The 121,896-nt window shown below is 45.5% G+C and overlaps 11 protein-coding genes and 1 pseudogene across 15 annotated transcripts; 9 read left to right on the forward strand and 3 right to left on the reverse strand.

Annotated features, from left to right (window-relative positions):
• Nucleotides 1–6,637: 6,637 nt before the first annotated feature.
• On the forward strand, nucleotides 6,638–8,773 carry LOC4331568 (alkane hydroxylase MAH1). The gene has a single exon (XM_015773063.3). It carries the CDS (start codon nucleotides 6,933–6,935, stop codon nucleotides 8,457–8,459), a length of 1,527 nt encoding a protein of 508 aa, XP_015628549.1. The 5' UTR covers nucleotides 6,638–6,932; the 3' UTR covers nucleotides 8,460–8,773.
• A 10,123-nt stretch (nucleotides 8,774–18,896) lies between these two features.
• On the forward strand, nucleotides 18,897–20,916 carry LOC4331569 (noroxomaritidine synthase). The gene has a single exon (XM_015772682.3). It carries the CDS (start codon nucleotides 18,967–18,969, stop codon nucleotides 20,515–20,517), a length of 1,551 nt encoding a protein of 516 aa, XP_015628168.1. The 5' UTR covers nucleotides 18,897–18,966; the 3' UTR covers nucleotides 20,518–20,916.
• A 9,514-nt stretch (nucleotides 20,917–30,430) lies between these two features.
• On the forward strand, nucleotides 30,431–32,325 carry LOC9270900 (noroxomaritidine synthase). The gene has a single exon (XM_015777065.3). The coding sequence runs from the start codon at nucleotides 30,500–30,502 to the stop codon at nucleotides 32,114–32,116; it is 1,617 nt and encodes a 538-aa protein (XP_015632551.1). The 5' UTR covers nucleotides 30,431–30,499; the 3' UTR covers nucleotides 32,117–32,325.
• LOC4331572 (plasmodesmata-located protein 3) lies at nucleotides 30,980–35,646 on the reverse strand. The gene is made up of 3 exons (XM_015777066.3): nucleotides 34,817–35,646; nucleotides 33,734–33,841; nucleotides 30,980–33,584 (listed from the first exon to the last, which is right to left on the reverse strand). The coding sequence occupies exons 1-3, from the start codon at nucleotides 35,559–35,561 to the stop codon at nucleotides 33,577–33,579; spliced, it is 861 nt and encodes a 286-aa protein (XP_015632552.1). The 5' UTR covers nucleotides 35,562–35,646; the 3' UTR covers nucleotides 30,980–33,576.
• An 8,935-nt stretch (nucleotides 35,647–44,581) lies between these two features.
• LOC112938350 (pentatricopeptide repeat-containing protein At5g08510-like) lies at nucleotides 44,582–52,966 on the reverse strand (annotated as a pseudogene).
• A 3,142-nt stretch (nucleotides 52,967–56,108) lies between these two features.
• LOC4331573 (uncharacterized) lies at nucleotides 56,109–57,730 on the forward strand. The gene is made up of 3 exons (XM_015772399.3): nucleotides 56,109–56,966; nucleotides 57,070–57,242; nucleotides 57,382–57,730. Exons 1-3 carry the CDS (start codon nucleotides 56,262–56,264, stop codon nucleotides 57,521–57,523), a joined length of 1,020 nt encoding a protein of 339 aa, XP_015627885.1. The 5' UTR covers nucleotides 56,109–56,261; the 3' UTR covers nucleotides 57,524–57,730.
• Nucleotides 57,731–67,432: 9,702 nt separating this feature from the next.
• On the forward strand, nucleotides 67,433–71,763 carry LOC4331574 (uncharacterized). 2 transcript variants are annotated; one of them, XR_010740107.1, is made up of 5 exons: nucleotides 67,433–67,541; nucleotides 67,745–68,266; nucleotides 69,493–69,576; nucleotides 69,975–71,273; nucleotides 71,516–71,763. XR_010740107.1 is itself a non-coding variant. In XM_015777270.3 (4 exons), exons 2-4 carry the CDS (start codon nucleotides 67,919–67,921, stop codon nucleotides 71,115–71,117), a joined length of 1,575 nt encoding a protein of 524 aa, XP_015632756.1. In that variant the 5' UTR covers nucleotides 67,433–67,541; nucleotides 67,745–67,918; the 3' UTR covers nucleotides 71,118–71,763. The 2 variants fall into 2 exon arrangements, 1 of the variants encoding a protein (XP_015632756.1); XM_015777270.3 differs by having other exon boundaries at nucleotides 69,975–71,763.
• A 285-nt stretch (nucleotides 71,764–72,048) lies between these two features.
• LOC9266412 (large ribosomal subunit protein eL21x/eL21w) lies at nucleotides 72,049–73,841 on the forward strand. The gene is made up of 2 exons (XM_015777271.3): nucleotides 72,049–72,362; nucleotides 73,424–73,841. Exons 1-2 carry the CDS (start codon nucleotides 72,126–72,128, stop codon nucleotides 73,679–73,681), a joined length of 495 nt encoding a protein of 164 aa, XP_015632757.1. The 5' UTR covers nucleotides 72,049–72,125; the 3' UTR covers nucleotides 73,682–73,841.
• Nucleotides 73,842–75,436: 1,595 nt separating this feature from the next.
• LOC4331576 (uncharacterized) lies at nucleotides 75,437–78,777 on the reverse strand. 3 transcript variants are annotated; one of them, XM_015774551.3, is made up of 6 exons: nucleotides 78,515–78,777; nucleotides 77,717–78,241; nucleotides 77,404–77,629; nucleotides 76,838–77,316; nucleotides 76,397–76,745; nucleotides 75,437–76,301 (listed from the first exon to the last, which is right to left on the reverse strand). In XM_015774551.3, the coding sequence occupies exons 5-6, from the start codon at nucleotides 76,742–76,744 to the stop codon at nucleotides 75,684–75,686; spliced, it is 966 nt and encodes a 321-aa protein (XP_015630037.1). In that variant the 5' UTR covers nucleotide 76,745; nucleotides 76,838–77,316; nucleotides 77,404–77,629; nucleotides 77,717–78,241; nucleotides 78,515–78,777; the 3' UTR covers nucleotides 75,437–75,683. The 3 variants fall into 3 exon arrangements, with proteins under 3 accessions (XP_015630037.1, XP_066164423.1, XP_015630038.1); XM_066308326.1 differs by having other exon boundaries at nucleotides 77,404–78,241; XM_015774552.3 differs by lacking the exons at nucleotides 76,838–77,316; nucleotides 77,404–77,629; nucleotides 77,717–78,241.
• Nucleotides 78,778–80,087: 1,310 nt separating this feature from the next.
• Nucleotides 80,088–83,502, forward strand: LOC4331577 (beta-amylase 2, chloroplastic-like). Its single transcript, XM_015777222.3, has 4 exons — nucleotides 80,088–80,899; nucleotides 81,826–82,036; nucleotides 82,127–82,237; nucleotides 82,355–83,502. The coding sequence occupies exons 1-4, from the start codon at nucleotides 80,343–80,345 to the stop codon at nucleotides 83,147–83,149; spliced, it is 1,674 nt and encodes a 557-aa protein (XP_015632708.1). The 5' UTR covers nucleotides 80,088–80,342; the 3' UTR covers nucleotides 83,150–83,502.
• An 18,969-nt stretch (nucleotides 83,503–102,471) lies between these two features.
• LOC4331578 (uncharacterized) lies at nucleotides 102,472–106,947 on the forward strand. 2 transcript variants are annotated; one of them, XM_015773508.3, is made up of 5 exons: nucleotides 102,472–102,912; nucleotides 104,512–104,703; nucleotides 104,834–105,184; nucleotides 105,295–105,512; nucleotides 106,082–106,947. In XM_015773508.3, exons 2-5 carry the CDS (start codon nucleotides 104,520–104,522, stop codon nucleotides 106,700–106,702), a joined length of 1,374 nt encoding a protein of 457 aa, XP_015628994.1. In that variant the 5' UTR covers nucleotides 102,472–102,912; nucleotides 104,512–104,519; the 3' UTR covers nucleotides 106,703–106,947. The 2 variants fall into 2 exon arrangements, with proteins under 2 accessions (XP_015628994.1, XP_015628995.1); XM_015773509.3 differs by having other exon boundaries at nucleotides 104,515–104,703.
• Nucleotides 106,948–107,801: 854 nt separating this feature from the next.
• Nucleotides 107,802–114,139, forward strand: LOC4331579 (uncharacterized). The gene is made up of 4 exons (XM_026023676.2): nucleotides 107,802–108,104; nucleotides 108,199–108,475; nucleotides 109,750–111,058; nucleotides 113,061–114,139. Exons 3-4 carry the CDS (start codon nucleotides 109,793–109,795, stop codon nucleotides 114,021–114,023), a joined length of 2,229 nt encoding a protein of 742 aa, XP_025879461.1. The 5' UTR covers nucleotides 107,802–108,104; nucleotides 108,199–108,475; nucleotides 109,750–109,792; the 3' UTR covers nucleotides 114,024–114,139.
• The last annotated feature ends 7,757 nt before the right edge of the window (nucleotides 114,140–121,896 follow it).

A 121,896-nucleotide genomic window follows, 5' to 3' on the forward strand; every position in this document is an offset into this window, starting at 1 on the left:
TCGGCATCAAGGCTCTCCTGATAAGCTAGTACTCAGCCAGGGGTGTCCCATTCCACCCATGTGGTCGTACTTGTCTTATGTTTGGATGAAATTCCAAGGAAACGGTCCTTAAGTGCAAGAGCGGAAAACTGTACACCCGGTACGTTCCCCGGTCCGCGGTTTTGGAAATTCATTTAGTTCACAAGCACCGACCCAGGTGTCGGGTTTTCCAAGTCTTTTGTAAAACCCAAGTTTTACCCAAGATGTTTATCATATTTTAAGTTTGAGAGCGACCGTCGATACTCACACAGAGTGCACGAGTATCGAGGCGCAGCTGGATGGTTACAAGGGGACATGGTATAACAATTAACAATGGAGGGATCAGATGCAACAAGTTAGGTAGGTCCGCCAATCTGCCTTGCAGACGGGACAAGCAGATTAAGTGCGATCCTATCAATGCATAATATTTTTCAAGCAACATAATTAAATTCAAATATAGGCTCAAGATGTTCAAGGGTGGCTTGCCTTGCTCGAGATCCGGAGCTTGATCCTCGAAATCCTCGCACTGCGGGTCTTCGGGCTCCGAAACTACACGCGAAACGGGACAACTCAACAAACGGCGAAAATAAAGCCCTATTAATGACCTCTAAGCGTGCCATTAGATAGATCTCGAGATTTGAGGAATTTTGGAAGTTGAACGGAGTCAATCGGATTTACGGTTGGGAAGATATTGAATTTCTAAGATTATTGGATTTTTGGTCTAAAGGAAAAAGGATTTATTTAAACCCTTTTGGAAAAAGAAAAGGATGAGGGAGGGAAGATAGACTTTTCCTCGGGCGGCTAGGGCGCGGCCCAAGGGAAATGGAGCGGTCCGGCCGAGTTAACTGGGCCGGCCGGCCCAAAAGGCGGCCCAGAACGCGCGCGGGCGGGGAAGAGAGAGGGAGCCGGTGGACCGGGCTCACCACGCGTGGTCCCGGGTGGGACCCGCTTGTCAGCGGCTCGGCTCACCGTGCAGAGGGAGCACGCGGCGCACGCGGGCGGGCGGGGAAGGACGCGGTGCACAGGCGCGGTTCGCGGTGAACGCGGATGCGGCGGGCCCACGCGCAGCCTCACGGCTCGCGGTGGAACGCGCGCACGGGAGGGGCTGACCGGGGTCGGCCCGTCCTGTCCTCGGCTGAGCTGGCGCCGACGTGGCGCCTACGTGGCTGCCACATGGGCTGGCGGGAGGTAGACGACGACGCCGGCCAGAACGGACGGCGGACGACAGCGGCGAACGGTGGAGCGAACCACGGCGATATAGGCGAAAGCGAGCACACCGGGTGGTTGCACAGGACGAGGGGAGACGAGCCAACGGCTCGGATTGGCCGGAGGATGCCCGACGGCGGCGGATTGCGGCGGCGGCAACCGGCGGCGAGGGAAGGGGGAAACGGCGACGAGGTCACGGGGGCTAATTCCCGGCGGTGAGAGCATCTACGCGGCTACGGGAACCCGATGCTAGCGTCGGATTGGGCGGAGCTACGCCGAGCGAGGCCGGCGACGAGCGGCGCTTCCAAGCTCGGGCGGCGACGGCGGCGAGAACACGGCGAGCGACGGCAACGGACGGGGCGGCGCCGGCTAGCTACGGGGAGGCTACTCGTGCTACCACCGAAAACTAAGGGGGGGAGATGGAGCGAGGAGGAAGAACGGAGAGAGGCATCACCGAGATAAGGAGGGGCGCTGTGACGAGAGGCCGACGGCGCGGGAGTGATCTCTCCGGCCTCGGGCCGAGGAAGAGGAAGAAGAGGGCGCGGCCGAAGTCCCCTTCCGCGTCCACGAACGCATCGGCTCTCCTGGTGCTCGGCGATGGACGGCGGAGGCGAGACAGAGCACGGGAGCGACGGCAATGGCGCGGCGGCGAGAGGGGCAACGAGAGGAGAAGAGAGGGAGGGCGCCCGGGGCTTTAAGGGCGGCAACGTCGGTTTGGAAACCGACTTCGGGCGGTCAAGGCGCTAGCTGGCGCTCGGTGCTTGCGGCCAAAACGGCGACAGAGGCGGATGACGCCGGCGAGGAGGAAAAGGGGAAAAGGAGGGAGAGAAAGGGGGCTTGTCCCCTTGCCTCTTTGGGAAAAGGAGCAGGGAGCGGGGGCGCGCGGCTGAGGGAGGAGGGAGGCTCTGCCTCCGTCCCTTGGAGGCTAGCGCGGGAGTGGCGGGGCGAGGCGATGACGACGGCGATGACGGCGGGGCGGTTTGGAGCGGCGCGACGACACAGGCGACAGGCGCGGGCTGGCGCAGCAGAGGGTGACGGCGGCGGCGACCAGACGGTCGGCCACTCGGCACGCGCGCGCGGCTTGCAACGGGAGGGCGCGGCGGATGGAGAGGCGCGGCTCGAGCACGCGCGCTGGCTGCGGGAACAAGCGGCTGCAGGCGCGGCAGGGCAGCGGGGGCGGGCGGCGCAGACGCGACGCGGCGAGGACCACGCGGGCGCGCGTGCGAACGACGCGCGGGGAGCGGCAGTGAAGGGGCGGAAAGGAGGGCTCGGCTCGGCTCGGCGCGGGCGGCTCTCGCGCTCGCGCACGGGACGCGCGGGCGGAGCGGAGGGGGAAGGAGGCGCTCGGCGCGGCTTGCGCGCTCGCGCACGCAGCGCGCGCGGCGCGCGGGCGCGGCGGAGCGGAGGGAGAGCGCGCCGGGGGAGGGGAGGGGGAGATGGGCCGAGAGGAAATCGGCCCATCGACCCCGGGGGAGGCAAAATAGTCTTTTTGTGGAGGGATTGATTTGGAGGGATTTGGATTCAGGATTGAACTCGACGATAGATCGGGGATTGAGATCTTGAGATGGCACGGACACTAGGCAACAAGCAAGAAACAAATTTCGCAAATAGGGGGGTTTTTAAGAGATAATTTTCCCGCTAGGCGCCACGACGGAACGGGCGCTACAGGTTTGCAACCCCCTTAATCTTGGGTTGCAAACCGAGACTACGAATCCGGGACTAAAGATGGTAGCGGCGGTTGGTCACCATTTTTTCCTTTTTTTTTTCATTGTTTCTTTGCTGCTTGTATTTTGATTTTTTTTTCAAATCGAGTTGCTCCCTATATATCCCCAAATCAAAATAACGTCACAAATTCTCCAAAAAAAAGTACATCACAAATTCTAAAAGAAATACATCACTGATTATACATCTCGGATCCAATGAATCATAAATTCTCAAAAAAAAAACCAAAAAAAAAAATACGGCGCTGCCGCTGTTGCCTCCCGCCTGTGCGCCACTGGCCACCGGCTCCCACCGCCGCCTTCCGTGCTACCCGCTGCTGTCCTCCCCTCTGCCCGCCGCCGTCCTCCCCTCCCGGCGCTCATGGTTCACCACCGCACGCCTCCGCCTACCGCCGTGCGCCGCCCACCAGAGAGAGGGCCGAGAAGGGGAGAAGGAGATGAAGGAGAAGGGGAGGGCCTGGGGAGGAGGAGTAGATCGGGGATTTGTGAAATGAGGGGAAGAGTAGTGGAGGAGGAGAGGCCGAGTAGATAAGTGGAGGAGGAGGGGCGCGAGTAGATAAGGGTGAAGGTGTGCGACGTGTGTGTTGCGGCTGCAGTTTTTTTTTTTTTCAATTTTGGTCCCGGTTGGTATAAATAACCGGGATATTATATTTCATTATCTAAAAAAAATAACCGGGACTAAATATCCATCTTTAGTCCCAGTTGGTGTTACCGATCAGGACTAAAGATAGTAGGGGCCTGACACAGCCAGACCACGTTTTGAACCGGGACTAAAAATGATCTTACCAACCGGTACTAAAGATAATAAAGTTTCGTGCTACTTTTGAACCGGGGCTAAATATAAAGATCTCTTTAGTCCCGATTCCTATTTGAACCAGAACTAATGTGATTTTTGGTCAACCTAGTAAAGATGGTTTCTCCAGTAGTGTCTCTACTCCCTCCGTCCCATAATATCGGATGATACATTTCATAGTACAACGAATTGAAACATGAGAGTGTCAAAATATCCCATCCGATTTTATATTGCTATATTATGGGACGGAAGAAGTATCTATTTGTACTTCTCAGTCCCCACTGCATATTGTAGAATATATATAGGAGTAACTCACAAACTGATTAGTTGAATCATTACAACAATGGTCCCCTGCAAGATGAGACGCAACACGTCGACGTATGGAAATAATTCGCCTTTTGGCACGTTTCTAGTTTATATATACTCTAGATCTAGATCAATGTCATTCGCGTTCATGCCCCTACCACCATTGGAGAGGAGATCAATCGATGCATGTTTGTGGGCTGGAATGCACGGTACAAAACAGTATGGGAAGCTTCTAGGGTGAACAGTTGAAGATAACAGAGCATATTTGATTCAGGATACTGACTGCATATTCTATTGCTACTGCTGTGCTAGCTTGCAAAGGATGTCCTGCAGATGGTTCAGAGAAACAGTATATACATTGTCACACACCTTTATCAGATCGCGATATCTACACAGTGACAGTGTGATGGTCAATGACCTCTGCCATGCTTTTGGGCATAATTAAGGACCCATGACAAAGAAAGTTTGTACCTCTTTGTTGACTTGCTTATGTAGTTGGCGACATACCTACATCTAGCTAATTAAATTTAGCTTGCCTTCGTCTTATATAACATGAGGCCATAGAATGCTCAAGTCATCAACAGAATAGCAGACAAATATACTCTCTCTTTTCCAAAACAGCGACACGGTCTCCAAAACACAACTTGACTTATTGTTTGTATAAAAATATTTATTGAAAAGTGATATATGTATACTTTTATTAAAGTATTTTTTAAGACAAATCTATTCATATAATTTTTATATTTTCAAACTCAATAACTTGAGAGTTATTCATGATTTATATTCCCAAGGTTTGATTTAAACATTGTCCTAAACGATTTTCTTTACGAGTACGGAGGGAGTATATCTATATCCGGATTTATTTTACTGGGATGTATCGTATTCTAGTACGAGATTGTTTTTTTTATGAATGAAGTATGCCATTGATAATTAATTAAGACTGAGTTTGGGTAACTCCACCTTTCCGTACTGAAAACGGTATTACCAATTAACACATAATTAATTAAGTATTAACCTAAAAACATGAAAAATGAATTCATATGATCTTAAAAGCAACTTAATTTCTTGTAGAATTTTTTTAAAAAAATATACCGTTTAAAAGTTTGAAAAGCGTACACGTAAAAAACAAAGGATGTGAGTTGAGAAAGAAGAAGAAGAACACAACCTAACCGTATACCGCGTCGTGCGCAAGGTCGTCTTAATCGATATTAATATTGGGTGTGTTTAGTTCACGCTAAAATTGAAAGTTTAGTTGAAATTGAAACGATGTGACTGAAAAGTAGGAAGTTTATATGAGTAGGAAAATTTTGATGTGATGGAAAAGTTGGAGGATTGAAGAAAAAATTTACAACTAAACACGACCATTGTGTTTAGGTAACGATCTATCATGGTGGAAATGTCAGATCAGAGCACGAGATTTTTTTTGCTTACAATGAATTGAACTTTACATCAAGCAGGTCGGTCGGTCGTCGCGTGCACGGTAGTACTACCACGCATCAACAGTAGTAACATCAATCAGTATAATTGAGGCTGCTTGGGGTTATCTAGCTAACGTGCATGTGGATCAGGCGTGGTGCTACACCTTGGCAACTAGTACTAATTAAGCTAGAGATTGCGACAGTCACTAGCTATACATAATCGTTAATAATCGTGCATTGCCACGAGCCATTGGTATCACAAACGATCGATCCAAACCACGCCACGTACGATCCAAACCACGCCTCGTACGATGTTGGGTTCGATTGACCGGATAATTAATTGTACGGGCAATCTATCGCCCATGCACGGATGCACCCAAGATAGAGCAAGCACTGGATGTGCACCCAGCAAACACATGTAGCCATATAGACCCAATAACTTTAATAAGTTCCAGATCCATATGGATGATGATGATGCATATGCTTCCCTTGTAGTACTTGAACTACCTACAACTATGTATGTACACAACGCCTGCAGATCGATCGGCGTACTTGTTTTGTGGCCTCGCTTGTACAGAAAGTGCGTGTACCGACCGGTGGTCCAAAATTTTCTAGTCCTGCGCACTTTCTTCCACCTATGCGAGCGCGATCACCGGCTATTCTGCCCACGCTCCGTGCGTGCGCGGACTCGTCGATCCGTCCAACCGCGCGATCCGTGAGCGGCATGCATGCATGCGGCCGCGCGCCTATGCGGGATTGTGCTTTGCTTGTGCCACGGCCGGCACAGCGCACGCAACCGCCCAGAAGAAGTGATAACATGCGGGGGATGCGTATGTGCAGTGACCGCGCCGAGTGTGTGCTGTGTCTGCATCGATCTCTTAATGGAAGAGACGTTGAGCGGATTCCAATTAATCTTTTACCTAGTGTATCGAGAATGCTACTACTTGTGTGTAAGAGATCTGGTTCCCGGAGAAACGAATCAGTGGAGATCAATGCAGTCGTGTATCTGATGGTGATGTGAGCGCTTTTGTTTGTGGGAGAGGATTGTGACAGTAGTCAGTAGCTAGATCTGATCTACCAGGTTATCTTCTATTCTAGATTTTTGTTGGCCGGGATGGTAGTAGTAAGTAGGAGTAGTAACTTTCACTCAATTTGGATTATGCATGTTCATAAGTTCCCAACACCATGAAGCTTTTGCTTATGATGATAGCAAGCCGATCTCAATAATTTTATGATTTCTCCCAATATATTGCTCTTAATCAATATGCTTGATCCTAATTTTTTTTTCAGAAGAACTTTGTGAAAGTATAGTCAACACGTGCAAACCAATACATGTCGTTATGTCTCATCTTACTAACCACTTGATGTCTCGGGTATATTTAATGCATCCATGACACTACAAAGTCCACCCCATTATTTGATCTTTGATCAGCAACTCGTTGAACTGCATCCACTAGCTAGTACAGATCGATGGCCGTGTCTTCGTTTTCGTTCCTCGAGCTCTTGCTCTCCTTCCTCTGCTTCGGTTTCTTCTACTACTACCACGTCAAGTCGAAGCAGAAGAACCCCGTCATCCCGCTGCAATGGCCATTGGTGGGCATGCTGCCCGCGCTCCTCGCCAACTGCAACCACCTCCACGAGTGGATCACTTCCGTCCTCACAGTCACACCGTTGAACTTCCGGTTCATCGGACCACCGAGCTCAGACATGCGGCTCTTTATCACCAGCGATCCGGCCAACATCCGCCACGTCTTCAACACCAACTTCTCCAACTACCCGAAAGGGCGTGAGTTCCAGGAGATCTTCGACATCCTCGGCGACGGCATCTTCAGCGCCGACGGCGAATCGTGGCGCCGGCAGCGCACCAAGGCCCAGCTGCTCATGTCCAGCCCACGTTTCCGGGCGTTCGTGGCCCGGTACAGCCGTGACAAGGTCGAGAAGGCGCTGCTCCCGCTGCTCGCCCACGTCGCCGGGACAGGAGACGCGTGCAACCTGCAGGACGTGTTCCTGAGGCTGACGTTTGACACGACGACCACGCTGGTGTTCGGCGTCGACCCCGGATCCGTCGCGATCGACTTGCCGGAGGTGCCCTTCGCGCGCGCCATGGACGACGCCATGACCATGCTTCTCCTCCGGCACATCGTCCCGCTGTCGTGGTGGAGGTTAGCGAGGAGGCTGGGGATCGGGTACGAGCGGAAGATGCCGGTGGCGTGGCGAACCATGGACCGGTTCGTCGCCGACACGATCGCCAAGCGGCGGGCGGAGAAGGCCAGAACCGGGATCGACGACTCGGCGGACCTGCTCTCCTCCTACATCAACGACGACGAAGAGGACGCCGGCACGGTGGACGCCTTCCTCCGCGACACGACCATTAACCTCATGCTCGCCGGCCGCGACACGACGGGCTCTGCGCTCTCCTGGTTCTTCTACCTCCTCACCAAGAACCCGCGTGTGCTGCACAAACTCCTACAAGAGCTCGACTCCGTCAAGAGCACCACCGCCGCGGACGGCATGGTGATCTTCGACCCGGACGAGACCGGACGGCTCGTGTACCTGCACGCCGCCCTGTGCGAGTCGCTCAGGCTGTACCCGCCCGTGCCAATGGAGCACAAGGGCCCGGCCGCCGCCGATGTGCTGCCGAGCGGGCACGAGGTGCGCCCGGGGGACAAGATCGTGGTGTCGCTGTACGCGATGGGGAGGATGGAGTCCGTGTGGGGCAGCGACTGCATGGAGTTCAGGCCGGAGCGGTGGATCTCCGACGACGGCAAGCTGCGGTACGTGCCATCGTACAAGTTCATGTCCTTCAACTCGGGGCCCCGGACCTGCCTCGGCAAGGACATGGCGTTCGTGCAGCTCAAGACCGCGGCGGCGGCGGTAATGAAGAACTTCGAGATCGAGGCCGTTGCCGGCCACGTCGTGGAGCCCAAGCTCTCCATCATACTCCACATGAAGAATGGCTTCATGGTGAGGGTTAAGCGAAGGCTTGCGGTTTGCTAGAGAAATATCGGATTCCATGGTTCTAGGACAAGGACAAGAGGGAGGGGAATCAATCACGATTAAACAGTGCTATTGTACGTCCATTTGGTGCGAATATCGTCTATAGCGATTTGCTCTGCACCTCTGGCCTCTGAGTCTGCGGTACTACTAGCTGAAATGCCGCGCGAATGCGCGTATTTTTCTTGCATTGCATGGTTGCTTTTGCCTATACTGTGCAAAAGGCTAAAAGCCACTGTACTGTGTAGTACTGCTCGTCTCATGCTTCTAGACCAATAATAATATAAAGGCGGACTGGAAAATCGAGTTCGATCTCACTTCTCAGGGTGTGTTTAGTTCACGCTAAAATTAGAAGTTTGATTGAAATTGGAATAATGTGACAAAAAAAGTTAAAAGTTTATGTGTGTAAAAAAGTTTTGATGTGATGGAAAAGTTGAAAGTTTAAAGAAAAAGTTGAGAACTAAACCAGGCCTCAATCGCACTTGTGAGTTTTTTTAAAAAATTTCTTTGAAATTTCTATGTTCGGTCATTGATAAGCTATTGACCATATGAATTGTCGTACGTTGATAAACCGACAAACGCAAGGCCTACGGAGAATTTGGATCAAGTTCGGCCGTCCTATGGACAAACAACTGCACGCAAATTTGGCCGTTCATTTGTGTGATTAACGGGATAGATTCAAAGCTACAGTAACCACATAAACAGTACTCCATGCTACAGTATTTATTGCTACAGTGCTATGAATAGTCAGTGCGCGATCTAGGCCGTCCATCTTATGTTCAATGATGCATATTGCTACTGGTTAAGTTCCTGATCCAAATCCCCTACGGAATGCCGCAGTACAAATGTTCCTTTCGTTTTCAAGACCACGTCTAGAGTAATTTTGGGACGGTCGACCGAATCATATTTCACTAGCTAAATTCTATATTGACCAATAACCATGTATACAAGTATTCTCTACCTTTTAAATGCATGATGTAGTTTATTTTTGGATATAATGTTTGACTCTAAACATGATTTATATTTTTTTATAGTTGCATTAAACTTTTTATTAAGAAAATGACTAAACGATATGTCAAAAAATCAATATCATCACCTATTAAAAATAAAGATAGAACTTGTTCATGACGTGTTAAAAATCGTAGTTTTCCTTTATTTATCTTCTTGTTCTTAAAATGATATATGAGTGCAGGACCCACATGTGCATTAAGTCAAGCAATAAACCATTTGAGTGTAACCAACACAACTTAAGAATTTTCTAACAATTGACAAGCACACCGATAATGATCCTATTATAGATAAAGGGGACGGCGCCACGATGGGAGCCACCAACCTAGCGGAGCTTCCAATTCAGAGAGATGAGGAGCCCATGCTTGTTTTCAGGATCGGACCCTAAACACCATGTAATTCTTTCTTTTTCACAAAACTCTCCTTTATCAATAAAAAAAAAGAGAGACTATGAATTTGATAAGTTTCAAAAGGGGAAATTTACAATGTACAGCTATAACTAGCTTCGTGGATAGGTAATTGCTAAGCTTGAACTGAAACTATATATATCTCAATCTACTAATCCACTAATCTAGCTTAAATAACCGTCTCGTCATCTTTTTTCTTGAAGGCAAATCATCTCATCATCCTAATTAATTACTGACGTGTAACAATGTTAATGCTCGTTTGCTTTGGAGTGGCGGGGCGGTTAACGGTTCCTGTCGAATTTATAGTAAGATCGAGCTAGGGAAGGCGACCATGTATGCCGTGTGCTAAAGAGCAGTTAGTTAAGTATAAAAGTGGCACGCACAACATGTGTTCTCATTCCAAACAAACTGTACTGTTTGAGCCAGACGTGGCAGGGCCCTCGAGCTTTCGTCCGTGCATCGATCAGCACAACTATATATCTAGCTTTGTGAATAGTTCCTTTTTATTTTTTAAGATGGTGAGTAGGTAATTGCTAAATTTGAATTGAAACTATATATCTCAATCTAGCTTAAATAATCGTCTTGTCATCTTTTCTGAAAGGGAAATCATCTCGTCATCTTAATTAATTCCTGACGTGCAGCAATATTTGCTTTGGAGGGGCGGTTAACGGTTACCATCGAATTTATTTTGGGATCGAGCTAGGGAAGGCGACCATACATATCAATGCAGTACGTGTGCGAAAGAGCAGTTCAATCGTTCAGTACAAAAGTGGTGGCACGCACAACATGCGTTCTTAATTCTTATTCAACAAAAGTGTACTGTTTGAGGCAGTCAGGCAGACGTGGCAGGACCCTCGATCTTTTGTCCGCGTGCATCAGCACAACTCTGCAAGGCTCGTGGACCCGGCCGGCCTCCCAGAACGGCGAAAGCTACGTGGAGTGGAGTTGTGGAAACGATCTAGCTAGCACACGACACACACATAGCGGGTGGTAGGCTAGTAGCCACGAAATGATTGGGGGGCGCTGCCTGTGTAGTATTTCCTCCGTTTCATCGTTCAATCATTTCACACATTCGTATATTCATTAACGTTAATACGAATGTGAGAAATACTAGAATGACTTATATTGTGGAACGGAGGGAGTACCATTTTCAGTCTGGTCCGAAATAAATAACGGTTTTGCTATTTTACTTACAACATATTTTTAACCTCCTGTCTTTTAATTATTTTCAGAATCTTGTTTCTCTAGATCCAAATTACAGTTATACTTAATCGTAAAGTACTTACATTTATTTACATATTATTACTTGCACTCAATTACAGTGTGTATATTTGATTATACAACATTTAAAATTAATTTAGTGCATTTACACTAAGATACAATGGAACAAAACTACATGCATTTAGCAATTGTTTTTGTCTACAATACGATTCTTGATATATTTATTTTTGTTATTAGTTGATTTAAAAACGAGTTGTATCTATTAGTTAAAAACTTTGCAAGATGTAAAGCTTTAAAACTATGAAAAGATTAATAGATAATTCTAATAAAAAATAGTATAAGATTTGATACACCATTAGCGGTACTCCTAATGGGCAGGTGATCGCTTCCTCCCCTCCCAAGCGATCACCCGCCCCTCCCCCTTACTACTTTACCTCCCATTCTTCTCTTACTACTACGCTATATAAATTTGAATTAAAATTTAAATTTAAAATAGGTATGTAAACTTTTTACTTATAAACTTTGGGTCTATAAACTAATATTTGAATTCAAATTCAAATTTGAAACAGGTATGTAAACTTTTGACCTATAAACTTTGGGTCTATAAACTTTAGGTGTATAAACTTTAGATGTATAGAAATACTTGTCGGTGATATGGGCCTGGGGATATCATGTTTAGAGGGAGGAGGCTGCCCCCCAAGGCCACGTGGCCCTCCCCCGAGGGGAGTGAGGCCCGAGATGGGGTGGCGGCCACTCCTTCCCAAAGACTAGTTGGAGGAGGCTGCCCCCCAATGCCACGTGGCCCTCCCCCGAGGGAAGTCAGGCCCGAGGTGGGGTGGCAGCCACTCCTACATAGACTAGTCGGAGGAGGCTGCCCCCCAATGACACGCGGCCCTCCCCCGAGGGGAGTTAGGCCCGAGGTGGGGTGGCGGCCACTCCCTCCCAGAGATTGGACGGAGGAGGCTGCCCCCCAATGCCACGTGGCCCTCCCTCGAGGGGGATCGGGCCCGAGGTAGTACGGTGGCCACTCCCTGGCCGAGACTAGAGGGAGAAGGCTGCCCCAGGCGCCACGTGGCCCTCCCCCGAGGGGGGATCGGGCCCGAGGTCGGGCGGCGACCGCCCCCTCCCGTGACTAGGGATCGAACTCCCCCGACCGCCTCTCTAGGTCACCACGTACGATGGGTTAGGTGTCCGCCTCCAGGTGCCCACCTACCCGCATTAATGGCGACCCGAGCGGTCGCGCCACGTCGCATTTAATGCGGTGTGCAGTGCACTCAACCGGTCTGTGACCGGTCGAATGACCGATGGGACCCAGGATGTCAGGCGCACCATCGCGAGTGTCAGGCGACGTGCAGCCCGACATATCCCATCAAATAATGATGGTGAGAGGTTCTCATCCTCTTATCCCAGCCGGAGTCGGTCCTCCCGCTCTGGTCAAAGCAAGGCTCCTGTTTCCCGGTGTAATAGGAGCCCATAAGTCTTCACCCATTAAATGGTGACTGACAGGGGCACCCCCCATATCAGGCGGCAAGATTTGACAGGCCCCATAATCAAGACGACGTGCGCTTGGCTTCCCAAGTCAAGAGACAAGACATGCATTTAATGCAAAGATTATAATACTTCTCCACCGGAGCTAGGTTAGGTTGTTGGGCCCATGTGGTAACCCCTTGAGGTATAAAAGGAGGTCCAGGCCTAGTGGTGGAGGGGGGGGACTTCCGAGCGAACTGGCGCTTGAGTCTCGCAACCCCAGGCACTCGTGTTCTACACTCGACCATGATCCCAAACACAGGAGTAGGGTATTACGCTTCTTAGCGGCCCAAATCTATATAAACCCCTTTTGTCTCATCGTCTTTGGGGGATTGAACCCCCTCAAGATCACACAGCTTCGCTCACCGAATCCTCGAATCTCACCCACTGCCCCCGGCCGAACTCACAAAGGGGGGCCTCACGGTTCCCTGGTGGAGGAGTTCATTCTCCGATATCTGGCGCGCCAGGTAGGGGGCGCGTTCGTGATTTTTGAGGTTGTTTCGAGCGCCGGCATGATGAGTGTCGCGGCGCCAATGCGGGGGAAGGCGCAGCCTCCTCAGGAGTGTCGCGCCACCCCAGGCAGGGGGCTAGGCCCCCCACATCCTTATCGGAAAAGGCCAACGGCTAGGCTTTTGAAGCGAGTCTTCGGAATGTCCGATGGCCCCCAAAGTTCCGGCCCAGCCTCACTGAGAAGTATGACGGTGGCGTCAACCCCTCCGAGCCCTTCTAGATCTGCACGACGATCATAGAGGCGGCGGGGGTGATGACCAGGTCATGGCGAGCTTCTTCCCCATGGCCCTCAGGGGCCAAGCGCGGGGTTGGCTCATGAACCTGCTGTCTGCCTCGGTCTACTCCTAGGAGGACTCTTGCAGTTGAGCTCCGGGTGCCGTCGAAGCCCGGGACCCCCTGTGCTGGCTCTTCCGTAGCGGCTAGCTTTGGTCCCGCCGGCTGGGTATGGTGCCCGGCCCGGCTCAACTAATCGTCCTTTCAAGTTTCAAGTATTTTCAATTTTTCAATTCATCAGCTTAATACAGCTTGAAGTCTTATATTTATTTTTCCCCCGTTCTTTTCTCATGACCCTGTGACGCTCGCGTGTTACGCATTTGTTTGCTCCCTCGGTGGTAAGGGCCCAACCTCTCTCCCATCTACATGAACGTTTCCTCGCTAAGTGTGGGGGCTAAGTTTTCTAGCCCTATTCCAGCCTTAAGTTGAGCGTCGGGTGCCGTCGAAGCCCGGGACCCCCTGTGCTGGCTCTTCTGTAGCGGCTAGCTTTGGTCCCGTCGGCTGGCTACGGTGCTCAGCCTGGCTCAACTATGGACGGGGATCGCTGGCTCTAGAGTTTTCCGGCTCTCACACTCGTGCAGAAGTAGTCGTCCGTGTAGAAGGGAGAGATATTGGAAGGAGGCTACCGAAAGGAAAGAGCAAACATAATGTGTAGCGTGGGGACACAGGCTCGTGGGAACCTGATCTCGTTTGCTAAGTGATCACAGGCTTCCCAAGATGGTTCGGAACCCATGGTGAGAGGCCCTCTTCGAGCTAAAGGTTTGAAAGGTCGCGACATGCAAGCAAGGTTTGTGTTTGCTTCATTCATACAAGCAATTCTTTGCTATAAGTGTGGGGCTACGATTCCTAGCTCCATCCTAGCCCTGCGTCGAGCTCTGGGCGCCGTCGACGTCCGGGGCCCCCTGTACTGGCTCTTCCGTAGCGGCTTGCTTTGGCCCCGTCGGCTGGCTACAGGGCCTAGCTTCGCTTGATCGCAGGCGAAGATTGTTGGCTATAGAAAGTTCAGTCCTCACACTCGCGCGAAGATAATTGTTTGCATAGAATTATTTTTGCTTATATTTATCTCTCGCCCATCTCTTCCTCGCGGTCCCGCGGTACCCACGTGTCGCGCGCTGGCTTGCCTCCCTTGGTAACGAAAAGTTTGTATTCGCTTCATCTATTCAAATGATTCTTTGCTAAAAGTGTGGGGGCTACGATTCCTAGCTCTATCCTAGCCCTGCGTCGAGCTCTGCTCGCCGTCGACACCCGGGGCCCCCTATGCTGGCTCTTCCGTAGCTGCTAGCTTTGGCCCCGCCGGCTGGTTACGGCGCCCAGCCTGGCTTGATCACGGGTAAAGATTGCTGGCTATGGGAAGTTCAGTCCTCACACTCACGAGAAAATAATCGTTTGAATAGATGAAGTAGAACACCAACAGAGGTTAACAAAAGGCAGGGGCAAGCGAGGTACGTGGCGTAAGGTCACGAGCCCGAGAGAATCTAACAACGTTTGCTGAGTATATACAGGAAATAAGTTCACGGCCTAAGGCACGTGCTAAACTCCTGAGCCCACAGCGCTTCGGAAACCGGGAGGAAAGTGAGAAGTTAAGGCAACGTATGAACGTGACTAAACTCCCACCGCCCAACTCCCAGAATGATAGGATAGAAGGTCGGGCCCACATGTCAACTGACTAGAAGATTGGCGTCAACCCTGACCACATAAGAAAGGTTTTGGTCAGGGCTAACGCCGGGGGCTACTGTCGGTGATATGGGCCCGGGGGTATCATGTTTAAAGGGAGGAGGCTGCCCCCCAAGGCCACGTGGCCCTCCCCCGAGGGGAGTGAGGCCCGAGGTGGGGTGGCGGCCACTCCTTCCCAAAGACTAGTTGGAGGAGGCTGCCCCCCAATGCCACGTGGCCCTCCCCCGAGGGGAGTCAGGCCCGAGGTGGGGTGGCGGCCACTCCTACATAGACTAGTCGGAGGAGGCTGCCCCCCAATGACACGTGGCCCTCCCCGGAGGAGAGTTAGGCCCGAGGTGGGGTGGCGGCCACTCCCTCCCAGAGATTGGACGGAGGAGGCTGCCCCCCAATGCCACGTGGCCCTCCCCCGAGGGGGATCGGGCCCGAGGTAGGGTGGTGGCCACTCCCTGGCTGAGACTAAACGGAGAAGGCTGCCCCAGGCGCCACGTGGCCCTCCCCTGAGGGGGGATCGGGCCCGAGGTCGGGCGGCGACCGCCCCCTCCCGTGACTAGGGGTCGGACTCCCCCGACCCCCTCTCTAGGTCACCACGTACAGTGGGTTAGGTGTTCGCCTCCAGGTGCCCACCTACCCGCATTAATGGCGACCCGAGCGGTCGCGCCACGCCGCATTTAATGCGGTGTGCAGTGCACTCAACCGGTCTGTGACCAGTCGAATGACTGATGGGACCCAGGATGTCAGGCGCACCATCGCGAGTGTCAGGCGACGTGCAGCCCGACATATCCCCTCAAATAATGATGGTGAGAGGTTCTCATCCTCTTATCCCAGCCGGAGTCGGTCCTCCCGCTCTGGTCAAAGCAAGGCTCCCGTTTCCCGGTGTAATAGGAGCCCAGAAGTCTTCACCCATTAAATGGTGACTGACAGGGGCACCCCCCGTATCAGGCGGCAAGATTTGACAGGCCCCATAATCAAGACGACGTGCGCTTGGCTTCCCAAGTCAAGAGACAAGACATGCATTTAATGCAAAGATTATAATACTTCTCCACCAGAGTTAGGTTAGGTTGTTGGGCCCATGTGGTAACCTCTTGAGGTATAAAAGGAGGTTCAGGCCTAGTGGTGGAGGGGGGGACTTCCGAGCGAACTGGCGCTTTAGTCTCGCAACCCCAGGCACTTGTGTTCTACACTCGACCATAATCCCAAACACAGGAGTAGGGTAGTACGCTTCTTAGTGGCCCGAACCTGTATAAACCCTTTTTGTCTCATCGTCTTTGGGGGATTGAACCCCCTCAAGATCACACAGCTTCGCTCACCGAATCCTCGAATCTCACCCGCTGTCCCCGGCCGAACTCACAAAGGGGGGCCTCACGGTTCCCTGGTGGAGGAGTTCATTCTCCGACAATACTATATATAGAAAATATTTGAATTCAAATTCAAATTTGAATCGGATATATAAACTTTAGGTGTATAAACTTTGGATGTATAGAAATAATATATATAAAAAAATATTTGAATTCAAATTCAAATTTGAATCAGATATATAAACGTTTGACTTATAAACTTTTGGTCTCTAAACTTTAGATGTGTAAACTTGAGGTGTATAAACTTTTGGTGTATAAATTTACTAAAATAGGAAAGTAATGCGGTGCCAAAAAAGGAAACCAGATGGAGGGAGGGAGAGGAGGGGGGGCGGGCTACCCAATCGCTATGGGCGGGCGAGCGCGATCGTTGCCACTCTTGTGACATGGCAATTAATGATTTGCCACACCCAGTCTATGACATGTGGGCCTTTATGTGTCTATAACATGTGGACATAGTGGTAAATTATTAAGCAACACTCGTAACAGTGGCAAATAGTTAAAACCCCGCGATCGCTCGCTCAGTAGCATTTTCGTTAGTGATCGCCTATTCGCATGCACGTTATTTGTACTTGTACGCATCAAGTGGCCGCGTGGGCGCGCGCGAGAGTCGCGGTTTGGCCACCGAGGCGTATGCGTGGCCGCTCTCGGCCGCCGCCGGGGCAAACGAGCACTATGCATTATGCAAGGTTGGGCCAAAATATTGCATTGTTGGTTAGTAGCAAGGTTAGGCGGTGTGGATCTTTCGCCGCTAGACGGCATGCAGGCCGGGCCACGACGCACTGGGCGCTCGGCTTCGCCATGAGCTAGCAATGGTTATATAAGCACGGTATGGTCGAGTGTCCTTGTCTCCCACGGGTGGTGTGTGTTTGCTCGTATATGGACCGGTGTTTTGGGCTTTGGCACGGCGGATTTTAGTCCAACAAGAACACACGATAGCTACAGGCTCCTTGATGAGTCCATCTCTTGAACATCCCTTGCCATTCCAAAAATAACTCTTGGCTTTATTTACAGTATGAACCCTCCCAATCGTCGTCATCATCATTAGCTTTTCGGTATTATCTTGGATTGCTTCAATCATCAAAGATTCAGAACGCACCGAGTTTATATCGATCATGTGATGGTAGTTGATAGACTAGATTTTGGTCTCTCGAGGAGATATTCTCTCGCTATTTGCATGTCACTTACATAGTTATAAAAAAATTAAAAAAAAATTAAAAAGATGTATTAACATGTGATATATCACTCCACAAACATGCAGGTTCAAATTTAATTTATACATCCACAACGAAAAAAACAATTAAACTACAGCTAGTTAACGTATATTAACAGTCAAATTTGTTTTTTCATTGCGAGATGTATAAGTTGAATTTGAACTTGTTTATGGAGTTAATACATCTTCTAATTTTTTTCATAACCATTTGAGTGACATGCAAACAACGAGGGGATATCCTCTCAAAAGATCAAAATAGTTTCCCTCCAAATAGTACTTCTTTCTCACAATTCACTTCTATTTTCCTACCAGTCCACGTATGACAGTGATAACACACTGTGGTCCTGGGGTCTTGAGGCACTGATGATAGTGCAGTAGTGCACAGCCTTGCGGGAGTTTCTCTCTTCGTTGAGACTGCAGAGAAATAGCCAAATAGCCAAACCCCTTTTCAGTGTCAAACCGCTCCGATAGTGTTATATTTGCCGTGCCAATGTCGATAGTGTGATCGAATGGTCTAACTCTATAAACATGTTACTAACGGTTTTCTTTTTTAGATTTGTGGACTAAAAGTTTCAAAAAGAAATCTCTTGTAAATGCTAGGGCCCTTGGCAACACAAGAATTAATTTTACCGGACTTTCACACGAATTAGTTCATTTCCTCAAAATTTCTGTAAAATTTATCCATTTCAAAGGGGCCCTACTCGTTGCATAGATCGGCAGTGTTTCACATAGGTTTTAGCTGATGGCTATAGGTGCAACCTTTTTTTTTCCTAATATGTTGATCGAATTTAATCTTACACATTTTTGAAGCAATAGATCTTTTTTTAAAAAAAAGATGTAACTGTTGAAATCATTTGGAAGTTCATTGCTTTAAGTATGGATCAAACAATCGGTTTCAAAAAACAAAGTATGGATCAAACAATTTCTTTATCCCGAAAAGTTTAATACAAGTTCCTTACCACACATGATAGAAAATAGATGGATCGCCCATCCAATCAGTTTAGACAAGGTAAAGTCTCATTTTCACAGTACGGAAAGTGTCTCATTTTCACAGTACGGAACTTTCTGGAGAGAAGAAAAAGAAGACAATAACACAGTCCTCTCAGGAAAAAGAAAGACGAAGAAATGTCGACAGATTTTTTTTAATAACATAGAAAAAGTTATCCCAGTCACCATTCTGTAAGCTGAGATGAGATCGTGACACCTCACTTACTATTGTATACAAATAATATATCTCAATGCAGTCATGCCGACTATAAAACTACAAAGGAAGCAGTCAAGCAGCCCATATTGCACTCGTAATCTGCTCACTTCTTTTCTGAGCCATGGATATGCTTCTCTGTTTCGTGGAGATCTTCTCCATCCTTTGTTGCTGCATCATCTACTACTACCACCTTCAAACCAAGAAAGCAAGTGCTTCGGAGCCGACCGAATGGCCCGTGCTGGGTCATCTCTTCGGCATGTTCGCCAACATCCACCGCTTCCACGACTGGGCCACCGACATCCTCGCCGGCGGGTGGCACAACTTCGAGGCTCGCGCGGGGCTCACCGGCATACGGTTCTTCATCACCTGCGACCCGTCCAACGTGCGCCACATCTTCACGTCCAACTTCGCAAACTACCCCAAGGGTGACGAGTACGCCGAGATCTTCGACGTCCTTGGCAACGGCATCTTCAACGCCGACGGCGAGTCGTGGCGCAGCCAGAGGGCGAAGGCCCAGATGCTCATGGCCGGCGCACGGTTCCGCGCCTTCGCCGCGCGGAGCAGCCGCGACAAGGCGGAGAAGAGCCTCCTGCCGTTGCTCGCGCACGCGGCCGACACGGGAGCGCGCTGCGACCTGCACGACCTGTTCTTGAGGCTGACCTTCGACGTGACCTGCACCCTCGTCTTCGGCGTGGACACCGGCTGCCTGTCGGCCGGCCTGCCGGTGATCCCCTTCGCACGTGCCATGGACGACGTGCTGGAAACGCTCTTCCTCCGGCACATCATCCCGATGTCGTGCTGGAAGCTGATGTACCGGTTGGAGGTCGGGACGGAGAGGAAGATGGCCGTCGCAAGGAGGACGATCGACAGGTTCGTCGCCGAGACCATCGCGAAGCGCAGGGCCGACATGATCCGACAAGGCACCAGTAACTCGGACGACTTGCTGTCATCGTTCATCAGCCACGACGACGATGACACGAGCAACGGCAACGACGTCGTCGACGAGACTGATGAGTTCCTACGTGACACGACGGTGAACCTCCTGCTCGCCGGCCGCGACACGACCGGCGCGGCGCTGTCGTGGTTCTTCTACATCCTCTCCAAGAACCCGCGCGTCGAGCAGAAGCTCCTGGAAGAGCTGGCGCCCATCGCTGCCCAGAAGGGCGGCGACGGCGGCGGCATGGTGATATTCGACGCCAGCGAGCTCAAGAACCTGGTGTACCTGCAAGCGGCGCTGTCCGAGTGCCTGAGGCTGTACCCGTCGGTGCCGTTCGAGCACAAGGCGGTGGCCGCCGACGACGTGCTCCCGAGCGGGCACGAGATGAAGGCCGGAGACAAGGTACTCGTGTTCTCCTACTCCATGGGCAGGATGGAAGGCGTGTGGGGCAAGGACTGCACGGAGTTCCTGCCGGAGAGGTGGATCACCAGCGAAGGGAAGCTGCGGTACGAGCCGTCGTACAAGTTCTTCTCCTTCAACGCCGGCCCGAGGACGTGCCTCGGCAAGGAGCTGGCGTTCGTGCAGCTCAAGACCGTGGCGGCGGCCGTGATGTGGAACTTCGCCGTGGAGGTGGTGCCGGGGCACGCCGTCGAGCCGAAGCTGTCCATCATCCTGCACATGAAGAATGGGCTCGCTGTCACGGTCAAGAGGAGGGCCACCATGGCTAGCTGCTAGCTAGCTCATGAGTCATTAGCCATCAGCCATGGCTGGTTCCGTTCGTGACGTCCTCGTCAATGGCCGCAGCAACGTACGTCGTCAGCTAAACTTACAATGACCTAATGATCGTCATCGTATACCACATCATTTATGGTACCAGGACTAGAGCTACACGTAGGTGACACGTATCAGTATTTCATCAGTTCGTATACGTATGTAAGTGCCATCAAGTGTGTTTTCCTTTTAATGGTGTGTGTCCTTTTTTTTTTATTTAGAAAACGAACTGAGGCAACTGTGCCTCAGAGATGCTCGGGCCTCTCCTATGCACTATGCATGCTTGCATAGCTTATAGCCGTATATTGGCTATGTATAGGTTGGTGTGTCCCTGTTAGTGATTATCTGTTTGTTTCGGTTTTATGCGGCTTGTTGCTTTGCATTTTTGCTTCATGTTCTTAGAAATTATATACGTGTAGGTGGATAATGTGCAAGATAAAGTGTATCCATCATGTATGTGCCCTTAGACGATATCGATTTGTAAAATGACCTTCACGTGCTTAGGTCTCCTCTGCTTGAATCGTCTTAGAAGGAGGTGGGATTATTTTATCCCGACGTGCCCTCATTTCGTGTATATCGACTAAAACATCGTTTTTTTTTCAAAAAGAAATAAATTGACGAAATAGATAAATATGTAATAATATAATAACTAGTTGGGTGGCCCGCGCAATTGCGCGGCTAGCACGCAAACAAAATCATATATTTTTCCGTATGACATTTACTTAAAATTTATTAAATAGCTATCTTATTGTCTTAAGACTTTGAAAGACCAAACCTTATCATTCCCGTATTTCTAATTATATAGTTTTTAAAATTCACACCAGCTGCTACCCCTTACTTCTGTCATATCCTTCTTTATTTGCTTGCTCGATCTGCCATTATTTCTATTCATTCTCCTTGAAACCTCTAAAAAATGGATCTTATAGTTTTTAGAGTTTATTGTCTCGTTAGGTTTTGTTTTTATAATTTCTATAAGTTCCGTCAAACGCTGCCATTATACTCCTCTACGGCCCATCCACTGTGTTTTCTCTTTATTGTCATTGCGATTTTAAAAATCGAATATAATTATTGTTCGGGTTCAATTTTTTACTTTCTAGAAGTCCCGCCAAACCGTCAGCGGCTTTACTATTATATTTCTTTATGGCTTGCCCACTGCCTCCATTCTTTATTGTCATTGAGATTTTAAAATCAAACATGATTATCATTGGTTTTTTTTACTTTTTAGAAGTTCTGAACCTTTAAAAATTGGATCTTGTAGTTTTATTGTCTTGTTGAGTTTCATTTTTTATAATTTTTAGAAGTCCTGTTAAACGATGCCACTATACTACTCTAGAGCCTATCCGCCACCTACTCTTTATTGTCATTGGGATTCTAAAAATCGAACATAACTGTCGTTGAAATTTATTTTTTATTTTCTAGAAGTTCCGCCAACCGTCGGAGGCTCTGCAACTATACTCCTATACACTTTGCCCGCTGCTTCTTCTTTTTATTGTCATTGAGATTTTAAAAATTGAATATGATTATCAATGGGGTTTATTTTTTGTCTTTCTAGAAGTCCCGGAGGCTCTGCAACTATACTCCTATACACTTTGCCCGCTACTTCTTCTTTTTATTGTCATTGAGATTTTAAAAATTGATTATGATTATCAATGGGGTTTATTTTTTTGTCTTTCTAGAAGTCCCAGCAACCGCCTTACCCGTTTGCTTCACGGCATGCCTGTCGTCCCTCCTTTTAATCGTTATTAAGATTCTATTTGGTGTTTTATTAACGGTTTTTATATGTCGTATCAACCGCCACCACTCTACTTCTTTATAGGCATGTTACTTAATTTATCTCGTCATGTGTTTTACATGGTTTTCTTTTAATAGTCTTTATTTTTTTATCACTAATTTTAATTATTTATAAATTATATTCCTAAATGATTTTTTTCTTTTTCTAATTAATCGTGTGTTAATTGTTTAATGACGATTAATTGTATATGTGCAGCAGTGTAAGCTTTGTTTATTTGACAGCACAACTCTTATCCGTGTAGGTTTATAATTGAATTAGATTATACGTGTACTGTGTACACCGCCAAAGAAACAGAAAAGGAAAGACTCCTAGTATGTAACGTACACAGTACATATATATGGACTTATCTTTTCTACAACAAATCTATACAGTTAAAATCTATAATTGAATCAAATGTTTTAATTAATCTCGTATTGGGTTCTTATGTGGACTCCTCTTACAATATTGCTTATTTCTAATTTCGATTTTCAGTTATTTTTTAGATTGTATTTCTACGTGGACTATTCTTTTCTTTTTCTTCGATTAATGTGTGAATTTCTAGCCTCCACAGAGAACGTGGTGCCTTCTTTTCGAGCTGTCTTAATAATATAATAGATGGACAAGTATGCAAGTTCAGACGTAGAAAAACTAACAAAATTAATTAACTGTGAATAGTTAGCGCATACTATTTACAATTAAATTTGTTTTTCTCCTAACCAGTCGTGTAAATCGAATGTGAACTTATATATTTACCTTTTTTAGATAATGTAAATGGATAACATATCCGATCTCTGCCCGTAAGCACACATCAAAAAGTATCGGAAGTAAAAAAAAAGGAATTAAAAAAAGGCGTGATGGGACAAACCCCCAACTTCTGTCAATAAAATAATCTACCAAAATAACATTTTCAAAATCACATAGATTCTATTACAAAATTTTATAGGCACTATGCTATCCAAATAGAAATAAAAGTTCATTGGCTATCAATGCCGAGCGTGTAGCATCATTGCATATAGTATCATGTTGTTTCTGTGAAAGCATCATACACCAAGACTGAAGCCAGTCCTGCATAATGTTTAACATTTTTTTATGTTCAAAAATTGCATCATTACGGCAACGTTAGATTGACCAACGTAGAGTACTATCTTTAAATAAAATCATTTTTTAAGGTATAAGCACTTTTATTAGTCAGTTAAAAAAATTATTTTACACTGTGGGGAGGGGGATATTAAGGTAAAGAAAATACATTGACATGTAAAAAAATAATTTATAGAGTGATATATTATATATTGATCTATATTATCAATTTTTTATTTAAAGTTCTTTCTGACTTTTTAAGCAACATGAAAACAAGATGATCGATAATTTGACTTAGCCGTTCTGGAATTGTACTACCGTGAGAAAATTATTGTTGCAACATTCATGCATTTTGATAAGGTTTTAATTATCATATCGTTCGCTTCATCACGTTGCTATGCATAATGCATGCATACAGTGCACGGAGCACTTAGTTTTGGGTGCTTCAGTACTTATAGTGGAGCACTCCATTTATATAGGCATGTTTAGCACGATTCCGGCCAGTTTAAGCTTTAAATAGTTTTAGCTCCATTAAAATAGAAGTGTAGTTGGATGAAGCGTTCTCACAAAGCAAACTAGAAAGATGGAACTAAGTTTAGGCAGCTCCACAACTCCACTTCAAACTTAAATCCTAAAAATAAATTTAGGAATCGGAGATCTACCAAACATTTCCATATTTCCATAGTAGTGCAATATGGTATATGAATCAAGGTTACACTGTATATGGATCCCACTTCCCCATGACGCCATGTTACATTTGGCTGGGGCAGCTCTTATTTCACTCATTTGGGATTCTGCGTAAAGCAAACTGTCGGTCTATTATTTATCACTAGAAGAGCCGCTGGTCATTTTAAGGGCATGTTTAGTTCCTAAAAACTTTTCTCAAAAACATCACATCGAATCTTTAAATACATATATGGAGCATTAAATATAGATAAAAAGAAAAACTAATTGCACAGTGTGCATGTAAATAGCGAGACGAATCTTTTGAGCCTAATTAGTCCATGATTAGCTATAAGTGCTACAGTAACCCACATGTGATAATGATTGATTAATTAGGCTCAAAAGATTCGTCTCGCGGTTTCCAGACGAGTTATGAAATTAGTTTTTTTTTCATTCGTGTCCGAAAACCCCTTCCGATATCCAGTCAAATGTCCGATGTGACACCCAAAAATTTTTATTTCACCAACTAAACAGGCCCTAAAAGTGTGAGTTGAATCTATAAAGCTCATACTCCATGCCAGTTCTTAATTATCAACTGTTTTTTTTATAAGAGGGTCCATATTTCTTTATTATCTGTAACCGTTCATAATCATTACTACCATGAGTACAAAGTATAGTAACCTTTAGTTATAAATATACCGATATGTGCTACTATACACTACATGAATATACTTCATACAAAGTATATGTCAAATTTTAAATTACATGTTTGTAATATCACATATTAAACTGCTCAAACTACTAGATGTTAAAGGTTCAACTTCATGTACACAAGCCTAGGAAATATGAGATATTTAACTATTTATCACTCTTAGATGTGACGATTAATTATTTGTCACATGAAACTAAATGTTGTAGACATATGAGGTCCATATGTTAATGACATATGAGTGGTAAATAGTTCAACGCCCTGGAAATGGTTATCAGAAAAAAAAACTTGGATATCATTTTTGCTCGGTATATATTCTGGTAACAGCCCCAGAATATTGGAATTTCTGCGTCGTGTTTGAAAACCTTGAACAGTATACACGACGATTAACTGTTTAAATCGGTGTGGAATATAGGTGACCGACCGACACCTCAGAATTTGGGTGAGCGATCAGGCCGGCTGTGGAAGCACAGCAGAACGTACCCGAGGCCTGAAATGAAGCGCGACAGGTGGGGAGGGAGTATTCCCTCCGTCCAAAAAAAGAATCAATCTAGAAGGGGAGTATTCCCTCGTTGCTTTAGGAGGGATGTGATAAATTAAGTTTTTTTGACGGAGCGTCCCGAAACAAACGAATCTAGAACTGGATGTGACATATTCATTTGGATATAGATATGTCTATATTCGTAGTACTATGATGTATTATATTTAGTACTAAATTATTTTTTTATGGGACGGAGGGATTAATTCGATAGCTGATGGTTGTTGTTGCACGACGCACGATTTGCACGGGACGGGAGACGGGATGGAGCATTACCCAAGTCCGCTGGGTACACGTCAACTCAGGGTCTCCAAATGATACGGGAGACGGGACGGCCTCTCAATTGATGGGACTTGGGTGTGTCCGGAACTCTGGATGATTTCTTCCAGATCAAACCAGCGGCCGGCAGCCTAACCCCACACAAGTAGCCGGCGAAACGAAACCGACTCGGCCCTGCCCAGCGCAAAGACGACGATCACACACAAGCAGGCAGCAACCTGGTAGGACGCGGATTCCCGAATCGGTCCAGGTGACCGAGAGCTGGGGCGGGTGTAGCGGCGTAGCCCAAGTTGAGGCCCGTCTGTTAGTTTGGCTCGGCCTGGCCCAACGTTGTTCCACGCGACTCTGCCCGTGCTGAGGTTGGCAATCAGCCCAGCGGCAGCGGGGTCTTCATCATGTGGATGTGGTGGTGTAAGAAAAGCCAAGAGATAATGAAAGGGATTTTCAAGGTGGATGAGAGTCAAGTGTGGAAGTGTGATAATGAAGTCTTTGGAGCTACCTGATCAACAACAGTCACATGATATCAGCTAACTGTGTCCTAATCTTCCTTGATGCAATCCAAAATATATAATAACAACAGCCAAAGTCCAATGATTGTGACGGCGACTATTTGGGAGCCTTCGCGGTGTAAATAAAGCCAAGAAGATATACTGTATATTTCTTTTCAAGAGCAAATTAAGAGATTTTTAATGTACAGTCAAGGAGATCGTGGCTCTCGTGCGTGTCATTGGACTGCTGCTGCTGCGTACGTACTACTTCCTCCTTTTCATATTATAAGATTTTTTTTAGTATTGTCCATATTCATATAGATATTAATGGATCTAGACATATATATCTATCTATATTCATTAACGTATATATGAATATAGACAATGCTAAAAAGTCTTATAACTGGAGATAGTTCTATAGTACAGTACACTAAAATCCATCACGCCAAAGCCCAAACCGCCGATCCATACACAACCACACGTCCGCACGCACGCCATCCGCTGCTGTACACGCGGGCGACAAGGACACTCGACCACACCGCGCTAGCTTGCTCTTGGCGAAAGCCGACCCAGCACTGCACTACTGCTTGGCCCGGCCTGCATATGCCGCCGTCTAGCTCTAGCAGCGAAAGACCCACGCCGCCTAACCTGCTAGCTAGCAAACAGCGCAATTTTTTGGCCCAATCTGCGTGCCCGTTTGCTCCGGTGGCGATGGTGAGCAAGCAGACGCCAAGTTTTGGGTGTTGACATCGCCACATCGGGCTGCTAAAATTTAGCAATCAACGTTGATGCGCGGACAAAAGCTCGAGTGCCATCCACCGTACGTCTGCCTCGAACAGTTCGTTTGAAATGACGACGCATGTCCTATGCCCCATTGTTATATTTCACACCGCATATACGTCAATTTTCGTTTGGTTTATATTACTCTCTCTCCGTCCCTAAATATTTGTTGAGTTTGATTTTTTTTAAACATGTTTGACTATTCGTTATATTCAAAAACTTTAAGTAGTTATTAATTATTTTCCTATTATTTGATTCATTGTTAAATATAATTTTATGTATACATATAGTTTTACATATTTTATAAAAGTTTTTGAATAAGATAAACGGTCAAACATGTTTAAAAAAGTCAACGGCGATAAATATTTAGGTACAAAGGAAGTATTATGTTCGAAACAAATATTTACCAACAGGCACCGTGCCAAAGGTATTTAGTTTAAGCATATAGACTCATATTTAATTTTGGGAACTGCCATATCACTTGATCTTGTTCGAAAGGGATGATATCAACAAGCATGAGCTTGATACTCGAGTTTCATTTCTCTATTATTTAAAAAATAAATTAAGGAAATAGACAAAATGTAAGTATCAAACTCACTCGACTTTGATACTTGAGTAGTTGAGTGATATGAAGTGATACCAACGTACTATCAAGCGATGATGGCAGGGTCATGGGCTTTGTGGATGAAAATATAGGTGAAGGTGGCATGGCATCAGGTTGGTATCGGCTGATATTCGTCGGTACCAAATATTACACACACCATTACCAAGCGATACCCGACAAGATTAGATCTATATCTGTCTGATTCCAATGAGATCTACGAGAGAGACAAATAAGAGAGGATGCATTAAGGGGTGCAGGGTGCTTACTCCATGATATCTTCAAGCTAACGTAGAATCCCAACGAAGGCGACGACAGTGACACATACCCTCCAGCAATGCCTTGGATTCCACCTCCTCACTCTCCAACTCTTTCAACTTCACCTTCGCTAACTAACATTGCCACCATGCAGATCGGGTTCCTCGATCCCCATCTAATTCCACACCTTGAACTTCACGAGCGGCATCTCCGCAAGGAAGTTTCAGTGCTGGACGAAAATGATTAAGGATAGGAAGGTGAGAGCAACTCGAGTCGGCATGGCAGACAAAGGGATCCCGTTCGGATGGTAGGAACGAGATTCCGTTTTATAACACTCTCGTTAATTTTTGGACAGGACTAATAATTGGCTGCCCGATTTGATACTAAAACTCAGACGGTTGAATGATTTAGTTGACCATCAATGAAACATCAAGCGATAAGCTGTGATACATAAAGTTTAGTCATTTGAACTTTGAAAACAAAAGCCTCCCGCCATTCTAAAATATAGTCATTTTAAAAAACGCATGGAAATACTTATATTTGGAACAAACATAGTATATAAGAAACTAGTGCACAACGAAACAATATAACATATGTAACATCTTAATTTGGGAAGTGGACTGAAATATATAAAAAAATACATAAAACAATCAAATATTTCAGTTCACACATAAAAACATAGTTTTAACCACTAAAACATCAAAAAGAAAAAAAAATGGTAGTTCAGATGAGACTTCTCTACTCCTCCCGGTCACCACTCACCACATCTAACCTCCATATATAGAATGCACGTGGGTCAGTGAAATGGGAGAGCTGGCTCCGGAGTCCGGGAGGTGCCGCTGAGCAAGGTGGACATTGCCGGTGACGAGGTTGACCTCTACGGTAGGGTGCATTTCTCAGATATTTAAATATTTATCACTTTTAAAATATGATGTTTAACTATTTGTCACTTGTAGTCTATGACATATAGGCTGAATGATAAATTCTTAATTATCATTTGTATCATTTGTAAGAGCGGAAAATAGTTAAACATTTATACATTTTTTGCGACTACACCCGATATATTTGCATGTAAACTGACCAATTTTCTCACTCCGGGCTGCTTTTTGTTGCTCATACCACCGATACAAAGAGCGTCACATGTGTACTACAACGGGCCGCGGTGCTTGAAGAAAGGAGAGGCTAAGGATATGTTCAGAAAAACTTAAGATTTTAAGAGATAGCTTATTGATCTACCTTATGAGGATCTAAATAAGATGGATTTCTTATAGCTTTTAACTTTTACTCCATCCACTTCAGGTTATAAGATGTTTTAACTTTAGTCGAAGTCAAACTTTTTCAAGTTTGACTAAGTTTAGAGACATATATAATAATATTTATAATACTAAATTAGTTTCATCAAATCAATAATTGAATATATTTTTATAATAAATTTGTCTTGGGTTGAAATGTTACTACTTTTTTCTACAAACTTGATCAAACTTAAAGCAGTTTGGCTTTGATCAAAGTCAAAACGTCTTAAAACCTGAAACGGAGGGAGTACATTATTTTTGAATTATATAATCATAACTTCTTATAATGTAGAATAAAAGCTACTACATTCGTCCTAAAATATAACAATCTATAATTGAATGGAAAATATAATAGTAGAGTATTTGAAAGAGCATCTCATTTTTAAAAAAGAAGGGGCGGTGGGCCATCAACGTTGCAGTAGCGAAGTCAGTCATTGGTCGGAAGTCTTGAGTTGACCGACGACGATATATTTCCGTGCATCGGACATCTGACAAAGAACCATGCCTCATATTATCAGTTTCGAAATAGAGATATCGTCGTGCACAGTGGTAATTAAGGATGTGTCGTTTTAGCGTGTTGATTCATGCCGAGCTCATATTTTCCTCTCTTAGTCTCCTATCGGTTTTTTATTAGATTTGGAACAGGAGACGGCACAATCAACATTAGTGGCTTCTACCAAGGAAGCAAAAAACGCAGAAATGCACCTGCGTACGCATCAGCTGCAACTGACCACATATGCAGTTGCACATGAGAGCTTTGATAGTGGCCATTCGCCCATTCCTGTTGGTCACGATCAATTCACGAACTCACGATGCGTGGTGCTGGTGGTGGCTCCAACGACCGTGCCGCTGCCGGCTGGAGCCAACATATCGTGTGAATTAGCTAGTCAGGCAGTCGGTGAGCAGTCAGAAAAGTATGGTCCTCTGATTTGCAGGAGCGGGCTATTGGTACGGGCGATTAATCATACACAGCCCATGCTTACAAATAAATTGCCGATGTCTTACAGCGACCTGCATTATTCTCGTCGCTCCCTCCGCATTGCACGCACCCTCTAGGACCTCTATGAGATGCATGTACACACCTTCCGTTGCATTGCAAGCATATATGCATCTATGCCAAGCCATCACGTATCGCATGTGTAGGGATTAGAGCATAATTAATTACACCGGCCGAACCCATGCACGCATGCTACCTACCACTGTTGATGACATAATTTGCTAATGGTGCCATCCAGGATATCACTATAGAGAGATAATAGAGATACATGCAAATGAGCATCTTCGGATCATCATGGACACAACCAATCAATCAAACCGTTCTGTTAACTGTTGGCAGCGATAGCTAGCATTGATTGATTGTGCCATCGATCGACCTTGGCCGCGCGTATATAAGCACCGCCGCATCCCCATGAGATAGCTCCACACACAAAACTGTTGCACTCCACTGCGCTATAGATAGCTACGTGCTGCATTCGCGCGCGTGTGCATGCATGGCAGCAATTGGTAACATGAATTTGTTCGACTTGTTCTTCGTCTTGCAGCTTCTCCTGTCAGGAGTATGCGTGCTCGTCATCTGCTACCGATATCAGCGGCTTAAATCCATGAAAAAATGTAGCCTAGGGGTTGTCCAGTGGCCGATCGTCGGCGTGCTCCCGGCCATCGTCGCCAACATGCACCGCCTCCTCGACGGCGTGACCTTCCTGCTGGCCACGTCGCAGCTCAACTTCCAGTGCCGCTTCTGGCTCGCCGGCTTCCGGTTCTTCGTCACCTGCGACCCGGACAACGTGCGCCACATCTTCACGTCCAACTTCGACAACTACCCCAAGGGCGACGTGTTCGCCGACATGTTCGACGTCCTCGGCGGCGGCATCTTCAACACCGACGGCGAGCGGTGGCGGCGGCAGCGGAACAAGGCCCAGATGCTCATGACCACGCCGCGGTTCCGCGCCTTCGTGGCGCGCTCCAGCCTCGACAAGGTGGAGAAGGGCCTCCTGCCTTTCCTCGCGCACGTCGCCGACGCCCGGAAGACGTGCGACCTGCAGGACGTGTTCACGCGGTGGTCGCTCGACGCGACGTGCCACCTGGTGTTCGGCGTCGACCCCGGCTGCCTGGACATCGGCCTGCCGGAGGTCCCCTTCGCACGGGCGATGGACGACGTGCTGCGGACGATCTTCCTCCGCCACACCATGCCAGTGTCGTTCTGGAAGACGATGAGATGGCTAGGGATTGGGCACGAGAAGAGGAACGCCGCGGCGAGGCGGACGGTCGAGAGCTTCGTCGCGTCGGCCATCGCGAAACACAGAGCCGATGACGAGAGCAAGTCCAGACAAGGCGGCGGCGGAGGCGGCGACAAGCAATCGGTCGCCGACTTGCTTTCCTCCTTCCTCTGCGACGACGAGATCGCCGGCAGCGCCGACGCCGACGTGTACATCAGGGACATGGCGATGAACCTCCTCGTCGCCGGCCGCGACACCACGAGCTCGGCGCTGTCGTGGTTCTTCTACCTCCTCTCCACGAACCCGCGCGTCGAGCAGAAGCTCCTGCAGGAGCTGGCGCCCATCGCTTCCCGCAAGCCGCAGCTGCAGCAGGGGCGGCTCTTCCCCGGCAACGGCGGCATGGTGACGTTCGACGCGAGCGAGGTGAGGAACCTCCTGTACCTGCACGCGGCCCTTTGCGAGGCCATGAGGCTGTACCCGCCGGTGCCTTTGGAGCACAAGGCGGCGGTCGCCGACGACGTGCTCCCCAGCGGGCACGAGGTGATGGCCGGCGACAAGGTGCTGGTGTTCTACTACTCCATGGGGAGGATGAAGCGGGTGTGGGGCAAGGACTGCAGGGAGTTCAGGCCGGAGCGGTGGATCACCGAGGACGGCAAGCTGCGGTACGTGCCGTCGAACAAGTTCGTCGCGTTCAACTCCGGGCCGAGGACATGCCTCGGCAAGGAGATGGCGCTCGTGCAGATGAAGGTCACGGCGGCGGCCATGGCGTGGAACTTTGCCGTGGAGGTGGTGCCGGGGCACGTCGTGGAGCCGAGGCTGTCCGTCATACTCCACATGAAGAATGGGCTCTTGGTAAGGGTCAAGAGAAGAGAGCCAGTGATGAACACCTGAGAACTGAGAGGATACATGCTTATTAAGTGTGATCAATATGCTATTACATGATGTACAGTACAGAGTTTTAATTTATGTTGGTGTCGAGCGTGGTGCTTCATCTGTACCGTGTGCGGTACGCGATAGAGGCCTAAATTTGCACATTGGTTGCGTCAGATTTGTAATGGAATCCCTCAAGGATACGAATTAATAACTTGGGGGGTGTGTCATATGATTGTGTCATGGCTTAAGATTAGGACATTCAACTTGCTATATATGGGGCGACGCCCATATCTTAGCACAGTGCTAAGGTGATTGCATTCATGCATGATGGCCCCGTTAGCTCACTTTGTACGTACGTACCACGGGTCCACGGCAAGCTTATTAAATGCTCTGCCTCAAAGCTCTTTCATAGAGTAAGCCCATCTACGGCCCAGCTTAAATCAGCTGTGACCCAGAGGCCCACCAATGAAAAAAAGTGTATGGGCCGGCCATAATCGGCCTAATGTGTTAAGTCATACATGCTGAAGAAAAGTACTTTCCTATTGAGCAGATTAAGCAAGAAAAATATTCTGAAGAGACTGAAAATATAACAGAGGCCAATAGCATCAGCCAGTCAAGTGGTCAACAAGTGCAGAACTACTCTGTCCTGTCATATATTTTTATCACAGCAAAAATCCACAAATCTGACTATGCAGCATGCATTGCTGACTCTGTCAACTCTTATCCGTAGGAGTATATCGGTTTCATCTGATATCATCACATGTTCTAGCAGACAGCAGGGCATGATGATGTCAAACTATTTGACCCGTCCTTGATTACAAGCCAGATCAGGCACAATTTCTGAAGATAAGTACTATGTATGACAAATAAGACAACATCTAACTACTGCGGCACAGCTGTGCTGCTTTGAGGTCAGCAAAGCTACACTGGAGTTAACAGATAAGAGTAAACTAGTGACAGCCAGTTCCCAAAATCTAGAGTTAAACCAGGTTCTAGAGCATACTATGAAACAATTTCATGAGAGCGAAGCAAAACCAATCAGTCAGAGAGACCTTAGACCTGCCGCAGCTGCCGCGGCAAACCTTAAACATAGGACTAAATACTTTCTGCCTACACCTAAATGTATTTCTTTTGGGGAAAGAATACAAGAAAAATCGATGTACTGCTAGAACCTAAGCAAGAGAGGCGAAGGTGGTACAGCCCAAATAGATAATCTACCTCCAATTTAATCAGTGAACCAAAATAGCATTCCCCCAAAATGAGTCCCCTTTCTGAACTACTTGGCACTACCTCCTTTTCCCCTCTCTCATCACGCGGGATGGCATGGCGCACCCCCACATGGCCAGAGGAAGAAGAGCCAAAAAAAAACAATCCCCTCTGTATTCCACTCACCACCTTGAAGAAACAAACATCGAGACCCCAATCAAAATGCATACCATGCCCCAATGCCTTTTGTCCAGTTGCTCCATGCGTGCCCATCAATAATCTGCAAGCAAAGGAGAGGGCCAAACGCACACAGATTTTCGTAAGAAGAACAGAGGGCAGATACCCAGAACAGGAAGCAATGGTAGCTGCAAATTGAATAGCCGATTGAAGAGATGGTGCTGCGAGTGGCATGTGATTCCACTAACTCACCCTCCTTCTTCTTGACCAGGCTCCTGGCGAAAAGCAAGCATATGACCACAAAACCCAGACCTACAGCTCCACCGAGAACAATGGCTACAGTCTTTGCTGTCTGCTGCCCTGATAAACACAAGGAGAAGAGGCAAATCGATTGATCAAACTAGGGATGCCACGTCTAATCATGGGGGCAATCATAGATGCATATCTCCAGTAAATCCAGAAAGAAAGGGAAAAGGCAGTGGACACCAACTTTTCTGAAAGCCTGAATATACAACTAGACAGATGGCATAAACAACTAGGAAGAACAGAAGTTGCACTAATCTGCTGCCATAGTGGCATATAGTTCCCAAGCAAAATGCATGAAACTAAACAATAAAGAGAGTTTTTTTCAGACAAGTAATAAAGAGAGGTTTCAGTAATGCGCACCCCTAAATTGAGCTAACCAGTACAGGAGAACCTCACAAGTCACAACGGAAACAGCTGATTATCTTTGTCTGCCAATTCAGAAACTAACCAAACAAAGGAACAAGATCATGCCACTATCTCCACCAGAGTTCTACTTTAACAAGGGCAAGATACTCCACATAAATCAAACCTTCCACTACCAGTGCTGGACCATGTAAAGCTTATAATCTAACTAGACAATCAGCACCTGAGAGGGCACTAATGTGCACAATTTTGCCAAAACAATCAGAATCAACCAAACAAACAACCAAAAGGCATCCCCACCATCCCTATCAATCAATTCTAAGGACAACTAAACAAAGAACCCTAGCAAGATCTCACCAACGCATACATACAGACAAATCCACCATCGAATGTTTCACATGCATAAGCTAGCCAGCCAGGCAAATCTTTAAAAAGTTCACTACTTGATATACAGAAAGGAATAAGTTTGCCCAAATTCCTAAACCTGAACAATATATCCGTGACTAAATTAGATCAGTCATCTTTATTTTGTGGGGAATAATTAGATTAGTCATCACTACCGATCCGATCAACAAGCAATTGAATCATTGATGTAAGCAACTAAGCATCAGATTGCAGGCACGGGCACAGATTCGTCGAGTAAACTAGGCGAGCAAAGAAACTGACCTCCGATGCCGCCGCCATGGGGTATGCCATGGGGATAGTAGCTGTAGCTAATGTAGCACTTCTCGAGGTACACCTGGCCTGATGGCGCGCCCCCGCACTCGACCTCGACGTGCTGGACGGCCTGGGTGACGCACTGGCCGCAGTCCCCCGAGGAGAGGTCGCCCTCGCACTGCGCCATGGCGTACACCTGCTGGTAGCTGGTGGCGTAGAACCCGCCGTTTCCCCCGCCGACGCTGGCCTCCATCTGCGCGAAGGCGGTGTCGCGGCGCATCTCGAAGTCGGTCCCGCCGCCGCCGCCGGTGCCGCAGGTCTTGAACAGCATCTGGGTCCCGGACACCTGGGGGAACCCGGATATCTCGTAGAGCGCGAGGCAGCCGGTGAGCTGGACACGGGCGGCGACGGAGGCGCCGCAAACCTCGGACCAGGATGACATGGCGCGGGAGACGCAGGCGGCGCAGTCGGAGCCGGAGAGGTCCCCGCGGCACTGGAAGAGGCCGAAGACGGAGGTGGAGGAAGCCGAGGATGACGACGAGGTCTTGTAGAACTTGGCGGAGGCGGACTGGTCCGAGAGCGAGGAGGAGAGCGCGGCGACTGTGGGGGGCACCGCGCCGCCGGGGAAGCTCTGGTTGGAGCAGCCCTTGTAGACGAGCGCGTACAGGTCGGCGGAGGACACCGGCAGCGACCGGAGAACGACGACGACGGCGACGTGGAGCAGCAGCAGCAGGAGAGCTCTGGGAATGCCCATCTCCCTCCCTCTCGCACCACCACCACTCTCCTCCTCTCACTCTTCCCTCTAGTATAGTGTTCGTCGAGTGTGGGTGTGTGCCGGTGTCCCCCCCTGGTATTTTTGTTGCTTTATTTGCTCGGTTTCTTGCAAGACTTGGTTTGGTCTTAATGTCGCAGTAACTACTAATGATAAAAGAGGAAAGCATTAGAGGCCAGTGAGGAGGAGTGAGGATGGAGACGGTGAGCCCTTCAAGTCTGAGCTCCCAAAAGACCAGCGTTGTTGCATGCACATCAGATGCGCTCTTCAGTCTTCAGCTCTGCAGGTAAGTAGCCAGTGATCAGTTTTTGGTTGCAACAGAAATGATCAGGATTTATGCTCCTCCGTGGAAAACAGGGTATGGATAGAGTATCAAAAATATTGCTGTCTAGAAAGGGACGTCCAAGCTTTTTTGATAGACACAAGGTTTATGGAGACGCGTGAATATTTCACCTACTCTTATTAGACAGAGAATAGAGCAATTTCGCCAGGACAATCAAGCAAACAAATTAGTAAATGGTTGCAAGTTTAGATGTCATCAGATTTACCATTGATGATGATCAAGTTGTTCCATGACTGTGCACTCCTCCAACGTTGCATTGGTCGGGAGTTTGGATCTGAAAGTTGTATAGTTTAGTGGGTGTGCATAGACGAGGCCAAGTGGCCAATACCCAACGAGATTGTCTACATAGCAATGGGGTTTCAAAGGAGTGTACGCACGGTGCACCAAGAAGTACAAGTGGACCTGGGCTTTTTGGCATTTAGGTATGCAAATTGCATCTTCTACATCTTGCGAGTTGCATACTGTTTTGCGATACTTCAAGACACAATTTCAGTGGCTAGAGTATGTATTTCCCTTATGTATAGGTAACTGCATCTGCATGTGCTTATGTGAAACTTTTATTGAATTTGCCTTCTGCTTGCTTTTTTTTTTAATTGAAGCTGTAGGAAAGGATCCTAGAGTATATAAAATATACTTCCTCCGTTTCATATTATAAGACTTTCTAGCATTACCCACAATCATATAGATGTTAATGAATCTAGACGTATATATGAATATGGGCAATGCTAGAAAGTCTTATAACCTCGAGCGGAGGTAGTAGCATTTAGAGAAATTAGGCAAAAGAAAAATGCAAACACAAATTTATAAACCAGCATATGCTATCTTATACGCCATCTCATCTATTGTACATTACTTATCATTTTGAGATAAGTACAAGTCATTCTACATTGATGTGTCACACTGTGATCGAATCTTGATTTTTATAACTTCAACTAATTAAATCAAACAGTTGAGATCTTTGTTGGCAAGAAGTTTGCAAAGAGTTTTTTAAGCATGCATAACACTACTCTTTTCAAAATTAGATGTTTAACTGACACTAGTTGCATTTCAGCATTATGTATGCAAGTAAGGTTTATAATAACATAATTGATAAGTTAAAACAATGGAAATATATTAAGGAAAGAAACAATTTTTCAGTCATTTTTACTCCTTGTGCAATATATGCACTAATAATACATTCACGACCACACACAATCCCCATCCCCTTTCAAAATGCCCATACCATACACAACGTGTGTATTTCTTTAATCGCGATCAGTGCTTATACCCAGCTGAGATCTCTTTATGAAGACTAGCGTGGTTACTTTAACAAGGGAGTCAGGCTACTACTTGCAGAGCACAAGGAAGCAAGGAATTCGATTTGGTGAGAGTGGGGAATGAGACAGAATATCAAAGATCGCATCCCCTGTTTCCCCCAATTTTTATTTGCCTTCTTCTGACCTGACTCTGCTAACATATGGAGAAGCCATGGTTCTACACGCACGCTGCCCTGTCTAGTGGTGCATGGGCTCTTGGAATTAAGTAGTTGTTGCTTTCTATCTTCTAGTATACTAGTAAAGATTTGCAGCGCGGAGAGCCAGCTCTGCAGCAGATGAGGCCGTGAGGTCCCAACTTTGAGCATGCATGCAGCATGCTGGGATTCAGAGGTTTGGATCAGAGGAGCAGCTCAGATGCAGGGGGATGGGGGTATTTTGGTCTGCATTACCACTGACAAGTGGAAGCATTGGGCTGCTAAGAGCACTCGCAATGGTAAAGTAAGGTGCTATCTATAAAACATGTACATCTCAGCAATAGACTCGATTAATAGTAAACCACCTTAATAGTATGTCTACATTGGTATCTATAGCTCTCTCATGCATTGCCTCGTTTTTCTCTATAGACTATCTCTAAGTTAGTAGATAGCTTTGCTCTCTCTCTTCATTTAATACATTCCAAGTAGAAAAATATGCTGACATAGATCTCTTGTAGAGAGCCTATAGATAACCATTGTGGGTGCCCTAATACATGTAAAAGAGGCTGTATCAAATGGTTGTGAAATGGTTTAGCCCCTAATGAGGTGGTGAATCAGATTGGACACATTTTATCCATGGATGATTTAGCACCCGATGGGGTGGTTTCCCTTGTGTTGTTGAATCTCACACTACAGAATAACTTGCTCAGTTGGTCTTGGTCACAGGCTTGAAATGCTTTGCATGTACTCCACAAAAGCAGTTTTCCGATCGAAATCGGAACCTCCTGCGCTCCTTTTCACCACTTGCATCCTTTGGGCAAAGTGAGAAACAGATATCAAAGCACGAAACTTCCTCTCACTTTGATCTCCTTTCCCCTTTCCATGATTACTTCTCACCAGGGGCAACTGTGCTAGCTCTATCTTTTAACCCAACATAGATCTACCTCGAAATGTAACAGGCCTATCCTTTTCTCCTTTGGCTAATCTCTCCCTTTCTTACCTCTTTATACTACTCTGTAGTGTAGTATTGCCAGTGCTCCTACTAAGCAAGTTAAGGGCCCCATGCTGTCAGCTGGCGTGCGTGGTTAGGGCATGTGTGGCTTACTTTTGGCAAATGAAACTTTCACTACCAATACAATACCAAGTGGTAATAACTTGCAATGCACATTTATAGGTGTACCTTTCCACTAAACATTACTTTGTGGCTTTGCCCACTAGAGGGACAAAACACTTCCACATAATTCCAGGGCCCCTGGGAAGTGTGAGTATGCATTGCTGTCGGAGACACATCTATGACCAACACAATAAACGGGGCTACAACTAATTAATGATTTCTCCTATTGAGACAGTGTCTCATGACACTGTAGCACCACCAAATCAAGATGTCTGAGCATAAGAGCAAGTACAATAGTAAACTATAAACCAGCTATAAATATATATCGAGAAGATAAAAAAAGAGATAGGTGAGCAGCAGGCTACATATTTACAGCCAGTTACAGCACGGACTTTAAGACGTAATGTGTATATGACATGTAGGACCAGATATTAATAATGTAGTATATATTTATAGATATTGTATAGATTAGCTATTAAATTGGCTATAGATGATTTGAAGCCAATAGTTTACTATACTATTAAACTTGCTGAGAACTAGTAGTATGGTTTAATGGTCACCACAGTATTGAAAATGCCCGCGAAATAACCAATAGGAAGTAACATGAGAGAGCGGATGGGCAATGCATACCTCGCAAATGGGCATCAGCGATGTGAAAAGATGCATACGCAATGTAGTTAGGAGTAAGTAATGATTTTCTCCAGCTCTGGAGACATGACCCACACCAAGTGCGCCCTGGAGATTTCAGGATTCCCTCATCACTGAAACATTGAACGAGTAGGTGAAAAGCAAGGAAATGTGAGCAGGTGGAGCATTTATTAAGCCTTTCCTCAGGTAAAGATCCCCCAAGATTGCCTCCAGGCTACTGAGGAGAGGATGATGAGAGAGTGAGCCGATCCTGCTTGATGAGACCCATATTCTGATCACTCCTTTCCACCTTGAACAGTTCATTGGTCTCTTTCAATGCGATTCTCAGAGCGCCGCTCACGGCAACAATGGCAGATGTACTGATACTTTGATCTCATCAAAGATTCGTCCCATTGACTACTGAACCCAGTCGTTGCCAAATGCCAGATATCAATACTCCAGATACAATGCTGATACTGTAAAAAGAATCCCTACAGAACGTAAAGAAAAGATTCTTGACATTAATATCCTGCAGGCATAAGCATAACAGCTGCGACAGTAGGTGGATGGTGAAACCAACACACCCATTATCCAAACATATGTGTCTTTCACATATGCCATGTTTAGATCCCTCCCCAAAATTTTTCATCTAATTACATCGAACGTTTGAACACCTGTATGAAGTATTAAATATGGGCTAAAAAGAAACTAATTGCACATATTGCGACTCATTTGCGAGACGAATCTTTTAAGCCTAATTGCTACATGATTTGACAATGTGGTGCTACAATAAACATTTGCTAATGACAGATTAATTAGGCTTAATAAATTCGTCTCGCAGTTTTCTGGCGGAATATGTAATTAGTTTTTTTATTAGTGCCCGAACACCCCATGCGACACCCTATATAATCACCGATGTGACACGCCAAAACTTTACACCCCTAATCTAAACATCACCATACTCATGTTGCTACGAATTCTAATTTAAGTAATGACCTCAACATGCTATGTGGACTTTGTATTTGTCATGTTTCAACTTCTGATGCAAGCGTTTAGTGGGATCCAATGCTGCTGGTGCTGCTCACATTTCAATTTTCAAATCAGACAGATCATGTAGTTAACAAAAAAAACGTGTTCACGTCTTATGTAGATAAAGTGATAACTTCTGGCATATATATACCTGGAACATTACGCCTCAGGATATCTTGCATTACTAATTGTAGATTCTCTAACTCTTTCATTCCCTTTGCAACTTGAATGGATAGTTTAGTCTTCTAAGGCTTCAACCCAGAAGATACAAATGATGCAGTTCGTGAGATCCAACCACACAAAAAATTGCATCTGGCAAAAGTTTTTCCAGGTTTTCAATAAGAGAGTCCACTTGTCCTGCTCATTCACAGACGCACAGAAAAGGAACCGTTAGTAGAAACTCCCTTCAGTCCAGACAGCATCTTTGCTTGTGGCAGCACACCCGCAATAGGACAACGATTATAAGTACAAATCATTTAGATTCTTAAACTATCGCAGCAGTAACTTTTCATGTTTTTAGTGGCATGAATCAACATAACAAAACAACTGCACGGGAAAGAACAGACCTACAGAAGCTACCAGACTTGAGCACAGAGGAAAATCTGGAAAACACTGCAACTTTGCAAAAGAACAAACTTGTCTAGGGAATGCAATTTTTCAGCAAAATATATGAAAATACGAGGTGTTACGGGAAGGCCAGTGCCAGAGTATAATTTTCAACATGCACAAGGTGAAACAATACCTATGTGATTGTCGTAGGCTCTCCGGACCTTCCATTATATTTGAGAGATGAAGTGAATAATTCAAGTCATCAAACAAGCATAATGAAACATCCGACGCCTCGAGAGAGAAATATTGGAGACATTGCTGAGCCGTTAGCCTGCCAGTCAACTTCAGCCTGATATGTGCCCGTCAAACCACTCAAAGGCGGCGACCAGATGTGTTACACATTTAGCAGACTAGACAAAAATGGCTAAAGATCTACAACCTCTCAAGTATTCCTAACTCATACTCATGTAAATCTAGTTCCCAGGATGTGCACTAGATTCACACTTTCATCTTAACCATGATTATACATAGCAAACACAACTAAGATGAAAGAAACTTAAGACTTACAATAACTTAATAATTACATAGGCCGACCGGCCAAATAGACTTATTAGAGAACAGCGGAAGCTTGACTACCCAATCACAAACACACCGACTAGGGGCTTACCACATTAAGTTCTCATCCTAGAAAAAGCAATCGGAACCCGCATCACTCAATGTAGCGCCCGTTCCGTCGTGGCGCCTAGCGGGAAAATTTAAATTCTAAAAAAAAACCCTAATTGCGAAATCTGTTTCCTTGCTTGTTGTCAGTCTCCGTGCCAATCCCTGATCTCGAATCCCCGATCTATCGTCAAAACCAAATCCTTCCCAAATCAAATTTCTCCGCAAAAGTCTATTTTGCCTCCCTCAGGTTCGGTGGGCCGATTTCCTCTCGACCCATCTCTCTCTCTCTCTCTCCCTCAGCTCTCCCCGCGCTCTGCCCGCGCGCCGCATGCGCGTGCGCATGTGCGTGAGCCGAGCTCTCCCTCTCTCTCGTTCTCCCGCTCTCCCTCCCCGCTCCATCCCGGCAAACTCCTCGCGCGCGCGCGCCCGCGTGGTCGCCGCCATCGTCAGCCGCCTGCTGCCCGTGCCTGCGCCGTCCGGCCCCGCGCCCTGTCGCGCTGCGCCGCCTGCGCCGCGCCCTGCCCCGCGAGCCAGCGCGCGTGCCTTGCTGCGCCTGAGCCCGCACCTGCCGCCCTGTAGCCGCGCCCTTCCAAACCGCCCCCGCCGTCATCGCCGTCGTCACGACCCGGCCCCGCCACAACCGCGCATGCTTAAAAGGGATGGAGGCAGAGCTCCTCCTCCCACTGCCTCGTCGCCCTCTCTCTCCTTCCTTCTTTTCCCAAAGTGGCAAGAGGCAAGTCTCCTTTCCCTCTATCTTTTCTTCTTTTTTCCCCCGCCGGTGTCATCCTCCCTGTCGCCGTTTTGGCCGCTAGCCGGAGAGCCAGCTCGCTGGCTTGACCGCCCAATGTCGGTTCCTCCCTCCCAAACCGACATTATCGCCCCTATAAATCCGAGCCCCTTCCCCATTTCAAACTCCCTTGTTTTCGCCTTCCAACTCCTCCGCACCATCGTCGCTCCGCCCTGCTTGCACCTCCGCCGTTCGTCGCCAAAGCACCGGGAGAGCCGGTGCGTGCGAAGGACGCGTGAAGGGGACTCCGGGCGCTCGTCTTCTTTCTCTTCCCCGGCCCGAGGCCGGAGAGATCACTCCCGTGCCGTCGGCCTCTCGTCACAGCGCCCCGCCTCGTCTCGGTAGGGCATCCCTCCGTTCTCCCTCCTCGCTCCATCTCTTCCCCTTAGCTTTGAGTAGCAGCTCGTATAGCCTCCCCGTAGCTAGCTGGTGCCACCCCGACCGCTGCCGCCGCTCGCTGTGTGCTCGCCGCCGTCGCCGCCCGTGCTCCGTAGCGCCCGCACGTCGCCGGCCTCTCTCGTAGTGTCTCCGTCTAATCCGATGCTAGTAACGGACTCCGGTGGCCGCGTAGATGCTCTAGTCCGGAGGAATCGAACCCTAGTCACGTCGTTGCCGTTTCCCTCTTTTCTCGCCGCCGGTTGCTGCCGCAGCAATCCGCCGCCGTGGTTCATCTCCCCTCGTCTCGTGCAACCACCCGGTATGCTCGCTTTCGCCTGTATCGCCGTGGTTCGCCCCGCCGTTCGCAGCCGCCGTCCGCCGTCCGTTCCGGCCGTCGCCTTCTTCAACCTCCCGCCGGCCCGCGTGGCAGCCACGTAGGCGCCACGTCGGCGCCAGCTCAGCCAAGACCGGGTCAAGCCGACCCCGGTCCGCCGTTCCCCTCTGCCCCACTCGCGCGCGCGGTCCACCGCGAGCCGTGAGGCTGCGCGTGGGCCCGCCGCATCCGCACCCACCGCGAGCCGCGCGCGTGCACCGCGCCCCGCTCCAAACCCTAGCGCCACGTCGCGTGCTCCTCGCTCACGGTGAGCCGAGCCGCCGACAAGCGGGTCCCACTCGGGACCACGCGAGATGGACCCAGCCCACCGGCTCCCTCTCTCCTCCCCTCCCGCGCGTGCCTTGGGCCGCCTTCTCAGGCCGGCCGGCCCATTAAGCTCGGCCGAGCCGCCCCTTTCTCTCGGGCCGCGCCCTAGCCGCCCGAGGGAAGTCTGTTTCCCCTCCCTCTTTCTTTTCTTTTTCAAAAGGGTTTAATTAAATCCTTTTTCCTTTAGACCAAAAATCCAATAATCTTAGAAATTCAATATCTTCTCAACCGTATGTCCGTTTGACTCCGTTCAACTTCCAAAATTCCTCAAATCTCGAGATCTATTAAATGGCACGTTTAGAGGTCAATAATAGGGCTTTATTTTCGCCGTTTGTTGAGTTGTCCCGTTTCGCGTGTAGCTTCGGAGCCCGAAGACCCGGAGTGCGCGGATTTCGAGGATCAAGCTCAAGATCTCAAGCAAGGGAAGTCACCTTTGAACATCTTGCACCTATAATTTAAAACTAAGTATTTCTTTTCCGCAAATATTGCATGAATAGGATTAACACAAGTAAATCGGTCGCGGCTTGCGAGATAGCCTGCCGGCCCCAACCCTAATTGCTGCAGTTACCCTCCTTGAATTATTGAACACTTAAACCTCCTTTGTCGACTGTTATGCTTCGATGCACGGGCCTTCGGGCACGCGCATCGGAACACCTCCCCTCAAATTTAAAATATCCAACGATGGGTAAAACTTGGGGTTTTACAAAAGACTTGGAAAAACCCGACACCTGGGTCGGTGCTTCCGAACTAAATGAATTTCCAAAATCGCGGATCGGGGAATGTACCGGGAGTACGGTTTCCCGCTCTTGCACTTAAGGACCGTTTCCCTTGGAATTTCATCCGAACATAAGATAGTGCGACCACATGGGTGTAATGGGATGCCCCTGGCTGAGTAATTAGCTAATCAGGGGAGCCATGATGCCAAGAGACATGTGGATTCAATGGGGTGGTGCCGGGGAGAACCCCCGGGTTTCCTGGCACAGTATGGTCTGGGACCTAACCTGGTGTTGGTCTGGGACCCCTCTCGTTGGCATATGGTGAACCTGTGTCGGCTTTCGAAATGCCTTGTCATGAAAGCCTCAAGGTCTCCAGACGTGGCCGCTCTGCACGGGCTGGGTGATTCGGGTTAGTAATGTCGTGTGGGTAAAGTGTACCCCCTCTGCAGAGGTTATTAAACTGTTCGAACAGCCGTGCCCACGGTCATGGGCGGATGTGAGGTGATTCCTAGCGTAGTTTTGTTTGACTACTGCTTGTGAAATTACTGTTGTGGAATGGGTTCGATGTTTGAAAAATCTGCGGCTGATGGGATCAGCCAGGCCTGGGTGGCCGCTTGAAAGCTGTTGGCCGGGTGCCAACCTTGAATCAATTCAAAGACTGATACATTGCACATACTCCGACCGGACGAGACACACTGTCTCATCCGTGTCGTTTGAGAAGCACTCACTTAGTTGTTTCAAAAAGGAGTTTAAATAAAACCAGTTGCAAAAACAACAGCCTTTTCTTGAAGCCTGCATTAAACACTTAATTCCCATGGCTTGTTGAGTACTCCTGTACTCACCCTTGCTCTATATAAATAATCCTCCCCCAGTTGCTGAAGAAGATGAAGTGGATCCCGCTGACGAGGAGTTCTTCCAGGAGCAAGTCGGCTACGATGAGTTTTAGGGTTTCGGTCTAGTTCCCAAGTCACGCCTGTGATGATTGGTCCAAGTCTTGGCTTCCGCTTTCCCTTTTGTAATGCAGTTGTGAGCTCGGGATCTGTCCGCAGCCCAACATGACTGTACTCCTACTCTGCAATAAAGAGACCTCTGTGGCTGTGATATTCTGTCTTCCTGTGATACCAGCACTGTTTCCTGGGACTGGTATCGATTAACAGGTTAATTTGGAGCGTCACGGGCTAGTTCCGTTCGGGGCTAGTTCGGGGCGTGACACTCAAAGACTAAGTCTAAACCTGCAAATAAAAGGTTATATCAACAACAAGAGTCAGTACATTAAACAAGTTAATGTAATGGTAAGCACAAGTCAATCCTACCATACTACATGTAAGGCATATATTCAAAGGAAGGCAATATGTAGTTCAATTTCAGCATAAAGCAAGTTTTGTTTCGCAATTCTTTTGTAAAGGAGTTGATGCTTCAATTAACAAAGACAAGTTTTAAGTTTCATTATTAACTTCTTCATAATTCCATCATAATCAATCTCTTATTGCCATATTTAACAATAAGTCATAATGTATCACCACACACACAACTCAACACATTTATCAATTTCAAACCAATGTCACATGATCACATTTTTAAAACATAGTCTATACTCATGACACATCACCAAAGCGCTCATAACCGTGAGCACGGCTAATCGATTAGTTTAAAGAACTCTGCAGAGTTTGTACAGCTTTACCCACATGATATGAACTCTCTAGTTTGTTTTGAGTTTGCAAGACTCCACCACACTCTTCATGTTGAATGTGATCTAGAGGTCATAACGAAGCCTTTACACTACTTAGAGCCTAGCCTTGCACAAGCACGATACGTGTTCCTCCATCCTAGGCATACTTGGAATATACCTAGAACCGTTAAGTGGCGGGCCCACGCCTTAAACTTAACGCCGTGGTGGCGGACACGACAGGAACCCACCACGTGGCACAATACCGTTGTATTGGACACGCTTAGTCACCTAAACTACCACGTCGGGGTAAATAGGAAGCTCCTCTGAATTATACAAACTCATACACACCGGCCTACCAGAATGCAAGGCTAGTCCTAAATAGATTAATCAGCTTAGGCCATCCCATACTAGCACATGTGGATGTACTAATAACTTTAAATGGGTGACACAAGTTCGGTCCTTATGGACTTGGGCAAACACTCCCCCTATCGGTATGCAACTAACACCATATGCACACCACTTGCCGTCCAAGTATAAAATCACATTTTACATATTTTAGTTCGCAAATACCCATCATATTCATTTTATTCCAGCAAAGGTTCAAGTATCAAAACCACATTTTAATCAAAACCACATTTTAATTATAGATGGAATGAGCATTTGCATATTTCTAAGCACGGCTAAGCAAGTAATTGCACATAGAGCATATATAAACCCATTTGAGCACAAAGAGTGTTCTTTAACCATTTCTAGGAGTTCAAACAGCAAGAGGATCAATTATTCAAGGTGGGGTATGCAGCAAATAGGTCATAACTACCTTAACCCAATTTCAAATACTGATATAATCTAAGTTCACATGCAACTTAGCAAACAAATATTTTCATTCCTCAAATTATGGGATTCAATGTGTTCAAAGGATGGGAGGAGAAAACTTGCCTTGATCAGAGAAATGTTAGCACCTAATCCACTCCTTCACCGATTATGCAATTATCTGGATAAAGGACACGATATGCAATTAAACACCGAAAGAGCTGAAAATCCATGATTTATACATGATTTATGCACAGTGAGTTGGTACTGATCTAAAATGAATTTAGGTGAAATAATTTTTATTTTATTTTATTCCATTAGGGAGTTATGAATTTTTAGAAGTTTTATCGGTTTATAGTAGTATAGTCTTAGGTAGTGTTATGAAATACTTTTGTAAAGTGATTTTTATTAGATTAGACTTCACAGGGGTGTGGAGATGTGTTTTCTAATACTAAAACATTTGGTTTCACAATTTTTGGAGTTATAATGATTTTCTTATAGATTTTACAAGTTACAACGTGTTTTAGGCATATAGTGTTTTATATGTTCATGACTTTTGAGTTATAGGTTCAGAACATGCTACTTCCTGTTTAAGTTGAATAAAAGGAATAATTTGGTTAACTAAAACATTTTTATTTCACATGTTTATGGTCTTTACTACTATGGTTCATATTTTATAAACTAGAGATGCTCTAATCTAAACTAGCAATATATTATATTAACCTAGAAATTGTCATATGAGCTAAGTTCTTCTAAGTTTTAGTGGATGAGGATTGGAACTATGGCTTCACTGGTCAATCAAGTTTTTATTTAGGTTTAATTAGACCTAAAGTGTATATATACTTATACATGTTTATGTATTACTTAAACAACACTATGTGTTTAAATTCTTATTTCACTAAGTTAAGGTTTTGATCTATGTTCTCTACAAAAGGTGCCAAAATTTATTTTACTATGTTGAAGCTAACTATTTTTCTGGTTCTATAGAAACTTTGTTCATTTCATTTGGACTAAAAATAAATTTTCTACAAGTTTTACAAATTAAAGGCTGCTCTATGTTAGTAAATCCTTATATGAATATTTAGAGACTTTTACTACACAGTAAGTATATAATCTTATTTCATAACATGGAAATACATGTTTTGGTGATCCTACAGAACTTAAGTTTACTCAAATTGAAGCTAAATAGGGTTCTATATGAATTTCTAAAATTTAGCTTATCTAAAACTAATCATTTTAAAGATAATAGTTTTAGAGGCATTTGATGCAAAGTAAGTAATTACTTTTATTTCACCTAATCAGAGAGTGCATGATGATGAATCTGCAGTTTTTGAGTTTGTTTCAAAATGAGTTGAGATGAATTTTCTATGTATTTTATAAATTTGTACATGTTTTATGTATGACCTATCTTAGATAAATTTTAGAGACATTATTTGTAGAGTGAGTGTCAAGTTTTATATTCCTGGAATAAAGTTCATAACTTCAAGAATCTACAGCAACTGGAATCACTTCAAAATGAGCTATATTTGATTTTATATAGATTTTACAACTTTGTGCATTTTTCTACTAAACATATATTTGTTTGGGCATTTTCTTAATTATTCTTCAGATTTTAAAGGATGGGGTCCACATGGCTATGAGGGACCAATATGCACAAAGGCCCTTGAGGTTTCTAGGAATCAACCCGCAGTCCTAGGCCCATATGTCAGTGTGTTTCTACACTTGTAAACGGATCCCTGCACTTAATCTAATTCACGGAAGTCATCCCTCTGCTCTGTCTAGAGCAGAGCTAGCCATGGCTGAGCTCGATCTCGAGCTCGGCAGCGGCAAACGGTGGCTCGTGTCAGGTTGAGGTCAAGAGATAAAATGAAGAGCAAGCTCTCGCGATTCCATTCCTCTAGTTTTCTTGGTTAGAGGACATCGAAGTAGTGCCGATGGCGAGTGTGAGCGGCGGTGGTTCTTGGGGTAAAAGTGCATGTGTGCATGGAAGTCGATTCCGAACGAAAAGGATGCATGCATGTGGTCTTCTAGCCTTCAGGATGCTCACCGTGGGTCGAGCTAGGGTTGTCGAGGTCTTGGCGGCAGCGGTGACTTGTGGAACGGCTCGGCGACGGCGCTCCTCCTCGGGTGAACGACGACGGCTTGAACGGGACAATGAGCTGCTTCAAGCAAGCATGCACGAGGGTTGTGAGGCCAAGGAGATGGTGTATGCGCAAGGAATCGAACAATGGCTCACCGAGGCAGCGGTAATCAATGATGACGGCGGAGGCGATTCTAGATCGGCGCCGGTGAAGAAAAGATGCGTTCTCCAAGTCCTTCACATCTCCGGCTGGGGTTCTTGAGGCGTATTGAAGAGGAGGTTGAGGCGATGACGATGGTGCAGCGGCTTGCTCCGAGGTGGTCGAGAATGGCCGGACGACGACGATGGTTGAAGCGGCGGCGCTCCGGTGCGTGCTCCAGGGCGTTGTCAGCGTGGCTTGCGTTCCCGGCGATGCACTGCACCAGAGTGGTTTAGGTCAAAAGAGGAAATGCTCGGCATTGTGTGGAGAGATGGGAATGCGAAAGAGATGGAGGTGACCTTGACTCAAACGGAGATGGCGAAGGTCGTCGTCACTACGACCGGCGGCGAGGTTGAGGATGACGGAGAGGCTGAGGACCTCTCCCTCGGCTTCTTCAGCTCCAGAGTGATGTGTGGAGTTGGGCGACTCGGTCTGGAGGAGATGGAGGCATGACTCAGTGACTTGAAGGCATCGTCACCACGCGTCAACGCGTCCAGGACTTGGTCGGCTCTCGATCTCTCCCTCTCTGTGTTTCTTGGTCGGCTGAGGATGAGGGACAGAGGAAGGGCGAGCTGGAGAGGCTGCCAGGTGGGGCCAAGTCAATGGAAGCTAGGCTAGGAAGAGAGGTATGGGTAGGAGTTTGGGTAGACTTAGTTTTTGGATAATTTTCGGAATTATTTCTTCCCCCTAAGTTTGCAACTCAATATCTTAATATGTGGACCAGAAGAATTAGTGTAGATTTTACTGGTGGTAGATGATTATATCTAGATTCCATTTTCTTTGGTTGCACTTAAAAATAATGGGTAGACTGCTCACAGAAATTAAACAAAGATGGGCTATTAGAAAGCTAGATTGAATTTTTAGGAGGCTTAAACAGAGGAGGAAAATTCTAGAAAAAATATATTTAGGCATGATAAATAATCTAGTATTTGAATAAATTATTTTCCATGTTCACTTATGAGCAGTTAAATGCACTTTTGGATGAAGTATGGCTTTAGCCGATTAAAATTTAATTTGATTCCTTTTAGTTTTCTGCTTTGACTGATTAATTTGTGGTATTAAACTTAGTTATTAACTTGTACCAATATTATAGTGAATTGCTTGTGCTAAACATTATCTATCTAATTTTTTTCCATGATTTTAACTTGCACATAATATTTTAGAGAATTAGGATTACTTTACTTTATATATGCGTTCCCACTTCATAATTGCACCTAATATTGTTACAGGGATTACATTAAACTTCTTTTGGGCTGAGAAGATGATATTTGAGTTTAATATTAAGTCCACATGTTATCACCCAAGATTAACTATAGGTTTGTTTAGTAATTTTAACCCTTTTAGTTTATGCTCATGAGACCTATTATGAAAAGCGAGACCAAAATCCAAATGCACAAGGGACTCGAGCCTAGGCATGCATTATGCACATGTATGCTCAAATGCTTGATGACATTTCTAGTCTAATGTTGGGAATGAGAAGGTTTTATTTTGTTCTCAAATTTTAATCATGCAATGGTTTAAGTTGGTCATCACCTAAATTAAAACGGAAATTTTTGGCTCTCAAAAATTGGAGAAATTAACCTCTAACTATTTTGACAAGAAATTTTAAGTCCTATAATTTCGGGTATGTTACAGTGATATTTAGCATCAAGTGAAAATTAACTCTCTGCAGAGATGTTGCACAACAATGGAAGTGCAAGAATGAAAATATGAAATGCAAATATTCCAGGTAAACCGAAAGTCCACAACAACAAGGACACACCATATTAAAATACAAAGAGATTGAAATTACTTTGGATTCAGAATATGGAATTTAAGACTTAATATCAAATGAAGAACAAAATAAGGCTCGCTATTAGGAAAGGACATAAGTTGATATGTTTAAAACTCAAGGTTTAAAATTCTATGGGTACTATCAAAAAAACTAAAGTAGCTAATATACCAAATTAACTGGTGTATGATGATCACAAATATGCACAGATACCAACTTTAATTTTTGTAAAAATTCATCTATTTTATATCTATTTTCATAACACATGGCACAAGGGTTACCATCTAGTAATCCAGCATACAGAAGTAAAAAATGGAGTATAAGAGAGAGTACACCTGTCAAATTATTACATGCTTCCCACGCTATACCCACCACAGTTTCAGTCATGAAGAGATGCTTCCTGGTATTAACAGAAGAAATTTCACAATAACACTCGGCACAGCAGTAATTCATTTGTAGTCAGAATCCAAAACCATGCGGGATCCGAAGTATTTCACCAAATAATTTTAACACCAAGTTGCCTCTTAAGGATTTCACCTGTAGTCACTGCAAGGCTGCAACTGCAAGCACCTTGCTTTACTGTGTGTTATGTAAAATGCCATACTACAATTACCTGTATCACCATGCTGGCATACTTAAAGAATTGATGACAATGAACACAAATCCTCCAGTTCCTCACTATCCTCAACATCTTCCCGGATGGTACAGCCCCACTGATCAACCCATACGCAATAGCCAACTTTTCACTATGATGCAGGAGCGGTGGAGCCCCTTGTCTGCCTCCTTATACCCTAACTTCTCTACCTTTTTAATCAAATTATTCATTTTTTCATAAATGATGCCTCCTCTCATTCGCAACAAACACATGTACCTGTCCTCTCACGTCTTGCCTCAATCCAGCCTCAATCCAACTTTGACAACCTTCTTCCCGACTCCTCGATTTCTAACTACAGAGTAGACATTGTAAAGCATGAGATACACAGAATCATCATTGGGGACAATCTCTAACAGCCGTTGTCCCTTGATTCCTGCCATGTCAAACATGTGATGAACCAGTTGCCCCATGAGTCCTTTAGCCTTTCTGTTGTGGCCGGCAAGCCAGTCTCTGATCCTGGGTGATCTTTAGGCTGTAAACTTGCTTTCTTCATGGAATGACGTGCAAGGTTTTTCGTTTTTGCATGTTCCCTAAAGAAAATGTGATGAACCACACAGCCTGCCAGACGAGTAAATCCACACTGCTGCATCTGACTTACATGGTGTTGTGCATGCAGTGTTCTCCACATCCTCCAGACGTCCCACTCACGCCATCGCACCCACCACACCGGTGTAATGCTCAAGGTGAGGCTTCACCTTGCAGTTGAATTGCATTTCTTCCAACCAAAACTCAAGCCTGCTGCAGCCGCTCCTGCATTGCTACATGCTGTGAGAAGAGCAAGAAACTTCAGGCCATTAAGTTCAATTAGTTCAAACCCCAACTCCAACTCTGCCATACTATGAAACAACCTTGCAACTGCTTCCACATCTCCTGGCTGTGTGTGTGTCGTCAACACTGCATTCCACATGATCAAGTTTTGGTCACCACCCAACTCCTAGAACACATCCACAACTCCAGCTCTCCCATATGCACCAAGCCACCAACCAGCACAGTCCCAACAGATCAAGCCGAACCACGACTATGTGTGCACGCATGAATCCGACAGCGTGCTCCAGTGCGGCAAGCCCTGCAGCCCCCACAATGGACTCGATTACGCATACAACATTAGAGAGTCGACGAATACTGAGAGATTCCTAGAATCGCCCATTTTGCGTGAGGCCAACGATGGCAGAGGAGTAGCAGACGCGGTCCCAATAGCCAACAGACGACAGGAATTTCGTCGAACAGCTGGTGGGCGGAGTCAGGAGAGCGGGATCGGAACCACGAGTTAAGGATGATAAGGCACGAGGCTGAGAACGGGACAGAGAGGATAAAGCAAGCTCGAGGAGAGGGCGCATACATGGGGCCGGGCACGACGGATGACGGCATGGACCGGAGGAGGGAAGAGATGGAGCCGTCGTCGAGGAGGGACGCGGACACGCCGCGGAGCGGCACCGCTGAGGAGGGGGGGAGGAAGACGAGGAGATCGAGGCGAGGGATGAGGTGAACGAGGCGGCGTTAGGGCGCAAGGGAGGCGGGAGAGATTGAAGGGAAGGTGGCGGGTAGCGGGAAGGGAGGAGGTTGTGGGCGGCATGGAAAGCGGGGTAGGTCTGGATGAGGACGGAGCGCCGCCGCGGCGCCGGCTCGCCGGCCGCGAGGCCGCTGCCTCGGCGACGGCGACGGGGATGGGAGATTGGGAGATGGCGGTTTCGAGAAGATTTTGGAGTTCGCTCTCGGAGTGGCGCCGTGGTGAGGCGGGGAAAGCTGCTGGGCTTGAGGGGTAGTAGTCGTGTAGAAATCTGTTTCGTCGGGTTTGTGCTCGGGCCGTACTGGGCTGGGGTGATTGGGCTCACTGGAAATAAGCTCATTTTTGGTCCCTCATGAATTCATCCCTAAACCGAAATACAGATCCCTCGATTCACAAAACCGGCCCACACGGACCCCCACCGGATCACAAGGTCCTAGGTTGTACTATGTCCAATTTTAGTTAACATGGCAAGTTGAGTCAGGGTGGGAACCCCGTAGGATCCACATGTTAACACCCAACACTTTCTTTCTCCACCGTAGGATGGCGGCTGGCGAAGCAGAGGAGCAACTCTGACATGACACATGTGGGGTATGTGTGGGTCCCATGCTGATTCGGCTAAAAACGGGTATAACATTGTCTAGAACCGTGATTTGGTTTTGTAAATTGAGAGACCCGTTATATCTATTATTTCGGTTTAGTGATGAATTTAAGATTTGGCGACAAAGGACCTAAAATGAACTTATTCGTATGGTTGATCACGCCGAGCCGCCGAGCTACTTGAATGTCCACAGATATCGGTTTTGGGCCTGTGAGAGAAGTTGGGAACACCTCTTCCACGCAGTAAAATGTAAGATTTTATCAGCATATTATTAAGTAATGAGTATATTTTTTAGCAATGTTCTATGAAAGTTTTAAGAAAACATTGTTTAACAATCTATTATATTATTAAAAGAATAGAAAAAGGAGCCTCCACGTTCGCTCTCATGGCCTAGAAATTCTCACATTAATCGGAGAAAAAAGAAAAAGCAGAGGCCATATAGAAATACAATTTAGAAATAGTTGAAATTCGGAATTAAAAAATAAAGAAGATTAGAAGAGGTGACTAGAGTTCATATAGAAATAACTGAAATTCGGAATTAAAAATAAGGAATATTAGAAGTAGAGTATAGAGTTAATATAGAAATACAAATAGGAAATAACTGAAATTGGGAATTAAAAATAAGGAATATTAGAAGCAGAGTGTAGAGTCCATATAGAAATATAATTAAGAAAAAAATAGAATTTCGGAATTAAAAAATAAGGAATATTAGAAGTAGAGTATAGAGTCCATATAGGAATTTAAAACTAACTAAAATTTGGAATAAACATAATAAAATTAAAAGTAGAGTTTAGAGTCCGTATAAAAATATAATTTACAAATAACTAAAATTCAAAATTAAGAAAAACATAGGAAGAAGAGTTTAAAGTCAATATAGGAATACAATTTAGAAGTAACTGAAATTCAAAATTAAAAATTAAAGAATATTGAAAGATGAGTTTAGAGTCCACATAGAAATACAATTAGAAATAATAAAAATTCAGAAATAAAAATAGATAATATTGGAAGAAGAGCATAGAGTCTATATAGAAATACAATTTACAGAAAATTCGGATTTAAAAAAAGAAATATTAAAAGACGGGTCTAGAGTCAATATAGGAATATATATAATTTACAAATAACTAAAATTTGATATTAAAAATAATTAATAACTAACACGTATATAAAATACAATATGAATATTACACATTAGTAGTTTTGTAAAGTTATTGCAAAATTTAAAATTATGTTGTCATTTTAATATATTTAAATAATATAATAAGAAAATATATGTGCTATTATACGAGAGAAAATATAATGATGCCAGCCGCGCAAGCTGCGCGGGCCACCATACTAGTTTAGATAAAATGAACACAAAAACACAAGTTAAGAAAAGTTAGTGCCGAAAGCATCCTCAGAAATCATTTTGTTTTTAACATCTTATAATTACGATGTAATTACGTATCGCTTACAATGCATTAAATTTATGCAATAATTATATTTGATATGTTTTCATTATAAAGCTTTCTCCATACATACTCCCACTTGCGCTGCGCTGTAACAGTGATCATAGAACACCGAAAAAATAAAGATGTTTTAGATACTTCCGGTTGAAAAATGGACCCCAAATAACAGCGACCATACAGACATACAGTTTGCACTCATACGTCAATCATAGTAACCAGGGACACGTACGTGACACGCGCGGTCCACGGCAGGGGCTTCCACAACTCACGCTCTCCGACGTAGATGCCGGCTCCAACGGTAGCAGATTTCGCTCCTCCTAGATCTCACACCCGCAACAACAGAACACACCAAACAATGGGACGTAAATACACAGCTGGTGGTCCAGCTAGCTAGAGGCACCATCCACCTATATTTTAAATATAATTTTCTCTTAAATTACTTATCCGATCTACAATCCGATTACACTGTTGTGTTCGTAACAATTAAATCTTTACAATAAGATCTCACATGATTATATTTTGATAAAAAATCACAAATTACTTTTATGATATGTCTAAATTACTTTTAGATTTTACTAAGTTACTTATATAAAAGTAAATTCAGTAAAAACTAAAAGTAATTTACTTCTTAGATATATATGTAAATTACTTTTAGTTTTTACTGAATTTACTTTTATATGTCTAAGAAATAACTTCGTGAAATCTAAAAGTAATTTAGACATATCATAAAAGTAATTTGTATTTTTTCATCAAAATATAATCATGTGAGATCTTGTTGTAAAGATTTAATTATTATGAACACAACGGTGTAATCGGATTGTAAATCGGATGAGTAATTTAAGAGAAAATTTTATTTGAAACATAAATGATAGGAATATTTCCCCTACTTGCTCAATAAATTAATAGCAACCAAAACTCATAAAATAATAGCACGTGAGTGGTCTCTGGTTAAAACTAATTTGAGATGCCTCTTCAATTAGATTTACCGCAAACAATGACGTCCTCCCTGCCTGGACCGCCACTCTTTTTTTTTTTCTCCCGCGAAAATCACGTGAGATCAACAAGTCGGCGACGCTGCCTCGCTCGACCGTTCGATCGATCGGCACCGCACGGCGCCATCTACAGCGGCGGCTTCCCAGAAAAGCGCAAAACAACACGGGCCATCGTCGCGGTGGCCCCCGTGCAGAGCTGGAAAGTGAGTCGCCACTCACGGCCACACCGTACGTAACGTGCGGCCGTCGAGCCCCTCCAATCCGGAGCAGAGCGCCACCACCCCCCGCCCGTGTCCGTCCCCCGCGCGACGCGACGTGACGCGTCCACACTATCCCTAGCATGGCGGCTCTCCCGCGGCGTGACACGGACTCTGGCGCGTCAGGCCAAACGCCTCCCCTTCCCGATGCACACTGTAGCTACTTGCAACTTGCGCAAGGAGTATCCCCGAACGCATATTTCCTTTCCTTCGTCTACCTCCAGCAGCATCAGCGGCGGCGGCAGCTGGATCCTCCCTCCCGAGACTGAGAGCACGGCAAGATTTGCAAAATTGCAAGGCGAGTAGTTGCGTGAGACTGAGTTTTTGAGTGAGCGAGTTAGCCATGCTGGTAAGGAGCGCCTCCACGCCGGTTCTCGGCGCGCTCCTCCCGTCCGGGAGCCACTCGCCGGCTGTCTCCTCCCCGGCCGTCCACTTCTTCGCCGACTCGTCGCCGACGGTCTCGTACCACCCGCCGACCATCTCCTGCCGGCTCACGCCAGGCGGCTCCGACGCCCACGACCGCTCCCTCGGTGGCCTGCGCCGCGCTTGCTCCGATGGGAACCTCGCCGCTCTAGGCGCCAGCGGGGACGACGACCACCACCACCACCTCCCGCCGTCCGGCAAGTGCGCGCCGCGCTCCAAGCCAACGACGCTCGAGACGATCCAGTCGTTCACGCAACGCGGCGGCGCTTCCACGGACGAGGAGGAGGAGGAGGACGACGACGACGGCGACCACGAAAGCGCGGAGCAGGAGCTGAGCTTTGGGAAGTTCCGCTTCAGCGGCAGCAGCACGTTCGCGCAGGTCGAGCACCCGCTGTTCCTCGCCAGAGGCCTCGGGATCGACCGCCTCGGCTCAGGCTTGCTGAGCGCCGACGGCGGCAGCGGCGGTTCCGACGGCGGCGGCGGCGGTGGCGCCGGAGGCAGTTACCTGGTGACCTCCGACAACGGAGGGAATCGCTCTGACATCGAGATGCATTACAAGAAGATGATCGAGGAGGACCCATGCAACGGCCTCTTCCTGAGGAACTACGCGCAGTTCCTGTATCAGGTAAGCCACAGCACTGTCCATTTCTGCAAATTTCAGTGGAGATCTGGCGATCGTTCTCAACTTCTCATGTCTAACACATGAGCAAATGCAATGGATTTGGTAGATTAAAGGGGATAGCCGGAAGGCAGAGGAGTACTACTCCCGTGCCATCCTCGCCGACCCGAACGACGGCGAGCTCCTGTCGGAGTACGCCAAGCTGGTCTGGGACGTGCACCGCGACGAGGACCGCGCCTCCAGCTACTTCGAGCGGGCAGCGAGAGCCTCCCCGCAGAACAGGTTCGCTGCGCTGTGCAATCGACCAATCTTTCACGCACCAATCCATGGTCGCATCGTCGCGATCTACTACTGCTTTGACGCGAACTCGAGAATCAGTTCTGAATTTTCTGATGACCCGTGTTGATGTTCATCTCTGCAGCCACGTTCTCGCCGCGCACGCCGCGTTCTTGTGGGACACGGACGACGGCGACGGGCCGGAGGGTAGCAGCAGCGACGCGCTGGGCTACGCGGGGTTCGCCGCTGCTGCTGCTCACTCGTCCTTGGCTTCGGCAACAACCTGATCTGAACAAACGAACAACCTTCCTGTTGTCTCTGAAACTAGCATGGTGTAGTATTGGTAGTCTCGCGTTCATTTCAGTACTAGCTTCCCAATAATTGGAGCGCTAAATGGCTGGTCCAGTATGTGTGTATACTGCTGTTGTAAATCACCAAGCGGAATCAAGTTTACGACGTATGAATGCTGCAGCACTGATCTGAGCTTCGTGTCACTATAACCTGTTTAGTTCTCCCATCTCTGCTGTTTCTGGATGTTCTGTGCAGTTAACACGATATACTCTTTGATTCACACCTTAGCAATTGAAAAACCCAAACTTCACAGCAAAATGTTGTATTCGGGGACCTTTTTTGGGATAATGTTCCGGTTTTACATGCTGCGTGAAGGCATAGTTACACAGAATCAAAACTGAGAACGTTTTTTTACAAAAAAAAAGATTACATAAACCATCCCAATTGTCACTCTTCTTTTGAGATTCTAAATAAGCTAGATATTTTTAAGATTCTAAATAAGTTAGATATTCTTAGACCATTCACAGTACGGCTCACTAGTCGCTAGTTTGAGGACCACATAGGATGAAGATACGGGAAGAATAATACTTGCCACAAGTTTTACAGTGATATGTAGCCTCAAGTGAAATGTACACAAATAAAAAAGTAAGTTTCTCCCTTATCCTCTCAACGCCACTCATTCCTCACTAGTCACGCACCTCCCCCCTCCATCTCCGGCCGCTACGCCTCCCCCCTCCTCCGGCCGCAGCGCCTCCCCCTTCCTCCTCTGGCCGCCGCGCCTTCGGGGTCGCCATCACCATCACTACCGCGCCAGAGACGGAAGGGAGGACGACATGACCGTCGTGAAGGAGGAGGTGGCGTCATCGGCGAAGACGGTGGAGCACGCCCTAGTGATCGACGCCTTCACTTGCCAGGAACCGATCTCCAATGACGGCTGCAAATGGGTGCCACCAACACATTGATGATGCTTTGGCTCCCTAGTAGGCCCTCCCCCTCATCTCGCTCTCTCTTTCTCGTGTCGGCTGACGAATCTCTGACGCATTTTGATGAGGGATTTGTGACTAACTTTGGCTACATGTTTCTCACATGGGCACGGGAGAGACCGACGTGGCTGGAAATATTTGAGTTGAAGGGCTAGAGCTGAATGCCAGCGGTGCGCACTGCGAATGCCATTAGGGCAAAATAAGTTACTCCATAACTTATTCTGTGTTGTACAGGGCTGCAGGCTATGCATAATTAACTGGTCGAGGCTAGGCATGGCATGGCATTTTCGATTTTTTTTTCCTGGCCTTTTCACGTTAAAGCGTCGCATTAGTGTTTCTCTTCTTGGACCGGCCCAAAAACCTCCGGTTATCCTGGGCCTTGTTCCCTCAAGTCTATAAAGCAATTGATATAGGCCTTGATTAAATTGCATGGTCTTTTTGCGACGAAGCTCTGAACATCATAAACTCACTACACCATAGGTTACCATGCATACACATATTGGGATAACGTTAAATACTCTTTTAACGAAAGATGGTCAAATTGTTACTGATGTTCATGACAATGGCCTTGTTTGAATCCTCCGGGCTATTAAATAGCCCTCCGGAATCTTACTATTTAGGATTATTAAACGTAGATTACCGAAAAAATCGATTCCATAACCCCTAGGCTATTTTGTGAGACGAATCTAATGATGTATATTAATCCATAATTAGCGGCTGATTACTGTAGCATCACTGTAGCAAATCATGGATTAATATACCTCGTTAGATTCGTCTCGCAAAATAGCCTAGAGGTTATGAAATAGGTTTTGTCAGTAATCTATGTTTAATACTCTTAAATAGCAAGATTCAAACAGGGCCAATAGAGATAAAGACAATCTCCCTTTCAAGAAAAAGAAAACTGTGGAGATTATGGGTACCCCATACCCACACGGCGTAGTTATCCGACTAGTTATAGGGGATAACTTATATCTATGGAATATGTAACAGATCATGACTTGGGTATTACGTTTCCTTTATATTACGGAACAGCCTAAAGTCCTAGTTTGATAATATTGTAAAGTAGATTTAGGAAACCGATACCGTATTGGTTAAGGTTTCTATCTTGTAATCCTGCCCCCCATCCTATATAAGGTGGGCAGGAGGCCCTCTAGGGGGTATGAGACAATCTGATCGTCAGATCAATAAACACCCGGTGGATTCAATTCCCCAAACAGGAGTAGGGTATTACCTCTCATTGAGAGGGCCTGAACCTGTCTAAATCCATGTTTCTGCATCCATCCACTTTTAGGTCTCGTACGCTACCCCTTTTCATATTGCCGAAAATTTGTTTCGACAGTTGGCGCGCCAGGTAGGGGTGCGTCGAGTTCCTCGTCGATGAGTGTGATGGAACCAATCTTCGGCATCGCCGGATTCGTGAAGCATGTCTTTTTCGTCTTGGATTCAATTCAGCCGAAGGGATTAATCTCAGCGATTTCATCGATTCAATCTCCAACTTCATTAGATAATTTTATCGTTTCACTAGTTAAATTGATTTCTAGCTACAGATTAATCTCCTATTACTTTCTCTTATTTTTGCATGCCGACTGAGATCAAGACCAATGGCTGTCATCCCGGTGTGTCAGCCCAATACGTCGTGTTCCTCCATGCCCCGTGTGCAGATGCCGGTGGCGGTGTAACCTGACATGGGAGCAACGTGGAACGGCAGTGCTCACGGCTCGCGCACGAGATCGCCAGCCACCAGGAGTAATCCACATGCACATGTCGACCGATCGACATGCATGATCTGGGTTCATCCTTTTAATTTAATCTCTGTTAGATTAGTTTCTAATCACAGATTGATATTGTTTTTCTAATTCTTCTTTTGCACGTCCGCATATACTACTGGCGGCTGAGTTGCTCTGATGGACGCTAACTACCTAACAAGCTGCTGCCGTGCAAGACAAAGCACTCCGTCTACTCATCATGAGTCCAAGTCGTAAGCCAGCCACGTCTTCACGGGAACCATGCGACATGCTGATGCTTCCAGGCTTTGACCAACTGCTACGTGCATGTGATTTAATATGGATATATATGTGCTCTCTCCATGCATGCCTACTCCATGCACAGGAAAGCTCAGGCCAGGACATTACAGCTCCCTGGAAAGCATGCCCGATGTGTTGATTCAATCAACACGCGTGGATTAAAATTTTTTTATCATGCTATACTTTAAATAGATGTTTTCTAGTATATGATAAAGCATCTATATTTTCCTGCTCACTAACAGAGATCTATATGTTTGCTTTCTTTTTGCATATGCGATGGATTCATTGCAAGAGATCGATCCGGCCGACTCTAGCACGACTAATGGGCAACTCGCCTTAACGCCGCCTCATCTGCCGTTGATTGGTCCTTACCTATATGGTTGGTTGGTCACACCACCGTTCATGGGCGTCCACGTCTTCACCGACCGGCTGGCCTTCGCCGCCGCCGACTGGTGTTTCTGCCTGCACGGCTGGAATATTATGCCGTCGCTGTTGGGCGTCTACGACTTCACCGCCGGCCTGCCTCCATCGCTGCCGACTGGTGTCCTCACCTATACGGTTGGTTGGTCACACCACCGTTCATGGGCGTCCACGTCTTCACCGACCGGCTGGCCTTTGCCGCCGCCGACTGGTGTTTCCGCCTGTACGGCTGGCCTATTATGCCGCCACTGTTGGGCGTCTACGACTTCACCGCCGGCCTGCCTTTGCCGCCACTGACTGGTGTTTTCGCCTATACGGTTGGCGGACTCCGCCGCCGTTAATGGGCTTCATCATCTACACCACTGGCTTGGTTCCACTGGCGCCGACTGGTGTTTTTGTCACCATTGATGGACTGCTTCATTCCCACATCGGCTACTTCTGCTGTCACCAAGGAAATATGACAAAGCTAAGTTATCATTCATTTTATTCTTTATACGATATTTTGCCTTTTCCTTTGCCTCACTACATCAACTGGTTCGCTGTTGACTAGTGAGTCGGGGGCTACAGATGTTATACCATATTTTTTAAACAATTTTCATAATATTTATCTTGATTGCTTGCGACTTATTCTGAGTACAAACATGCCTATCGAGTTATGGAGTTCCATCTTCCTATGCTTTCCGTTTGGTTTGCCAATGGATAGTTGCCTTTGGGCCGATTCCTAGCACCGGGGGCTTGTTGGATGGACCGAATAATGCAAGGTGCTAAGTATTATTCGGAATAAATCAAAAACATAGAGATAAGATAATTTATTTTCTGCTCTTAATAATTGCAAAAGTACCCGAGTAGTAAACTCCGACCCGTGAAACTTTGTTCCATTAATGACAAACTCATGTCACTCATATGCATGTTTGGGAAGTGCTTAGGCCGACTCCCGGTGCTTGGTGGCTATGACTAGTCGGGCAGAGTGTTTAAACGTAATGAGTCATCTGCTCGGGGAAATCAAAATTGACAAGAGAAGAAATACATATTTATAAATATTTTAAAATGCTTGAATTTTTCTCGAGTATTATATTTACATCAGATACTACTCATCCTATCTGTTTGTTCTGTAGGATCCAGATACAGATATGCATAAAAGGGATTCATGGCTTTAAGTTTATCTCCTACGCTTCAGGAACTGATCAGTCAGAACATCACCATCGGCTTGCCTTCGCCGCCGCCGACTGGTGTCTTCGCCTACACGGCTGGCCTATTATGCCGCCGTTGTTGGGCGTCTACGTCTTCACCGACCGGCTTGCCTTCGCCGCCGCCGACTGGTGTCTCCGCCTGCACGGCTGGCCTATTATGCCGCTGTTGTCGGGCGTCTATGTCTTCACCGACCGGTCGCCTCGTCTGCCGCCGACTGGTGTCTCCGCCTGCACGGCTGGCCTATTATGCCGCCGTTGTTGGGCGTCTACGTCTTCACCGACCGGCCGCCTCGTCTGCTGCCGACTGGTGTCTCCGCCTGCACGGCTGGCCTATTATGCCGCCGTTGTTGGGCGTCTACGTCTTCACCGACCGGCCGCCTCGTCTGCCGACGACTAGTGTCACCGCCAGCACGGCTGGCCTGTTCTGACGCCAACTGATGCTATCTTCTTCACGGTTGGCTACATCGCCGTCACCGCTAATAGGCGTCAGCATCTTCAACACAAGCTGCCTACGTCTGCTGCCGACTGGTTTCTTCACTTCCATGGCTGCATGATTCTGCTAGTGTTGATTGGCCTTATCGTCTTCATCACTGGTCGTCTCGTCTGCTGCTGACTAGTGCCCTCGCCTCTACGTCTGGTTTATACTGCTACCACTACTGATGGACATCATCATCTTTCGTCGCCGACTGGTTATGCCGCCGCCGACTGGAGTATCTATCTTCATAACTACACGTCTTCGCCACCGGTTTTCTTCTGTTGCCACTGACTCGTGTTCACTTCATCACGGCTTTGCAACTTTGTCACCATGGTGGAGCAACTTCATTTTTATTATCTTCGGCATCGGCAAACTCTATTGCCTCTACTTCGCAAACTTTGCTACTTCACCAACCACGACGACTACAAGAGTTTCGACACCTCGGCATTCGTCACCAAATATGATGCCGTGTTATTTTATTACAACAAGTGGTGTTCCAAATTTCAATATTTATCTTTACTCAAGCAATGATTACTCGACGACAAGCTACAGTTCTCGACTCTATGTTCAGTTGTTTCCCAACTAACCAAAGAATCGGGGGCTACACAAATACAAGACTCTCAAAATTCGACAAGCTTTATGTCAAGATGAAGCAATCAATCAATCAATGAGTCAACTCCAGGAGTCATTATCTTCGTCTTTGCTTCGGAGCAGACGTTCTACTTCAGCAACTTCAATTATTTCACTGACAATTTTGGATGCCCTATGCTGCCATAATCTACTTCAAGTATCAATCAAGCATCTGCAACCGCTATAGCACCAAGTTCTACAGCCATCTTCATAAATCAAGGGGCATTGCATCAGTCTTCATTATGCACACGCTCGTATCAAGAAAATTATTCGAGCTTCGATATCTTCTCAACAGTTTGATGGATTATTGTCATTGACTTCATCACCAACACCTCTACCTCATCGGCCCTGACATCTCTGCCGTTGCTAATGGATGACTACGTCTTCTCCTCCGGTGCTTCCGTCATTGCCGACTTGTTATTTCGCCCTCATGGTTGGCCTACTACGCAACTACCGATAGAGGATCTCATCGTTATCATCGGCTGCTACAACGCTATTGACTGGATCACCGACATCATCATCTTCATCAACATCCTGTCAAGCCTCTTCAACATAGCCTATTCTACTGCTGTTTGATGCGCAACTTTGTTATCATATTTGATCATCTCTATTGCTGCCAATCGTCATTACCATCGGTTGCATTTGTCGTCGCCGACTATTTTCTTCATCTTCATGATTGGTGGATTTCGTCATCGCCTTTGATGCGTGTCTATATCTTCACCGTCGACTTACTTTCGTCACCACCGACTGGTATCCTCGCCTTCACGGATGGCTTATTATGTCGCCACTAGTAGGCATCTTCATCTTCTTCACCAGCTGCCTTGTCTGTCACCGACTGATTATTTTGCTGCCATGGCTACACAACTTTATCGCTGGGCGCCTTCATCTTCATTGCTGGCTGACCTGACTGCTGCCGACTGGTTTCTTTGCCTTCACGGTAGTGCAACTTCATCACTTTTGATTGGTATCACTATCTTCACTACCACCAATATTTTTGCCACTTCTGGTGGACAATATTATCTCTATATTGGTCGTCTTGTCTCTATGCCAACTACGTCAGCTACTATCAATGGACCATTGTAACTACGACAGAAGGACAAGCTATATGATCAGGGGCTTACTAACTCAAACACAAGTATCATACCTTCAATTTGGACTTATTCCGGATACATGCAACATGAATTTATGATCACGAGTCTATTTTCTATGCTAAAAGACTGGACTATTTATTATTCCCCATAAGGGTTATCAACCGAATACTTGCGCCAGTCGGGATTCAATTATTATATCTATTTTGGAGCATCCCATAAGGGATAATCACTTAGATCAGAAGCTATTGATATGAGCTACACTTGGTCTATATCACCCGGAAGATTTACTACTCGGGAGCATGTTATATGCGTCATCCTTTAAAGGGTGTCGAAGGCATATTTTTTGGCCTAGGCCTAATATGTTTGCAGCCCATATTTTCAGGTGTGGCCTGTCACGTTCTTTTAGGGACTTAGGCATCTTTTTGCTTAGGCAAAAGTGCGCGTGATTATGTGCCCAATACCTTAAAATCCTTTTATACCACAGTTACTCAACTTTTTAGGAGTTGGTACAATGCATTTTAAAAGGTGCCAAACAGTAATGCTTTATATAGCTGCCCGCTGAATTTTTTTATATAAGTCAAGGCGTTGTTTGGATTCATAAAGCAATTGATTGGATACAATATCATTGCTTTTTGCCACGTAAGTGTGCACTTTTATTGACCAATATTATGGCTTAGGCTGATTATATATTTTGGTCATTTTCTAGGCGGTTAGTAAATCCTTTATGAGTTTATTTACTCGGATTTTATACCACATATGCCATATATTTCTAGGTGTGGTGGAACCATGTGTCTTCTAGGGACTTAAGCACATCTGTTAAAACAGTGTGCGCATGGCGTATGCCCAATACTTTGGAAATTTCTTTATTCACAACATACAAGCTTCTTTATAGCTGTTTTGCTATGTGAATTTTCAATGATGTAGCTAACTTTAGGTTACACTTATCATATCTTACAAAGCAGTCGGTATATCACTCGGATCATGTTATTTAGGGATTCACACCGCATATGCTACATGTTAATATCAAGTCGCTTGTTTGACTATAATTATCAAAACCACTCGGTTGGTTGGATTATTTATTCCTTGACTATATGCTTGGTTTGTTCAATTAACCACATAGTCGGGGCTACACCTATTAGGTGCATTTAGTCGATGCACCTGACTTTATTTTTCAGCCCTCCACAGTCTTCATATTTGGTAAAAGTACTCGGGAGACCATGGCGAAGATGATTGAAGCACTCGGTTTTGGGGTAATCTAGTTCGAGAGAAGATTATCTTTTCGACTGTGAAGGTCTCAGGGGCTACTGTGGAGATTATGGGTACCCCATACCCACACGGCGTGGTTATCTGACTAGTTATAGGGGATAACTTATATCTATGGAATATGTAACAGATCATGACTTGGGTATTACGTTTCCTTTATATTACGGAACGGTCTAAAGTCCTAGTTTAATAATATTGTAAAGTAGATTTAGGAAACCGATACCATATTGGTTAAGGTTTCTATCTTGTAATCCTGCCCCCCATCCTATATAAGGTGGGCAGGAGGCCCTCTAGGGGGTATGAGACAATCTGATCGTCAGATAATAAACACCCGGTGGATTCAATTCCCCAAACAGGAATAGGGTATTACCTCTCATTGAGAGGGTCTGAACCTGTCTAAATCCCTGTCTCTGCATCCATCCACTTTTAGGTCTCGTACGCTACCTCCTTTTCATATTGCCGAAAATTTGTTTCGACAAAAACACAATCAGTAATCTTTTTCAGCAAAAGGTCATCGGCAGTTTTGATGCACTGCACAGAGCTGAAAAGTCGTTGAAACTACTCCTCTGTACCAGATATCTAACCAAAATCTTTTATATTTTAGATCGGATGGAGTATATTGGCATACCGTGTGCCCATGGCTTCGTTTCACCGGCCTTTCGTGGAAGGATAGTGTGATCGCTGCCATTTTTGCATTTTGCAGTTGCAACGTCGGTCTCACAGTCGTCCCGCTATATCGTTGTTGACGTTGCTGGATGACTACTATAGCTACATCCATCTGTGCAGAGTAATTGGTAATTTAAATGCCTACTATATATTATAACGCACAAACCTCTAAAGTTTGGTGGACGTGAACATGTTTACACCTGATAATTACCGTGTTAATACGACCTCAGTAGACAACAACTTAAACAAAAAAAAAGATTATGATAATAGTGAAAACCTAGAAGGTACAATCGAAACCTTCGTATTTGTTGACACTTGAGCAATTTCTCCACTCCTAAATACTCCCTCTATCTACTTTTGATAGTTATATTTCTAAATCTGAAAATTTTATTTTTGATAGGCATATTTCAATCCAACAACCTATCATCTTAATGACTTTCTCGGATTTAATGCGTGACTCTTTATTCTTCCACACAAGATTTGCTACATGGGTATCGAGAAATGTAAATATTAATGAATCGCTTGTTTACGAGAAATAACTAGTAGCATATTTAAATAGATGATAAGTAGAATTACTTATCCTTGGTCTGTGTGCCAAGATGAAATATGACTTTTAAAAATAGATGGAGGGAGTATATCTCCACCTATATAGACTAAAAAGGAGAAAAAGAAAGAAAGAAAAGAAACCATCGATCATCCATGGACCATGGTTCAATTCGTGGCAACTTAACCATGAAGATAGGAAACATGGAAGGGCTACTATTATTATACTCACCGTGGATCGACCATAAAATCCACGGAGAGCGGGAGAGCGCAGGGGTTGTCTCGCGCTAGCGCACTCCCATCTCCTCGTCTCACCTCATCTTCTCGGCGCTAATAAAAAGGGACCCTGAGACTTCTCCGTCTCAGGTCAAGGCGACCCGACGACGTGACGAGAGAATCTCTCCTCTCTCTCTCTCTCGCTCTCGCGTGAGGAATCCTCGTCCGTCCCGGTCCCACGCTCTCTCGCTCGCTCGCTGACGTGCGGGACCCACCGGTGCTGCTCCGCCAGTCCGCGTGCCATCCGCGGGAGCCGCGACCGCGACCGCGACCGCGACCGCTGGCTTCCACCCCAAGCCCCCCCTCCCCAACCCGTAAACCCCTCCAGCAGCAGAGGCCTTTGCAGTTGCTTCGCCTTCTCCATCTCTCTGCTTCTTTTGTTTGTTTTTCTTTCCCATCTACTCCGCTCCTCCGCCGTTGCCTCCCCGGCTCGCCGTCACCGGGAGACGCGAGGTGAATTCCGCTCATCTCCAGTCCCTTCTCTTATTTTCTTGCGATGATCTTGCGGTGTTGCAGAAAATAGTTTAAAACCTGCGCCTGTTTTCATCTCATCCTCCTCTCTTGTGGTTTCTTGATGAGCGCAGGCATTGCTTCTTCTCCCATGCGCCGCCGCAATCTCATCTCTCTGTTTTTTTTTTCTGTTTTCTGTTTGCAAGGTCCTGACCTTTTTCAAAGGCGCGAAAGATTGTGTTTTTCATCGTCTTGGGGGGTGTCTTCTGTGATGTGCTTTCAAGAAACCCTCTTCTGGTTTCTTGCTCCACGGCGGCGGTTTGAGTCTCCGTCTCACTGATAATCCGATTTGGAGCGCGATTGCGATTTTGGAGGGGTGAATGGGTGCGGCCGGGGCTGTTGTTGAGATCAGTTCGGACGACGAGGCGATTCCTGTTGCTGCCAAGCGTCCCAACGTTCCTCCCGTGTCGTCTTCACATCCTCTACCTGAAGACTGCAACGGAGTTGAGGAGGGTTTAGGTGATCCTGCTGCCTTGGTGGAATTCGTGGCATCTATGCTGGATGACAAAAGGTCTGCGCGTGATGTGGCTGCTGCTGATGATGGGGACGACGACGATTGCGTGATGCTAGATGGTGACCCTGATAAAGCGGTCCTCGTTGTCAATGAGCAGAGACCTGGGCAAGGTGGCCCAGAGGAAGAACTGCAGATAGTTTCAGAGAAAGGAGAGGTACCAGTACTTTCTTGCTTATTTCCATTTAATTTTTCTAGTTGCACTTCAGACCGTACATTGTCTTCGTGGTGGTAAGTCAATTCAAGGCCTGTTTAGATCCATTTGGAATGGCAAATGGCAAATGTTTTGGCATTGCAAAAGTACTAGTTGGTGTTTAGATGCATGTTAAAGTTTTGCCATTCTAGCACTAAAGTGAGAGAGAGAAAGAGAGAGGGAGTGGTCCCAAAGCACTTTTTGGCACAATTTGCTACTATGGACTAGCAAATGCCAAATGCCAAATTGCCAACTTTTGCTACTAGTGTTTAGATCCAAAATGGCAAAAAGTGCTATAAAATGGCAAAACTTTTGCCATTTTGGAGGATCTAAACAAGGCCTCAAATTGAAATTTTCAACTAGTATATGCATAACCATCGTTGTCTTATGGGGTGTTTGGGAGAGAGGGGCTAAACCCCTTTGTCGACTAGCTATTGACATGGCGGGTCCTAATCTCTATTAACATCTTGGACTCGTCGAATGTAGCTAATCTATGCACAACTGTGGTTCATTTATGTAGGAGTTTATTTAAGGTTAAGTCAAACTTTATTTGTTAGCACAAATTAATTTCAATGTTTTAGATCTTGGTTTTGTTAAAACCTCTTCTTTTATAAACATCAAATCTGCATGATCGTATATCCTGTTGTTAATCACTTGTGCAACACTCTTATTGATTTATCTGGTCCGTTTTATTGAATTTGTATGCATACCAAACTCATACTGAAGATGGAGCTTTTGTGGAAGGTAGTACTATAGTTGAGTGATCGTTTTGCCTTGCTGATGTATATCATTGGTGGCCTTGTCTGAGTTTCCATGCACTTATTATATTGTAACTAAGATGGCTGCAAGTGGTGTCCATATTACTATATAGTGGTCTCTAACTGGACAATATTGTACTTTCATGTCAGATCTTTTTGTCCTGGGTATTGGTCTTCGAAACATATTATATTGTTCTTGTAGAAGCTAACTGATGAATTATCAATAACATGAAAACCTAACTTAGAACTGATTAATCGTTCCTAACCCAAGGAGTTGCTGATGCTGCAGTCATTGCTATGGCAATATATGCTTTCCTTTCATCATCTCTATCGAATGTTATACTTTCTTAGCATTCTTGATTCATCTAAAAGCTCAGATGTTACAGGAGAGTATATGTAACCTGACAATTTCCCCCCTTTTCCTTTTTTCAGATAGCATGCAGGGATTTCCCTCATCCACGCCATCTATGTGTTAGCATGCCATTCACAAGTTCTCATGCAGATCATTGTGCCATGGTCAGTAATCAATCCCTACCCTCTTCATATTATGAAATGATATTTCTTGGTTCATATAAAAGTATATAGTCAATAGTACTTACTCCGTTTGTATTTTAATGTATGACACCGATGACTTTTTGAACAACCTTTAACCATTTGTCTTATTCAAAATTTTTGTGCAAATATAAAAATATTTATGTCATGCTTAAAGAATATTTAATGATAAATCAAGTCACAATTAAACAAATGATAATCACATAGTAATTTTTTTAAATAAGACAAATGGTCAAACGTATCTCAAAAAGTCAACGGGGTCATACATTAAAATACGGAGGGAATAGTACATATTACTTACAGTTCCATCACTGATGCATTGGCATGACCTTGCTTATTTCTTCTTCCAAATATAAATGCAGTGCCACTGTTATGTTTGCGACTCTCCTGCTCCCTGTGCCTTTTGGGGCAAAGGTACAGAGCCTACTGATCATTGTCATGCTACGGACAAGAATGCAAAATGGACGAAAATGAGGCAGTCATTGAAGCGCAAAAACCTGCCATCATCTAACCGTAGAGGTATCAAGAATCATTTTCAGCCAATCTCAGCAACAGCATCCTTGCAGTTGCAGCAATATACAGGGGATCGTTTTTCAGTTCCACGTCTATCACCATTGTCTCCAGTAGGATTCCATGTTTCGAGAAATGTGAGCCAAAATCAATGGATGATGAAGCTCATTGGAGTTCCACCGAATGTGGGACAACCTGTTAATCTGCAGGAAGCAACATTTCCTAGAGCTAGCATTCCGCGCAAAAGATTCAGAAGTGATGGTTCAGCTCCTCCAGTTCATCTATCCACAAATGCTAACCATTTGCGCCATCCTGCCCCTAACTCTGTCCTGGTTCAGCCAGTATCCTCTGCAGCATTTCAGACAACACAATCTCAACCAGCATCCTCTGCAGTATCTCAGAATTCTGTCAGTGCTGCTAGACCATTACGAGTTCAGACAACACAATCTCAGCCACCATCCTCTGCAGTATCTCAGAATTCTGTCACTGCTGCTAGACCATTACGGGGTTACTCACCTCAGAATTCTTTCAGTGCACCAGTTAGGGTTCAGTCGACATCATATCATCAGGTTGCTCCAGGTATATCTCAAGGACTTCAGGTTCAGTCAACATCATACCTTCAGGTTGATCCAGGCAGGGCGGTTAGTGCTGAACTGCAGCTTTCTCAGTGTTCCTCGCTTCAAACTCAGGGAATTCAACACCAGCATGATCCATCGGCAGATATTTACCAAAACATATGGAAGGAGGCACTTGCTAAGCTGGCATCAGAGCTGGGGGTTTCTGATTACAATATTGATCCACCAGGGCGTCTTCCAAGCACTCCTCAACCCAATCAGCTGCATGCTCAAATGAGGCCTGGTCATCAACCTACTCAAGCAACGGCAAGGCAGGGAGTTCAAGCTAATGGTGGTCATGTTGCAGCAGCATCACAGAAAAGGACTTCCAATGGCCACCACTTGCCAAATCACAAACAATTCAACCCTGGTGCCAATTGAACTCACAGAGCAGTCGTACTCCAAGTGAATCTTATCTGAGCAATTTTGTAGCCCCGCCTTGATTCCTCCTGGCCACCAGGGTCCTAGAATTGGATTCTTTGTGCCACCATTTTCACCTAGACATGGCAACTGCACCATGTTTTGTGCTCCTCTTAGGCTCTGTTCGTTTCCTGGAGTTCCCAACTCCCCCATCTCATTTTCCGCGCGCACGCTTTTCAAACTGCTAAACGGTGTGTTTTTTGCAAAAAGTTTATATACGAAAGTTGCTTAAAAAAATTATATTGATCCATTTTTGAAAAAAAATTAGCAAATAATTAATTAATCACGTGCTAATGGACTGCTTCGTTTTCCGTACCGGAGGGATGGGTTCCCAACTCAACCAAAAGAACAGAGCCTAGACAATTAGTATAAAGAGGAGGTGTTCTTACTTCTTTAGTCTTGGCAAATGTTAGCATTAGTTTTCTTAGCCTACCTTACAACAGTACAAACTACAAAGCTATCTCAGGAGAGTAGAACAGGGCACCCGGCACTCCATTAGGATATAGTGTTTTAGTGCTGATCTTTCTGATGTAATGGCTCATAGTTCCTACAAAGAAAATGTAATGGCTTAAAGCTCTGAATTAATGGTCGATTTTTCAGTAGAAAATATGATGGTAGCCATTTGTTTGATCTATATGTCATGTACGAGTAGTATATTTTTCCTTCAAGCATACCACAGGTGAGTTGGATGTTCACTTGTTGCTAGTTTGGGTCGAGTGTTTCAAAGCTCACGTCGCGGGCCGCTCAGGCCAACTTCTAATAGCCTGTGAGAATCTCTACTGGGCCCATTAGAGCCTTCTAAGAACTCGGCCCATCACGAGGAAGGCTTACCAATAGTCCGCGGCCCAAAAGGCACCTATAAATAGGCGTCACCTCGTCTCACTCTAACCCTAGCGCCGCACACTCTACCGACGCCGCCGCCACCACCGCCACCGCCGCAGCAGAAGCAGCGCAGCCGCAGGAGGGAAGATGCCGGCGGGGCACGGGCTGCGGGCGCGGACGCGCGACCTCTTCGCGCGGCCGTTCCGCAAGAAGGGTTACATCCCGCTCACCACCTACCTGAGGACGTACAAGATCGGCGATTACGTCGACGTCAAGGTGAACGGCGCCGTGCACAAGGGCATGCCGCACAAGTTCTACCACGGCCGCACCGGCCGCGTCTGGAACGTCACCAAGCGCGCCATCGGCGTCGAGATCAACAAGCAGGTATAATCCGCTCCGCTCCGGCCATAGCGGCATCCTTTCCTCTTCCTCCCTCTTTTCTTCTCAACAGGCGGTAGATTTGGTAGATCTGTGCTGTTGGCTCTCGTATGATGTCTATTTTAGAACCACGAATCTTGAATACTTTTTGTTGGAACGGATAAGAACCGTTTAAATTTGCTGTGAATATTTCGTGCTCATGTAGTTTGCTGAATGCTGATAGAATTTTTTTGGTCCTTGTGCAAGTTGCTAGTATCTGCGAAGTAGTCAAAGTGCTAGATATTTTACTGGTGGTTTTACCCTTGGAATCCTGTACTGGAGGAAATTTGTACTGCGTGTAGATATATTTAGCCAACCATGTTTGGTTGTGAGACCTCTTTGGTAGCCAGTGCCTTGCAACTGATGCTTAACATCTCTAAATCAAAATGGGAACACTCTTTTAGTGCTGCATTTTGCCCTAGAACTGTGGAATGTTGGTAGCATGTATTAGTATAATCTGTATTGTGTCTGTCTGGTATGGAGTCCCAAAATAACTTTTAATCTCATTTGTTGTCCTAACGTTAATTAATCTTTGTTACTAGAACTTGTATTTACTTTATTTGCCCTAGGCCGAGCGCTTACCTCTTAAGCCACGGGGTGGCGTGGTATTCCACGGGAGAGGTTGTGTGGCACACGTTACACGTGTGATGGGCATATATTAAAATTTCCGTTCTGGCTGTCCTACTGTTCTAGCAGCAGTATGGGAAGCCTGGTTGGATGATACAAATTTACACACACCACCGTCTTTAGCTGTTTCTTTCAACTAAATGTTGCTGTTGTTTCCTTTGTGTATGTTTTGGTGAATGTTTCTGCATTTTGAGTCCATTTCTCTATATACCACTTGCCTTGCCTGCTATGACTATCTGAATTTTCTGTTTTTGATTCATTTAGCATATACCTTTCTGCCTTAAATCATAGGTGCTTATCGATTTTAGAATGGAACATCAAATATTGAGTATTGAACATCAAATAGGGCTCGCTACTTGATGTGGCAACTTCACATTGAAGACTCTGTTTTCTGTCATCAGGTCGGTAACCGCATCATCAGGAAGAGGATCCATGTCCGTGTGGAGCATGTCCAGCCATCCAGGTGCACCGAGGAGCTCCGCCTGAGGAAAATCAAGAACGATCAGCTCAAGGCTGATGCCAAGGCCCGTGGTGAGGTTATCAGCACCAAGAGACAGCCCGAGGGACCCAAACCTGGTTTCATGGTTGAGGGTGCTACGCTGGAGACTGTTACCCCCATTCCGTATGATGTGGTCAATGATCTCAAGGGTGGTTACTAGAATGCTTGTTTCTTGAACTGGAGAATCCAATTAGCGTCTATGCTTATCGGAATGTTTTGGTACTGATTAGCCCTTTTTGTTGTCTGGAATCTGAACCTCTATGTGGTTAACATTAAAGATTTGCTATGGTTGAATTCATCCTCGTTATGGTATTGCCTAATTCGCGATATTGTCTTGTTCGCTGTTGATTCGTTTCAGAATTGCGGCGAATGATGCCATGCCATTTTGCATTTCAAGGCTCCATTTGCTAGTAGTTTGTAATGGCCTGAATAGTGGTGAAAATGTTTGTAGTGATGGTCTGATGGATCAACCCACTTTTTGAATGGAAAATTGTTCTGATCACTTGAAGATTACCGTGTACTCTCTCCGTCAAAAAAAAAAAAAAGACAAAACCTGGTTTCTGTGCCCAACGTTTGATCGTCTGTCTTATTTGAAAAAATTATAAAAAAAATTAAAAAGACAAGTCACGCATAAAATATTAATCATGTTATATCATCTAACAATAATGAAAATATGAATTATAAAAATTTTTTATATAAAATGGACAGTTAAAGTTGGACATGAAACACAGGGTTTGTCATTTTTTCATCTAGGTTTGTCATTTTTTTAGATGAAGGGAGTAAGCGACTTCAGGGTGCAAAGTGGAAACGTACAGCTGTTCGTTAGTACGTTTGTTGCTTCTTACTGTGAAAGGAGGCTGCATTTGCTTTGCTTTCAAATGAAAGCTACAGCTGCCAAACGATGAAAAAATATTCGTTCATCGGTTAAAATTCGAACCCCGGGGGAAGATGTGAGTGTATTCATTCCACCAGGCAGGCAAAGGTTAGTCATCTATGGCTCTTTGGCTGTCTGTAATTCAACTGAGGCCCTTATTTAGTTACAAACTTTTTCTTCAAACTTTTATTTTTTTTATCACATTAAAATTTTCTTACATACATAAACTTCCAACTTTTTTATCACATCATTTCAATTTTAACCAAATTTTTAATTTTAACGTGAACTAAATTGATGTTTATCCAGTTTGGCGTCGAGAATGAAATGCAGGGTGGGAGACCGGAGATATTACCAGCGAAGAGGTGACGCGTGGATGGATAAATTTCGCCCCCAAAATTGGCAAATTGTCCTCTCACCTGTTCGACTTGACTATTTTTGCACCAAGGGCAGGTTTGGTTTGAGACCTAAAAGAGCCTTACCAAATTTTGGTCATAGGCATATTTTGTTATGGACATTGTTTGGAAAGGTAAAATTGAGTTTGGTTAGTAGCCAAAATTGACCTAGCCAATTTTTGGCTATACCAAGTTTGGTTTGGTGCCTTCATATGGCTATGCCTTTTCTTGTTTTGCCTTCATATTCCTCACCTTCTCACCTCTGCTTTCATATCTTCCTGCGCTCCAGATCCTAATGTTTCTTTATTTTGTAGTCAAATTTTAATAAGTGAAAAACTGAAGTGTTTATTAGCCCTTGATGATGGGTTGTGGACTTGTGGTCCGGGTGTATATGTGCAGTACTGCTAGCTCTTGTTGATCGTAGTTATATTGCCTCCCGTTAATGGTACTGCTAGCTAATTCCTGAAAAATGAATATGTGTAAAGGCAGCTAAATGTTCTTGTTTGCTGTGTTGATTTCTTTGACATCATTCTTTGTTTCTCTCTTAAATAAACCTCCTTGTATCAAATATAGCAGCAACAAAGCTGGGCGTGTTTATATAAAAGAAATACTGTATGACTGAAATTAGACTTCAAAGCTCCATAACTAGTGCAGCAATAACACATCATGCATTACAGCATTTTGGTTTGCACATATCCCTACATAGTAGTACTTCGTAATCACCCACATAGTAGTGCCATATATTACATCATGGGTTTGCACTAACCCCTACTTTATACTTCACACTGCCATCCCCTATATGGTAGTGGCAGCATATATCATAAGTATATAACAGTAACATGGGTTTATCAAAATGCATTGCTCCCTAACCAAAATGTCACCACCTGGCAAATGATTCACAGAGTGACATAGCCACCATCGGTAGCACATTTGCGCCCAAAGTAATCTATAACCCAAGCTTGGAAACTTTCATCACTTGCAACTCGCAGATAAGAACGAAAGCATTCTTGTTCTGGCTTGGTGAGAAAGATTGCAAGTTCAATTTTGTCACTTGCTGGGATGGTGAGGTCTTCTATGCGCTTCCAAATACTTGCATTTGGATCTCCTACAGAGGGCACTTCAACAGATGCAACAGACTGTGCAGATGCAAGAGAGTTAGCAAGCCTAAGGATACTAGCTATCAGCTCATCCTCCTCTGCTTTGTGGCGGCTCGTTTTATGCTTCACAATCTTCTTGGTAGGTGATTTCACAAACTTACGCTTCTGCCCTGAAGAAGTGGCATCAGTTGTCGGACTATAGCGAGGTATTGTGTCGGAATCATTGCCACCATCTTGCAGTGGAAATGTATATTCTTCCAACTCCTTGATGCTACCACTGCCATCACTATCACTACTAGTATTAGCAGTAAACTGGTCCATCGCAAGAGAGCCATCAGCTTTTGAACAGCCCACAAATAATTCTTCAAAGAGATGGAAGAATTTGATAGGCTTAGTCAAGTAGTTGTATTTAGTTGTCTGTCATTAGAAGAAGCATGGTTAGAAATAAACAAACTTAACAATTCTTGTATGAATTATAACTCAAACTAGTGTGCAATCATAGAATAACTTACACCAAGTTTGTTTGCTTCCTTCTCCGATGGGTCAATGTTAAATTTGCATGATGTTGCATCAAAACCATAGCCACTTTTTCCTAAGGCTGCACAGATCCAACTCCATTTTTCCTTGCATAGCCTGAAATGCCGATGGACTTGGCTTCTGTTGACTCTAAGTCCAAGCTTGTCATTCAAAGCAGTAGCACACTGCTGGTGGTGTTGTTTCCTCCACTTGAAGGTGGTAGGTTTGTCCTTGCGGAGCGATATATACCACTCAAGCATGAACTGAGTGGCATCATCACTCCAAGTGATATACTTTTCACGAGAGCCACCTTCCTTGCTATTATCTTCAGTACGATTTCCCATACTGCATACATCATAGGAGAATTGTAAGTAAAACACTTCATATGAACAATGGTAGTCAGTTAATACAAAAAACAAAGATTGTAAGCAATATACGTTGGTAACTCATTCGCTGGTCATAACATCGTGGACATCTATGTTGTTTCTATCATTCCACATCTGATTGGCAATATCGTCACGCTTGGCTGCCCACTCACGTACATCAGCCCCTTTGTCAGTGACACGGTTACTACTCCTTGGTAGGCGAGCATACCACGTATCCTCATCGGAGACAAATTCATCATGTCCATCGTCCAATATCCAATTATGAAGGGCACAACAAGCGATAACCACCATTGCTTGGGCTTTCAAGGGTATGAATGGCTTATTCATAAGAATCTTGAAGCGGTTCTTAAGAGCACCAAAAGCTCGTTCAATTGTAGTTCGAAGTGAAGAATGACGATAGTTGAATAGCTCTTTTGGGCATTTTGGACCTTGAGGGCCACGAAACTCTTTTAGGTGATATCGAACACGACGATATGGCGGCAATATACCCGGCCTAGCAGCATATCCAGCATCAGCCAAAAAATATTTCCCTACAACCATCAATCATGTCATATATGAGCCTAATGTTATCTTCTTACAACAAGGCTAATTACGATTCTTTCAAAATGTTTAATTACCTTATGGTATTTTAAGACCATTTGGGCGCGACAATGCATCTTGCAAGACAAGAGAATCATGAGCTGACCCCTCCCAACCTGATAGGATATATGTGAACCTAAGGTCAAAGTCGACAGCAGCCAATACGTTCTGTGTGGGGTATGACTTGCGGCCTCTAAACCTATCCACCTTCTTGGCTGGCACACTTGCCCTGATGTGTGTGCCGTCTAGTGCCCCAATACAGCCCTAAGTGCAGACAAAATAAAAACATCCGAGTGAAATAAACAAAAGTTAATGGAATATGAATTATTGTCTCTTGGTATTTAGAGTTACCTCAAAATATGGATAGAATTTGTTTGGGTTGCTGGTGATCTTAGTATGTGTATCGGCAGACCTGACATAAATGAGTTCTCGAGCTAACTCACACATGGCCCGCAACACAATATGAAAATACCTACTCACTGTCTCACCAGATCGCCAAAATGAGAATCCTACAGATGGAACTGAATGATGTTGTCCAACCTTCTTCAGAAACATTGCCACTTGCTCCTCTACTGAAACATGAAAGGTGTCAACTAGTAGTCCCTTGTTCTTAAGACGAGAACAGAGCCTGTAGAATAACTGACGGGGCATTCTCAATTGTTGTGTGCATATCCTATCTGAAGTGTCGATCAACCTAATTAATTCACTTGTTCTCCATACATCCCTATGGATCAGGGGCCCATACCGTACCCCTTTGCATTTACTTCTTTTACCATTTTTATTCCTCAACCAGACGAGGATCAAAACCAGAAGTATCACTACAGCCTTTTGCCTCAACAAGAAGCAATGCACATATTGCTGTCGATTGCTCTCCATCTGGAAGCAGATTACCAGTTTGAAATTACTTTAGAAAATCAAATACTATTGTGCCAACATACAGATTTATCCAAAAAAAAGGAGATATTCACTTAGATGTAAAAGGACACACTAATAAAGTACAGGTGAAATAAGCATCAACACTAAACTAGTAAGATGTTCGGCCAACTAACTTTTATTACTACTAGTACATAAGATGCTAATGGCAGATTATACATCAGAAATTTTATTATCAACACAAGTGGGAAAGCATTCTATGGAAGGAATGGTTACCTTTGTGTGATGGCACTTGAGCGCGACGGAGTCAGTAGAGCTGCAGCTGAAATCGCGGCGCCCGTATGCCGTCCTCTGTCGCCTGAGCAGAACCCTTCCGCCTCACTCTCGTCCCCTCCCCAGCAGATTTACTCCAAAATTTCTACCCCATTTGATCAGCTCTTATGGGTTTGATTGTTTGAGAAGATGACTATGGATGGCAAGATGGGCTTCTGTGTCTTCTAGCTCGGGATTGGAGGAGCTATAGGTTGTGGCCTGTGGCTAGAGAAGATGATGAGCGGTAGGTGGATGCCAATAAATGGGAATATCTGCTTGTGTACTACTGTGCAGCTTGGATATGGAGCGTCATCCGAGCCCGCGCAAGAGTTTAAATTTCACGCCTACGTTTTGGCTCTTGTCAATGGCGTGACCTATTGTTTTGCATAGGCCAGCCAATATTTGGATCCAAACCAAAATTATACTTTGTACTGTTAATGTGGCCCAAACATTGGTAAGGCCATTTTAGGCTATGAACCAAACCGGCCCCAAATAGGCGGTCCTAACGGCTAACGCAGAATTAGCCCTTCCTGAATTATCTGCACTCCCCCTTTTTTTTCTTCTACTGCTATATTCCTGGCCCCAAATGCCATGCGCATGCCGAAGGACTCGGTGCATATATGATATATATCGCATGAGTTGGAGCGTCAGAAAAATATTCTAGATTTAGCTCCCCAAAGGCAAAGAATAACGTCGTCCATAGAAAACTAATCCTCTTGCTGAAAATTATCCTGATATAGAAAATGGAATCCACGGAAATGTCTAGAATTATACCTGGAATCCAAGGAAATTGTTAGAATTATACTGTACTTCTTGAGCTCTATGCGTGTTGCCGTATTGGTGGACGTTGACAGAGCAAACTTGCAAACCGTTCTTTTTCAGATAACCTTTTTTTTTCTGGTCATGTAAAATATATACTTCCAGTATTATCATACCATATTCAAAAGCTCGATCCATCGCAGTCGTAAATCGTTACTTCCTCTGAACCCACTGCAAGTGTGACAACACGCACCAGTCGCTAACACCACATTAATCACTTCACGGGGGTATGTGTAAACGTAACAAGACGACGTTCTGACTCGTGACGCGAAGTTTTCCAAGAATTCTCTCAAAAAAAAAAGAAAAGAACTTCTCCAAGAATCCATGTGACACCGTCACACACCGTGACAAAGCGAGAGAAGAAGATTTCCAAATCACCTGACAACCCAAGCCGACCACGGCTTCCGGGGGTCAGAAACCGCCGAAATATCGTGTCCGTCGCAGGAGCCCACGCGTCGCGCATCCGGCGCCCCACCGCGCGCGACGTGGCCCGATGCCGCCGCCCGCGCCACCCACGTCGCCGTCCCGCACGACGCTTCGAGGCCGGTTCACGCGTCGGTCGTTCGCGCGGATGCCGCCATCCCGCCCATTTGCCCCCGCGGCCATCCCGCTTGCGCGCACCGCCTCACGTTGCCCTGACCGGCGCAGCTCGCGCCACGTCACCCGCACGCGCCGCTCGTCGCTTGTATTTAAAGCCCCCGTCTCCTCTTCCAGAACCGGTAACCCTCACAATCCCGTTCGTCGAGATCGTCGCTTCGGCGTAACAACAAATAAGGGGAGATCCCCAAGTCCTAACCCGAATCCATTTCCAATAATCCATTTCGCCACGATTTGTTCTTGGTTGTCTGAGAGAGAGAGAGAGAGAGATCCGTATACATTGCTGCTACTTGAGGTCAAGCCCGTTCGTTCGCGCGCGCGCGCCTGTCTGTCTCTGTTTGATTGATTCTTCTACGTCGTCGACGTACGCCTGTTCATGATGTCGCTCAACCTGGCTCACCAGACCGGAGCGGCGGCCGCCGTGGCACCGGCGGCGCCACGTACGGCCGTGGTCGCGGCGGCTGCGGGTACAGTGTCTGCTCCGGCGGTCGCGCCGGCGGCGGCGCCGAGCCTGCAGCTGCAGACGCAGACTGTGGACCCGGCGGCGCCGGCGCAGGGGCCGGACCTCCCCATGGCCTTCCAGGCGCTGGTCGAGAGCCTGCCGGAGGAGCAGCACCCGGACGTGGGCGGCGAGGAGCGGCGCAAGGTGGGCGTGCCGGTGTACGTGATGATGCCGCTGGACACGGTGCGCAAGGACGGCAACGGGCTGAACCGGCGGAAGGCGGTGGAGGCGTCCCTGAAGGCGCTGAAGAGCGCCGGCGCCGAGGGGATCATGGTGGACGTGTGGTGGGGCATCGCCGAGTGCGAGGGCCCCGGCCGCTACAACTTCACCGGGTACATGGAGCTCATGGAGATGGCCAAGAAGAACGGGCTCAAGGTGCAGGCCGTCATGTCGTTCCACCAGTGTGGCGGCAACGTCGGCGACTCAGTCACGTACGTTTCACTATCCCTCCTCCTCCTCTTCTCGCATCATCGATCTCTCCGTTTTAATTTCCTTGCGTTCTTGCAGCATTCATGCATGGAATGGGATTAATTAGCTGCCCTTGCTACCCATTGCCCATAACCACTTGCAATTAATTCTTCATAGCTACCCGATCAGATTATCTTCACAAAACTACAAATAAATACTTGTCTAGATAACATGCATCATGTCATGAAATTGCGTTTGTCGGCACCAGCTGGGTGAGAATCTTTCGAACTCACTATCTTGAAAATTGAAAAATACATATTTTTTCTCTTGAGAAAAAAGACAAATTCTAGATCTTTCACGTTGTTCCACGGAGCTCCCGGTGCCGTTTGTGCTTTTGCTTCGACTACCCACAAGCTCGGGATTTTCAGCGAGTTCAACGGGCCTCTCGTGATGTAGAAGTCACCGGCCATCTACACATTTCTTTTTTGTTTTTACTTCACTTTTGCTTCTGATTGGGAGGGAGGCCATGTGATACACCGACATGTGGGATATGAGCTTGACACGAATCACGCTGGATCCCACATGTCAGTGACCTGTAGCATTTCTCTCGGCAAAAAAAAGAGAGAAAAAACCCAACAATCTTTTTTGTGGCCGTAGTATATACGTAATCGTGTGAACTTGATCCATTTTGGACGGTGGCGCTGCCCCCGGCGTGGCGTACGACCAGCGCTCTGCATGTGACCCATCACGAGATCTGTGACCATGTCCTCGTGTCAGGACCTGGCATCTTGCAGCTCACTTGAGCTTGCTATTTTATTTCCGGTCCATGTGATTAACTGACGTGATCGTTAATTAACGGAACTTCATTCACGGAGTATTTATTAATTATGTAGATAAGATTTGCTTTGGCCATTTTAAGCTTATGCTGATTGATGTGTGTTTGTTGCAGTATACCACTTCCGAAATGGGTGTTGGAGGAGATGGACAAGGACCAGGACCTGGCCTACACGGATCGGAGCGGCCGCCGCAACTACGAATACCTCTCGCTCGGCGCCGACGCCATGCCGGTGCTCAAGGGCCGCACGCCGGTGCAGTGCTACGGCGACTTCATGCGCGCCTTCCGCGACCACTTCGCCGCCTTCATGGGCAACACCATAGTCGTACGTCCACGCCCCCCACTCCGACGACCGATTCTTTCTTGATTGATTACCTCGTGTTAATTAATGCCACTTCTCTGACTTGATCTGCAGGAGATTCAAGTCGGCATGGGTCCGGCCGGTGAGCTCCGCTACCCGTCGTACCCGGAGAGCAATGGCACCTGGAGATTCCCCGGCATCGGCGAGTTCCAGTGCTATGACAGGGTATGCCTGGCTGCATGCTCGTCTCCCATGGCGGCTAGCTTTCGATCGGTTTCTCTTTAATTTCTTGATTTGGCGGCGAACTGAGTGAGAGATGATGTTTCGGCGATCGATGTGCAGTACATGCTGAGCAGTCTCAAGGCGGCGGCGGAGGCGGTGGGCAAGCCGGAGTGGGGCAACGCCGGGCCGGGAGACTCCGGCGGGTACAACGACTGGCCGGAGGACTCGCCCTTCTTCCGCCGTGAAGGTGGGTGGAACACTCCCTACGGTGAGTTTTTCATGAGCTGGTACTCGCAGATGCTCCTGGAACACGGCGAGCGCATCCTGTCGGCGGCGTCGGGCGTGTACACCGGCACACCCGGCGTGAAGATCTCCGTGAAGGTGGCCGGCATCCACTGGCACTACGGCACGCGGTCCCACGCCGCGGAGCTGACGGCAGGGTACTACAACACGAGGCACCACGACGGGTACCAGCCGATCGCGCGCATGCTGGCCCGCCACGGCGCGGTGCTCAACTTCACGTGCGTGGAGATGCGCAACCACGAGCAGCCGCAGGACGCGCAGTGCCGGCCCGAGGAGCTGGTGCAGCAGGTGGCGGCCGCGGCGCGGGAGTCCGGCGTGGGGCTCGCCGGCGAGAACGCGCTGCCGAGGTACGACGAGACGGCGCACGACCAGATCGTGACGACGGCGGCGGAGAAGGCGGAGGAGGAGCGCATGGTAGCGTTCACCTACCTGCGCATGGGGCCCGACCTGTTCCAGCCGGACAACTGGCGCCGCTTCGCCGCGTTCGTGAAGCGCATGACGGAGTCCGGCGTGCGGGACGTGTGCCGCGAGCAGGTGGAGCGGGAGGCGCAGGGCGTCGCGCACGCCACCGGGTCGCTCGTGCACGAGGCCGCCGTCGCGCTCAGCAACTGATCGATCAGCCGACCTCGCGCGTAGAAGGGTAAAAACGCTTTACATATTTTATACTCCCAAGATTATTTGTTGTAATCAGCGTCGCGTACGCGTGCGACGACATCGATCGCTCAAGTGTGCAACCTTGATCTGCGAAAAGAAGAAGAAAAACATAGTGTGGTGTGCGTGTGTGTGTGTGTGTGTGGGGGGGGGGGGGGGGGGTTACTGGGTAAGTACGTGTACGTAGTTGCCACGTTTCAGGCTTTTGATGCTGGCCGATTCTGGCATCGCTCAAAGCTTTTGCTTTTGCAGGAAATGGATGTAACTATTACATTTTCTATCATAAGAAAATACATGTACTTCAAAACCCGAAATGCCAGTACTACATTCGTGCAGTGCAACTCCAGTTCCCTTACTGTTTACAAAGCTATTAGCGAAAGTAAGATGAGGCTCTGACTGACATACGTTCGTATCATATGGGAATCATCAGGCAGCAGCAGCAGCTGCCCTCTTGTTGATCGGTTTGCTTCTCCTTACTCCGCAGGATCCGATCAATGCAGCAGCATGGCAGCAATGTCGTGGATCCAGTGCCGCATCATCTGAACCTGCTACTCTTATCCTCAGTGTTGGCATTCGTTCTGGAGACGACCCAGCGAACACGCTCGAAGGGCAGCAATACCGTGATGGTACCGGTGTGTCGCCGCTTCGGTTCGGTACCCTGATCGTGCAGGTTTTACCGTCATTTGATATGCTCTCGACGACACCATCGATCTTCAGAACTCCATTATCCATGGTGCCGAATTTTCTGAGGTAATCCATGCGATCTCCGTAAGGTGGCTGGCCTACCGGGCCATTAGCAGAAGGTACAGTTGTGTCCGATCCGGTAAATGTGGTTGCCGAAGACAGTGGTGTATCTTGTTACGCCGCGACTGAGCCTTGGTTCTATTAATCGGGTGCCCAACTGAATAAAACAAAAATTAGAAGTCAACCAACCAGGATAAGTTACGGAGTTAGCAAGCAATAGCCAAAGCGAAACGAATAAAAAGGAGCACAGAATGAGTACGTACCGTATGGCCGTGGATGGTGTGGCGATAGGCGAGTGCATTGATGAGGTGTTCGAGGCAAGTGAACTGGATAAACGCGAAGCCGTGGTGCCGGCCGGTGTGGCGATCGATGGGCATGTGGACGCTGGCCACGTACCCGAACAGCTGGAAATGGCGGCGGAGGTCCTCATCGCCGGTGTAAGGGCCAATGCCACCGACGAACATCTTGCACAGCGTGGGCAGAGCCATCGTCGTTACCGGTAGCGTCGAAACAAGATTTCGACAATAATAAAAGGGGTGGAGGAAATGGATAGGTTCAGAGACAAGGAATTTTATACAGGTTTAGGCCTTCCTATTCAAGAAGTAATACCCTACTCCTGTCCGGAGATAATTCCGCCGAGTGTGTTATTGATTGTGTAAACTAGAAAAAAGAATTGTGCCCCAAGAGGCACACGGACCCTCCTTATATAGGGGAAGGAATCCGCTTTACAAAATACAGTCCATATCCTAACGGAATATGAGATTATAGATAAAATACAATCGTAATCGACTAGGATCTCGGGTATTTCCTTGACATACAAGTTAAAAACTAACCCGAGTCCTCATAAAGATATTCTATCTATATTTGGTACCATATATCCGACTAAAGTATAACTGTCATACAGATATGGGGTATCCATAATCTCCACAGTAGCCCCCGAGACCTTCGCAGTTGACGAAATAACCTTCTCGAAACAAAAAAAAAACAATAGTCCGAGTGCTTCAATTCAACTTGCTCCAGCTTGCTGAGTACTAAAAATCAAAAACTGTGAAGGGCAAAAATAAAACATGGTGCATCGAGTAGATGCACCTAATTAGGTGTAGCCCCCGACTATGTGATTAGTTGAAAAACTAAACATATAGTCAAGAACCGAGTAGTTTTATAGCGAAGCACACATGGTACTTAGTAAGATACCCAGCCGACTGCTTCTCAACTTGAACATATCAAGGACAAAAAATACAAGAAGGGCCGAGTGATAAACACTCAAAGGTCCAGAAATAGACATGTTTGATAGGAATCCGAGTAAAAATCTCATAAAATGACCCACCAAACATGATAGAATATCATGGTAATTAATGAGTCTAATAGCCTAGGCTGTGACCCTTACCATAACCAAAATAAGCATATAACATGCTAAAAGAATGACTATTAATAAACCAGTCATCTCAAATCAACCCAAACAACTTTTGCAGCCTAATAAAGCTTACAAAAAATGGTATAACACCTTTCTGTCGGGCACCTTTTTATGTGCATCATAATAATTCCAAAAAAATATTAAATCGCGTTAAAAAGGATTTTAACAGCATTGGGCCACACCATTGTGAACACAAATTGACAAAGCAAAAAGTGCCTAAGTCCCTAGGGATCACAACAGGCCATGCTGATTATAGTATTGGGCTGAAGTACTGTACAGGCCCAGGCCCATTAGTACTCCCGATACCCTAATAATACCAAAGTGAAAAACGTCTCTTCGTCTTCCCCGCCGAGACTCTCGCCATTTTCCCCATTTCCTGCTACAGTGTAAAACTGCGCCGGGCAAACTAGGGTTCATCAATCCGCTCCAATCCACCCTCAAAAACTTCACGAAATTTCTCCCCGCATCCACCGCTCCAATTCCCCATCCCTTTCCAGCCGTATCTCGAACTAAATCAAACCATCCAGTTCACATTCATGGCGGAAGAAAGAGAAAGCTTCGAGAGTCAGTGGGCACCCTCCGATGTGACGGAAGACAATCTGAAGGAGATGGTGGCACACGGCGTTCTTCCAGCAAAAGAGATCATCGGATGGCGACCGGCATTTGGTGAGGCATTCCCGACCCCCGATACACACAAAATCGTGGTATTTGCTCATTTCTTCTATGGCGGATTTTTTCTTCCAACCTCAAGATTTTTCCGGGGCATTCTGATCTTCTATGGGATTAGCTTGCATCATCTGAATCCAAACTCCATAGTGTATATTGCCAATTTTATTCATGCCTGCGAAGCTTTTCTGGGCATTAGGCCCCATTTCGCCTTGTTCCGCCACATCTTCTTCCTCAAGCCCCAGCCGAATAAGAGTAAACCATGCGTCGTTGGGGGTGCTGGTTTCCAACTCAGGGGAACACTAAGCCAAAAATACTTCTCCATGCCCTTTAAGACCTCAAATAAAGGCTGGCACGCAAATTGGTTTTATGTTCAAAACCCCGAGCCCGTTCTTCCCTAGTACTCCTGTCTTCCTCCAGTTTATCGAGATACTTGGAACTCACTACCAATGGGAGATGAAGCTGCACAAGCAGTAGAACTGATGGAGAGGATGATAAAGCTGAAAGAACAGGGCCTTCAAGGAGAACAGATCACCCGGCACTTTATCAAGTGTCGGTTAGCTCCAATCAAAGAAAGATCTCGCACAGCCTTCAAATTTGACGGCAAGCATGACCCAAACCGTGAAGATCCAGATTCTCTTGACTTCAAGGTTATGAAGGAAAGGATGTATAAGATCTTCTCAAACGCCATCGTTGTCAGCTACTCACAGTTGCTACCAGTCGTACCGTTCAACGCATTCAATCCTCCTCCACCGGTACGTATTCATATACTTCAACCTTTCTCAAAATATGATCTTGTTTTCTTATTGAATCAGTTAATAATGAAGGATATTACACTCAGGAATTTGCTTTGATGAAGTCGGATCCCCCAATCGCTCAACGCTGATCTCCCCGCCACCAAACTGGGCAAGGGAGCGGAGGACCAAGAATTCGGTCTGAAACTCAACCAAGTGCTTCTGATCCAGTCGGCTAGTCAGATTCTCGAAAAAGGAAGCTGGCTCTAAGTGACGACGAAGCCGATGATACCGCCAGGAGGCCTGGAGATCGAGAGACAACCAAGAAACTACCAAAACAGGCTACTCCAAGGAAGAAAACATCCAGTCGCCCTGTGCCAAAGATCAGGAAGTCTCTCTTGCATTAACGATCTCTCTTGCATTAACGCACACCCATTGCGGCAATAATACTGATAATCAAATTTGCAGGAAACCATCTGATATAGATCCGTCTGGGAAAGACTCTGACCCAACTAACATGGACACAAGTTCTTCCAAAGAAACCGGGCCAACTGCTGAGGATCATCCGAATGACAATCAGCCGGCAACCGATAATGTAGAATCCGGTGATCAACCCCCGACTGGAAACCAGTCGGTCGAAGCCGAAGCCGGAATTAATCAGGAGCCCCCGACTGGAAACCAGTCGGACGCAGGGCCAAGCCGAAAGATTCCTGAGGTTGAAGCTCAAACAAACAGCCCTCCCAGAAAGGATGCTGGCCATGACTCTGAAGCCAGATCTCCTGTGAAGACACAAGAGTCCACTCGTCCCCGACCGAGAATCATCACAGGTAAACGCGCTATCTGAAATCATTACTATCCAACAGACTTTACTTGACTCCTTCATCTTCATTCATGGATACACTAGGGCCAATAATTGGTGATGAAGAAGAAATCCTCCGGATACAAGCAGCCGAGGATTCGCGCCCTCCTATTCTGGTCAAGTGGTGGGATGACAACATGCAGCCTCAAGGGATCGTGATAAATAAGCAAAAAGAGGACGAAGAGTTATGCCTACTGAAAGAGGCACTTGGTCAAGCAACCCGCATTGTAAATGTAAACTCTTTGGCGCCTGATCTCAACCATCTCATTTGCCATTTAGTTCAAACGCTAATTAAACTGTCTTGCAGAGGATTCATCTTAGGAACGAAGCCAAAATGGCAACCTTAGAGAGGTTAGTCCTTCATCTCGGTACCCTCGAAGCCACCAGGAATCAACTGCGCGAAACAAAAGAACTTGCCAGGAAAAGTGAACATGATCTGAGGGATCGAATTGCTGAGCTCCAGGAATCCAATTTCGAACTAAGTGGCTCATCAAAAGGTACGTACAAACTCTGCCCAACTAGCTTGCGCTGTTATCTTTGCAATCTTGATTAACCACAATCAATGTAGTGCAAGCTGCCAAGATATCTCAACTGGAGAAGCAGATTCGAACTCTGGAAGATGACAAGGAGGGACTCGGCTTTAAAGGAGGTTGAAGGTACCAACAATCAATACCTTAAAAGCCATTATCCTCCATATGCTGACTCATTAATGAGAACCTGTTGATGCAGACCGCAAGATCAAGTCCCAGACACAGTTTGATGTCTTAGTCGACAAGATCAACAAGCTTGAAGGAGCCAGGGATAAAGTTGCTAATGCCGCTACTCCACTCATCCAGGCCATGTTCTTCAATAACGCTGGTTCGAGTACACTTGATGCTACCGAAATCTTCGACAAGCTGAGAGTCGCTCCAGATACTTATTTCAAGAACATCAGAGAAGCTGGAAGTATGGGAGCAAGTCTGGCGTTGGCGATGACCAAATCCCTTTATCCAATGGTTGATATGGATGCCATTGATGGCTTTGCAGACGGGACGAGCGAAGAAGCTGCTCTTGACCTCATCCGTGATACGCAGAAAGCCGCTGACAAGATTGCTGCTGATGTAGTTGAGAGATTCCAAGATGTCGACCTTCGGCCGACTGGGTCTGATAAGTCTGACGATGAAAAAACTGATACTGATTGATATAACAATGATTTTGATGATCAATGACAGTGGAGGCTCAATTTGTACAATACTGATGAATTTATGCTATGCTTGGTGTTCCATACTTAGCTTCTGATTTCTTAAAAGCCTTTGTCAAGCCTTATTGAGCCTAAAACCCGCAAAAGCTATTAAAAACCTTCAGTCCTCATTGGCTAAGTCGAAAGACCAAACAGGGTAATGATAAATCAAGTAAGCAAATTGAATTGATAAAAATCACACTCCATTATTATCATAATAGCCCCCTGACTGAAAACTTCAAGGAAAAACTTAAAGTTAGCAGTCAAATAGGAAAGATACAAGCGAAATGCCTAAGCATAAAATTGACGAAGGTGTTCAATATTCCAAGAATTGTTGATGAGAGTACCGTCTTCGCGCTTGAGTCGATAAGAACCTGGCCGAGTGACTTCAGCAATTATGAACGGTCCTTCCCATAAGGGAGATAACTTATGCCGATCCTATATTGTTTGAATTTTCCTCAGAACCAGGTCGCCGACTAAAAAGGCTCGCGATCGAACATTCCGATTATGATAACGGCGCAACCCTTGCAAATATCGAGTCGACTGAATTAAAGCTGCTTCTCGGGCTTCTTCTAGTCGGTTGATGTCGTCTATTCGGCCCTCTTCATAGCCCTCCTCGTTGAAATTCTGAAATCGTAGTGATTCAAATTCCACTTCACTTTGCAACATTACTTCTGCGCCATAAACCAAAAAGAACGGCGACTGGCCGGTAGCCCGACTAGGAGTAGTGCGTAAAGACCAAAGTACGGACGACAGCTGATCTACCCACTTGCCAGCATAGGGACATAGCCGGTCGAAAACGCGTGCTTTGATCCCTTTAAGTATCATACCATTAGCGCGCTCGACTTGTCCATTACTCGTGGGGTGTGCCACGGAGGCGTAACAAATTTTAATGCTGAAGTCTTCACAAAAGTCTTTAAATGCTCCACCAGTGAATTGAGTGCCATTATCAGTAATGATCCGATTAGGTACCCCAAACCGATGTACAATGTTGATGAAAAAATCTCTAGCTTTATCTGCCGTGATCGTGATGACCGGTTTAGCCTCAATCCACTTGGAGAATTTATCGATAGCCACAAAGAGATGCGTGTAACCGCCGACTGCCCTTTTAAACGGGCCGACCATGTCAAGCCCCCAGACCGCAAACGGCCAGGACAACGGGATGGTTTGCAACTCTTGGGCTGGCAGATGAATTTGTCTGGCAAAAAATTGACAACCTTCACATGTCCATACAATCTTGTCAGCATCAGATGCAGCTATAGGCCAGAAAAAACCTTGCCGGTAAGCTTTGCCGACAATGGTCTGTGCAGCGGCATGATTACCACAAATACCAGAATGTATATCCTTCAATAATTGTCTCCCTTCTTCCAAAGACACGCAGCGCTGCAGTATTCCTGATGGACTTTTCTTGTACAGCTCAGTCTCATGAATAATGTAAAGTCTGCTGCGCCTGGAAATCCGCTCAGCTTCATTTTTGTCTTGAGGGAGTTCTTGTTTGGTCAAAAATTTTATGAACGGTTCTCTCCAGTCGGCTTCAATCATGCTTACGCCTTGAGTATCCATGGCTTCGATTGTCTCTTTTCTGGGTACGGTTGGTTCGTAAAGATGTTCGACGAACACATCAGAAGGTGCTGCTTCCCGTTTTGAACCAAAATTGGCCAGTCTGTCGGCTGCTTCATTGTTATGTCGGAGGACGTGGGTGAGCTCAAGTCCATCGAATTTATCTTCCAACTTGCGTACCTCTTGTCGATAAGCGGTCATATTATCATCTAGACAAGACCACTCTTTCATGACTTGATTAACAACCAACTGAGAGTCCCCACGGACGATTAGTCGGCGAATGCCTAGAGATATTGCGATCCTTAATCCATGGAGTAGTGCCTCGTATTCCGCCACGTTATGGGACGCAGAGAAATGTATCCACAATACGTAGCTCAATCTTTCTCCAGTCGGGAAAATCAAGACGACCCCAGCTCCAGTACCTGTAAGCCTCTTCGACCCATCAAAATGCACAGTCCAATATTCCATCTTTTCCTCTGGCATATCTTCTTGGCACTCGGTCCACTCGGCAAGGAAATCAGCTAAAGCTTGTGACTTGATCGAAGTTCGTGGCTTGAACGATATGTCCAAAGACATCAACTCCAAGGCCCACTTCGCAATCCGTCCATTTGCTTTGTGATTGTGAAGTATATCTCCAAGTGGAAACGATGTGACCACCGTGACCGAGTGACTTTGAAAGTAGTGAGATAATTTTCTGACGGTAATTAAGACACCATATAATAACTTTTGAACCTGAGGATATCTTGTCTTGGAGTCGGCTAAAACTTCGCTAACGAAATAAATTGGACGTTGGACTTTTTGAATATGGCCTTCCTTTTCAAGCTCGACAACCAGGACCGTACTCACAACCTGGGAGGTCGCCGACATATATAACAGTAGCGGCTCTTGTGGATGTGGCGAGGCCAAAACTGGTGGAGTGGTGAGAAGTTTCTTAAAGTTTTCAAAGGCTTTTTGTGCTTCGGGTCTCCATTGGAAATTGTCAGTCTTCTTCAGCAGCTCGAAGAAGGGCATCCCCCGCTCGCCGAGTCGTGAGACAAACCGGCTGAGCGCCGCCATGCAACCAGTCAGCTTTTGGACGTCTTTTTGGGAGCTTGGCGGTTTCATGTTAAGGATGGCGTTGATTTTCTCCGGGTTGGCCTGTATGCCTCTTTGAGATACCATAAATCCGAGCAACTTCCCTGACGGTACTCCGAAGATGCACTTTTCCGGGTTTAGTTTCATCTTGAAAGCACGAATGCTTGTAAAAGTTTCTTCTAAATCCGCAATCAGGTCATCCTTCTGCTTGGTCTTGACGACTACATCATCAACATAAGCTTCAACATTGCGACCGATCTGAGTTGAAAAACATCTTTGAATCATGCGTTGATAGGTTGCTCCTGCGTTCTTCAATCCAAAGGGCATGGTGATGTAGCAGTAGGCCCCAAAGGGCGTAATAAACGAGGTCTTCAAGCAGTCGGATTCTTTTAGTCGGATTTGATGATATCCCGAGTAACAGTCCAAGAAGCTGAGTAACTCGCAGCCGGCCGTTGAGTCAACCACCTGGTCAATGCGAGGTAACCCAAAAGGGTCTTTGGGACAAGATTTGTTGAGGTCGGTATAATCGACACACATGCGCCATTGCCCCGTCTTTTTCCGAACCAGGACTGGATTAGCCAGCCAGTCGGGATGAAGGACTTTTTTAATGAAGCCTGCTGCTAACAGCTTGGTTAATTCCTCCTTGATCGCATCCTTCCTGTCTTGTGCAAAACGGCGGAGTCGTTGCTTGATGGGTTTGGCATCTTCCTTGACATGTAAAGAGTGCTCAATCACCTCTCTGGGAATACCAGGCATATCAGATGGTTTCCACGCAAAAATATCTTTATTATTCTGAAGAAAGGTGATGAGCGCGCTTTCCTATTTACAATCTAACTCAGCGCCTATTACAGCAGTCTTATCAGGATCGGAGGGATCTAAGGAAATCTTTTTCGCCTTGGCATCACTTTCTTCGGTCTTCGTCAGCTTGGTTGCAGGCACTTCTCCCTCGCTTGCCGTGGTCGCAGCCAATCAGATCTCTTTGCGGGCAAGAGTGGTCTCGTGGGTTTGAGCCATCTCGCAACTTTCTTTGTCACATGTGACGGCCTGCTTGACATCGCTCCGTAGTGATATGACTCCTCGAGGACCAGGCATCTTCATCATCATGTAGGTGTAGTGTGGTACGGCCATAAATTTAGCTAAAGCCGGTCGTCCGAGTATAGCATGATATGCTGTCTCGAAATCAGCAACTTCGAAACAAACGTTTTCTGTGCGAAAATTCTCCCGAGTGCCGAAGGTAACTGGAAGAGTGATCTGGCCGAGTGGTGTAGCTGACAATCCTGGGATAACACCGTGGAATGGTGCATTACTCGGCTTTAATTCCGTGCGAGGAATCTGCATATCGTCCAGGGTCTTAGCGAAAAGGATGTTGAGTGCGCTGCCACCATCGATGAGAGTCCGTCGGAGCTTGACATTACGAACCACTGGGTCTAGTACCAGGGGGTACCGCCCCGGGTGGACCACTTGGTCGGGATGATCCGAGCGGTCGAACTTGATTGCCATCTCTGACCACCGAAGGTATTGGGGCGTGTTAGGCTGAACCGCATTGATCTCCCGTTCTGTTAGCTTCTGCTTTCTCTTAGATTCGTAAGCCAGAGGTCCGCCGAAGATGTGATTGAGTTCTTTGCGATGGTCTTGAAAACCAGTCGGGGCATCGTCTTCATCATCTTTCTTCTTTGATGTGTCTTGATCTCCGTCTGAAGGTTTACGTGCGTTCTTAACGTATTGCTCCGCGAACTGTTTGTAAACGAAGCAATCTTTGGCCACGTGGTTGGAGTTGGGATGATGCGGACATTGGGAGTTCATTATCTTGTCGAAGGTGTTGACGCGGGAAAGTTGTCGGGAAGATGGAGAGGTGGTCGCCACAAGTTCTTCGGGCTTACGCTTGCGATCCTTGTGGTTGTTACTTCCACTCCCTCTTGCGGTCGGCGTATCCTTCTTTGGCTTTCAAGTGGTGCCCGACTGTTTGGACGCGGTAATAGCATCTTCGGCTTTGGCATACTCGTTGGCTTTTTCGAACATCTGCTTAACCGTCCTGGGAGGTTTACGTCCGAACTTGCCGACTAGGTCCTCGTGGCGAATGCCTTTAGTGAAGGCGGCGATGATGACGTCGTCGGTGATGTCGGAGATCTTGTTGTGTTGTTCGGAGAAGCGTCGGATGTAATCTCGAAGGGATTCTCCAGACTTCTGAACGACGTTGTAGAGATCAAACTGTGTGCCGGGGCGTTCAAAGGTGCCCTGGAAGTTGGCGATGAAGTGATCACGAAGTTTCGCCCATGATCCGATCGTGCCATGGGGCACTCCGTGGAGCCAGGATCGGGCGGAATCCGCTAGGGCCACAGGTAGATAGTTTGCTATGGCCTTGCTGTCTCCTCCTGCTGCGCGGATTGTGAGTCCGTAGACGGTGAGCCAAGACTTCGGATTAGTGGTGCCGTCATACTTCTCGATTCCAGTCAGCTTAAAGCCGGCTGGCCAATCCACTCGACGCAGGTCATTAGTGAAGGCAGCTACTCCATCCACGTCGTCGTCGTAGCGATTTGGTGAATGGCGGTGATCTCGTGCTGCACGGCGCTGGTTGATCGTGTCGTGAAGGTCGACGGGACGCCGGTGAGGTGGAGAGCGAGGCCGTTTGACTCGGCGCTCCCTGTGACGTTCAGGAGGCGAGTGAACAGATCGTTTGTCGTGACCCCTGCTCCTGCGACTAGATCCTGTGCCGATGATGCTGAGGCTTGGCTGATGATAATCATGAGATCGGAGGTGAGGGACTAGGCTACCAGTCGGGGTGCGGGTGCTTGCGGAGTTGGCTGGAACCGAGGCAGCGATCATGGTCTTCGTCTGGTTCAAGATGTTGACTACATGATCAGCTTGGTTGAGTGCGTCTTCCTTGAGGAGGGTGTCGAGGAGAGTGATTGCTGCAACCGTGTTCTGCTGGGGGGTGCGAAAGACCGCTGTCCCATCGACGTCTTGTTGCCCAATGAGCTCTCTCGCTCGCCGCCCAGATTCCAAGGCGCGTTGTCATCGATCTTCAGCCTCCTTTGCAATCCGCTCGCGATCTTGCTGCTCACGCTGTAGTCGTTCTTGCTCTTGTCGCTGTCGCTCTTCCTCCAGTCGGCGACGTTTAGCTTCTTGCCGTGCGTGATCTTGGTCTGCTTCTCGGGCTTGGCGCTGTTCCTCCGTTTCGTTGTCAGCCATGAATACGCCGAAGAAGAGGGGCGTGTAGTTATCCTTATAGCTGTCGTCGAAGTTGTCGAGGTCGCCGTGGTCGTAGTGGTAGCCGAAATCGTCGTAGTCGAGGATCTCGGTTGGTCGAGAACTGACGCCGGGGGAGCTAAGGTAGCCATCCAACTCTTCCGTCGAGACTGTCCCGAGAGGTTGGAGTATAACGCCGACCTCCCTGGATCTAGATCGGATCGGGGCCGGAGCCGGAGCTCGCCTAGATCTTCGAGTGGGAGATGTCTTGACTGTGAAGACAGCGGCCAAATCATCGGGAAGTTTCATCAGGATTGAGGGATAGAACCCGTCGTCTTGATCTGGTCGCGGAAGAGTAGATTGGATCTCATCCGAGTGGTTTGAAGCCGACTCGGGAGAGATGATCTTGGAGTAGGCCTCGGCCGAGTTCGGAATACCGAACGGCACGGGGACCTGGTCTCTCCCCGACTGGTTTGAATCCGAGTCAAGGAGAGAGATCTTGCCGAAGTCGTTAGTGATGAAGTTGAGGTTGCCGAACCGGAACGCCTGCCCGGGAGGAAAGGCGAAGTCGTCGATGCCAGAAACGAAACCCATCGCACTTAGTCGGCGAGAACTTGACGCTACCCCTACCTGGCGCGCCAACTGTCGAAACAAGATTTCGGCAATAATAAAAGGGGGTGGCTATCAAGCTAGGAAAGTGGATGGGTTCGGAGACAAGGAATTTTATACAGGTTCAGGCTGTCACACCCTAATCTGGTACCGCCGTACAACGGCACCTGACAGGAGCGTGTCGTAGGGAAAACGGCGCGAACCGCTTCCTACGAAACCGCGATCTCGGTACCAGTCCCAGGACATAGTGCTGGTACCCACGGTGACAAATATGAATCATAGCAATCCTTAAAATAAATAGAGGACTTATTTACCTTAGGTTGCAGCTCAGAACAGCCTGAGAATACAACCGACGACGCGGATGAGGAAACACCAACAGCAGCAGCAGCAGAACCAACGAACTAACACCCAACACCACAGACGACGGCTGGGAACCAGGACGAAACCCTAATCTTCGCTTCACTTCATCTTTTCTTCAAGACGGAGGAACTATATATATATTTATATAGAGCAAGGGTGAGTACTTTCGTACTCAGCAAGCCAGGGGAACTTAGCTGGTTAATGCAGGCTTCAAGGGAAGGCTGTTATTTTGCAAACAGTTTTGTTTTCAAGTTTTCAACAATCTAAGTGTGTGCTTTCCACAACCAGAGTGAGACAAGTCTCAGCTCGGTCGGGAGGTGAGAAGTAACAAATTTATTTATCAAGATTTGCACAACTCCCAGAGTTGGCTTCAAATCTGGTTTTTCCCAAACCAAACCAATCTTCCAAACTTCCCGATAATAGTGGTCCCCAAACGACCAATCACTTCTAGGGACACCCGGTCCCGCTGTCCCCCGGACAGCTAAATGCTTCCCAAGCATTAGGTTTCCCAAACCTTAACACCTTTTCATAAAACAGGGTAAAACAAAAACTACGCTAAGGAATCACCTCACATCCGCCCATGACCGTGGGCACGGCTGTTCGAACAGTTTGTTAACCTCTGCAGAGGGGGTACACTTTACCCACACGACATTACTAACCCGAATCACCCAGCCCGTGTAGAACGGCCACGTCTGGTGACCTAAGGGCTTTCATAACAAGGCATTTCGAGAGCAGACACAGGGTTGCCATATGCCGACGAGAGGGGTCCCAGACCAACAACAGGTTAGGTCCCAGACCATACTGTGCTAGGAAGCCCGGGGGTTCTCCCCGACACCACCCCGTTGAATCCACATGTCTCTCGGCATCAAGGCTCCCCCGATTAGCAATTTACTCAGCCAGGGGCGTCCCATTCCACCCGTGTGGTCGCACTATTGTATGCTTGGATGTAATTCCAAAGGAATCGGTCCTTAGATGCGACCGCATAAGTATTCCGCCCAGGAATGGCCTTGTGTCGCGAATTTTATTTTTAAAACTCATTTTCTTTCACAAGGCACCGACCCAGGCGTCGGGTTTTCCAAAGCTTTTGTAAACCAAGTTTTACCCAAGAAGTTACTCAGATTTTACGTTTGAAGGCGACCGTCGATACTCGCACAGAGTGCACGAATATCGAGGCGCAACTAGATGGTTACAAGGGAACATGATATAACAATTAACAATGGAAGGATCAGATGCAACAAGTTAGGTAGGTCCACCGGTCTGCCTTGCAGACGGGGCAAACAGATTAAGTGCAATCCTATCAATGCATAATATTTTGCAAGCAAATTAATTAAGTTCAAATATAGGCTCAATATGTTCAAAGGTGGCTTGCCTTGCTCAGGGTCTTCACGAAGCTTCACGAATCTTCAAGATATCCACGATCGATGAAAATCCGGTAACCGCAACTATGCGCAAACAAACAAAAACCTAAACAAGAGACCAAGAAAAAGACCCTATTTAGACTAAATAATAGTGCCATTAAATAGATCTCGATTTTACGGAAATACTGGAAGTGGAACGGGGTCAATCGGACGATTAGATCGAGAGATACGAATTTTGGAAGTTTAATTGGAATTTCTGGCGAAGGAAGATATTTGTGGAACAAGGGGAGATTGATTCATGAAATTTATAGAAATAATATTCTCAAGAATATTATTGACCGTCTCTGACGTGCGGGACTAAAGGAAATGATTTATAAGGAAAATGATTCATGAAATTTTGGAATAGAGAATTGATTTATGGGATCAAGGGAAAAAGATTTATTAACCCACGAAATAAGATAAAATGATTTACTGAATTATAGAAGAGAGAAATATTTGTGGAATATTGGAAAAGACATTCTCAAGATTATCTTTGACTCATTGACGAGTGGGGCCAATAAGAAGGTGAGAGAGAGAGAGGAGCAATTGGAGGGAGCAATTGCGGACTTTTAGCTCTTCGGTGTGTGAGCACCGGACTCGGAAGAGGGAGTAAAAGTAAACTTCCTTTGTTTTGTTAGGCCGAGGAGGAAGGCTGGCCAATGGGCCAAGCCCACGAGCCAGGGGAGAGAGGGGAGGGGGACGGCTGACCGGCTGACTGGGCAGGGGCGGGCCCGGTCAACACCACGTGGGCAGCCACGTCGGATGGGGAGAGAAAAGGGAGGGGGCGGGAATGGCATCGGACGGCTCACGGCGCGCGGCGGAATCCGGCGAACGGCGGCGAGCCGAAGCGAGCGATGAACACCGGTGGCTAGAGGAGGTCAAGGCGAACCGATTCCACGGCTCGGATTGGGGAGACGACGCGCGACGACGGCCGGCGGTGGCGGCGAAGCTCGCCGGGATGCCGACGTGGATGCGCGATGGGAAGGGATGCGGCTCGCGCGCTCGGGCTTAGTGGACGCGGTATGGGGTTGCGGCGCACACGCGGTGACGCGGGACCCGATGGTCGCCGGGCTGTGGCTCGCGGCGGCGCCTTGCGGCGGCGGGAGGGGCGGCACGGCGCGGGAGCGAGGAGGAAGGTCGGCGGCTAGGGGGAGGGGTTGGGGAGGTCGAGGGGGGGCCCGAGGAAGGTGGCGGCGCCGGGAATCAAGGAGAGGAGGGAGGCCGACGGCAGGGGAGGCACAGCGGAAGTGGCCGAGCGCGGCAGCGGCGAATCGGGCGACGCGACGCGAGGGCGAGAGGGGAGGCCGGCGGCTGAAACAACGGCTTGGGGAGGTAGAGAGGGAACTCAAGAACGGCGGTGGCTAGAGGAGTCGCCGAGAGGGAGGCCAACGGCGGCTCTCGATTGCGCACGGCGGCGGAAACAGAGCACGCGCGACGCGAGCTACGCGAGTGCTGGGACAGCGGAAAAGGGAGGTGGGGAGCTCACCGATGGGAGGTAACGGCGTCGGCGGCGAGTTGAGGATGGGAAGGCCGATGGCGGCGCATGGACGAGCAGTGGCGCACGGCTATGAACGCGATGCCGAGGCGGCATCGTGTCACGGTGGGCGTGCCGGGGAAGGGAACGAAGGCATGCGATGGCGCCCTTGGTCGCGGCGGTGGCGTTCTTGGCCGCGGCGACCAAGAAGGCGGCGATGCTCCGGGGTTGGCCGCGCGACGGCGACCGAGGTTGAGGGAGGAGGCGGCAGCGGACGGACCGTGCGACGGCGAGATGTCGCCGGACATGGAGCTCGACGCGACGGCGAGGAGTTCCCATGGCGGCAGGGCTCCGCCGCTTAGGGGGGGGAACGAAGCAAGGGAGGGAGGAAGCACAGGGGGTGGGTTTTATAGAGACGGAGTGGGAGCGGCAAGGTCGGTTCGAGGTGGCCGCGGTTTTCTTGGCGCTCGGCTGGTGTTCATGGGCGCCGCGAGAACGAGCGACGGCGAGGATGCAAAGGGTGGTGGAGGCGGTGGATCGTGTGGTGGAAATCGAACCGCGAGCATGGGAGGATTGGCGCGGGGCGAGCGGGTGCGGTCAAGGTGGGGGCGGCGAGGCGCTGCAGCGGCGTCAGCGGCTCTGCCTTTTGAACAAGAAGCCAAGGAGTGGAGGCAGGGAGCTCGCTACCCGGGAGGGGAAAAAGCGAAAGGAGGAGGAGGAAAGGGAGCTTTGCTCCTTCCGTTTTGGGAGGAAAGGGATGAGAACGAGCCGCGCCTCACGGTTTTGGATGCATGCGGCATGGGGCGCCGGGCCCGAGAGGATGACGCCGGCGACGACTGCAAAAGGACGGGGACGGTTTGAAGGCAAGCGCGGACACGGTGGTCATCGGGGTAGGCGATGACCGAGGGTGGCGATGGCAGCGCCCAGGCGGTCGGCCACGCGCACGGGCGCGCGGGAATCAAAGGTGGCGGCCGGAATTTTGGGCGGCGTCGGCGGGAAGCGACGCCGAGAGAGAGAGAGAGAGAGAGAGAGAGAAAGAGAGAGAGAGAGAGAGGGCGCTCTCTGAGGGAGTCACGTGCCGCGCACGTGCGATGGAGAGGCTGGCGAAAGAAGAGGATGGGCCGAGGATGGTTTCGGCCCGAGCGAGTTGGAGGGAGGCAAAATAGACTTTTACTGGAAGGTTTGATTTGGAGAGAAATTTGATGTGGAGATTGAATTTGAATTCAATTTGTATATTTGTACACGAGGGTTCAAGGTGGATCCAAGGGAGGGGTCAAGGAAGGGCTTCAAAAGCGGGAATTTTGGTATTTTTGGGATAGATTTATATTTGGCGGCACGAAGGATTATTTCAGAGGATTTCAAAAAGGGAAGATCATTATTCAAAAATGGAACAAGGGAGATAGCGGTAGAATGCCATGGATAGATAGATAGACAGAAAGGTAGGTTGATAGGTAGAGGGACGGATAGACAGATGGATTGATAAACAGATAGATAGGTATAGTAGATAGATAGATGGATCGATCGATAGATAGATAGATCGAGACTCAGAGAGAGATGGGATGGAAGAGAAGGAAGAGGTGGACCGGAAAAAGGAAGAAGGAATCCAACCTATGAGGGAGGTTAAATAGACTTTCATAGAGAGATTTAATTGGGAGGTTTTAGAGTTGGAGTCTGGATTCGAATTTCGAGGTTGATACTCGGTCTCGGGAGAATAGGAAGGAGTCAAGGAAGGGAACAATATTTGGAGACGAGTCAAAGGGGGATGGATAATTTAGAGAAAGAGAGTGTAACTTGGGAGTTTGAGTTTGACTACTCAACGAGATATGTGGGTAAGGATTTTGGAGAGAAGTCTGAATAGAAGGGTTCGGACTTCGAGGTTATTTCGAAACGGAAATCATTTTGGGGAGAACTCAAGGCGAAAGGGATTGAATCTTGGGGTTTAGAGTTCAAGGGTGGAAGTGATCTCGATTTGCATATTCAGACTTGGGTCAGAAGTTCGAGAAAGAAAACAAGGGTAGATTGATGAACCAATACAGAGAGAAAGATAGATGAATCAAAACCTGAGAGGTTGAATTCGAATTTGAGAATCGGTTTGAAGGAACCAAGGAGAGAGTTTATGACGCGAAGGTGAATCCTTGGACGGAGTTAGGGTTCGGGCATTCGACAAAGTTCACGGATGGGGTTCCAGGAGGGGATTCCGAATAGAAGGAATCGAGCTTCGGGACTACATTGGGATGGAAATTTTGAGGAGACGATCTTTGATAACAGGGTATCGAGACAAGGGAGGGATTTAAATTGAAATCTTTGGCACAACTTAGACTCAACACTCAAGGAACGAAATTTTCGCAATTAGGATTTTTGCCGAATTAGTTTTTAACGTCTCACGAAAAGCGGAGCGTTACACATGCCTTCTTATTCAAGAAGTAATACCCTACTCCTGTCCGGGGATGATTCCGCCGAGTGTGTTATTGATTGTGTAAACTAGAAAAAAGAATCGTGCCCCAAGAGGCACACGGACCCTCCTTATATAGGGGAAGGAATCCGCTTTACAAAATACAGTCCATATCCTAACGGAATATGGGATTATAGATAAAATACAATCGTAATCGACTAGGATCTCGGGTATTTCCTTGACATACAAGTTAAAAACTAACCCGAGTCCTCATAAAGATATTCTATCTATATTTGGTACCATATATCCGACTAAAGTATAACTGTCATACAGATATGGGGTATCCATAATCTCCACAGGTAGTCGTCTGATGTGTTGCTGCTTTGTTTTCTTCCTGCGAGCCGCGGGTTTCGTCGACTGTGACGCGCTGTGCGATGTTATTAGAGGGGGGAGGGCTGCGGTTTTTATTTGGAGGTTGGTGCTGTGCAACTCGAGAGTCCCATCATGCGGATGCCATGAGCCCATGACCGAATCTGGTTCCGTCCGTGTTCCGGTTTGGGTTCTTGAAGAGTTGCTTCGGACAGTGTCGCTCAGAAAGTGCCTTTTATCAACATCCGAAAGAGGAAAAGGGGTGAAGAGGTCAGCGGCCAGGGGGGTTGCTACTACTTGCTAGTGGGCGGGTGATCGCTCCTCTCTCTTCCTAGCCATAACCCGGTCCTCCCTACTAATACTCCTCTTTCATCTCTCTTTTTTACTTTTCTATTACATTATAAATTTTTTTTAAAAAAAATTAGTAAAAGAAAATCAGGAAAAAAAATATACTACTCTCATTCTTGTGCATAGACTTTATACCGTAAACTTTGCATGCATAAATTTTGTGTATAGAAATATTATATATATATATATATAATATTTGAATTCGAATTTGAATTTGAATCGGGTATATAAACTTTTAACTTATAAACATTCGCTCTACAAATTTTGGGTGGATAAACTTTAGATATGTAAACTATAGGTGTATGAACTTACTAAAATAGAAAAATATAAAATATTTGAATTCAAATTTGAATTTGAATCGGGAATATAAACTTTTGACTTATAAACATTCGCTCTACAAACTTTAGGTGGATAAACTTTAGATGTGTAAACTTTAGGTATATAAACTTAGTAAAAGAGGAAAATATAAAATATTTGAATTCAAATTTGAATTTGAATCGGGTATATAAACTTTCGACTTATAAACTTAGTAAGTGTATAAACTTACTGAGAGAGGAAAAAGAAAAAAAAGAAAAAAAAGGAAGAAAAACGATTGCTGGTAGCGATCGATCGTCCGTTAGCCTTTCCGCTGGCGTGCCCATAGCTTCTTGAATTGACTTAAGGTCTTTTTTTTTTTTTTTGTCTATTACTAATATGGAGTGGAGTACTACTCTATAACGGCATTGTAGGGAAGAAGATCAAAAGGATTTTATCCAAAGAGAAAAAAAAGATTGATTTGGTCGATTCACAGGATTTGATTAGCCTTGATTCATGGAATTGATTGGCAAAATTTGTGTTGGCGCATTGCATCAATCAATGTGGAGGGGTCCGATCAGGTTGCTTTTCTTATTCCTTGCCGCGACGCCGCCTCTTTCCTCCTCTGAGCTGCGGCGTCCGAGGCAACTGTATGTTCCCCGATCATTTTCGGATGCGATGAAATTGCAACAAATCTCCTCGATCAAATCTTTTAGGACGCGTTATCAATCGCAATCCATATCACTATCCCTAACCCGAATCTGGCCGGAGTGAGGGGGAACAGCTGCGCCATCCCACTGGTCGCCGCCGCCGCCGGAGTGCCAGCGCCCTCGCACTCCTCCTCCGTCGGGGCGTCCTCGTCGCAGCCGTTGGTCTCCCTTTCTCACCAACGCCGTACTTGCGGGTCTCTCGCTTCCGCCGCGCCGGCCGTGGCACGGACGCACCGACGACTCCTCCAGGTGGGCGCGGCAGCCAGGACGGACTCCACCGGCGTGCCTATCGGATTCTACACGCCTCTTTTCGAGGTACTTTTGTTAGCTTTAGCTTCTTGCTCCGAATTTCTCTGATTCGTAATGGAGTTTAGGGATTGTTTGTACTCAGTTTCATGTTGGTTTGGCCCCCACGCTCTGTCATAAAATTTGATTTTGCCAATCATACTAATAGGATCGCTGCAGAACCTTTGTTATTGGCAATGTTGTCTGATCTATAAAGATTGTTGATTTATTTCTTTTCTTTCTTCTGATCTGCTTTAGAGAGTATGGAGTTAGGGAGGTAGAGGCTTCTGATCTGCTTCAGAGAGAATGAATAATGGAGGATTATTGATATATTTCTTTTCTTTCTTCTGATCTGCTTTAGAGAGAATGGAGTTAGGGAGGTAGAGGCTTCTGATCTCATTCAGAGAGAATGAATAATGGAGTTAGGGGAAGGGGGATGGGATGGGGGAGTTCTCGTTGGCTGCTTTTAGATCTGCCCCTTCCTGGCAGGGCACAAGCAAACCAGCCAAGAATTCTCTCTGAAGATTGTTTTGTTTGATTGTCTTACACTGTATGGTTGGTTTTCCGTTCTTTACATATTGCTATATAAAGATAGAGTTTTTGATATCTTCCGAAATTTTCAAGTGCTGAAAATTGCAGCAATATATTGTCTTTGGAATACAGGTCTTGCATCAGTTAGATTTTCATAATGACAACTGGACAAGCTAGTGACTTTGTAGTTAACAGTGCTTGATTTCTAATGTCTTGACAGCTAGGTCTCTCTTTTTAGCTATTATGAGTAATTAGTATTCCGTGTTAAAGTTTTATATTTTTCTGATTTACATGTTACTCTAGTTAATTTCCAGACATTGCTCTAGTTTTGTATTTATGATTTATTTATTTTGTTTAAATTTCATCTAGCATAGTCTGGTTCTGTTGTGTAATCAAGAAAATATAGTACATTGTGTCGGTTTTGTAATGCAGGGTTTTAATTAAGTTCACTAAAAGTACTTAATTTTGTCAACTAGTAATATTATTACTAACAGTACGTAGTTTTGTCATCTCCTAAAAGCATGACCAGTCGATCTAAATAGCTATGCAAAATTTGCACATATTGTTTTGTTAGATACTAGGAATTGCTAGCTTTGATAGTTCACTGAAAATGCGTAATTCTGTCGGCTACTAGAAGTTCTTAGTTTTGTTAGTTTTATCGTCTACTAGTGTTTAGTTTTGTTAGCTATTAACGACACCTAGTTTGTTAGTCTTGTCATCTCCTAAAATCATGACCAGTCGATATAAATAGCTATGTGAAATTTGTACATACTGTTTCGTTAGATACTAAGAATTCCTTGTTTTGTTAGTTCACTGACAATGAGTAATGATGTTGGTCACTAGGAATTCCTAGTTTTGTTAGCTATGGCTGACACCTAGTTTTGTTAGTTATGACTTCTACTAACTGTATTTTTGCTTTGTGTTGTTTTTTCTTCTCTCCCATATTATATTCTAACGCTAGGAAATTTTAGTGTAATTAGTGACACAACTAAGGCAGTCCCTTATATTTATCGTGTTTCTCTCGTGGCCACAACCAAAGGAAAGAACTCTCCCTCAATCAATCTCACCCATGTATCTTTTCTTCTTCATCGGCTTCAGCAGCAAAGATGGCGGACTCGAGCAAGCAGGTCGGTATGGACACCGATGGTGGTGGTGCGGCGGCCGCGGCTGTGGATGGACAGAATCTGCCGGTTCTTGTGACTAACCGTAAGCGGGAGCTCACACTGGAGGGGAAGGCTCTACCTGTGGATTGTTCTGGTCGTCGTCGCATCGATTTGGAGAAAGATTTATGTAAGTATATTATAATATTGTTTATTTTTTTTCTTATTTGCTCATCTGATTGAGTCAGCATATATGTATTATATTTATATCTATAAATCCCTCTGAGCTTGTCCATCTCACTACAATGTTTTTTATACAGCTATGATTGGAAGTCCGTTCACAAAACACACGAGTGACAAGAATGGGGACAACAACGAGATGAGGGATGTGGATGAGCGGTGCACTATGGATGTTGATAACACCGAGATGAGGGACGTGGTGCATGAGCGGGACGCTAGGGATGTCGAGCTAGGTGATATGGCTGCTGCCAAGGAGCTTGAGCAAGGTCACATGGCTTCTGTGAAGGAGGAGTCGGAGCTCATTAAGGTGGTTGAGGTTCTTCACATGGCTCGCTGCCGGGAGATCACTGAGTACAACCTCAAGCTGGGTCGCTATGTTCCTACCCGATTTTGCTTTCGGAACATAGCCTTATTTGACCTTGATAAAGAGTGTGAGTACATCCATTCGAGTATCATCCTTGTGTGTAGTATCCGTATTGTCCAAGCAATATTTGTATGCATCCTCTCTAACTATTTGAATATTTGTATCTGTTCATTACAGCAAAACTTGGGCGTGGGCCACCGGTCAAATCGCTCAATTGCTCGGAATATACATGGATGGTGCACTCTATGAATATCTCATCTATCAAGGTGACCGAGTCTGATGTGGGTTACCCTATCAGCGTATTTGGCACTGTGTTGGCTAGGGATGAGTATGACTTCAGGTGTGTCTATTTGTTCAGGCGTGACAGGGATGATCCCCAGCTCATCACTTCACCGGTTTGTAACCAATTCATCCCCTCCTTACTAGATTAATACTATTTACTGATCAAATCCAAATTGCTATTTAATACCATATTGCTATGAACCATTTGATCCTTGTTTACTAAATAGTTTTTCAATGAGGTAAAACTTATGACAAAATTTGGTCCTTGATTATTAGAAATTATTTACTTTTACAAAAATATGTTTGCTTCTCTCCAACAGTAAATGCAGGAAAAAAGCATTAATGCATGTTAATGTACTTTTCCAAGCTTAACTGTGCATGCATTCAAGTAATTAGCGCCTATCAAATTGACATATGTTATATTCACTAGAACGTGAAATATATAAAAAACACATGTTGTGCTTGAAAGAAGTAAGGAAAGGGATTTGTAATATTGAACTTCAAAAATCCGTAATAGAAATTAAAAGTGGTTTATATTTACGAGTTACTGTCACTATCCGAAGTCATTTTTCGAATGAGGAAATTATAAATTTTTCATTGGTTGGTGTGTTGCTCAATTGAACATATATATAAGAGTTTCAAAATGTTGCTAGCGTTTTATATTTGACTGATACATGTGCAGGAGGATACACTAACACTGACAGGACCTAATCGTGCACTTGGTGCATTAGATAGAGTGTATTTTGAGTTCCATCTGAAGGTTAGGGTGGATGGTGATGTTGACAAAGTTTTTTGCAAAGGTGTGCGTGAACACCATGCTGATGCTTGTCTAATTCGACCCGTGACTTTATGGCTACGAAGCTGTCTGAGTACTGTCATTTTGGTGTATTCGCCTGTTGAATCAGCCATAGAAGCTTGTGTTGCAGTCAACATTCAAGGGGTTGTATCCAATTTCAATGGCAAAGTAACTGCTTGGACAACTGAAGACCATGAAAACAAAATCGTTCTGTATGAGAGTAAAGTGGCAGGCACTAAGACAGTACTTGGGGTTGATGGATCTGTCGAGTTAACTCGTCGTTTTGTAGCTGTTGAACTGGAAGATATACTTGTGCTCAACATATGTGTTTTTGAGGGTGAAGACGAGGCTGAATTTGAGCTCTATCTAGGACAAAATGATGAAGAATGCACTCTCGAGCAAGGCCCTTATAAGCTACAGGTGAAGATTAGTTGGACGGCTGCCATGAAGAAGCGATGGAGGGAAAGGTCCATGAAACTTGGTCGCAAGTTCGTGTTGGTGCGATAACACGATGTCAATGTAAGCTGTTCCATCTCAAGAAGTGCTGCCTTGGTATAACAATAAAAAATGTACAACTGATCTTGTACATGCTCTTGTACATGTACTATTTAGTTTGCCTTGGTATAACGATGTACTGGTAGTCTGCAAGACTTAGGTACTACCCAATGAACGACAATGAACATTGATGGGTCTAGGATTGGTGTGGTTCTTCATCATAAAATCTATTAATGTTAATTAGCAGGTTGCACGCTCGTTTTCGTGGCTAAATTTGTAAACTAGTGCTATGCTCTCGTGCCGGATCTAAAAGAATACTATACGGTTTTAGTTTTTTTATTTAGTTTTGTTGGTCAATTAATTTTGGCTAATTAACGTCAGTATACTTGGATCAATTTAACATTGTCACGTCAGCAAAATTGCTTTCAAAACCACCGAAATAATCAATTTGCACAGGTTTTTAAGTTTGGGGATGCGTTATATCTGATTTTGCGGTTGAGGTATGTGATTAGACCAAATACAAGAGAAGGGAGACAAAATAGACTTATTCCGCCATAAAAAGAATCGCTTTTTGGAAGAAAGTTCTGACGTATGAACAATAGTTGCCTATCTCTTGTTATCGCAAGCAGGGTTATATCATTGTGGAAAGGCATTTTTTTGGTGGGGAGGTGGGGTGGGGTTCTAAAATTTCAGGCCCCCAAAAATAATAATTAAAATTCGAACAAATTTTGGCTGGATTTGAACTAATTGTGCTATATTCAATGGCGGATACAATAAAAAACAGCGATGGATTCCCCTATTATTAAAAAAAAATAGCGAAAGAAAAAAAAGAAGCGATATAATCCCCTTCCCTATCCCATCCCTACCCCACGCCCTAACGACGGCACACAGGCCCAGCGAAAGAAGACGCACCACAGGCCCAGCGAAAAGAACGGCACAGAGGCCCAGCGAAAGGAAAAAAAAGAAGCGATATAATCCCCTTCGCTAGCCGCACGCCCTCCCTACCCCAGGCTCTAACGACGGCACCACAGGCCCCACACGCGCGCGTACGTAACTACGTATCGAATCGATCCAACGCGATCACGCAACTCTATATCTGTCTCTCTCGGTCTCTCCTCATCGCCCTAGCCTAGCCACTGCCCTAGCCACAGCGACGAGACCACGCCGTGACGCGACACGCGAGCAACCGGCCGATCACAGAGGCAAAGCCACGCCGCCGCCAGCCGCCCAGCCCACGCGCGACCTGCTGCGGCGCCCGCGCCCCCACGCCCACGCCGCCGCGGCGCGACGCCGCGTCGACCTGGTGCTGACCTGCTGACGCCTGACTGCTGTTCGTGTGCCGCGGCCGCCGCCGTGAGGAGCCGTCGTCGAGCCGATCAGCCGCCCGCGCCAACACAAGGCAACAATTTTAGTTGTAGGTTTTCTACTTGTCTACCCTTTTCAATTTTTAGTTTTAAAATCTTGAACTCTTATGCATTGTGAGATTAAATTGTAGTATTGTATTGTAGATTGTTGAATCATAAAGAAAGATGGAGATATTGCATCGCTTTTTCGAAAACATGCAGAAAAGAAGAATGCTTTTAAATTGCCTTCTTCCCCGGTTGTGATTGAGGAGCACACTAGAGAACAAGATGTTGAGAAATAAGATGGGTGATGGCCTTTTGGATGATTGTCTAGTCACATTCATTGAGCGGGATGTTTTCTTTAAAGTGGATGGAGAGGATATAATTAATACTTTCATAGCCATTAGAAGACGTAGAACCGATAAGAAGAAAAAGTAATACGGTAATTTTCTTTAAACTTTCATAGCCGTACAAGCTTGTTTAAATAAATTTTTTACTTAATTACTAATTTTATATATTTTAAGATGTTTTGTTAATATATCATGGTAAGTTTTTGGTAATTTGGTCTATTTTATTATTTATACTTGCATTGTATATATTAGTATCGTTAGATTTATTATGTTTAGAAAAAAAAAATTAGGTCGGACTACCCATATGCTAAATTCTAGATTTGCTACTGGCTGTATTAATAAAAATGATTTTCTAGGGAGAAATAGTTTCATTGTGTGTCAGTGTGTGTTGAGGATTGTTGTGGAGGATTGTTGTCAAGAAGAATGGAGGAAGCTGACAGATGAGTAAGAAATTAAGACCAGGGAAAGTCATTGAGAATAGCTCCTCAATTAGTTGTTAGAAGCTTCTAGTTAGCATCCCTGCTCTTAAATTTAAAAGACCTGCACGTCGGAGCGCAAACGACACAATCATACACAGTTAATGATGCACAGTTGACTCGCTTGAGTCGCTTCCACACGCAATTGGTTATTACGGTAAACAAAGTGCTATGGTTTCTGTCATTCTGTCAGGGTGTTCGTGTATATAATATATATATATATATATATATATATATATATATATATATATATATATATATATATATATATATATATATATATATATATATATATATATATATATATATATATATATATATTAAAATTGTTTGGTGCTCCATGGTGCCCGGGCACCATTGTTGAAATTGAGTATATAACCAATTCAAATGAGTATGAAACTTTTTCAATTATTTAGGTATTAACATTAACTACTTTACTAACTAGTTCAAAGTAAGTTTGAACTGAATTTGAACTTGTTTTTGTTAGATTTTGATTCTAGGTATATAGCATCCATACATATAATTAGTTAGGTATGTAATCATGAATTGTGAAATAAAGTTAAATTTGAGTTGTTTTGTTGATAGATATATGTATGAATTGAATTCTTATAACTAGGTATATACTCACAATTTAAAAATTTTGAAAAATTTGAGTAATTTTGTGCATTTGAAACCATGGTGCCCGGGCACCATGGTGCCCCATATGAGTGTTTGAAAAAGTTTCATACTCATTTGAATTGGGTATATACTCAATTTCAACAATGGTGCCCGGGCACCATGGAGCACCAAACAAATTTAATATATATATATATATATATATATATATATATATATATATATATATATATATATATCCATCGTGCCAGACTGACAGTCACTTGTACACGCAGTATAATATCCATTTCCTCAGTTGGGAGCTAAGCTCACACTGCAATGGCATCCACTCCGGCAGTGATGGCGCCACCGCCACTCAAGTACCGGCACTGCAGCAATGTGGACGGGCTGGTCTCGGTGGAGGCGCTGCGAATCATCGTGGAGACCAAGGCTTGCTTCGTGGCGGTGGCGCTGGCGCTGGCCTACTTCCTGACGGCGTCGCGGCACCGGCTGTGGAGCTCCAGCCACCTCATCAAGGGGTTCCTCTTCGCCGTGACGCAGCCGGTGACCCGGTTCCTCGTCAGCATGTTCGCCATGCTGCTCTCCATGCCGTTCCGCAACGACCTCTACCTGCTCTGGGGCATCCTCCTCCTCGCCGGCTACGAGGGCGTCTACACCATCTCCGGCTACGGCGTCTCCGCCCGCCTCTCCGACCTCGCCGTCCACGAGTTCACGCGCTGCAGCAACATTGTGGTGCTCGGCCTCTACGTCCGGTACTACTCCCATGCCTCGCAGTTCCGGTACCCGCTCTGGGCGCTCTGGGCACTCATGGTCGCCAAGTTCTTGGAGCGGATCGTCCTGTTCAAGAACGGCAACCGAAAGTACGGTGACGGGAACACCAGCCGCGTCGCGGACTACATGAAGCACGAGCACGAGTTGAGCAACACAGACGCTGAAGCTGGCGGCTTCTCCATGGAGGACTACAAGTACCTTATCGTTGGCGACTCCAAGTTGGAAACCACGATCGTCGATGGTATGACCTACGAGCCAAAGTTGACGCCGCCGATTAGACAAACTCAAGAAGCGGACGATACGGTGGTCGTCGTCACCGTCGATAAGGTGTGGACGTGCAAGGGGGAGCTCCTCAAGACTGATAATCGCGGCGACAAGCTGAAGGACATCTGCCTGTCCTTCGCGCTGTGCAAGCTGCTTAGGCGGAAGTTCGCCGGCGTTAATGCGTCGGAGAACGAGCGGAGCAAGGCGCAGAAGCTCGTTTTCGACGGCCTCATCCCGGACCCGGAGCGGACGTTTCGAGTTGTCCGGGCAGAGCTTGGCTTTGCGAGAGACATGAGCTTCACCAAGTACCCCATCTTGTTCAGCTACGGCTTTCCGGTCGTCAGCGTCGTGCTGTTCGCAGCGACGCTCGGCGTGTCACTGTGGATCATCTCGTCAGCGATCCACCACTACCGGATTCCCCGCAAGAGCACGCCCAACTTGGTCAACGGCAAGAACGTGGATCTGATTATCACTTTTGTTATTGTGTTCATGGTTACGGCGATGGACATATGCGAGTTCTTCATGCACCTCTTCTCCGACTGGACCAAGGTATCTCATACATTTTCCTTCTTTTTTAACCTTTTTGTAGTGGAGTATAAACATTTGGGCACTATGATAATTATTGCATTTTCATACGAACAAGTTTATCTATGACTAAAAGATTTTTTTCCCATTCATAAAAGGAAAAGAGATTATCAAGACCACACTGTTTAAATGATATAGTCCACAACTTTTTTTAAAAAGAAAATGATATAGTCCACATGCTCAGGGGCAGTGCTTTTGCTTCCTCCAGCAATTAAGCTACCAATCCTACTATATTATAGCTTAGTCATGATTATTGGTTCTTTAAGTGATTAAGCTTTTAAGTAGCTCTTTCGATGTACTACAAATTTAAATCATTCGACCTTGACGCCTTGTCCCCTCTAGTTTTCTCAGTCTAGGTCCGCCACTGCACAAGCTTAATCTCAACGTGATTGGTTTTTTATATGTAGGATATATTTTATTCATGTACAAGAGAGCGCTATTTTTTAAACTAGTCCAAAAGCCTGTCACATGCATGGTTACGTATTGATGGCATTATAGAAAGCCTTTACTTTGGGTGTGTTTAGTTTACGTCAAAATTGGTAGTTTGGTTGGAATTAAAAAGATCTGATGAAAAAGTTAGAAATTTATGTGTGTAGGAAAGTTTTGATGTGATGAAAAAGTTGTAAGTTTGAATAAAAAGTTTAGAACTAAACAAGACTAGAGAATATTTAATTCTCACCGTTAAATTGGTAGCAGAAATACGCTCTGAATCAATCGTTCTATAGTACTTGAATGATCCGTAGGGAGCCGGTAGCGGTACGTCGACTCTGTAACTCAAAAAAAAAAAAAAGGAGTAGGCGCACGGCTGGTGCTAGGCTGGTTGCGCGTTCTCGTTAGGCAACGCTCAGCAACCATATCGTTACAAACTACTTCTGTTTCTTCTTCCGTTTCAGATTATAAAAAATAGTGTCTTTGGTAAAAGTTAAACTGCTTTAAATTTAATTACGTTTATAGACAAATATAGTAATATTTAGATTACCAAATTAGTTTTATTAAATTAATATTTAAATATATTTTTATAATAAATTTTTGATTGAAAATATTACTATTTTTTTTATAAATTTAGTCGCCTGTTTACTTAGATCATCATATATAATTAATGCGTGCATTCCATTATCGCGGAAATATTCCCCCATGGCACACCCTGAATATGGGGCCAGAAATTGCAGAGGAGCAGGATCCGAAGCGGTGGCTGCTACAAGAATGGAATATTCCAAAGCATTCGCTTCTGAAAGAATTTGAACTAATTGTGCCACAGTCGAGCGTTTTTGTCCAATCGCAACATAGACACAATACAATGTCTCACTCTCCAAACTAAAAGCAGTTTGATTTTGACTAAAGTCCGGGAGAGTATATACTGTACGCCTTTTTCTCTTGCTTAATAAAATTTTGGCTAGTTTACGCCGGCCAGTTGAAAAAAAGTTGATTAATTGACCAATATATATATTAAGAACAATGCGAGATATGTGTTAAATTAATCCATCGTCGTCTATTGTATGCCTCAAAAGTTTTTAATGTGCGTTCGCGAAAAAAAAGTTTTAATGTAAACTCAGCTCACATATTAAAAATTAAATAAGACAAATCTAGTGTACAAACAGTACTGGTACTATTCATAGTCAAATTTATCTTTCTTTTTTCCTTCTCAATGTATAATTCAATTTGAACTTTATTTGCTGCCAAGTAATAGATGTCATTCTACTCTATATTGACAAAACTTTTTAGATTTTTTTCACAATCATTTGCATTGAATTTGAGAGAAAAAAATTGTATACAAGGGCGCAACCCCTCAAGATTAGAATCGATGTATGCATTTTTCATGTTGGTTCTAAACTTCTTATGGAGCAAACTAAAAAAAGGCCTAGCTGATTTCTTATGGAGCAAACAATATTTTCACTGAAAATGCGTGCATTTTCATGAGAGTTTCCCGACAAAGTATATGTCCTCTGAACTCGATCTGCGTTTTCAGGTTATGGTTGTTTCTGAATACGTCCGGAAACGGTACGTGCGATGCTGTCTCCTTGACCGTATTCTGTGGTTGGTATGCCACGGCAAGTTAGCTGAGACGATCGGAAGCTCCCTAGGACAGTTCGACCTTCTCAACGGGGCGAAGAAAGGCTACATCCCTGAACGCATCGTCAGGTTGTACCACATGGTGAGATCGTTTATCCTGCTCACCGACGACAAAGACTACCGCATCAAGAAAGGCAAGAGCCTCCGGCCGGTTCCGGAGTCCGTGGAGAAGGCGCTATGCGAGACGCTTCTGAGCAACAGGAAACAGTTGACTCAGGGTCTGCGTCTGCTCACAAGAAGCAAGCTACAGGCCGAGAGCGAGGAGCTCTTGACGTACTGCCAACTAGCGGAGATCGAGACCATCGTCGTGTGGCACGTCGCGACGTGCAAACTTGAGCAGCAATCGCCGCATGAACCCGTCGAGAGCTATCAGGTGGCCACCGCGCTGTCCAAGTACTGCGCCTACCTGGTGTTCTACAATCCGAAGCTGCTGCCGGTTGGCAACACCTCTGTTAGGCATACCTGCAAGACATTGGTTAGGCATGACAGCAGCTGTGACAGGAGTTGTGGTGGCGATGATTGCATGATAAGAAAAGGCGAGGCGCTCGCGGCGGCGCTGCTAAAAGGGCGGGAGCTCAACAAGTCGTCTAAAGAGCCGGGGATGTGGACGGAGCTGGCGGAGTTCTGGTCGGAGCTGCTGATATCGCTCGCGCCGTTTGGGAGCGTTGGCGCCCACGAGAAGGGGCTCGGCGACGGCGGCGAGTTCATCACGCACCTGTGGGCTCTGCTGTACCATGCAGGGATCGATGCCAAGTACTCTTGGTCCAGTGCCAGTACTGCCAGTGGTGAATCTGGCGGCAGAGCTGACGTTTACCCGTTTCAGAATGGCATGGATACCGTGTCACACGCGGTTAATTAATGTCAGCAATATCACCTGTTGTGTGTTTTTAGATGAACTGGAGCCTGCGGTTGTCAGGTGCTGTGCCTCATGTAGCAACAAGTGCAATGAAAATGATACTCCATGTCTGTACTACACACGGCGATGTTCATTTCCACTGAAAATGAAAATGAAGATGCAGTTAGGTCATGGAAAACTAGAAAAGCATTAACGCATGATTAACTAAATTTTATTATTACAAATTTGAAAACTAAATTTTTATGGTATTTTAAAGCAACTTATATATAAAAATTTTTCGTAGAAATATACTCCCTCTATCCTATAATATAAGACGTGCACACTTTTCAAGATTCAACTTTAAAAACATTTGACCAGCAATTATTATAATATAAATTAAATTTTATTTGCTAAAATTATTATCATTCGATTGACATTTAAATTTACTTTAAGATGATTATAATTTTGTTGCAATAAAATTTATAGTATATGAGAAATTATAAGTCAAAGATTAGTTTTGAAGACTGTGCTAAGCTTGACCATGCCTTATATTATGGGACGAAGGGAGTACCATTTAGCAGTTTTAAAAGCACGCTAACAAAAATCAAGGTAAAATCTATATGTTAAGAGTGAGTATAATAAGGTGATTGCATGGGGTGTACAAATTGCTATATCACATTTGTGCTGATATGGAGGAGAGGGGAGAGAGAAGAAAAAACAAAGTTAAAGTAATCGAGTTGCTTAAGTATGTCGATTGCTTTGCATGAGAATATCATGAGATTTATAAACTTTAAATTAAATTTGTTTAATTCTTCTCTTAGAAACTCTTATATATATATATATATATATATATATATATATATATATATATATATATATATATATATATATATATATATATATATATATATATATATATATATATATATATATATATATATATATATATATATATATATATATATATATATATATATATATATATAGTAAATTTGTTTGGTGCTCCATGGTGCCCGGGCACCATTGTTGAAATTGAGTATTAACCAATTCAAATGAGTATGAAACTTTTTCAATTATTTAGGTATTAACATTAACTACTTTACTAACTAGTTCAAAGCAAGTTTGAACTGAATTTGAACTTGTTTTTGTTAGATTTTGATTCTAGGTATATAGCATCCATACATATAATTAGTTAGGTATGTAATCATGAATTGTGAAATAAAGTTAAATTTGAGTTGTTTTGTTGATAGATATATGTATGAATCGAATTCTTATAACTAGGTATATACTCACAATTTAAAAATTTTGAAAAATTTGAGTAATTTTGTGCATTTGAAACCATGGTGCCCGGGCACCATGGTGCCCCATATGAGCTATATATATATATGTATATATATATATATATATGTATATATATATATATATATATATATATGTATATATATATATATATGTATGTGTATATATGTATGTATATATATATATATATGTATATATATGTATATATGTATATGTATGTATGTATGTATGTACGTACCATTTAGCAGTTATGGACACGCTAATGAAAAACAAGAAGGTAATTTGGAATTGTAGTTTAGAATGGGGCCTAAGCATATTTCTAAAGGCCACAATACTAATAGGGTTCACAGTTCTGATAAAAACCGGTCGAATTCTGCGAAATTTCAAGGTTTCGATGAGGCTCGAAAGTAGAAGCACGGGACATAGCCATGAGCTTGTTTAGCATCGGCTTCCAATAAAATCGGGGTTTAGGCCTTATATCCTAACATATACGATCGTGTCAAGAAAGAGATAGACCTATTGTTGAAGGTGGGATTTATTAGGCTGTGTAGATATGTGGATTGGGTGTCCAATATTGTTCCAGTTGAGAAGGAAGTGGCAGGATTAGAGTTTGTATTGGTTTTAGATATTTAAATAAAGCAACTTCTAAATATGAATATCATATGCCTATTGTCGTTGTCGACATGTGGTTCGCGGAGTTCGTTTTCTCAGCAATGCATCATGTTCTTTCTACTGCTGGGAGCCACCATGTTACATTGAACTACTCCGTATGGATCAGTTGAGCGGGCACGTTTTTTAACGAATAATTAAGACAATTAAATACTCCTTTCGTCCCAATATAAGTGTAACCTAGTATAAGTATGATATATCCGAGTACTACGAATTTCTAGAAAATATCACATCTATACTACTCCTGCAATCCCAAATGAGGAGTAGGTTGCATTTATACTAAAATGGAGGGAGTAAGTATTACTCTTTTATTCCCAATGGATCATCATATATATTTTTAAAATTATTTTTAAATAATCATCATATATATTAGTATCCATTTTCGATTCTAAGCCTATCCGTTATCTATGTATAAGAGTAAATGGACTATTACTTCATGCATCCATGCATATACCGCAAGCCTTTATAAACAACATATAATATCTTGATTTGTTATTATCTAGAAAATAATAAGAAGCGTACTTATGAAAAACTCGGTTGAAATGGTCACCTAGCCCCTCTTGAGGGTATTTCCTCCATCCCATATGTTAATTTAATACGTAATTTGACATGTCTTAATATTATGAATATACACTTGCACCTGTCCAGATTCATAGTATTAGAATATATCACATCTTAGTATCTCACGTTAAATTAACTTAATTTAGGATGGAGGAAATATCTTGTTTAGTTCGCGAATGAAAATTTTTGGCATGTTACATCGGATATACGGACACACATTTAAAGTAAACGTAGACTAATAACAAAATAAATTATAGATTCCGCCTGGAAACCTGCGAGACGAATTTATTAAGCCTAATTAATCCGTCATTAGCAAATGTTTGCTGTAGCACCACATTGTCAAATCATGACACAATTAGACTTAAAAGATTCGTCTCACAATTTGCACGCAATCTAATTCCATTCATGCTGTCACACAAAGCTGTGTGGAAACAATCGGCCTTCTGTATTAGCTGACGTATGCCTGGATGTAAGAGATTTCTGAGTTGTTTAGCACTTGTTGATTCCAAAGATAGGGGGTGTTTAGATTAGGGGTGCATAATTTTGGCGTGTCACATTGGATATTATATAAAGTATCGTATGGGGTGTTCGGACACTAATAAAAAAACTAATTATAAAATCCGTCGGTAAACCTCGAGACGAATTTATTAAGACTAATTAATTCATCATTAGCAAATGTTTACTGTAGCATCACATTGTCAAATTATGGAGCGATCAGGCTTAAAAGATTCGTCTCTCAAATTAGTCGTAATATGTGCAATTTGTTATTTTTTAGCATATATTTAATATTTCATGTAGGTGTTCAAACGTTCGATGTAATAGGGTGAAAAATTTTAGGGTGGGATTAGTGCTAACTCCTAATTAAGCACTGGTTACATTGCATGGAGAACAGTAAATGCCAGAAATCACTAGCAATACTGGGCAGGGCTTTGTGCCCGTGCAACCATGTGACATGTCTGTCAGCATTTGATGACTTGCAGGGTGAAAAAGTCAACGGGGTTACATCCTCCGTAAAAAAAAACTCAAACTAAGCGGGGATGTGACCCCTACTAGTACAATAAATCTAGACATCTTCTGTTAGGTTAAGATTTTTTAAGACGGAGGGAGTATATGTGAGCTGGTTGGTTGGATATAGTACAATTACTCCATTTACGTACCTTTGAACTTTTCTTTGCAAAATCTTCAATGCCTTATGGGCTGGAAAAAAATAGAGGGATAAAATACAGTATGGGTCTAATGAATCTTTTTACATACTCCCTCCCCTTCCACAATCTTAACATTTTGGACAATGACACGATCCCAAAATATATCTTTGACTATGATTTTCTATTTAATATGGACAATAAATAAATAAATTTTATTTATATTATTGTATTTTGTTAAACAAATCTATATATATGTTATTTTAGAGTCTTTATTGAGAGTTACAATTATAAAAGCTTAACATTAACCTCTTTCAAAAGGCCAATAATGATGAAACCGGAGGGAGTAGGTTAGAACATAGGTCATAGGCCTATCAATCAGGTATTCATAAGCTCCTATTTACTTAAACTTTAACGAAAATAATGATTGTACTAATCGATATAGAACTCGTTTAGGTAACCTGAGGGAGGAAAGTTTTAAAAATAACGATTTTGTACAAGTTAAAACTAGTGGTAAATGCTAAGCACCTTGATCACGTTGATGCCCTCAGATCCTTAAAAAAAATAGTAATTAATCATATGTATTTCCTGCTAATTTACTGGTATAGTGAATCCTAGCTATTGGTTGATTGCTAAATGGGCAAATTGATTTCATGCTGCTTAAAATGTATTAAAACACAATGGATTTCACTATATCCCTCCATTTCAGCTTATAATTCATTTTAATTTTTATCCTAAGTCAAAATTCTGACATTTTAATGATGTTTTTAGAAAATGTTTTGTTTTAAAGTCTCTTTGCATATCTTTACAGTCGTATATACATGTGCCTTTATACTAATCTACTAATCTCAACCCGGTAGTTATGTTGGCCTTTGATGGGGCTACATGATATCCACATGCATATATCTTACACCACTCAATTTAACTTTATATTGTGAAATACGCCCGACTAAATGATCTCCAGTGGGTAATATTACCGTGTGTTATACGGAAGTGAATATTATTCTAGTAATTTTTTCTATCAGTCTGTTTGCTTCTTTTTTCTATAGAGGAAAGTCTCAAATCTCATAAAAAATAAAAAAAATAACCAATTTATGCATCTCCAAGAGAACCAACAATACCTACCTACGTTAATTGGAGTCCCAACCGGCGCGTGGTAAGAGTATGAAATTAAAGACTATGGACAGGGAAAGTCATTCAGAATAGCACCTCAAATAGAAGCTTCTAGCTGCATCCCTGCTCTTGAATTAAAAAGACCTGCGCGTCAGAGCGTAAACGACAATCATACACAGTTAATGATGCACCAACCAGTGCAAATAGACGCGTGCCGGCCACCATGTGGTCTGGCTCCGTCGCACGGAGTGAAGGTTAGGGTGTGTGTACGAACTACGAAGGAAGAGGTAGAATATTGCAGGTGGGTCTAAGAGTTTTTTTTATTTTTTATCTTGCACACTATTTCACTATTCTATTCTATCAGAAATATATATTTTAATGATCGTGGAGTTTAACGGCACATAACCATATTTTAAAAGTGTATTTCCAAAATAACCACACTTTTGTCGTGTCTAGGAGTTCAAAAAACAAAGTCACGATATCATGTAAAAAATTTGCTTTTGTGATTTTATTGTTATTTAGCACATAGATTGACGGAAAGCAATGACTTATACAATGGCGAAGCAATCCAGATCCCTTGAGGTACTGCTCCCTTATAAATATATTTACAACAATATTTTTCTGTTGATATGCCAGTGTCACGTAAATTTTAGTATGTTGATACCATGGCAAAATTCTAAAGGTGAGGGCCTACTTTTACATATATATATATTTTAAAAATAAATACACCATGTAAAAAATATCTACTCACTCACTTATGACTACTATCTCAAATACTCATCTCTATGGCTAACGTATCTCTCTCCAATCTTCATTGCTCTCTCGGCTAGGGGTTATAATGGCCCTAAACACGTGATGAATTGGACCCGGTTATAGTGAGATTAAGGTACAAATTGATTTCGATTATTCAGTGGATTATTAATTACCATGAATTATCTATTTGATTGTAATGATAAATTAAATATTTAAACAAATAAATTTAACAATAGCTTTAAATAAGTGGTGGCAGTTTAGTAGAGGAAAGTTTTTTTTAAGAGAAACGTATATTTTAGTTTTTTTAAGAGAAACGTATATTTTTCTAGTGTGGAACTAATAGTATGGTTTAATAATAGAGTGTATTAAGAAAAGAAAACATGGTTTTGCCATAACCCACGTTCGCATTCACCCACATACATGCCAGATATAGGATTTGCAGGGGAGTAGATGATCAATGAGTCCATCTGCTCATGTTGTTGAGGTCCACGTCTGGTCAAAGAAACCCAAGATTCCAAGACGAGCACTATTCTGTTGGTATCCATCCCAAACACTGTAGGTTTTTTTTTTATTTGCTCTCTATCCCTCTTGCAGAGGAGGCGCTGGAAACTAGAAAGCTTCAGAACTTAATATTTTCAAAAAAATATATCACGAATAAAAAAATACCGGTGCGTTACAACGAGGTGAATGTTATTTTAATTTTATTTTTGCTATACGGTTTAGTTAGGGTAAAATTCACTGTGAAAATTCGCTTGGATATTTTTTTTAGAAAATCATAAGCTACAATTAGGAGTCTGACTTTCATTTCAAGTTAGCATGCGGGATTTTAAAGAGATTTCTTATAGGACTCCTTTTGTATTTTCAAAAACAAATAAGTTTAAATCCAAATCAAACACGGATCTATATTTTCAAAAGTGAATGAACTTAAAAATTGACTCAAAGTGACGTATCAAAATATTAGTAAAAACATCTTCGACATATAGATATGATCGTACAGTTTTCTCCCTCTGCTTTTATTTATAGGATGGTTTATATTTCTTTGCTTACGTGGATCAACCAGGTGATATTTGGGGATTTACCTTTCACTAGGAGAGATTGGTTATTACGGATAACTAGATGGAGCAGTTAACTAAACAATGTGCTATGGTTTCTGTCATTCCGTCAGTGTATATATATCCAGCATGCCAGACTGACAGTCACTTGTACACGCAGTATAATATCCATTTCCTCAGCTGGGAGCTAATAAGCTCACACTGCAATGGCATCCACTCCGGCAGTAATGGCGCCACCGCCGGCACTCAAGTACCAGCGCTGCAACAATGTGGACGGGCTGGTCTCGGTGGAGGCGCTGCGAATCATCGTGGAGACCAAGGCTTGCTTCGTGGCGGTGGCGCTGGCGCTGGCCTACTTCCTGACGGCGTCGCGGCACCGGCTGTGGAGCTCCAGCCACCTCATCAAGGGGTTCCTCTTCGCCGTCACGCAGCCCGTGACCCGGTTCCTCGTCAGCATGTTCGCCATGCTGCTCTCCATGCCGTTCCGCAACGACCTCTACCTGCTCTGGGGCATCCTCCTCCTCGCCGGCTACGAGGGCGTCTACACCATCTCCGGCTACGGCGTCTCCGCCCGCCTCTCCGACCTCGCCGTCCACGAGTTCACGCGCTGCAGCAACATTGTGGTGCTCGGGCTCTACGTCCTGTACTACTCCAATGCCTCGCAGTTCCGGTACCCTCTCTGGGCGCTCTGGGCGCTCATGGTCGCCAAGTTCTTGGAGCGGATCGTCCGGTTCAAGATCGCCAACAAAAGGTACGGCGACGGGAACATCAGCCGCGTCGCGCACTACATGAAGCACGAGCACAAGCTGTCGGAGAGCAGTAATGATCAGCAGTCGTCGTCGGAGAGCAGTACAGACACTGAAGCTGCAGGTGAGCACGAGTTGAGCGGTAGTACATCGACAGACATTGAAGCTGGCGAGCAGGGCTTCCACATGAAGAATTACAACTACCTCATCGTCGGCGACTCCAAGTTGGATGGAGAGAAGAACACAACCCGGGGGATCTACGAGCCAGAGTTGAAACCGGTGACCCACACGGTCACCGTCGCCAAGGTGTGGGAATACCCAGGGAATCTGCTCGGGCCTGATAAGAAGGGCCGCTACAAGCTGAAGGACGTCTGCTTGTCCTTCGCCCTCTGCAAGCTGCTGAGGCGGAAGTTCGCCGGCGTTGAGGCAACGAAGATCGAGCTGCGGAAGGCGCGGAAGCTCGTCTTCGACGGCCTCATCACGAGCGACATCGACGAGGAGCGGACGTTTCGAGTTATCCGAGCAGAGCTCGGGTTTGCGAGAGACATCAGCTTCACCAAGT

Source organism: Oryza sativa, chromosome 3 (assembly GCF_034140825.1).
Source record: "Oryza sativa Japonica Group chromosome 3, ASM3414082v1".
In the NCBI taxonomy this organism is placed as follows: domain Eukaryota; kingdom Viridiplantae; phylum Streptophyta; class Magnoliopsida; order Poales; family Poaceae; genus Oryza; species Oryza sativa.

What these genes read in the sequence shown, in the direction of transcription:
- LOC4331568 (XM_015773063.3), top strand. Translation starts at nt 6,933, where the DNA reads ATGGCCGTGTCTTCGTTTTCGTTCCTCGAGCTCTTGCTCTCCTTCCTC.
- LOC4331569 (XM_015772682.3), top strand. Translation starts at nt 18,967, where the DNA reads ATGGATATGCTTCTCTGTTTCGTGGAGATCTTCTCCATCCTTTGTTGC.
- LOC9270900 (XM_015777065.3), top strand. Translation starts at nt 30,500, where the DNA reads ATGGCAGCAATTGGTAACATGAATTTGTTCGACTTGTTCTTCGTCTTG.
- LOC4331572 (XM_015777066.3), bottom strand. Translation starts at nt 35,561, where the DNA reads ATGGGCATTCCCAGAGCTCTCCTGCTGCTGCTGCTCCACGTCGCCGTC. An exon ending in CCATGGCGGCGGCATCGGAG is followed by an intron (nt 33,842 to 34,816) that starts GTCAGTTTCTTT and finishes TGTGTTTATCAG; the next exon opens with GGCAGCAGACAGCAAAGACT.
- LOC4331573 (XM_015772399.3), top strand. Translation starts at nt 56,262, where the DNA reads ATGCTGGTAAGGAGCGCCTCCACGCCGGTTCTCGGCGCGCTCCTCCCG. An exon ending in ACGCGCAGTTCCTGTATCAG is followed by an intron (nt 56,967 to 57,069) that starts GTAAGCCACAGC and finishes TGGATTTGGTAG; the next exon opens with ATTAAAGGGGATAGCCGGAA. An exon ending in AGAGCCTCCCCGCAGAACAG is followed by an intron (nt 57,243 to 57,381) that starts GTTCGCTGCGCT and finishes TCATCTCTGCAG; the next exon opens with CCACGTTCTCGCCGCGCACG.
- LOC4331574 (XM_015777270.3), top strand. Translation starts at nt 67,919, where the DNA reads ATGGGTGCGGCCGGGGCTGTTGTTGAGATCAGTTCGGACGACGAGGCG. An exon ending in TAGTTTCAGAGAAAGGAGAG is followed by an intron (nt 68,267 to 69,492) that starts GTACCAGTACTT and finishes TCCTTTTTTCAG; the next exon opens with ATAGCATGCAGGGATTTCCC. An exon ending in ATGCAGATCATTGTGCCATG is followed by an intron (nt 69,577 to 69,974) that starts GTCAGTAATCAA and finishes ATATAAATGCAG; the next exon opens with TGCCACTGTTATGTTTGCGA.
- LOC9266412 (XM_015777271.3), top strand. Translation starts at nt 72,126, where the DNA reads ATGCCGGCGGGGCACGGGCTGCGGGCGCGGACGCGCGACCTCTTCGCG. An exon ending in GCGTCGAGATCAACAAGCAG is followed by an intron (nt 72,363 to 73,423) that starts GTATAATCCGCT and finishes TTCTGTCATCAG; the next exon opens with GTCGGTAACCGCATCATCAG.
- LOC4331576 (XM_015774552.3), bottom strand. Translation starts at nt 76,744, where the DNA reads ATGGGAAATCGTACTGAAGATAATAGCAAGGAAGGTGGCTCTCGTGAA. An exon ending in AGGAAGCAAACAAACTTGGT is followed by an intron (nt 76,302 to 76,396) that starts GTAAGTTATTCT and finishes TTCTAATGACAG; the next exon opens with ACAACTAAATACAACTACTT.
- LOC4331577 (XM_015777222.3), top strand. Translation starts at nt 80,343, where the DNA reads ATGATGTCGCTCAACCTGGCTCACCAGACCGGAGCGGCGGCCGCCGTG. An exon ending in AACGTCGGCGACTCAGTCAC is followed by an intron (nt 80,900 to 81,825) that starts GTACGTTTCACT and finishes TGTTTGTTGCAG; the next exon opens with TATACCACTTCCGAAATGGG. An exon ending in AGTTCCAGTGCTATGACAGG is followed by an intron (nt 82,238 to 82,354) that starts GTATGCCTGGCT and finishes ATCGATGTGCAG; the next exon opens with TACATGCTGAGCAGTCTCAA.
- LOC4331578 (XM_015773508.3), top strand. Translation starts at nt 104,520, where the DNA reads ATGGCGGACTCGAGCAAGCAGGTCGGTATGGACACCGATGGTGGTGGT. An exon ending in CGATTTGGAGAAAGATTTAT is followed by an intron (nt 104,704 to 104,833) that starts GTAAGTATATTA and finishes TTTTTTATACAG; the next exon opens with CTATGATTGGAAGTCCGTTC. An exon ending in CCCAGCTCATCACTTCACCG is followed by an intron (nt 105,513 to 106,081) that starts GTTTGTAACCAA and finishes ATACATGTGCAG; the next exon opens with GAGGATACACTAACACTGAC.
- LOC4331579 (XM_026023676.2), top strand. Translation starts at nt 109,793, where the DNA reads ATGGCATCCACTCCGGCAGTGATGGCGCCACCGCCACTCAAGTACCGG. An exon ending in TCTTCTCCGACTGGACCAAG is followed by an intron (nt 111,059 to 113,060) that starts GTATCTCATACA and finishes CTGCGTTTTCAG; the next exon opens with GTTATGGTTGTTTCTGAATA.